At 40.5% G+C, this 112,873-nt stretch overlaps 1 protein-coding gene and 1 non-coding gene across 2 annotated transcripts; one reads left to right on the top strand and one right to left on the bottom strand.

Annotated features, from left to right (window-relative positions):
- Positions 1-23,667: 23,667 nt before the first annotated feature.
- Trnay-gua lies at positions 23,668-23,754 on the bottom strand. The gene is given in 2 exon segments: positions 23,668-23,703; positions 23,718-23,754. It is a non-coding gene; the product is annotated as a tRNA-Tyr (tRNA).
- Positions 23,755-48,060: 24,306 nt separating this feature from the next.
- Positions 48,061-105,206, top strand: LOC124148159 (neuronal acetylcholine receptor subunit alpha-6-like). Its single transcript, XM_046519131.2, has 4 exons — positions 48,061-48,346; positions 101,788-102,013; positions 102,585-102,685; positions 102,998-105,206. Exons 1-4 carry the CDS (start codon positions 48,297-48,299, stop codon positions 103,440-103,442), a joined length of 822 nt encoding a protein of 273 aa, XP_046375087.1. The 5' UTR covers positions 48,061-48,296; the 3' UTR covers positions 103,443-105,206.
- Positions 105,207-112,873: the final 7,667 nt, after the last annotated feature.

The following is a 112,873-nucleotide window of genomic DNA, read 5'->3' as shown; positions in this document are numbered from 1 at the left end:
GTCAGGTACTGGAAAATGGTCGGAGGAAAAAATATCCCACTACATTATGTTTTATGTATAAAGTACAAGCATCTCCCCAAGCAGTGTTGACTACATGTTGACCCGCGGGTTCACCTGTGACCTGTGTTTCAACCCACAGAGTGCAAGATCAGCAAATCTCTGTCCCATTCGACAGACATAATCGCAGTCCAAGTTCACTTATAATGCTACGGCTGTATCATGTTTGGAGTCACAACAACATTGTTGTTCGTATCGCTGGTCACTTGATATGCCGACGATTTATATATTCTATCACATAAATAACCTGAACTACGTTTCTTATCTTCACTGTGAACGCTAGTGTTAAGGTGTATTCTATTTCTAATGCCTCGTTGAGATTATATGGATTTTGAAAATTATAGTGCAGCTATTCGGGATAAATCTCATAAAAAACAAAATCCATTAGCTCGTATGCGACAATATCAAGTGTAATGATGTTGCTACTAAATTGATAAATTAATGTTTACCTATCGTCATCACTTCTATCATCTCTTTAAACAGCAAATATCTTGAGACCACAAATACGTTTCTCACAAGAATACATGTACATGTGTATGAAAGCTTGAAAAGATGTGATCATGTCAATATGTTAAAAAGACAACAATAAAAATAAAAAATAAAATAAAATGAAAATAATAATAATAATATCCATTGTTCTGTCAATTTCACTGTACCCTACGTCATCCTGTATGGTATATTTGGATACAGGGGTTATTTCGATTTTCAGTTATCCATTCATACAATTTTCAAAACTATTTTGCCTTTTACACTCAATGGAACTGTTTTTGGCAGATAATCGAGACAGATTATTCTTTGGCGTTGACGTTTTATATTAGGAGATAAAGATTATGTGTTTTTAGATTTACAGGTGTATTGAGTGTTTGATGCGGGAATATTTTATTTGGAACATATGTTGTAAAATACAATATTATCAGAAAATGTATAACTTGGAACGGGTATCACTTTATGCTGACAAACGAATGCCACTGTCCATGAATATCAATTCAAGACAATTATCGGACTTCAGTTATCATAACAAAACAAAGTCACACATTATTGGCTATCATTAACAATGCCATCCAGGGGTACTGTATCAGATACGGGTGTTTATATTTGATACTCCATCAGAGGCAGCAGGTGTTGAACATTGTATGAACATCCTGTCTTGTGACAAAGATACCAGTTTGAATATCCCATTGGTATTGATTGATAGTGGTTGCCTTGGTAATGTGCACAGCTGTGTAGACACATATCGTTACATCGGAATACAAACAACTTGGATAAAACAGCATGTCGTGAAGTCATTGAGAAAAGTTTATTTGGCATGGTGTTTAATAAAAGCGTCCAAGCCCTTTCCATAGACATGAGAAATCTCTTCTGAGAGTCGATTGTGCTTTTCCGACTATGAAACAAGATGTGGTGTCTTCTACCTATGTGCAATGTATTATAGTCCCTCATAAAGGTATAGGTATCCGTGACCGGATAGTTGATATCTATGACCGTGATATTGATCATTGAAAATTATTAAATAGGATGTAATGCACTTGATAACTCAATGCACAAACAACAAACCACTTGTCATGACTTGGTGCCGTTGTAATGTGTATTGTGGTAAAAAAGAAAGCCCCGCCTCAAAGTTACCTTCATTTTAAAGCTGTAAATTTCTTTGTTTAATTTGTTTAAACTCGTTTTTAGAAGTTATTGAGCCATGTTTGGGCCCATTTAACGTCAGTACACTTTAAATCTTGAAAGAAAAAGAGAAGCATTTTGAAATATAAAGAATAAAGTCTAAAATTTCACAACAATATAACCAACAACATTATCAATATTAATTTTGCTTTCGAGTGGACAAAAACTGAAGCCCCACCAAAACACATGTACGTTTCCCGTAAATAGGATTCACCCCTGATAAACATCCAATTTTCTTCAAGAATAATTTTGACGAATTAGATATCAAGGGGAAATTTAACAAAATCTGTCTGTTTGATACATAAAATAACGCGCCATTGCTGTGCAATGTGTTACAATATTTGAGTTTGGAATAAAGACCCATCATGCTCCTGCATTCACTTTGGCATCAATAGAAAACACGTGTTCTGTTCAAGTCATTTCTCAGACAGCAATGTATTGTTACATTTGAGTTCCTTCATCGTTGCTACTCCAATTCACAGTCTTTACTTAATGATGGTTCGCACATCATATAAAACTTGCATTGTATAAGACTACATTCTGAAATGAATAATGTTTAATCTTGAAGTAATCAAATACACCCGCGTAGGTTATGTTGGTAAAATAAGAAGACGTCAAGATTAATAAAGAATAACTAAATAATCCCACATATTATGATACCCACTCTCAATCTGTCAACATTGTAATTATAGTCCCGAGTTTCACTCGGGCAACACAATATATTCTGTAACTAAGAGATGAAAGCTTCAACAAAATCTCTTATGATCATACGTTGACAATTCATAGAAAGTCTTTCATCACACCAAGTTATAATTATATATTTCATAGCATATTATTTCTGCCTATGTAGCAATTTTCGCTCTATAAAGCAAACCACCTCCCACTGTGTTTAACAGGTCATTGTAAGCTGGTCACTAATCAGTGGCCACGATAAGCTGATGGACGCAGCGGGGGTTCGTGTAGCGGTCAGATGACCTTGGGAAAGGTCGTCTCGACCTGGTCAGCGTGTGTTGTGCAACATGCATATTACATGGAAGAGGTAGCACACGCGTTGCTGTAATGCTATTACAATAACAGGTTTAGTACATGAGAATACATTGTGGATATGGGGCCACACAACATTCACTGCGTACCAATAATGAACAATTCAGAGCAACAAATTGTTTGTATGACAACATGAAAGTGAGCTGTTATTCAAGAGATACAATGGAACATACTGAAACTACTGTATTCAGTATATATACCTTACGCGTCCAGTACATTACGGCGATATGGGTGACCGGGCATAGGAAAGTAGACATCCATGTTTGATGGTGGCTAAAAATGAAATGGTTATTCGATGGTGATGTGCGGGTGTCATAGTTGTATTTAAACCTCAAGTTTGCATTGATTCAGCGACTGTATGTTTTGGTCAAATACTTTCTTTTGCCCTACTGTTCTCATCATTATTTACCGGACAATGCTGAAGCTTACAGCTAACTGCAGTCACAGCAATATAAGATAGGTGCAGCATGAAGATTAACATATATTTCCCTAAATAAAATTATGTATAAGGATTAATAAAATAGTTCTATTAAAAGAACCCTCGAAATAAAACTAAAGCATTTACCCCCCCCCCAAAAAAAAACAACAACAACAACAAACAAACAAAAAAAACCACAAAAAAACAAGGGAGAAAAAAAGCTTTCCCTTCATTTATTAAAGGGCTGAGAAGGCGAGAAAGCACGTCACAAGGCTGTAAGGGATGAACATGGGGTGGGGGTGATTCTCTCATTAAAGATGTGTTTTAAAGTCTGTGAGGAAAAACATCGAAAAACATTAATTGTCCCCGAAAAATTACGTTTCAGACTGTTGAAAAAAGGAGTTGCAGCAAGGTATATTACATTCAAATGTCATGTTTTTTAGGTATGTTAATATAGATTATAGACAAATATTGTTTTGATATTTAATGTTGTACAATACTGCCACAGTTTCAAATACAAGTCTGCACGGACGCACACTTATTATTACAAGTCTGCACGGACGCACACTCATTAATACAAGTCTGCACGGACGTAAACTTATTAATACAAATCTGCACGGACGTACACTTATTAATACAATCCTGCACGGACGCACACTCATTAATACAAGTCTGCACGGACGTACACTTATTAATATAAGTCTGCACGGACGCACACTCATTAATATAAGTCTGCACGGACGCACACTCATTAATACAAGTCTGCACGGACGTACACTTATTAATACAAGTCTGCACGGACGTACACTTATTAATACAAGTCTGCACGGACGTACACTTATTAATATAAGTCTGCACGGACGTACACTTATTAATACAAGTCAGCACGGACGTACACTTATTAATACAAGTCTGCACGGACGTACACTTATTAATTCAAGTCTGCACGGACGCACACTTATTAATTTAAGTCTGCACGGACGCACACTCATTAATACAAGTCTGCACGGACGTACACTTATTGATACAAGTCTGCACGGACGTACACTTATTAATACAAGTCTGCACGGACGTACACTTATTAATACAAGTCTGCACGGACGTACACTTATTAATACAAGTCTGCACGGACGCACACTCATAAATACAAGTCTGAACGGACGCACACTTATTAATTCAAGTCTGCACGGACGCACACTCATTAATACAAGTCTGCACGGACGTACACTTATCAATATAAGTCTGCACGGACGCACACTCATTAATACAAGTCTGCACGGACGCACACTCATTAATACAAGTCTGCACGGACGAACACTTATTAATATAAGTCTGCACGGACGTACACTTATTAATATAAGTCTGCACGGACGCACACTCATTAATACAAGTCTGCACGGACGTACACTTATTAATATAAGTCTGCACGGACGTACACTTATTAATACAAGTCTGCACGGACGTACACTTATTATAACAAACCTGCACGGACGCACACTTATTAATATAAGTCTGCACGGACGCACACTCATTAATACAAGTCTGCACGGACGTACACTTATTAATACAAGTCTGCACGGACGTACACTTATTAATACAAGTCTGCACGGACGTACACTTATTAATATAAGTCTGCACGGACGTACACTTATTAATACAAGTCTGCACGGACGTACACTTATTAATACAAGTCTGCACGGATGTACACTTATTAATTCAAGTCTGCACGGACGCACACTTTTTAATATAAGTCTGCACGGACGCACACTCATTTATACAAGTCTGCACGGACGTACACTTATTAATACAAGTCTGCACGGACGTACACTTATTAATACAAGTCTGCACGGACGTACAGTTATTAATACAAGTCTGCATGGACGTACACTAATTAATATAAGTCTGCACGGACGTACACTTATTAATACAAGTCTGCACGGACGCACACTCATTAATACAAGTCTGCACGGACGTACACTTATTAATACAAGTCTGCACGGACGTACACTCATTAATACAAGTCTGCACGGACGTACACTTATTAATACAAGTCTGCACGGACGTACACTCATTAATACAAGTCTGCACGGACGTACACTTATTAATACAAGTCTGCACGGACGCACACTCATTAATACAAGTCTGCACGGACGCACACTCATTAATACAAGTCTGCACGGACGTACACTTATTAATACAAGTCTGAACGGACGTACACTTATTAATTCAAGTCTGCACGGACGCACACTCATTAATACAAGTCTGCACGGACGCACACTCATTAACAGTCTGCACGGTCCTTATATAAGTCCAGCCGTTGCTGTTTCTGTTCCACAAGGCCGTCTCGTCAAGATCGTTTGACAAAGCATTTTTGAACTCTGCCTTGTTTAGTTTGGTCTTCGACATAGAAAGGCAGAGTTCACAACCATGATACAGCGCCGTTGGGAAAACAACATCAACGATGTTACAAAGATGGCGTTAAGACAGTTAGTATTCAGGCTCGAGATACAAAGTGATTTCATACCTTTAAGTGCCTTTTCACAAGCAGTTTATTTAGTCTTTGACAAGATTCAATGGCAGTGAACAACCTCAAAACAGTCTCCTTCTATTAAAACGTTGTAAAGGTGGTATTAATAAGATAGTTGGTGACGTTTCAGAGTGTAATGGATCAGGCTATATTTGAATCTGTGCATGGACTTAGAATAAACATAAATAGCACGATAAAATATCTATTTAAAGGAGGACTGTGTTCGTCACATATCAAATCCAGTGAAAGAAACTGTAATTATAGCGAAGTGAGATATGGAGCCAGTGTCAGTGCCAGTGTTTGTTACATTTACATATCATATGTCTAAAGATCTGCCAACGAACCTTTCATAGAATAAACACCGAACAAATCGTGCCTCATGTTAAACACATGTAGAGTTAACATCAAATGGCTTACATTAATTATCCAGTAACACAAGTTAATGGATATACATGATGTACACCAGCTAAAGCATGTAGCAAGCATAAAGGAAATGTTCAGCATTTCACAACAAACCGTGCCCCATGTAACTTGCAAAGGGTAGATGTAAAATAGGATTCCAGCATCGTATGTTACATGCTATGCACTGTAATGTGCATGTAGAGTGAAGCTTAGATTTATCACGGACGTGAACACTAAGATGTTGGGCCACATGCTCGAGCATCGGAAGCCGAGACCGCACATGGATGTACTTAATAATCTCCATCATCAGCACAATAGCTGTATGATGTCGGACTGCGGGGATGGTGAAGATGGGATATGAAACGAATACCCCACATGTTGGTTAATACATGAGGTGAGGTGAGGTGAGGTGAAATTGGGTTTAACGTCGCGTCCAAGATTATTGCACTTATATAGCGATGTGCATGCACGTGTATGTGTGTGTGTGGCTGCTTGTACTAGTCCGGACTGATGCCGATTTATAGTGCTAGCTCACTGAGATACCATGCCGCAGTTTAACATGAATACCCCACTCAGACACAGTATACTGACTCCGAGCCGACCAGTCCTTGTTTTAGCCCCTTAATGCCGAGCGCCAGACAGGGCAACAACAAGTACAATCTTTTAACGTCTTTTTGTATGACGCGGCCCGGGATCGAACCCTGGACCTTCCGCTCTCCGGGCGGACGCTCTACCACTAGACCACGGAGGCGGTCGGTTAATACATGAAGACTCATACTCAAGAGATATAAGTTTGGTTTGATGCACAAACGAACATACTGGTATGTTGTGAGAACCGACGCTCATGAACGCATCATATGTGACGTCATAGACGTCATAGACCCATGAGATGCACCATCTATCTCATGCAGGATTCGTGTGTAAAGTTTGGAAATCACGATCAGCATGTGGTGATAAGAATAAAGACACTCTGTGGTAACACTTGACTGATTGTTAGTTTCGTCATAATTAGTACATATTAGAAACATCTCTTCTCAACGTAGATACTTCTCTATATGCTTCTATGGTTCGCGTTTCTTTTGACGGTGAGTATATATAGAAGTCTACATGAGAGTGTTTAATTCTATCCACTGAACATTTTAACAATTCACATTTGTAAACAATATGCTTTATTTCATGGGTAATGAAGTGGTTAAAGTATGGATTAGACAAGCATTAGACGAATTCATGTATTCCCCGATTAAGGTTTGTGTTTGAAACACTCATATTGCTGTTTACAGCTAGACTTGTGTGTCATCCTGACTGGGGTTGCCTACATTATATGCACATGTTCGTACTTCATGGTGCAGTAATAGATAGGTTCACGCAAAACGTCCATATTTTCTGGAAGCATTCTCGGAGTTTATCACTGATATTCGTGTAGGAATTAATAAGTTACCATTCTCTGTGATGAACTCGGAAACATTTATGTAACTCCCTTTTTTGTTCGTACTTGATACTGAATTCTTAGAATGACGCTTAGATGTTAGTGTTAATTAATACTCAGAACTTCCCTGGACGTAAAGGAAGTTTTCATGGTTTGCGTTTGATCTGTAAAACCTCATCTTGAATAAAGAATTCTAAAATATCGCTGGGAAATAACATGGACCAAGTCCAAACTCAGACAGGCAACACTCCTTTACCTCTCTATTCCCATTCGCCGCTGTATGTGGCTCATCGTAAAAGGAACGCTGCGGTGTCACGGTTGTTCACAGTGGTCTGGGGGTCTGAGGCAAACGCTTCTGTCAATAGTTCAGGAGCTCCACTGATCTTGTTTGTTTGTTGTCTAACGCCTCACTCAGCAATATTCCATGTATATGACGACGGTCTGTAAATAGTCGAGTCTTGACCAGACAATCCAGTGATTGACATCATGAGCATCGATCTTCGCAATTAGTATACGATGACATGCATCAGCCAAGTCAGCGAGCCTGACCACCCGATCCCGTTAGTCGCCCCAATCTTCACGGGTTTCATCCGATCTGTGTTAAATTGTGCAATGATTGTAAACATGTATCGTCAAAAATGGATAAACAAACATTGTAAAAGACAAAGTCTTCACATTGAGAACTGCTGATAAGGTAAGCGTATCCTGCCCCAGCGTTGGCACCCGTCACAACCACATGCGAAGGCAAGTCAATTGTTCACCTGAAAAAATCACAGGAACATATAGTACAAGTCAAAATAGGGAATTGCGTCGGACATAATTTTTGGAACTGATGCGTCAAATTTGGAAATGTCCTCCACATATCTACCATAAAACTTTTTGAAAGCCTGACCGAGGCCATGAATGTTGTAACCTTGATCAAACAACTTCTGAGCTGGAGTCGTATGGCGCTCTTTGAAATCTTGGTAGATTGTACTCGTATCTCAAAAGTTGTGAAATGTAAACACCAAAGGCTGGAGCAGCTGGAATATTGCTCGACATGAAGGGAAAGTTGACTATTGGAAAGTTGTGGAGAGTGTGTTGTCGTTCTGAATCTTTATGTATAGATCTGAATATGAAACAGATGAAGCGGTCTCACCGGCCTCCTTTATTTCTAGTTCGGGTGTGTAAATCAGTGGAAGGGAATTGGCTATTTGATTGTTTTTGAACGATATCAGATCATCGATATACCTGAAACTTAAGTTAAACGTCTTGGCCAAATTATCTTCAAGTAATATGTTCTGCTAAGTAATATGTTCAGCTGAGTTACATTCAAGATACGGCATTCTTCAAATTGATGCTAGATTTGAGGTAGATCTCATCATCAGTTGTACACTTTTTCATGGGGCCCGTGGAGATTCTGAGCCACGTTGTTCCCAGTACCTAATCATGTGAAGTTGGGAGCCGGTGGTCAGACTCTGTCACCTGACAGACTGTGTGCCATTGTACTCCGATGAAGTGGTCGCGGCTCGCGTTATCAGCAAAGGTTTACTTGTCCCAACACAACTTCTTCTTCACATGCAGTCACACTGACAGCTTAACAAGCCCCACTCCTTCTTTTTCTCAAACACCAGGCGATCCATTCATATAATTTTTACCACTATTTTACCTTTTACGACCAATGGAATCATGTTTCATCGGATAATCGAGACTGGTTAATCTATGGCTTCGTGAATTATATTTTCATCTAAATCTTGCACATCGGACTTTTTTCGTTCAACTTAACTCACTTTTTCACCCATTCCTTTTCATGAACTGTTGAAATAAGACATATTAGAAAATGCATGATAAAGTCACTGAAACATCACCTATCTCAGCCATCTTGTACACTTTGCCGTGTGGCGTGCGGGGTTGTGCGTGTGGGAATGTCTGAGATCTTTAGAAGCTGAGTTTTGGAATTTACAAACAAATTTCCGAGTAGTCACCGAGTCGTTTACACATGTAGCATAGAATGTACTCATCAGTTTGGCTGAGATACCATCTCTCAGACGCTGTTCCATGTAGCGATGGTGAGACCTGGAATCTCTTTATGGATGCAGCGATGCTTTGAAAATGAGATTCAAGGATTCCGATTGAACCAAAGAGTTGGCACTTTGGAGGTTTAGTGAGGAAACGTCTTCTTAATATGTATCAATACTGCAAAGTCCAACATGTAACGATCGCAAAATCTTTGTGTCACTCCTTACATGGTCACGACAATAATGATTTAACAAATGTTATATTTTGATAACACTTTGTTGGTGAAGTACAAATTATGTAGTATTCTTTTGGGTTGAGGCCGATCAGGAATTCGAACCCACACTCTCAGGGTGAGGCACCTAATCACCAGCACACAAAGTCAGGGTGAGTGTGGGTGCGAATTCCAGGATGGGGCTATAAATAAAAAATACTAGAATTTGTACTTTAATTAAGAAAGTGTTATCCCAAATATCACATCAGTACCACTTTCTAAATGTCAATGTGTATTCATAGCTTTTGGCCAAGGGAGCTGTGCCAATTTACACTTGTCAGAAGGTATACAAAGTTCGTGTTTGATATTTTTGTACAGGGTCTGTACGAGAGACTACCCAATGATAGGGCAGAACATGCTTACACCTAGTGTCACCGATTTTCAGTGATCCATTCATTTAATTTTTACATCTTTTTTGTCTTTTACCCAAAATTATTCACTGGCGGAGGCATTATATATTTACAGTGCGATGTACGATCTCTGACAAAAGGTACACCAGATGACACTTAGTAAGCGATTGTGTATATCTGGTATTTGTATTTAACAAATGAAGATACATTCTATCGACATCACAAAACTGATATCGGATGAATAATTTTCCCCTACTTTGTATTTGCACAGTAACAACAATGGCCGAAATGACCATTGCACAAAGGAACACGTCCAATGGGACGTGAAACTCAGGCATGTCCGGAGGACCGGTCATCCACCCAAACTGACCGATATCACACGGGCTGACCAGTTAACATAATATTGACCTTGGGAGATATGGTCTCGACACGCTCGACACGTGGTTGTTATTGGTAGCGGCAGGGGCGAAATTGAGGGGGTGGGGCTAGCGGGTTGAGTTGGGTAACAGGGTGGTAACATGGTTTGTTGTGCAAGCAAGGGGTGTGCTACAATGGATATGGGGTTACGTGTAATGGATCTCCATCCATCAGGATTGTAACACGTACAATGTATGAGGAATGGCGACCATACGCTCCCAGACTGCTGTCCAGGTCTGATTTAATCAGTCTGTTAGCTTACAACATTTAAAACATCTGACGCATTTTATAGTCCTTAACTTATTTATTTGCGTGTAAAATGTATCAGATTCAACTTTATTGAACGCATTTATCTTCGCACATCTGATGACAGCATCTTCTGTTATTTATATGATTCTGTTTCTAGCGTCTGGGTTCAGATGATGGCCATTACTAAGTTTTTCTTTCATCTTTCATTCACACATATCATTGATCTGTATCACAGATATTTATGTAAGACCATTTAGTTGATCCAGGTCACTGGTCTGAGTTAATAAACTATAGTTTGCAGACTTTTGTTTCATGTACCTTGTCGGCTCAGATTAAACAATTTCCTCTGCTTGTGGGGATTCATCTATTTTGTGAATATAAATTATAAACGTTCTTTTGGCAGTTAATAGTAAATAACATATCACTTTTCTGAAAGTGTCATGTGTCAGACTCTCGCTATATGTCACAACGAATTCGAATTCGAGTTTGATGGTTGATACATTTAACCACGGACCTATTATACAAGTCCGTGACTTAACACAATGTAGATGTCGAGTAGTCGAGTTCACACAGAATCTGGTTAAGCAATGGAAGCTTGTATGGCTCGGATAATGTTTGTGTTTGTTGTTTTTAACTTCGCAGTCAGCAATACTCCAGTTTTATGACGGGAGCCTGTAAATGATCGAGTCTGGACCAGACAATCCAGTGATATTGTGGGCAACGATCAACGCCATCGGGGTACGGTGACTGAGTGAGTGAGTGATTGGGTGAGTGATTGAGTGAGTGATTGAGTGAGTGATTGAGTGAGTGAGTGAGTGAGTGAGTGAGTGCGTGCGTGCGTGCGTGCGTGAGTGAGTGAGTGAGTGATCGAGTGAGTGAGTGAGTGAGTGAGTGAGTGAGTAAAGAATTATACTTTATGTGGGATGAATGATATGTACGGAGACCCAAATAAGACTTGGCCTAGAGACATTAAAATGATTTCAACACAATACCCTTTAACAGTTTTACACTGTTTTCAACTATTTTGGAGAATCTCAGTGTCGTAGACATCCTTCCCTGGGCTGTCCAAAAAGTTGACTGCAGCTGCTATGAGCTGAAACGGGTTCCAGACAGTGCTTTCTTGAACAGGTGAAAGTCTGGCGGATAGTGGTCATTAGTGGTGGTGGTGCTACAGGATTCCACTGTTGTGACTGTTGTTTGGACCAAGGTTCCACCCATAGTCACAAACCGTTGCAAGAACCTCTCTGGATCAGATTCAAACAGAGCTTGATTATCACGAGACATTATGTGCCTGGTGCATTTTGGATCAGACCTCAGAAGCTTTTGAAACTAGCCGACTGATACTTTCTTCATTACAAACATTTCTGTGGAAAAGTCGGTCGGTCGACACCATTTGGTGATTCTCTGGTTTCTGACTTGACAGACCATCTAGAGGTCATCTTCATGAAAGGCTTGAAGTGGTAAGTCCTTTCCCTGGAAGTACTTGCACGTGCCTGAAGTTTGTCCATTTGTCACAGACCCCTGCTTATTTTACTTACGTTTTTTCGCTCACTTTCCTCAATTCTTTTGCGGATTTACCTATATGACATCATGTACTATCCACGACAAAACATTTAACTTTTAGGCAAGTTCATAAGGAACAGATCACGGTCGTAGTTGAAGTATCGAGATAACGCGGGGTTATACGTTCAAGGTTCGAGTTAAAATGAAAAATATATATTCACGGTTCGAGATGAGGTTGGGTGAGGTGTAGTGGGGTTTAACGTGTGTGCTTGTAATTGTCCGGACTAATGCCGATTTTTTAGTGCTAGCCCACTGAGATACCATGCCACAACTTAACATGACTCCGACTGACTCCGAGCCGACCAGTCCAAAGCCCCTCAATACCAAGCACCAGGCAGTGTCTTCTGGTATGACGCGGCCGGACGCTCTACCACTAGTCCACGGAAGTTGTCCGGTTCGAGATGAAGTCAAGTTTCGAGCTACGTGAGAGATACAGACTCAAGTTTCGAACGAACTTAGATATACGTATATAAGCTTCGAACTAACACAGAGCTGAACATTCAAAGTTCAATCAATCTTCAAGCTAACACAAAGAGGTTCACGTTCGAGGTTCGAACAAACTCAGAGGGGCGGTCGGGTAGCCCAGTGGTTGACGCGTTCACTCGTCACGCCGAAAACCCGGGTTCGAATCCCGACATGGGTACAAAGTGTGAAGCCCATTTGTTGTGTCCCCCGTCGTTATACTGCTGGAATATTGCTAAAGGCGGCGTAAAACCATACTCACTCACTCACTCCAACAAACTCAGAGAAGAAGATTCAAAGTTCAAGCTAACACAGAGGTACAGATTCAAGCTTCGAACGAACACAAAGATGCAGATTTAAGTTTCGAGCTACATGATAGATACAGATTCAAAGATCATGCTAACCAGAGATATAGACTCAAGGTTCGAACTGACTCAGAGATGAAAAGTCAGGGTTCGAGCTAATCACGAGATACGATTCGTGAAAACATAGTCATGAGCAACCCAAATGTATGTATAAACACAAACAGTGTGTACATTCATTGATGTTATTTTAGATTAATACGACCATTGAACATAGAACAGATCACCCGTCGTATGTCACAATACACAATATTTAAAAAAAATATTCAGCGATCTATTTCTACCAGATGACAGGAGTGTACTCGCTCACCGATTGAATTCGATTGTCTGAACGGACTGATGTGAAGTACATTTGACGCTAATTGACTTCCACTTTAGTTGATGAATAATTTCGGGTCAGCGCTAGGTTATGGGACGGTCAGTCAGTCGCCATACATCAGAAAACTTGCAATTGCTCCATGTAGAACGTTTTACCGAGTCAGCAAGCGGTTGGGTGAATTGGGGTTTAACGTGGCGTTCAAGAGTATTGCACTTATATAGCGACATGTATGCGTGTGCGTGAGTGCGTGTGTTCGTGCGTGCGTGCGTGCGTGCGTGCGTGCGTGCGTGCGTGCGTGCGTTTTTGTTTTGTAATAGTCAGGACTAATGCCGGGTTTAAAGTGCTAGCCCCCTGAGATAGCCCACTGCCGCAGTTTAATCCCATGTACTCGGACACTGTATGCTGACCCCGAGCCGACCAGTCCTTTGTTTTATCCTGTTGATGCCGCGCGCCAGGCAGGGTAACAACAGGTATGATCTTTGAATGTTTTTGATTTGACGCCGCCTGAGATTGAACCACAGACCTTCCGCACTCCGGCCAACGCTCTATCCACTAGACCACGGAGGCGGTCAAGCTAGAACCTCACAACTGCTAGATGAACACTTGTATATTCCGTTGTATGGCAAGTAAAAAGAATGATTTTGAAAGATAAACAGAATCTCCATCATGTGCATTTGATCGCCTTTTATACTTGATATAAAATACACTCGGGCGATGTTCTCTATGTCCGATCAATTCACATCCCATAATTAAATAATAGCCTGCTGAAAAATGACCTTCCAGTTATATCAAGGCGTGTCAGATTAGTTTTGGAGGACGCCGGTAGTAGCTGTTCACTACGTGACAAATCAAATGATAATAATCAAGGCTTATCAGAAATTCAGATCCTGGTACATCCTACTTCCACCCGTGAAGATCCGGGGTAGAACAGGTATTCAGCAACCCATGCTTGCCGTAAAAGGCGACTCTGTTTGTCGTAAGAGGCGACTAACGGGATCGGTTGGTCAGGCTCGCTGACTTGGTTGATGTATGTCATGGTATCCCAATTGCGTGGATTGATGTTCATGGTGTCAATCACTGGAATGTCTGGTCCAGACTCTATTATTTAGAGACCGCCGTCATAAAGCTTGAATATTGCTGAGTGCGGCGTTAAACAACAAATAAACAAACAAAAAACAAACATCCTACTTCCATTAGATTATAAATATTCTTCTAATTTTCGATACAATAGCTAATCTTGAAATAGTACAAAATACTAATGAACGTTGTAATTAGATTCATATATTCTGCGACTGTCGTCTGGATTGTCGATTTGCTACTATATATATATTTTAAGCAATTTTATTCCAGATATAATACGTTTCATTCAAATATGCATCATTGTATAAGGCAGAGTGAACAGAGTGTACAAGGGTTTACAGTTTGTACTCCTAAATTAAACTCTGTATTGGTTGCTGCTCGTAGAACTTTAGATGGGTAAATTTTTAATGTATAATCTTTACACGACGTTACACATGGGCGAAATTAAGCGATCTTAGCGCTACGACTCTCGTAAGCTTGTGTTAAAGTATGGGAGTTACGATCATCTTAGCGCTAAGATCGCTTTGTGCAAGTAGGCCCAGGTCGAGTTATATGTGCTTAAGCTATGTTGGGACGGTAACTTCTTCATCTACAATTTCATGGTTGAAGGTGTTTATTTCTGTGTGGTGGAACGTACAACGTGTTTAGTTATTTTATGCATTTTCGCTACTAGTAACAGTCTGGTCAGTTTTACAGTTAAAACCTTAATCATTTGAATTAAAGACTTTGTCATTGATTAAGTGATGAAATAATATATATGTCCCAAAATATAAGCACAAATTTATTGCCTGAACTACTTTCAGTCAACATCAATGACGAAGATGATCACGGGGTCTTCTTGTGTTTTCTTGTCAGGTAACGCGTTTGTAACATCTCATGATAACATTGATATTTTCAAATTTTACGTAAACCATAGATTAAAGTACGAGGGTTCAGATAACTTGAACCTTACTCCTTTCCGGGAAAAGAGGAACTCCCTTGTTTATCATCAGCTGAGAGTTGTCAGTATCTCAGATGACCTTCGATGCAGCGTGTTAAGTAAAATGTCAGTAAAGTATTAAATATGCAGGAGACGATCCCAGAAATACAGTACGCCTGAGCTTTTATAAATGTAAAACACAATTTAGGAATAAATACAGATATATGTATTTTTGCGAAACAACATGTTTATCTCAACGTATTACTTCGTAAAATTTATTTTATCATAATTGACATTGTTCGGGCGAGTGATGTATCGATCTTATATTTTCAGATAAACACAGTACTTTATCACTTCGTACATGAAATTGTAAATGTTGTTGACCAATTCCCGATACATGTGCATGGGGGGTGGAGGGGGTGGTGTATAAATTAGTCATAGTTTCGATCTGGTTACTTAGTTCTCCCAGGGCCTGAGCTATTCACATTCCCGGCAATAAAACCCTTCACTCAAGCATAAATTTGCGTTCAATCCTTCAATCCTGCTTTCCCAGCCAGTGACCTTGGTCTAGTCAAATAGCGTTCCTCTAAACTGGTTCTCCTGTTTCAGTGCTAAGCCTGACGGTTATTCTAATTCCCTAGACGGAGCCTAGTCATGTAGTGTCCAGGGCAGCTGGCGTATCGGCCCGCCTCCAGCGGCTTGCAGGTCGCTGATCGACCCTGCCATACACGCTGGAGATCAAGGCCAAGCAGACATTCACCACTGCTTTAACTACAAAACCGTCAAGGCTGCGTTTGAGCGATCCGTTCAAGGGTTCATCCAGAGGTCTCAAGGTTGCGGCATGTTCTTGACAATAATAAACATCTTCAGAGCCTGTTTTTGAAGCGGTAGCTGGCAGTTGGGTTGTTGTTCAGACTGGTTTTCCTGGTTATAAGTTTAAATATTGGGTGCGGCCATAGTTAAGCATAGATTGTTATATATGATCAGTAGACGCATTTAGACATACAGTTAAACGTTAAATGTCATAGATATATTCTAATACGAATATCTGGCAAATCCGGTGCAAAACACCAACACACGTGTTTGTGCTTACTCAACAGAATCGAAACACCAACTGAATTAAGTTAACAATAAGTAGTTTTCCAGAAAGTAGCATATATGAGTATATATGATGAAGGAGTACGTATATACTCCGAAACGTTGTGTTCCTCATGATAAAGAAATTGACATCCATAAATTCTCTAATGAATTACCACATGTTTTATGTGTGTTGGTCAAGAATATTGTTTGAAATGCTGTTTAAAACCCGATGGAAATGCATATTTTATCATCTATGTAAGCTTTGTTACCAACGTTTAAATGCCTAATTACCATTGCACAGCCATGACGCAGGACCAGAACATGGGAACATCAACTTAAATTTCATTTTGTAACGAAGGATGTATATTAACTCCCGGGCGTTGATTTCCGTATTGTCACCGACACTGATGACGGATGTGCTGTTTCCTGTATCATAGTTATATAACACATGTTATGAAACACGTAAATGGCCATGTTAGTTTCATAAAAAATATTTTCCTACGATGGAGTAATCGATACAGGTATGAAGCAAGGCTGTTCTTTATCATACCGTCATGTTCCATCAAAGTATCATGTTTCGCCAGCAATATTTCAGTTGTCATAGTAACCAATGTTAATTGAAAACGGCTTGTCTTATGTTGGAAAGTCGATCAACGTTGATGGTGAAATACCTGCAGCCAGACTGTGGAAGAAATTCACAGTTGATTAAATTCTGACCCTTAGACCACCAAACCACCTTTTCGCTATGTATGCAGTATGGTTAGGGAGTGTATACTGTATTGACCAACCAATACATTTTTGCGCCAACGGCCTACATAATCCTATTTCATGTAGTATTGGACTAAATGAGATTCAATCTACCCATGTGACAATCAATCCTAGCTTTATCCAATACATACCATATTGACCATCCAATCTACACCTGCGCCAACGGCCTACATTTTATTATATATGTAGTATGGGAATACACGAGATTCAGTCTTCCCACGTGATCATCCATCCTAGCTTTATCCAATACATACCATATTAACTCCCCGATCCCCCGCTTCCCCAATGGTGCCCGTCTAGCTAGCCAGGAAATACATTCACTTTTTCGACTTGATTAACATCCCAGTTCCACTCAATATTTGAGATGTTTGGCCATCCAATCGACCTTTACGTCAGTGAGGTCACGAGGTATGATATTATTACTAAGTGACATACAGTCTTCCTGAATCCCCGCCTTATCCAATAAACGCCATTTTGTCCACGCAATCCACCTGTATGTAAACGCTGCACGATATTACAACTTCTCCACTGGAACCGGTACACACCAATACCCCTAAGGCTTACATATACTAGAGGGGCGGTCGGGTAGCCTAGTGGTTAAAGCGTTCGCTCGTCACGCCGAAGACCCGGGTTCGATTCCCGACATGGGTACAATGTGTGAAGCCCATTTCTGGTGTCCTCCGCCGTGATATTGCTGGAATATTGCTAAAAGCGGCGTAAAATCAAACTCACTCACTCACTCACATATACTAGAACGAGGTACGGTAGATGAAGTATAAATAACGATAATATTGGAACGGGAAAAGGATGCTAGAATCCACTATTCAAACCCATATATCAATAACAGTCCAACATATTAAATACTTCGAATGTTGTTTTCATTAGACAATAACAATAAAAACGTGGCCGCCTTATCCACACTTCATTCTGGTTGCACATGCCAAGTTTCGTTGTCAATAAAGCAGCATCTATATGGGGCTTATCGTGGTTGACGGATGTGAATGTAACGCCAGGTTTGACAGTATTATATCCACCGCGACCAATGTTTAACACTGGAGTGAGTGAGTTTGATTTTACGCCGCTTTTAGCAATATTCCAGCAATATCACGGCGGGGGACACTAGAAATGGGCTTCACACATTGTACCCATGTCGGGAATCGAACCTGGGTCTTCGGCGTGACGAGCGAACGCTTTAACCACTAGGCTACCCGACCGCCCCTTTAACACTGGAGGAAGTCTTCATGTGAAGCAAGTCGGTAAACTAGTAAACAAATATATGAATTGTTTTATTACACAATTCATTTCTCTATATTAGCAAGTTGTTGATGCGGCGTTTAGCAATATTCACACACTCACTTACTCAATCACTCTCTATTTTACCTTTTTATGAATCTGATTTCGTTTCGCTGTGGACAATAGGGAGCTGGGATTGCCTATTTTATCACAAAGACTGTTATTTATATACACTGTATAAACCATGCACACCTTCCCCGCCATAGTATCGAACTTACTGGCTAGTAACAAACCAACTCGATTAGCATCTGTAAACATATATAAGATAAGATATTTATTGGTAACATTCCATTGATAAACAGTCGTCATATTCTACAAACTCTAAATATATGCACAGTTAGTACAAACACACACAGGTACATTACATATGCAAATGAGGTACACCATAACTATTTCATTTCAAAACAAATGTAGCATAATGATATGGAAACACTATGAGAATTGAGCAAAACTGTTGAAATGTTGCAAATAAAAGGAATTAATTCAAAACTGTAGATATGATCACAGGTTTTGGAAATTGTTTCTGGATAACTGTCAATTATAAAGAATTGTTCCTGTTTGCAGAGAGTACACAATTCTTAATCATGATCGACGATTATTTGTAGCAGTGTCTCTTTCTTGATAATGTTTAATACAAGACATGCTCTTCTTCCAAGGCATTACATGTTTCACAGAGACGTTGTTCTTAAAGTTTTGTATATTTGTACTTGAACGAATTTCTTTAAGTGGCATTTAGAAGTTGGTGTGATGAAGTAAGACAAGTTCTATAGATGAACAACTTCTTTATTACAATTAGTGCGACGTTTCGGTGTAGATCCTAACACCTTTATCAAGCATCACTTTCTTGATAAAGGTGTTAGGATCTACACCGAAACGTCTTACTAATTATAATAAAGAAGTTGTTCATCCATAGCACTTGCTTGATAAAGGTGTTAGGATCTACACCGAAACGTCGCACTAATTGTAATAAAGAAGTTGTTCATCCATAGAACTTGTCTTACTACTTGAACGAAGTTTAGAGAAATGTGACAGAAAGATTGATATTTGCCTCCAATGCATGTTTAAGAAAGACATATGTTGAGTTATCTATATAGGACTTGTAGACTTGTAATCAATTATTTTTTTATTATTGGTATCATCTTGTGACACCTCCCCCCCCCCCCCCCCCCCCCCCCCACACACACACACACAAATATGACTATTTTATTATGAAACCGTGGCGATCTATTGGAAGAAACACCAATATATGTTATTATAATGAAACCGTTCTATGGGAAGAAACAGCAACCTATTCTTTGACAATGAAACCGTGGCGTTCTATGTTAAGAAACATCAACATATTCTTTGATACATGTGATGCAATCTTAACACGCTAACCATGGTGACGCTATCATAGTCTTGTTTACTTAAAACACGACAAGAAATGTTCCCGACTGTTTGTCTGCGTATCCAAAACGCAGCATCAATGCCCCAGTGCTGACACCGCGGCTTGTTGCCATGTTGTCACTGAAAGCTGATTGGTCAGTTTCTGAGGTATCTGGCGGTCAGAGGAGTTTGGTCCGGTCAAACCAACCAGCAGTTTTCCGGTCAATGAGCATCGCCATGCCAACGGGGGCTTCCTCTCAAAGGGCGGATTTACCTGTGAACCGGACCTGTTCTTTATGGGCTATGGGTAGCAGCACGTGGGGTCCCACATGCAGAGCAATGAACCCATATTAAAATACTCACAGTAGATGCATTTTTCATATTGTTCATTGCATTGTCTTTGTTATTAGCTATTAATCGAAGCTTCGTATTTCATAAACTAATATGACTCTTAAACAATCATATACAAGGTACAAGATAAAAAGTACAATTTATGTTATTGTGCAAACGTTCGATGCAGAAACCGTGACAAAATATACAAACAGATTCATAATAAGTCAAGACAACAATACAAAATACCAATAGAAAATACCAATAGAAAATAATATGTTGGAAGAAGAAGACGATTTATTGTACATAAACACCCACGAGGCAGGTTACAAGGCATGAACATGACTAGTTATGATGAACAGTTATTAACATTGATATGCACAGTGAAATACAAATATTGCTATTATGGTCTATTGGGGAGATGCAGATTTTCTTTGCATGAACATTTTGTAAATGGAATATGAGATAATTTTTGCAGAAGGGGCTGATGGATTTAGTAGTATTTTAGGGAAATTGGGTGCATAGCTAAGGCGGGTGATGATGTTAGTTCCAGTCTCAGGTCTTTGTAGACAGGGCATTTCAACAGAAAGTGTTCCTCATCTTCTATTTCCTTAATATTACAGAAGGTACATATTCTTTCTGCTGATGGAGTGTTTGAGTATCTTTCTCTCTCAATGTGAAGGCCGTGAGCACTGCGTCTCATCCTTGTAACTGCTTTGCGGTGTTCTAATGAGGCGGTTACTTTCAGATATCATGTAACCAAAGATTATGAGTGCCGTGTATCTGAATATTTACTGCAAGACACGGAAGTGTCTGCCATGACTGAGCAGTGATATCACAGAGACGTTCTTCCAAATGTGTTGGTGGTGTCGTTCTACAGTATTGAAGCTGGAGAATGAGATGCGCACTTTACAGTGGAAGAACGTATAGGAGGTTGGGTATTGACACTCACACACATGTGGAATAGCGGGATCCTCATGATGTCATATACTGGTTTTTTATTGATCAAGAAGAAGAATCAAGAATTTTTACTTGTACAGAACACCCTCGTAGGACAGGGTACAAACTATCTACATATGGACATAAATATAACTATAAACATTGATTAAAACTTTATTTATTTATTTCGAGAACTGGATAAAAAGTCACAGAATGACTGGACCTTGTGCCGTATGATTACTTGATGATATGTGTCTGTTTTATTATTATTTTTTTACAGACTGACCAATCCTGTGAATATGTACACAGCCGACCATTTGTCAAGACATCCTGGTTTGATAATATTTTATGAGCATGATCAGTTGAAGTGCCCAAGAGTGAAACCCACTTGTCACTATGTTTGAATATGTCGTTTCTGTGCAACATTTTGTGACATGAGGCATTAATCTCTACTCACAGAGGTGCTAGTGAGCTTCCGCTCATCCTCCCTCATACCCATACCGCTCCCCCCTCACACCCACTTACTCCTCCACCCACATCGACCCCACCCACCATCCCTTATCCCCATCGACCACACCCACCCTCCGTTCACCCCTATCGACCCCACCCACCATCCCTTACCCCCATCGACCAGACCCTCCTCTCACCCCATAGACCCCACCCAGCCCTCCCTAATCATCACCGATGTCACCCTCCCTCCGATTTTAAAGGCAAGGTAAAATCACGCAGTATACTTGAAGGCAATACTATTGTGTGCAGTCACAAAGGCAATATATAACTGTCTACATGTATAAAATAACGCATAATATATAACCTGTAGCGGTATCACGAGGGGTACATTATAAATTGTAGCAGGATCGCGAGGGCTACAGCGGGTTTTATGCTTTTCTCGTTACGTTACATACGGAGGCTAGTGGTATAAAACTTAACAAGGGACGCATGAAACCCCATCACTCGGGGTACATGGGGTTTTATGCGTCACTCGCGCGTGACGTATTAAAGAACATAATACCCCGAGCGATCCTGCTACAACAAATGTATCTTACCGACATGTTTAATTTTATTATAACATTGTAACAGAATGAAAACAAATTCAAAATTGAAAGAAAACAGCTGTTCAATTGAACTGAGGTTAACTTGTGCTATGTCACGTGACTTTCAGTGTCTCGGGAAAAAGCGTTCGGCTTTTTGCTTCGAAGCGGGGCATTATAAAGGGATTTATTCTTCCGCTGAGAAATCCACGTGTAACCTGTTTTCTTCGTGGCTAAGACATTTATTTCCCCCCAAGGTGGGATACACCTTGTTTTAGCAAGATCACGTGAATCAACCAGATAAATATTAATACACGACATACACAATAACATCATATTAAATTCGAATTCGCAGTATTTATTTTATACTAGACTGTAGCAAAGAATGACGTATGTTTACAGATGTAGTAATATATGCACTTTTGCATTACATGCATAGTGTTATTGAGATTCACATTTTATCATGAATATATTTTTGTTGAAAAAATTGTATCGCCACTAGGGCTATGATGAGTCCAAATGTACTACCTGGGTACCCGACCCCCTATTACCCGACCCTACCCGGGTACCCACTGCAAGTCTCAAGATTTGGGAACACAATGTCTGATTATAATAATTATTTTACCGCTGCCCTGGCTAAAACTATTTAGATACATGTATCAAACAATCAGAACATGCGTTCACTGAAGTTGACTGAAGCTTTATCTTTACTCAAACATATACAAGTCAAAAGGAATGTGTGCATCGTCAGAAAGAAATGTGAGCTTTAGCGACTTGTAGTGTAACCACTGAGCTATAGTGAGTTTTGTCATTAAACAATATATCCCATGACTAACCACGGGTCCGGGTAGTCTTGTGGGTACCCGGGTCCTACTCAGGACCCACCCGACCCGATTTACCCGTCCCAGCCCTAATCGCCACGTGTCGAAAATGATTACATAAATATTAATATTATTTTATTTTTTAAGGGCAGATATGTGCAATCATAGATTAAAAAACCTGTATTTAGAGGTGAGTTACATTTGCATGTGAGCCTGTGTTGTTTACCAGACATTCAGTAACATATATTTTATCTCGGAACGTTCACGTTCGCGGTGGGTTAGCTCTATCCGCGTACATGATGTGATAATTGTGATAATACTGAACTGGTGCACGTGCTAGTGAGTTCCACGTGTCTCGAACATTATTAGAATTTGAAGTACAAATAATCGATCGATTATAATTGATCGATTCGTCATGACGAACTGCGGACTGAAAATGAAATTGATAACAACTAATAAATTGTGCAGCGATTAAAAATCGTAAAAGTAAAAAAGTACAAAAAGTTCCCGCGAGGCGGATTTGAACCACCGACCTAAGGATATCTCAGATTGCCTCTACAGTCCTCCGCTCTACCAACTGAGCTATCACGGGGCTGGAGTGGAAGGTGCATTTAAATTATGTAGATGTTAAATCGTTTAGTTAACTCAAGAAGAAAAAAATATATCTGCATTTAGACAAAAAAGTATATATTTAAAACAGATACAAATAAATTAGGCAGTTACCTACATACTGACATATACATGGGTGTTTCTATCCCTTCAGGATCAGACCTAACATGAAAAACGTGTTTCATATTTGACGCAAGTGCATGGCGCTGTAGACACACGCGGTCTCATTGATTAATGCAACGGTATATTATACGTCAGCAACGTACGCGTCTGACGGTGCCTATTTTCTTCAACTTTTCACACATAATTGCACAGGACGCGTTCAGGTACTCACACACGTGAACATGGTACCGCAGGCCAGGAAGAGTGACATCCCTTATATTTTCTCCTATATTGATAGAAGAGGTAGTAAAATCTTAAGTTTAAATTCTTGCCTTCCTTGCAGTGTGATCGTTTGTTGTCCGGCATCACCACGGGCGCTGTGCCATGACGTAATAGAGCAGCTAACAAATATGTGTGAATGAATGTTGTTGACGTCAGCACTTTTGCATCTCTATATGCCCATCTCAAAAGATTACTCGAGTAATATGATTGTCTGATTGTGTGTGTGTGTGTGTGTGTGTGTGTGTGTGTGTGTGTGTGTGTGTGTGTGTGTGTGTGTGGATGTGGATGTGTGGATGTGTATGTGTGGATGTGGATGTAGTTGTGGATGTGTATATGTATGTATGTGTATGTGTGTGTGTGTGTGTGTGTGTGTGTGTGTATGTGTATGCGAATTTGTATGTGTATGTGTATGTGTGTATGTGTATGTGTATGTGTATGTGTGTATGAGATTGTGTATGTGTATGCGTATGTGGATGTGGATGTGGATGTGGATGTGGATGTGGATGTTGATGTGGATGTTGAGGTGGATGTGGATGTAGTTGTGGATGTAGTTGTGGATGTAAATGTGGATGTGGTTGTGGTTGTGTTTGGGGATGTGGATGTGGATGTGGATGTGGATGTGGATGTGGATGTGGATGTGGTTGTGGTTGTGGATGTGGTTGTGGATGTGGTTGTGGTTGTGGATGTAGTTGTGGATGTAAATGTGGATGTGGATGTAGTTGTGGATGTAGTTGTGGATGTAAATGTGGATGTGGTTGTGGTTGTGTTTGGGGATGTGGATGTAGTTGTGGATGTGGATGTGGATGTGGATGTGGATGTGGTTGTGGTTGTGGTTGTGGTTGTGGATGTGGTTGTGGTTGTGGATGTAGTTGTGGATGTAAATGTGGATGTGGATGTAGTTGTGGATGTAGTTGTGGATGTAAATGTGGATGTGGTTGTGGTTGTGTTTGGGGATGTGGATGTAGTTGTGGATGTGGATGTGGATGTGGATGTGGATGTGGATGTGGTTGTGGTTGTGGTTGTGGTTGTGGTTGTGGATGTGGATGTGGATGTGGATGTAGTTGTGGATGTGTGGATGTGTATGTGTATGTGTGTATGTGTGTATGTGTGTATGTGTGTATGTGTGTATGTGTATGTGTATGTGGATGTGGATGTGGATGTGGATGTGGATGTGTGGATGTGTGGATGTGTATGTGTATGTGTGTATGTGTGTATGTGTGTATGTGTGTATGTGTATGTGTATGTGTATGTGTATGTGTATGTGTATGTGTATGTGTATGTGTATGTGGATGTGTGGATGTGGATGTGTGGATGTGTATGTGTATGTGTATGTGTGTATGTGTGTATGTGTGTATGTGTGTATGTGTGTATGTGTATGTGTATGTGTATGTGTATGTGTATGTGTATGTGTATGTGGATGTGGATGTGTGGATGTGGATGTGTGGATGTGTATGTGGATGTGTGGATGTGGATGTGGATGTGTGGATGTGTGGATGTGTATGTGTATGTGGATGTGGATGTGTGGATGTGGATGTGTGGATGTGGATGTGTGGATGTGTGGATGTGGATGTGTGGATGTGGATGTGGATGTGTGGATGTGGATGTGGATGTGTGGATGTGTGGATGTGTATGTGTATGTGGATGTGGATGTGTGGATGTGGATGTGTGGATGTGTGGATGTGTGGATGTGGATGTGTGGATGTGGATGTGGATGTGTGGATGTGTGGATGTGGATGTGTGGATGTGGATGTGGATGTGTGGATGTGTGGATGTGTGGATGTGGATGTGGATGTGGATGTGTGGATGTGTATGTGTATGTGTATGTGTATGTGTATGTGTATGTGTATGTGGATGTGGATGTGTGGATGTGGATGTGTGGATGTGTATGTGGATGTGTGGATGTGTGGATGTGGATGTGTGGATGTGGATGTGGATGTGTGGATGTGTGGATGTGTATGTGTATGTGGATGTGGATGTGTGGATGTGGATGTGTGGATGTGTATGTGGATGTGTGGATGTGTGGATGTGGATGTGTGGATGTGGATGTGGATGTGTGGATGTGTGGATGTGTGGATGTGGATGTGGATGTGGATGTGTGGATGTGTATGTGGATGTGTGGATGTGTGGATGTGGATGTGTGGATGTGGATGTGGATGTGTGGATGTGTGGATGTGGATGTGGATGTGGATGTGGATGTGTGGATGTGTTGATGTGTATGTGGATGTGTGGACGGGATGTAGATGTGTGGATGTGAATGTGGATGTAGTTGTGGATGTATGGATTTGGTTTTGGTTGTGGTTGTGTTTGTGGATGTAGTTGTGGTTGTGGATGTGGATTAGGATGAGGTTGTGCCTGTGCTTGTGGATGTGGATGCTGATGTGGATGTGTTTGTGGATGTGGGAGTAGTTGTTGATGTGGATGTGGATGTGGTTGTGTTTGTGGATGTGGGAGTAGTTGTGGTTGTGGTTGTGGATGTGGATTAGGATGTGGATGTGGATGTGGATGTGGATGTGGATGTGGATGTGGTTGTTGATGTGAGTGTGGGTGTGGATGTGGATATAGTTGTGGATGTGGATGTAGTTGTGGATGTGGACATGGACATGGACATGGACGTGGTTGTGGTTGTGGTTGTGGTTGTGGTTGTGTATGTAGTTGTGGATGTGGATGTGGATGTGGATGTGTGGAAGTGTGGATGTGTGGATGTGAATGTGGATGTAGTTGTGGATGTGGATGTGGATGTGGATGTGGATGTGGATGTAGTTGCGGATGTGGTTGTGGATGTGGTTGTGGTTGTTGATGTGAGTGTGGGTGTGGATGTGGATATAGTTGTGGATGTGGACATGGACATGGACATTGACATGGACATGGACATGGACATGGACGTGGTTGTGGTTGTGGTTGTGGATGTGGATGTGGATGTGGATGTGGATGTGGATGTGGATGATGTGGATGTGTGGAAGTGTGGATGTGTGGAAGTGTGGAAGTGTGGATGTGTGGATGTGTGGAAGTGTGGATGTGTGGATGTGTGGAAGTGTGGATGTGTGGATGTAGTTGTGGATGTAGTTGTGGATGTGGATGATGTGGATGTGTGGAAGTGTGGATGTGTGGATGTGTGGATGTAGTTGTGGATGTAGTTGTGGATGTGGATGTGGATGTGGATGTAGTTGCGGATGTGGTTGTGGTTGTGGTTGTGGTTGTGGATGTGGTTGTGGTTGTTGATGTGAGTGTGGGTGTGGATGTGGATATAGTTGTGGATGTGGTTTTGGTTTTGTTTGTGGACATGGACGTGGTTGTGGTTGTGGTTGTGGTTGTGGTTGTGGTTGTGTATATGTATGTATGTGTGTGTGTGTGTGTGTGTGTGTGTGTGTGTGTGTGTGTGTGTGTGTGTGTGTGTGTGTGTGTGTGTGTGTGTGTGTGTGTGTGTGTGTGTGTGTGTGTGTGTGTGTGTGTGCGTGCGTATGTGTATGTGTGTATGTGTATGTGTATGTGTGTATGAGATTGTGTATGTGTATGCGTATGTGGATGTGGATGTGGATGTGGATGTGGATGTTGAGGTGGATGTGGATGTGGATGTGGATGTAGTTGTGGATGTAGTTGTGGATGTAAATGTGGATGTGGTTGTGGTTGTGGATGTGGATGTGGATGCGGATGTGGATGTGGTTGTGGTTGTGGTTGTGGATGTGGATGTGGATGTGGTTGTGGTTGTGGTTGTGGATGTGGATGTGGTTGTGGTTGTGTTTGGGGATGTGGATGTAGTTGTGGATGTGGATGTGGATGCGGATGTGGATGTGGTTGTGGTTGTGGTTGTGGTTGTGGATGTGGATGTGGTTGTTGTTGTGGATGTGGATGTGAATGTGGATGTAGTTGTGGATGTGTGGATGTGTGGATGTGGATGTGGATGTGTGGATGTGTGGATGTGTGGATGTGTGGATGTGTGGATGTGTATGTGTATGTGTATGTGGATGTGTAGATGTGTAGATGTGGATGTGTGGATGTGGATGGGGTTGTGGATGGGGATGTGTGGATGTGTGTATGTGTATGTGTATGTGTATGTGTATGTGTATGTGTATGTGTATGTGTATGTGTATGTGTGTATGTGTATGCGTATGTGTATGTGTGTATGTGTGGATGTGGATGTGTATGTGGATGTGTGGATGTGTGGATGTGTGGATGTGTGGATGTGTGGATGTGTATGTGGATGTGTATGTGGATGTGGATGTGTATGTGGATGTGTATGTGGATGTGTGGATGTGGATGTAGATGTGTGGATGTGGATGTAGATGTGGATGTGGATGTGTATGTGGATGTGTGGATGTGTGGATGTGTGGATGTGGATGTGGATGTGTGGATGTGTGGATGTGGATGTGGATGTGGATGTGGATGTGGATGTGTATGTGGATGTGGATGTGGATGTGTGGATGTGGATGTAGATGTGTGGATGTGGATGTGGATGTGTGGATGTGGATGTGTGGATGTGGATGTGTGGATGTGGATGTGGATGTGGATGTAGATGTGGATGTGGATGTAGATGTGGATGTGGTTGTGGTTGTGGATGTGGATGTGGATGCGGATGTGGATGTGGTTGTGGTTGTGGTTGTGGATGTGGATGTGGATGTGGTTGTGGTTGTGGTTGTGGATGTGGATGTGGTTGTGGTTGTGTTTGGGGATGTGGATGTAGTTGTGGATGTGGATGTGGATGCGGATGTGGATGTGGTTGTGGTTGTGGTTGTGGATGTGGATGTGGTTGTTGTTGTGGATGTGGATGTGAATGTGGATGTAGTTGTGGATGTGTGGATGTGTGGATGTGGATGTGGATGTGTGGATGTGTGGATGTGGATGTGGATATGTGGATGTGTGGATGTGTGGATGTGGATGTGGATGTGTGGATGTGTGGATGTGTGGATGTGTATGTGTATGTGTATGTGGATGTGTAGATGTGTAGATGTGGATGTGTGGATGTGGATGGGGTTGTGGATGGGGATGTGTGGATGTGTGTATGTGTATGTGTATGTGTATGTGTATGTGTATGTGTATGTGTGTATGTGTATGCGTATGTGTATGTGTGTATGTGTGGATGTGGATGTGTATGTGGATGTGTGGATGTGTGGATGTGTGGATGTGTGGATGTGTGGATGTGTAGATGTGTGGATGTGTGGATGTGTATGTGGATGTGTGGATGTGGATGTAGATGTGTGGATGTGGATGTAGATGTGGATGTGGATGTGTATGTGGATGTGTGGATGTGTGGATGTGTGGATGTGTGGATGTGGATGTGGATGTGGATGTGTATGTGGATGTGGATGTGGATGTGGATGTAGATGTGGATGTGTGGATGTGGATGTAGATGTGTGGATGTGGATGTGGATGTGGATGTAGATGTGTGGATGTGGATGTGGATGTGGATGTGGATGTGTGGATGTGGATGTGTATGTGTGGATGTAGATGTGTGGATGTGGATGTAGATGTGGATGTGTGGATGTGGATGTGTATGTGGATGTAGATGTGTGGATGTGGATGCGTGGATGTGGATGTGGATGTGGATGTGGATGTGGATGTAGATGTGGATGTGTGGATGTGGATGTGTATGTGGATGTAGATGTGGATGTGGATGTGGATGTGGATGTGTGGATGTGTGGATGTGGATGTGGATGTGGATGTGGATGTGTATGTGGATGTGGATGTGGATGTGGATGTAGATGTGTGGATGTGGATGTAGATGTGTGGATGTGGATGTGGATGTGGATGTGGATGTAGATGTGTGGATGTGGATGTAGATGTGTGGATGTGGATGTGGATGTGGATGTGGATGTGGATGTGGATGTGGATGTGTGGATGTGGATGTGGATGTGGATGTGTGGATGTGGATGTGGATGTGGATGTGGATGTGGATGTGTGGATGCGTGGATGTGGATGTGGATGTGGATGTGGATGTGGATGTGGATGTGGATGTGTGGATGTGGATGTAGATGTGGATGTGTGGATGTGGATGTGTATGTGGATGTAGATGTGGATGTGGATGTGTATGTGGATGTGGATGTGTGGATGTGGATGTGTATGTGGATGTGTGGATGTGTATGTGGATGTGTGGATGTGGATGTGGATGTGGATGTGTGGATGTGTGGATGTGGATGTGTATGTGGATGTAGATGTGGATGTGTGGATGTGGATGTGTATGTGGATGTAGATGTGGATGTGTGGATGTGGATGTGTATGTGGATGTGGATGTGGATGTGGATGTGGATGTGGATGTGTGGATGTGGATGTGGATGTGGATGTGTGGATGTGGATGTGGATGTGGATGTGTGGATGTGTGGATGTGGATGTGGATGTGGATGTGGATGTGGATGTGTGGATGTGGATGTGTATGTGGATGTAGATGTGGATGTGTGGATGTGGATGTGTATGTGGATGTGTGGATGTGGATGTGGATGTGGACGTGTGGATGTGTATGTGGATGTGTGGATGTGGATGTGGATGTGTGGATGTGTATGTGGATGTGTGGATGTGGATGTGGATGTGGATGTGTGGATGTGTGGATGTGGATGTGGATGTGGATGTGGATGTGGATGTGTGGATGTGGATGTGGATGTGGATGTGGATGTGGATGTGGATGTGTGGATGTGGATGTGGATGTGTATGTGGATGTAGATGTGTGGATGTGGATGTGGATGTGGATGTGGATGTGTGGATGTGGATGTGGATGTGGATGTGTGGATGTGGATGTGGATGTGTAGATGTGGACGTGTGGATGTGGATGTGTATGTGGATGTGTGGATGTGTATGTGGATGTGTGGATGTGTATGTGGATGTGTGGATGTGGATGTGGATGTGGATGTGTGGATGTGTGGATGTGGATGTGGATGTGGATGTGGATGTGGATGTGTGGATGTGGATGTGGATGTGGATGTGGATGTGGATGTGGATGTGTGGATGTGGATGTGGATGTGTATGTGGATGTAGATGTGTGGATGTGGATGTGGATGTGGATGTGGATGTGTGGATGTGGATGTGGATGTGGATGTAGATGTGTGGATGTGGATGTGGATGTGGATGTGGATGTGGATGTGGATGTGTATGTGGATGTGTGGATGTGGATGTGGATGTGGATGTGTGGATGTGGATGTGGATGTGTGGATGTGGATGTGGATGTGGATGTGGATGTGGATGTGGATGTGTGGATGTGGATGTGGATGTGTATGTGGATGTAGATGTGTGGATGTGGATGTGGATGTGGATGTGGATGTGTGGATGTGGATGTGGATGTGGATGTAGATGTGTGGATGTGGATGTGGATGTGGATGTGGATGTGGATGTGGATGTGGATGTGTATGTGGATGTGTGGATGTGTGGATGTGTGGATGTGTGGATGTGTGGATGTGGATGTGGATGTGGATGTGGATGTGGATGTGGATGTGTGGATGTGTATGTGGATGTGTGGATGTGGATGTAGATGTGTGGATGTGGATGTGTATGTGGATGTGTGGATGTGTGGATGTGTGGATGTGTGGATGTGGATGTGGATGTGGATGTGGATGTGTATGTGGATGTGTGGATGTGTGGATGTGTGGATGTGTGGATGTGGATGTGGATGTGGATGTGTATGTGGATGTGTGGATGTGGATGTAGATGTGTGGATGTGGATGTGGATGTGGATGTGGATGTGTGGATGTGTATGTGGATGTGGATGTGGATGTGGATGTGGATGTAGATGTGGATGTGTGGATGTGGATGTGGATGTGGATGTAGATGTGGATGTGGATGTGGATGTAGATGTGTGGATGTGGATGTGTGGATGTGGATGTAGATGTGTGGATGTGGATGTGGATGTGTGGATGTGTATGTGGATGTGTGGATGTGTATGTGGATGTGTATGTGGATGTGGATGTGGATGTGGATGTGGATGTGTGGATGTGTATGTGGATGTGTGGATGTGGATGTAGATGTGTGGATGTGGATGTGGATGTGTGGATGTGTATGTGGATGTGTGGATGTGTATGTGGATGTGTGGATGTGGATGTAGATGTGTGGATGTGTGGATGTGTATGTGGATGTGTGGATGTGTATGTGGATGTGTGGATGTGTATGTGGATGTGTGGATGTGGATGTAGATGTGTGGATGTGTGGATGTGTATGTGGATGTGTGGATGTGTATGTGGATGTGTGGATGTGTATGTGGATGTGTGGATGTGGATGTAGATGTGTGGATGTGTGGATGTGTATGTGGATGTGTGGATGTGTATGTGGATGTGTGGATGTGGATGTGGATGTGGATGTTGATGTGGATGTGGATGTGTGGATGTGTTGATGTGTATGTGGATGTGTGGATGTGGATGTAGATGTGTGGATGTGAATGTGGATGTAGTTGTGGATGTATGGATGTGGTTTTGGTTGTGTTTGTGTTTGTGTTTGTGGATGTAGTTATGGTTGTGGATGTGGATTAGGATGAGGTTGTGCCTGTGCTTGTGGATGTGGATGCTGATATGGATGTGTTTGTGGATGTGGGAGTAGTTGTTGATGTGGATGTGGATGTGGATGTGGATGTGGATGTGGTTGTGGTTATGGATGTGGGAGTAGTTGTGGTTGTGGTTGTGGTTGTGGATGTGGATTAGGATGTGGATGTGGATGTGGATGTGGATGTGGATGTCTGGATGTGGATGTGGATGTAGTTGCGGATGTGGTTTTGGATGTGGTTGTGGTTGTGGTTGTTGATGTGAGTGTGGGTGTGGATGTGGATATAGTTGTGGATGTGGATGTAGTTGTGGATGTGGACATGGACATGGACATGGACATGGACATGGACGTGGGTGTGGTTGTGGTTGTGGTTGTGGTTGTGGTTGTGGTTGTGGTTGTAGTTGTGGATGTGGAAGTGGATGTGGATGTGTGGACGTGTGGATGTGTGGATGTGTGGATGTGAATGTGGATGTAGTTGTGGATGTGGATGTGGTTGTGGATGTGGATGTGGATGTGGATGTGGATGTGGATGTGGATGTGGATGTGGTTGTTGATGTGAGTGTGGGTGTGGATGTCGATATAGTTGTGGATGTGGTTTTGGTTTTGGTTGTGGACATGGACATGGACGTGGTTGTGGTTGTGGATGTGGATGTGGATGTGGATGATGTGGATGTGTGGATGTGTGGATGTGTGGATGTGGTTGTGTGGATGTGAATGCTGATGTGGATGTGGATGTGGATGTGGATGTGGATGTGGTTGTTGATGTGGATGTGGATATGGATGTGGATGTGATTGTGGTTGTGGTTGTGGTTGTGGTTGTGGTTGTGGTTGTTGTTGTGTGTATGTGTGTATGTGTGTATGTGTGGATGTGGCTCTGTGGATGTGGATGTGGATGTGGATGTGGCTCTGTGGATGTGAATGTGGATGTAATTGTGGATGTGGTTGAGGTTATGGTTGCGGTTGTGGTCGCGGTTGTGGTTACGGTTGCGGTTGCGGTTGCGGTTGCGGTTGCGGATGCAGTTGTGGTTGTGGTTGTGAAAGAAAGAAAGTAGGTTATATCATGTCCTGCCCTTTGTGATGTATTTTTACTCACACAACCTGCTGATTTATCCTGCAACGAAAAGAATACACTCATACACCACCCGATAGTCCCCTATGTACATACTTAGGTTGTGTTATCATGTATTTTGAATTATTGGGCACATAACATTTTACGGATCAACTTTATGCTTTCATGCCTGTATTTTCTGTACATTATTTTAGAAGTAGTCTCTCATAACTCAAGAGTGGCTCATTACAATTCTAAAAACTATTTATTTTAGTATGATGTTTATATCAATTGTAATGAGGTGACACTATAGTGAGTGAGTGAGTTTAGCTTTACGCCGCTTTTAGCAATATTCCAACAATATCACGGCGGGGAACACCAGAAATGGGCTTCAAACATTGTACCCATGTTGGGAATCGAACCCGGGATTTCGGCGTGACGAGCGAACGCTTTAACCACTAGGCTACCCGACCGCCCCACGTGACACTTTAAGAAACTGTCTGTCTGTCTGTCTGTCTGGCTGCAATAATATTAGCCATCTCAGCTCTCCACTTCACTAAAATTAGAACGAGAGTTCTGCTACATAGAGATAGGGACTACCACATAGAGTTGGGCACTGCTACATGTACATGGAGGTGGTCACTACTACATAAAGTTTGACTTTGCTACATAGAGTTGGGCACTACTACATAGAGTTGGGCACTGCTACATAGAGTTTGACTTTGCTACATAGAGTTGGGCACTGCTACATAGAGTTTGACTTTGCTAAATAGAGTTGGGCACTACTTCATAGAGTTGGACACTGCTACATAGAGTTGGACACTGCTACATAGAGTTTGACACTACTACATGAGTTTGACTTTGCTACATAGAGTTGGGCACTTCTTCATAGAGTTGGACACTGCTACATAGAGTTGGACACTACTACATAGAGTTGGACACTGCTACATAGAGTTGGACACTACTACATAGAGTTGGACACTGCTACATAGAGTTGGACTTTGCTACATAGAGTTGGGCACTACTTCATAGAGTTTGACACTTCTACATAGAGTTTGACACTGCTACATAGAATTTGACACTGCTACATAGAGTTGGACACTACTACATAGAGTTGGACACTGCTACATAGAGTTGGACAGTGCTACATAGAGTTGGACACTACTACATAGAGTTGGACACTGCTACATAGAGTTGGGCACTACTACATAGAGTTTGACATGGCTACGTAGAGTTGGTCACTGCCACAAAGACTTGGACACTACCACATAGAGTTGGGCACTGTCAGATGTAAACCGGGCACGAGTACATGTTGTTTGACACTGCTACATACAGTTGGGCACTGCTACATAGAATTGGTCACTGCTACATAGAGTTTGTTACTGTCAGATAGAGTTGGGCACTACTACATGGTGTTTGACGTGGCTACATAGAGTTGGGCACTGCTACATAGAATTTGGGCACTGTCAGATAGAGTTGGGCACTACTACATGGTGTTTGACGTGGCTACATAGAGTTGGGCACTGCTACATAGATTTGGGCACTGTCAGATAGAGTTGGGCACTTCTACATGGTGTTTGACATGGCTTTATAGTGTTGGGCACTGCTACATAGAGTTGGGCACTGTCAGATAGAGTTGGGCACTACTACATAGAGTTGGGCACTGCTTCATAGAGTTTGACACTGCTACATAGAGTTGGGCACTGCTACATAGAGTTTGGCACTGCTACATAGAGTTGGGCACTGTCAGATAGAGTTGGGCACTACTACATAGAGTTGGGCACTGCTACATAGAGTTTGACATGGCTACATAGAGTTGGGCACTGTTCAACTACAATACCAATATCGTCGTGTTTTCTAAATTCAACAAACGTCTATAAGGAAACCTTCAATATTTTGCAAGGAAGGGGTGAACACTGGCGTATGTGACAAGTTAGCCGCTATGGCTTTCATGTTGCATTAATCGTAACACATGTGATAAGGAGTAGCCAAGCTCTCAATGAAACAAGCCGAGTTGTTGAAATGCTGATTACCCCGTATCAAGGTCTGCACGACCGTGTTAACCTACTTGACATCAAATGAGTTACAATCTTACACCATGGGCATGCACTATACTCCCCAGAGGGTGTGGTATCAACAAATTCCCAACAGGGCGTGTCACGTATAAGCTGGGTGTAAACGGGACTGGCCTCGTTTTGATGTAAGTAAGAACAAGAACATTTTCAGGTTACAGAACGATATATGTGATGATTAAACTGCTTCAATACAATTATGAGCGTGAAATCAATCAGTTTTAACGTTTCGTTGGTTGTGGCTAAACCAAGATGTGAAACAGAAAACCTGACCTTGATAACAAGCCCTACGTCATACAGGGATCCAAGGGAGATAACTGGGCACCCTTCCGTGTTAAGATGAACTACAGACTTATCTCTCTAGTCCGACTAGGTACAAGTGTATATTTCAAAGGAGATACACAGTTTATAGAGAAAAATAAATTATTTATACCAGTCTTATCAACTTGAATCTTACTCAGTAAACCATATGAAAATACCTCGACGCCGATATGCGTGACAGTGTCTACACTTGGTAGCGTCCTTGTGACCGAGGAGGTAAATTGGTTCAAAACTACTCAAGCTACTTATCTAAATTCGTGAATATCGCAATGTATAACATCAAAACGTGGGAGGGTTTATAATCAAAGGATGTATTTCCATGACAACCATGACGTGTTCGCCACCATTTCTAGTGGCACATGCCTGACCTTCGTATAATGGAAGAAAGCGTTGTTTTGGAGATTTTTCTTATTCCTGCAGCGAAACTTGGAAGACTTAGACTCTGCCAACCGTCGGTGGGGGCCACATGGTTCTGAAGCACTTTCACTCGGAAATGTAGGGCATATTTTTCACTGTAGTCACACGAGAACAATACATTGTCCGGATTCTGGACCAGAAGCAGTGCTTGTACAGGATTAAGCTGTATTGGTGTTCACCGATTACTGTATAACTGTTCTGTTGTATTTAAAATTTGATTTAGAAAAAATGAACTTTATTATAACATGTTTGTTTTGTTTGTTGTTTAAATCCGCACTGACTAAACTAACGGGATCGGGTGGTCCGGCTCGCTGACTTGGTTGACGTATGTCATCGTATCCCAATTACGTGGATCGATGCTCATGGTGTCAATCACTGGATTGTCTGGTCCAGACTCGATTATTTACAGACCGCCGTTATGTAGCTGGAATATTGTTGAGTGCGGCGTTGAACAACAAACCAAACCAAAACCAAACCGAGTAAAATGATCGGTACCAAGCAACCTTTACACGTAAGTTGCGACCAAAGGGATGGGCGACAGGCGCGGTGACCTGATTGATAGCACGTCATCTGCCCCAAAGGCGTGGATCAATGCTCATCATGCCAGTCACTTGATTGTCTGATCAAGACTAGAATATATAAAGAATATATATATATATATATATATATATATATATATATATATATATATATATATATATATATATATATATATATATATATATATATATATATATATATATATATATTATAACAAAACTCAGTAACATTGCAGCTTTAGTATGGAGGCATGTGTATTGTGGTGTCTAGACCAGTCAACCCATTTGCACTGTGAACACTCAGACCAGCGGACCCCGTTTTCGGGGTAGGAGGGATAACAATCAACCCGGGGACACATTGTAACCACCTCATCCCCAGTTTAGAAGGTTTGGCATTTGGCACCTGTGCTGTAAAGAACAATGAACAAAGCGAGAAATATAAAGAAATAATGTACATTGTTTATTGACTTAATTGGAGAGAGGCGATCAATTTCACTCTTACTTTTTAAATATAAACAAATAAATACTTGTGGCGTAAGTACCTGGTATGGTATGGTAAGTGGCACATTAATACAGGTCTTAAATGTCAGACCAAGAATCATGTTACATAAATGATGTCAATAGTCATGCGTATCGCAACAGAATGTTAGCACTTTACAGAGCAAAGTATCCAGTGTCTAGTACCGGGATAAAATTGTTTTTAATTGAATGGTGAATTGTCTCCTGTTTAGCATTGTTCCCTGGCACGAAGCGTGTCTATATCCCTTTTTCCTGCGTATCAATCACGTTTGTATAGAGTTGTGTTCCATTGTAGAGTTCAATTTCATTATAAATTTTATATCCAGTGCGTTCTATCGTTATGGTTTCCGTCGTGTTCCCGTGAAGGGTCATTCTGCCCTGAATATGTATAGAGAAGCGTTTCATAAATTACTCCTTAAATATATTGGCATAAGAGGGAAATCGCGTTATACTGATGGTTGTATTAGTGAGTGAGTTGGGTTTTACGCCGCTTTTACCAGTATTCCACTTATATCGCGGCGCGTCAGCTTAATGTGGGAGGAAAGCAGGTCTCAGACGTTTACCACTTCGGTGAAACCCACGAGCATGGGTATGGTGCTGACAAACCTAGAAACATAATCGGGGCGAACCGGGATTCGAACCCACAATCATAGGTTTCTGGCATGCCCAAGGAACGCAACTCTGCACAACGAATCGCGGCGCCTTAGACGACTGGGCCACCCGTGCCCCCGATGGTTGTATAAAAAATAGAAGAAAGGGACAACGAATCCGACACAACAACAAGAACAACACACACGACGATAACGGGCAACATCAACCTTTCTCTGCCGTTTTATGTAAATGTTTAACGTATGACAGTTATTTATTACTTCAAACTATTATATTTGTTACATTGACACTGAATATAAAACTTCAACTCGCGAAACAGTTTCCATTGGGCGTAAAACGCAAAATAGCGGTTAAAATTATATGAACGGATTACCGAGAATCATTGATGACACCAGGGCCCACTTGCACAAAGCGATCTTAGCGCTAAGATGATCGTAACTCCCATACTTTAGCATAGGCTTACAATAGTCTTAGCGCTAAGATCGCTTTGTGCAAGTGGGCCCAGGTGTTAGCAAAAAGGGTAAGTATATCCTCTCTACCGGTAGCACCCGCAGTTTACACAATTTGCATGAAAAAGTGTTTGTTTGTTGCCCGAGGGCTCACGGCAATACGAGTTTATGTCCTTTTCAGTATTTGCCGAATGTGCCTACGACTGGCATTGCGCTGAATCACTGTTTGCCAAATATGATCTATATGGTAATCATCATGAAACTAATTAAGTGTGGCAGGCTGCGAGTTTGCGCTTTTGTTCTGTTGTGTCAGAGTTGCATATACACACACATATAGTCCATGGCACTGAATCACTAGCCACGCCGCAGTTGGTAGTGGGATGTACTCAGCGATGAACACTTTGCGTTGGGACCTGGTTCTATTCCCTTCAGGGAAGCTCTGTGTTTGTCGTATTCTTGCACAGTCTATTCTTGGTGCGGCAATCAGGGTGATAGGGCCCTAATAATACAATGTTAGCTTTTCTAAACATTTCGTATAATAAACGACAGACAACTGGGAAAACAAGTACAGTAAACTACGGTTATACCGAACACGCTTATAACGAAATAACGGATATAACGAACTAACTTTTTAGTCCCGACTATTTGCTGTAGTTATACTGTATATATGCTTATAACGAATTATGGCTATAACGAACTAAAATTAGTAGTCCCTTTGAGTTCGTTATAACCGTAGTTTACTGTATACCTAAAATGCGAATGAAGCTTGTTCTTTTCGTATTTTTTGTTTCCAAGACTTCCATTATATATTGCACAGGGGATATTCAACTTGACTGATTACAGACAGAATTTAGTACCAAATCTCATGAGTAAGATATATTGATTTTGTGAGTGAGTGTTGTTTTACATCGCTTTAACAATAAACTCGCAATATCACGGCGGGGGACACCAGAAATGAGCTTCACACATTGTACCCATGTGATGAATCGAACCGGGTCTTCGAGCGAACGCTTTAACCACTAGGCTACCCGACCGTCCCAACTGACACTGAATGTCGCCAATGAACCATAGACACCCGGGGGCACGGGTGGCCCAGTCGTCTAAGGCGCCGCGATTCGCTGTGCAGAGTTGCGTCCCTTGGGCACGCCAGAAACCTATGATTGTGGGTTCGAATCCCGGTTCGCCCCGATTATGTTTCTAGGTTTGTCAGCACCATACCCGTGCTCGTGGGTTTCACCGAAGTGGTAAACGTCTAAGACCTGCATCACTTCGGGCTTTCCTCCCACATTAAGCTGACACGCCGTGATATAACTGGAATACTGTTAAAGGCGTTTAACCCAACTCACTCACTCATAGACACCCTTTCAGGTTCTGGGGAATGCATGTTAGGGGCGCATGGAGTTAGAATCGGCGGTCCGGCTGACTGTGTGGCTCGTAGTCCACGCTATCAACCACTTGTGTTTCTGATCCAGACTCAAACATTTCCAGTCAGACGTGATGCAGCAGGACTAATATTAAATGTAGCACACAACAACATTGAAACCTACATTTTGGGATGTATAGAACAATTCTGCCCGTTTATTGTCGATACAGGTCTGTGTTAAACCAGAAACATAATTATTATTTTCATAACATATTTATAATTAACCAAGTTCAAGTAGGATATGCTCTTCTATAGTTCCAATGTAAGTCACCAAAGTGAGGGAATATTATTTGCATCTCAGTTTTGACTTTATCATTGCAATGCTACTGGATGATAACATTATAAGCACTTTAGATCTCAACCATATGCAATCGGGCCAGGATCCGCCAAAGAGTGGTTGATAGCGTGAGCATGCTATCGGTTTGTACTATGTCATACTTAATCAGTCACGTCATAGCGTCATAGATTACTTCACAACGAGTCACATACAAAGTACAAGTCATTGTGAGTGTGTGAGCGTGTGAGTGTGTGAGTGAGTGAGTGAGTGTGTGAGTGAGTGAGTGTGTGAGTGAGTGAGTGTGTGTGTGAGTGGGTGAGCATGTGTGCGTGTGAGAGTGTGTGTGTGAGTGAGTGTGTGAGTGATTGTGTGAGTGTGTGAGAGAGTGAGTATGTGAGTGTGTGAGTGTGTGTGTGTGAGCTAGTGAGTGTGTGTGTGTGAGTGTGTGAGCGTGTGAGTATGTGAGTGTGTGAGTATGTGAGTGTGTGTGTGTGAATATGTGAGTGTGTGAGTGTGTGAGCGTGTGAGTATGTGAGTATGTGAGTGTGTGAGCGTGTGAGTGTGAGCGTGTGTGTGTGTGAGTGTGTGAGTATGTGAGTATGTGAGTATGTGAGTGTGTGAGTTGGGTTCAATGCCGCCTTGAACAGTATTTCAGTTACATCGCGGCGTGTCAGCTAAATGTGTGAGTGAAGCCTTAATTCATGTCTTTGGCGTTTACTGCTTTAGTGAAACCCGTACGCACGGCTATAGGGCCGGTCACACCTAGCCGATTTGGGGCGCCGGAGCTATACCGGAGCACAAATTTGGCGATTTTCGGGAATCGGTACTAGTACGGCAGCGCAACGGTATCATATCGCTAAGAACGGTAGAACATCCTTAGGGCATCGTCAGAACATCGGCGAAAAAATTAGCAACGGCAGGCGACGGTAGGAATTTTCTGAACATGCTGAAACATTTCCGCCGTTTCGCTGCCGGAGCGAGCAATGGGACTACAACGGCAGTACAACGTCAGTACTCCGGTATGGCTACGTTAATGTCGGTAGAGCACCGGTAGCGCCCCGGAATGGATCGGCGGCTCTCCGGTGGCCTCAATGTGGACCGTGCTGGTACCGATGTGATACTGTAGTACTACCGAATACCACCGAAGTAGTACCGATGCGCCGCCGATGTCATACCGGAGCTCCACCGTCACACCGCATTCGTCGCCACTCGCCCCTTTCCGTAACCTGCTTGTCACTGAGTAACACGAGTTGGTCAGGAATGCGTCACACCGTTGTCCTGCCGATGTACATCGGTAGCACATCGGTAGTGCATCGGCAGCGCGACGGTATCACTCCGCTATAGCTCCGGTCAACGGTGGTACATCGGTATAACATCGGCGGCGCATCGGTAACATTAAGGTGACAGAAAGTGGTATTCGGTAGCACATCGGCTTTTACATCGGTAGGACAACGGTAGAACAACGGTATCACAAAGGGAACACAACGGGAACGCCGGTACTACATCGGTATTGCTACGGTCAATTTTGATTTTTCAAGTGCTTTCTCGCCGGAGCTCCGGGTTTATTCCCGGCGAGGTACACCCGTAGTGTGGGACAGGCCCTTATGGGCTGAACACTTAGAAACACAATCAAGGTGAACGAAAAGCATAGTAACTTTACCATCTAATACCCTTATCGTAATTCCATACAGTTGGAATAGCGTACTGAGAAATATATCGCAGTCTAAAGAAACAACTCCCCTCAAGAGAAGATAAGTTTTAACGATTTATTTTTCAACGAAAGTCCATGCCATTTTTCAGTGGTTCTTTGCCGACGTTTCTGCAGATATTATCTTCACAGCCAATTGAAAAGTTACACGTAATTTAAGCTTCAACGAGGCCTATTAACTTGAACGTATGTTGGGATACGTTCAAGATGTGACCCTTGCGCGTGTCACGTGCATTTTAGTCTTCCGGGAGTCATCTTTTGTCGATGCAGGATTCCACAACATACCGCAAACAGAAGTAAACGAATTTTACTGTCTTCAAACATATAGAGAACAGGAGGAAAATTCATTTATGAATCAAAGAGTACGCTTTCTGCTAATGATTCAGAATAGGGCTCGTTATCGACATTTGTTTTATTCACACATCCTTCAAACTTGACAAAAAATGTATAGGGGGTTCGGTTTGTTACGGAGGTTTCTAAGTCGATTGGGTGAGTAATTAAGGTAGTCCTTATGTGCAATGCTGTAAAATCTCGTTAATATGGACATATATTCCGTAAACCTCGATTTCACGGCGATAGAAGTTAGGGGTGAGTCCTTTGTTTCAGTTATATATTACTCAAAAGAAGTTAAGGACCACTCATTTCTGTCATATCACCACAGTTAATCTGGTATGGCATCACTGATCATTACAGTTGTATGAAAGAATCAGGTGGCCCTTAACTTCTTTTGAGTAGTATATAACGGTGAGTCAGCTTCATGTGGGAGGAAAGAGGGGGGATGCAGGTCTCAGACGTTTACCACTTTGGTGAAACCCACGAGCACGGGTATGGTTCGAAACCAAGAAGTTCGCCCCGATTATGTTTCTAGATTTGTCAGCACCATACACGTGCTCGTGGGTTTCAACGATGTGTTAAACGTCTGATACCTGCATCACTTCGGGCTTTCCTCTCACATTAGGCTGACACGCCGTGATATAACTGGAATACTGTTAAAAGCGGCGTTGAACCCAACTCACTCACTCACTAATAACCCAAGAAACATAATCAGGGTGAACCGGGATTAAAACGATCGTGAGTTTCTGGCATGCCCGAGAGACGAGCTCTGCACAGACATGAGACGACTGGGTCATCACAGAGCGATTTCCCTGTGAACGGCATCAACCAAAATACCAAGAATGGATCTTTATGTCCATGGGAGATACCTATAATTTATACAATATCATGCACGGAAACGTGACATCTATAGAGGTACATGTAGTGGTATGACGCATAGCTTTGAGTTTCAACTGTCACTGCACTGATGTCGGTTTCACTGATCATCTTCATCTTGACCTTGTTGCAGGAAGGTCCCCAGCGTGACCTTTAAATAAGTGGATTCATTGACATATGTAAACAGGGACGTTCAACACAATGACCACTTTGCACAATTTGAAGCATTAACGATCGTTTACCACTTTAGTCATTGAAACCACTTCTATATAGGATGCCGAACGTCATTCATTACTCGTATAACAGGAAGCTTCAAACTAAAATAAACTAAACTCAAATGGTGCACAGAACAATACTTAATTTCAGCCTGAACTAGAGCTTAGGCAATCTAGACTTGCCTAATTATTCTAGAGTGGAGGTAAAGTCGTTTTTCACATTTATTCTCTTGGTCTTGCAGACAGACTCGTGCGGGGTATACTAGACGAGACGAAGCGTACGTCAATAGCGGTTGAAAATAAAAAGACCGTTTAAGCGATGCCTGGCCCATTCTTACACTATGACAGCATCAATATATGTCTACCACAAATCAGGCATTCCAGCTCACCGTAGATAGATTCGGGTAAAAATATGTGTCCAGATTCATTGTTTGTCGTAATCGGGTGCTAAGACTTTGTGACTGCGTGTCACCGTGCCCCAGTGGCGCACGTTGCTCATGCTTTCAGTCACTGGTTTCTCTTGTCTTGATAACAGGCCACCGTGGAATATTGTTACCAGCTTGAAGCTCTTTTATCTACGAAGACACATCTATATGTGCAGCATATACCCTTAGAGATGAGAACAAAGGTTTACCGTAAATGATATAATTATAAATATTATTCATAACGAAAAATGAAAATGCCCGATAAAAACTACGATTGCACAAGCACATGCATGTGTTCATGACATCTGACAGAATTCATGTTGAACATTTACGAATCTACATTGAATCTTGAAAGTGGCAGAGTGCGATAGCCAAAACGAGCTGTTTTATACGGGAGTAATGCCCGAAATACACTTCAGGAAAAAAACCTACAGAAGGCGTATGACGTTGCGTACACTTACGGCGAATCTCACCGCCGACAGCAGTTAGGTAGGTGTGAATTTCACATCTCTGACAAGCTAATGTATGTACATCATTTGTAGTTAGTGATACTTCCCCGATAGTGGGGGAAATGTCAGACCAATTGACACCAGCGAGAGGATATCTGACGCCAAGCTTTCTACATATGCCTATGTAGTTATGACAGTGTCCCTCCGCTTACAAAATAGAGATTAATCTACTATTACTCTGCATGACTCTTTCTCTGTACAGACATGGAGAATTAGTGGTTTCGTGACAGGAGTAAAATACAAAACATTTACAGAGTTGTGAACACTGTATGACGTATTCGCAGTCCTTGTTAAGCTGTGAGATATCAATGACATGTGGCTTGCGAATTATATATCTGGTTGTTGGATATTTTTGGTATAATAGTTTCTCTAGTAGCAGTGGTCGACTTTTTGCATTGCAATAATTTCGGCGTGAAATTACAGGGCAATGGTTGATCACGGAGACTTTAAATAGATTTTATAGTTGTGCATATAATCATGTTTACTTTGCACTGTACACATCAAGAAAGAAAACTCTCAAGCAATGAGACCTCCTCCATGGTCTAGTGGTAGAGCGTCCGACCGGAGAGCGGAAGGTCCGGGGTTCGATCCCCCGCCGCGTCATACCAAAAGACGTTAAAAGATGGTACTTGTTGGTACCCTGTCTGGCGCTCGACATTAAGGGGCTAAAACAAGGATTGGTCGGGTCGGAGTTAGTATACTGTGTCTGAGTGGAGTATTCATGTTAAACTGTGGCATGGTATCTCAGTGAGCTAGCACTATAAATCGGCATCAGCCCGGACTAGTACAAGCAGCCACACAAACACACACACGTACATGCACGTCGCTATATAAGTGCAATAGTCTTGGACTTAAACCCCATTTCACCTCACCTCACCATCTCAAGCAATGTAAAGTAGTTTGAATGACTGAGTTTTACGCCGCTTTAGACATGTCAATGTTCTATCCGTATTACGAACTTCGCATTAGGTTATAAACGGTTTCTACAACAAGATAGACACAATTTTATGGATAACAACTTCTTTAATACTGTAAAAATCGACGTTTTGGTATAGATCCTTATACCGTTGTCAAGCAAGACTGAATGAGGGACATAGTGCAGAATATATATAGCATATAGAATATATAGAGATCAAGGCTATTTCATCCCATCCGCCTACTATGAACTCATCAAACAATAATCACCTGTTATTGGCTTCATGCCCCATTGGCTTCTAGCTATGTGGTTTCTGTCCATCGTGTTGTGATAGCATCATCCTTGTTGTCACACCTACCTATGTTATCCCACTCATGTATGCCCTTGTTGTTACTGTTAATCCTCTACTGTTAATCCTCTACTGTTAATCCTCCACTTGCTATATATATTCTGCACTATGTCCCTCATTCTCCCTCACTATGTCTTGCTTGACAACGGTATAAGGATCTATACCGAAACGTCGCTTTTTACAGTATTAAAGAAGTTGTTATCCATAAAATTGTGTCTATCTTGTCATCCGCCAACTTCTAAGTAATGCCTATCAAACAAGTGGTTTCTACAACATTCAAAGCAATTATATATACCCATGTATGATGGTAGCTAAGAATGAAACAAACAAGAAATGGTTATTCGATGGTGATGTATTTGACACAAGTATTATAATAGTTTGTTTAGGCGTTTCGACGACTGTTTTCAGCCTAGTAACGTTTTGATAACGTTTATTATTGTTTGGTCAAATCCAATTTTCAAGTGTATAGGGAGCATCCATTTCATTTGTAGGGGTGAGGGGTTTGGGGTGGGGAGCTGGGTGTGTGTGATTGGTTTTGAGAACAATCTATGACGTCATAACAATGTCGGGCGGTGTAAATGAAACTTGCGAAACAAAGAATGTTCATACCCTGCTTTTATCGCCTTAAAGTTAAAGCACTAAGTCTTTTATATCAGCGTATGGTTTATTAAAGATCTTTATTTTATGTCCCACTATTTCAAACTCGCCACGTGCTTGTTTGTTTGTGGTTTAACGCCGCACTAAGCAATGTTCCAGCCAAACACTTCTAACAAGTATTACAAGAACACAGTAATCTCGCTGTGGAATATTACAACCTCGAGTGTTTCCAGCAAAGGATCAGTTCACTGAGTTCCTTGTTACTTGTCTGCTCCATTGTTCTTATGCTGTCAATTGTAAGGAAACTATTGAGCGATAGACTCGAAGACCTAAAGAAGAACGTGACCTGGATACGTAAAAATCTTATTCCATGTCTGTTCGGGACGTCAGCGTTAACGCCAGTGACCACATATGTGCAGGACTCGTGAGGATCCGGTTTAGAATTGGTCTTCAGCAACCCATGCTTGTCATAAGAGGGGACAGAACAGAACGGGAATACAAAAGCATGCGCGTCCTGCATGAGTATCTTGTACTGCGAAAAGAAATTCAATATAGAATATTACATGTTCTGATCCTGCTTGCCGTAAAAGGCGACTATGCTTGTCGCGACTAACGGGATCGGGTGGTCAGGCTCGCTGACTTGGTTGATGCATGTCATCGATCCCAATTGCATAGATCGCTGCTCATCATGCAAATCATGTCTGGTCAAAATTCGATTATTTTTAGACCGCCGTCAAATAGCTGGAATAATGCAAAGTGAGGCGTCAAAAATAAACAAAACATACGTGTAAAAAAATCCCGTGGATCAGAAATAGCACGATAATGTAAACCTCGTTTTCAGATTAAGCAGCGCTTGGCATGAGCGCTTAATGACTGCCATTAAGTAGCGCTTATGGTACCTGCGTCTTTTTCCAAAGAAATGGTATGCTTGCCTAAAGACTTCTTAGGAACAGAACGTCTCATAATGATATCACTTTAGAACACCAATTCATTATGACATGTCGGCCAGTTGGCTGGACTCGATGACATTATCATCGTATCCCAATTACATATGCTCTTGATGTCAGTCACTGGATTGTCGATATTTTCAGACCGCGGTCATATAACTGGAATATTGCTAAACAACAAACAAACAAACAACGACAGACAATCGTACAGTTTCAGCGGATGCTTTGAATCCACGTTTTCACAATCAAATACATATTACTCACATTGAATTTCTGCGTTTTTTTATACGTTATGTTAACTATTGATTGCTTTTTATTGTATTCTTTTCGCAAACACCTGGTGTCATATAATTTTGACCGCAATATTGCATTTTACGATTAATAGAATCAGACATTCTGTTTCTTTTGATAATCGGGACTGGTTATTCTACTACACTACAGATTCCAAAGGGGGTAAGAGGCAAATAGCGGTGAAAAGTATATGAATGGATCACTGAAAATCAGTGAGGACACCAAGTGTTCGCGAAAACTATACCGTGCCCGTTTCACCAAACAGCAAACGTCTAAGACAGGCATCAATTCGGGAATTCATCCAAAATGAAACTGACACACCGTGATATATCTGAACAAACGGCGTCAACCTTATCTCGCGCACTCGCTATTAACTCAAATATCAAACTCATCCATTTTGGCGCATTTTGCATAAAAAGATTCTGAATGTTCAATACGACCTTTGTATTTGAATTCTCCCCTAACTGAAAAAGTCAAGGTGTTACTTTTTGTGCACAGTAAAATAACGCAGTGAAAACCGATAAGTTTGGTACATTCTGCTCTCCAGCAAGCAAACAGCACACACATTCAAGGATGCGGATAGGAAAAAGTACCCGCAGACTACCAACGGCTGCCGTTTACTACAGAGAATGCCTGTAGAGTAACCGCGGGAATTGTTAGTGGGATACGAGATTGACGGACGCTCACTTCGCCAATTCGCACGAGCTGACAACGCGCAATCTATCGTCTGCCTGGGGGTCTATTTTTGTTGGCGGAGTGTGAAGCAGAGAGACGGTCGCCAGTTCGCTTGAGGGATACAGAAGGTTGGATGTGTAGTGATTCTTGTAGGTAGGATTGGGGACATAAAGCCATGACGACATTCATCGTAGTCTTTACCATTGGGATTTTCCTTGGTAACAGGTAAGTGAATTATATTGTCTTTGATGACATTTTGTTGTAAACTTGCTAATGAAACTTCTTTGAACGTTGCTTGTATTCCTGTTTGGAATAATACCTCATTCTGTCTGGGTTTTATACGCATCTAATAACACAATACATAACCCAATGATAACCTACCAAGGACGAATTATTAACAACATTTCGACAGGGGCTTTTTTAAACATGAGTTTTATTCCTTTTGAAAAGCTCTTTAGAGATTATTAACTTGCAGATAACGGAATGCACACATGTCAAAATATATGTTTACCATACACTGGGACAAAGTTTTTTAATTTCCCGAGCAAAAGCATAAAAATGAATATCCAGAGACACTGAAGACGCTGAAAGTCCAGTGCACAAACTCTTCTTCGCCACGGTGAATTAATCATTGGGACGTATCATCAAGAGAAGGGCATTCATCCTTGATATTTAAAGGTAGCGGTTTACCAATGAAACATCGTACCGAGTTCATTGTTACTCTAAGATCCTAACATTTGTAATGAAGTACAAGTATACAAACGATTAAAATCACTCCATGTTATTTTTAGGCCGTTGGGGATAGCTTCTTTAGGATGTAGAGGATAGTGGACTCACGGTGCCATTACCATTCAAACTGATCACGTCAAGTTACCGCTGCTCCCCACAGAATTATTGCTTCCAGGATACCCATGTGTGAAAGATAAGCCTTTGTGCAATGGCAGTAATATTGATGCAGCGGCGCGATACGCGTGATTGCAAACGGATGGCTTATAAGAACGTTATACAATGTACTAATGTATACCAGATTTAGACTAGCTGTTTGGTCACTGTTTGAGAAGAATTGTTTCACAAAATCCTGAATAAGTGTACCTGCTTGTATTGCCATTTACCCAATGTATATAATCTAGAAACATATGTTCCAACGTACATTTAAATTCTTTTCAACTGAAAGGTGTGTTAGAACCGTCTCGGCACAAAGTCCAGCATGACCTTGTCTGAGAGGACAAAACTCTAATTGATGTAATTGATGAAGATTGTTAAAATCTAATGATACAGTAAACCACGGTTAAAACGAACACGCTTAAAACGAACTGACGGATATAACGAACTTACTTTTTGGTCCCAACTATCTGCTGTAGTTATGCTGTATATATGCTTATAACGAACTACGGTTATAACGAACTAAAATTAGTAGTCCCTTTGAGTTCGTTATAACCGTAGTTTACTGTACACCGAAACCCTGTTAATCCGGTCGGTACCATTGGCAGAACGTCGTTCTGATTTACGAATATCTGGTATAACGAACCTAGGGTGAGGAGTCACTTTATGTTGACGTTCATATCAGTAATCTCCCGGGGTTTCAGGACTCACGGGGTTTCAGTGTATATATGGGTATGTGAAGTATAAGGATCCCCGGTTGTGCTTTCCGTTTGTGTCCATTAACTTGTGGTATGCTCATAAGAGTCATGCACTGAACATTGATACGTTAAGGATTCCTTTCGTGAAGTCTGGAGAATGTGCTGATTCAGATTTCGGAAATGATATTAAGGATTCTCAGCCAGGGCCTCGTTGCTGAACATGATCTCAGCGCTAAGGTGATCGTAACTACCATAATTTAGCATACTGATATGCTTACGATAGTCGTTGTCCAAAACTCGCTTTGTGCAACGGGGCCGTAGGATTTACTAATGCATTTATAGGTGAGGTGATGGGTTTGAACGTCGCGTCCAAGATTATTGCACTTATATAGCGACGTGCATGTACGTGTGTGTGGCTGCTTGTACTAGTCCGGACTGATGCCGATTTATAGAGCTAGCTCACTGAGATACCATGCCACAGTTTAACATTAATACCCCACCCAGACACAGTATACTGACCCCGAGCCGACCAGTCCTTGTTTTAGCCCCTTAATGCCGAGCGCCAGACAGGGTACCAACAAGTACCATCTTTTAACGTCTTTTGGTATGACGCGCGCCGGGGATCGAACCCCGGACCTTCCGCTCTCCGGGCGGACGCTCTACCACTAGACCATGGAGGCGGTCGTAATGCATTTATAATGTAGGTGTAATTCATGTATTATATACAGTAAACTACGGTTATAACGAACTCAAAGGGACTACTAGTTTTAGTTCGTTATAACCGTAGTCCGTTATAAGCATATATACAGCATAACTACAGCAAACAGTTGGGACCAAAAAGTAAGTTCGTTATATCCGTCAGTTCGTTATAAGCGTGTTCGTTTTAACCGTGGTTTACTGTATTCCGTTATTGTACTCCGGAATAACGATTGTTACATATACATACACCCACACTGAGAACAAAAGAACTGGAACTGAAGAATACGAGGTCGGTTTAACCTCAGTCAAGTGGCATTTTCTGGTCAATGTGCTCTTGACTAAAGGGAACGCGATGGCACCATACAACATCTGGCATTCGGTATTACGCTCGCCATAAAACAATGCTGTTTCTCAACTAACGGGCAGTCTGGTATCAGTGTGACATCCTATCTTCTCAGCTGCCGTGCATCAGGAACTTGCAGCTTTTGGCAGATGGAGCGGCAAGATGCTGCAATATGTACCTCAATGTCTGAGAGGCCGAACGTAGAAGACCCATGGACCCCGATGACTTGCAAATGTGCTAAAGTGCTTTCCCACCTGTCGGCACCCCCTGCAACACGCTCTCCCCTGCATCTGCCGGTTTAGTTAAACACTGTAACCCACGACAGAACGTTCCCTCTCGAGCTTATCCATAACTCAACCAGAACTACACTATAATTGGGGACCACTGAGTTACGCTGTAGCAGGGGATCAGTCAGAGTTACGCTATACCGGGTTATCAGAAAGAACTACATTAAACTTGTGGGGATCAGCAAGAACTATACTGTGTACTGGAGATTCCCTCAGAACTATAGCACACCAGGGAATCAGCCAGAACTACACTATACCAGGAGATCAGCCAGAACTACACCATACCAGGAGATCAGCCAGAACTACACCATACTAGGGGATCAGCCAGAACTACACAAGGGGATGAGCCAGAACTACACCATACCAGGAGATCAGCCAGAACTACACTTAACTAGGAGATCAGCCAGAACTACACCATTAGGAGATCAGCCAGAACTACACAATGGGATCAGCCAGAACTACACCATACAAGGGGATCAGCCAGAACTACACTATACCAGGAGATCAGCCAGAACTACACAAGGGGATCAGCCCGAACTACACTATACCAGGGGATCGGCGAGAACTACACCATACTAGGGGATCAGCCAGAACTACACTATACCAGGGGATCGGCGAGAACTACACCATACCAGGGGATCGGCGAGAACTACACTATACTAGGGGATCAGCCAGAACTACATTATACCAGGGAATCAGCCAGAACTAGACTTAACTAGGGGATCAGCCAGAACTAGACCATACTAGGGGATCAGCCAGAACTACATTATACCAGGGAATCAGCCAGAACTAGACTTAACTAGGGGATCAGCCAGAACTAGACCATACTAGGGGATCAGCCAGAACTAGACCATACTAGGGGATCAGCCAGAACTTCACAAGGGGATCATCCAGAACTACACCATACTAGGGGATCAGCCAGAACTACACTACACTAGGGGATCAGCCAGAATTCCACAGGGGATCAGCCAGAACTACACTTCACCAGGGGATCAGCCAGAATTCCACAGGGGATCAGCCAGAACTACGACATACTAGGGGATCAACCAGAACTAGACCATACTAGGGGATCAGCCAGAACTACACAATGGGATCAGCCAGAACTACACCATACTAGGGGATCAGCCAGAACTACCCAAGGGGATCAGCCAGAACTACACAAGGGGATCAGCCAGAACTACACCATACTAGGGGATCAGTCAGAACTGGACTATACAAGGGGATTAGCCAGAATTGGACTCTGCAAGGGGATCAGCCAGAACTACACCATACCAGGAGATCAGCCAGAACTAAACAAGGGGATCAGCCAGAACTACACTATACCAGGGCATCAGCGAGAACTACACTGTTCCAGGGGATCAGCCAGAACTACACAAGGAGATCAGCCAGAACTATCCTATACCAGGGAATCAGCCAGAACTGGACTATTCCAGGGGATCAGCTATATAAGGGGATCAGTCAGAACTACACAAGGGGGTCAGCCAGAACTACACCATACTAGGGGATCAGTCAGAACTGGACTATACAAGGGGATTAGCCAGAATTGGACTATGCAAGGGGATCAGCCAGAACTACACCATACCAGGAGATCAGCCAGAACTAAACAAGGGGATCAGCCAGAACTACACTATACCAGGGCATCAGCGAGAACTACACTTTACCAGGGGATCAGCCAGAACTACACAAGGGGATCAGCCAGAACTATCCTATACCAGGGGATCAGCCAGAACTGGACTATTCCAGGGGATCAGCTATATAAGGGGATCAGTCAGAACTACACAAGGGAATCAGCCAGAACTACACAAGGGAATCAGCCAGAACTACACAAGGGGATCAGCGAGAACTACACCAAACTAGGGGATCAGTCAGAACTAGACCATACTAGGGTATCAGCCAGAGCTATCCTATACCAGGGCATCAGCCAGAACTGGACTATACCAGGTTGCGTTGCGTACCTCGGTCGATTTTGAATACGTTAATCCGGACGGCCTCGTTTTCAGCCATACTCATCTGTTCGGTGTGACCAGGGCTGGAACAAGTGTCTTGAGTGAAGAGAAAGGGTATTTTATGTTGTCTCGCGCTCTATTATGGCTGAAATGTGGCTAAAATTATTATTCAGCACCAACATAGGAAACCTCAAAATTCGTATGTGGTTAATGACACATGTGGTCAAACCCCTCTGTTCTGTGCCTCTCCGTTATCCCTTATAAGGCCAATTCGTTGTTACGCCATTCTGTGTCAAGGTATAAAACATAGTTTTGCGAATTTGAGTTTTTTGTCTCATGAGGATCACAATTAGGCCACACAGCTGGAAATTACATATTCCATTACGCCTTGAACCCCAAGAACGCGAAACTGTGAACAAGACACGACGCCAGCGCGAATGAACATGTTCCAACAGGGGAAATAGGCTGCTTTTCTCGTCTCATCTACTGTGCGTGTGCAAAATTGAATACATGTGGGACACGTGCAAAGTTTCCAAGAATTCCGTTTGTTTTGACACTGAGTATTCTTGCTCGTGCCTTCACAATTACCACGATTATTGACGAGGATTCTTGCAACCCTTTCTTTGCGTCCTTCTCATTCCTATCCTGGGAAATATAAAAAATACCTTGGGGTTCAAAGAAGTTTTTTTTTACCTCATGCGCAGCATGTTGACAGGGGAGATTTATAGTCAATGCAGCTAGTGTTGCTAGAACTGTTCATTAACTGAGGTCGGAGCTAGTGGCAGGTATTTGAAAACAAATATTTCTTCAACAGCCAACATCAAGTAAGATTGTTTTTAATAGTCATACCTATACGCTTCTCTCTCATGTTACGATAATATTTTCAAAATACTATTGCTGAAGATCTTTCTAAATCATCAAGGCTAAAAGATGGTCTTTAAACAACAGCATGTTAAACGAAACGAGATGTGTTCTTGTATCGGACATTGCAGTGTAGATAAGTCTTGATTGTGTCTTTTCTGATCTTCAGAGAGTCAATCATAAAAAACGGGCAACTGTAGTGATGGTGACATGACGTTTTTTAGTATAGTTTTTCCGATAATTATGGTATGTGATGTTTCCTACTGTGAAATACATGTGGGACAAAGATCTCATTTAAATAACCCCCTTTTCAAAGGAAAGGGGGTCAACTAGAGTAAACTAGGTCAACTACAGTAAACTACGGTTATAACGAACTCAAAAGTTTCATTAAGTTTAGTTCGTTATAACCGACGTTTGTTATAAGCATATATACAGCAAATGGTCGGGACAAAAAAAACCAGTTCGTTATCTCCGTCTGTTCGTTATAAACGTGTTCGTTATAAATGTAGTTTTCTGTATACCTGTATATTTCTGAGATCACAAATGGACGAGGGATATCATGTATGAGATTAAATGTTACGTGTTGATGACGGGTGCCACCTGTGGCGCAGGATATATATACGCTCACCGTTTTCTGAACACGTGGTATCCTCACCACGTCTTCCCGAGGCGGAGCGGTCGGGTAGCCTAGTGGTTAAAGCGTGGGCTCATCACGCCGAGACCCGTGAAGATCCGGGGTAGAATCGATCTGCATCAACCCATGCTTGCCGTAACAGGCGACTATGCTTGCGTAGGAGGCGACTAACGGGATCGGGTGTTCAGGCTCGCTGACTTGGTTGATGCATGTCATCGATCCCAATTGCGTGGATCGATGCTCATGATGTTAATAATTGGATTGTCTGGTCCAGACTCGATTATTTACAGACCGCCGTCAGACAGCTGGAATATTGCTGAGTGCGGCGTTAAACAAGAAACCAACCAACCAACCAATCATCACGCCGAAGATCCGGGTTCAGATCCCGAAATGGGTACAATGTGTGTAGCCTATTTCTGGTGTCCACTGCCGTGATATTGCTTGAATATTGCTAAAAGCGCCGTTAAAGCAAACTCACTAGCTCACACTTACTCTTTCCGAGGCAAGAGTGTCCCCTCGCCTGTATCAAAATGGAGTGTTCACCCTTGCCCTTTCAAGCCGGAGAGGCATAAACACTAAACACTTAATCTCACATGTGATATTCCTCGTATGTTTGTGATGTTACAAACATTAATAGTTGATTTATTAGATAATGATTCATAAACACATGCTTGTGTGAGGTCGAAATCCAAAAGACACTCCGCCGTACTCTACACAATACATCAATCCTTTTGTGGGGTCACTATACTTACGACGACCGTGTCCGTGGTGTAGAATACAAAAGCGCGACACACACACACACACACACACACACACACACACACACACACACACACCACTATCCCACCCCTCCGTATTTATAATAGTAATTTTGTTTTGGATCCAGATCTCATTGGCTTTGTTAGTCTGATATACAAAGTAATAAACACTTATCCTAGTGTATGCATAGCACTAGTCTAATAACCTGGTACATACATAAGTCTACACCGACGTGGGTACAATGTGTGAAGCCCATTTCTGGTGTCCCCCGCCGTGATATTGCTGGAATATTGCCAAAAGCGGCGTAAAACCATACTCACTCACTCACATAAGTCTACGTAAGCCTATCCTTCCTACTACATCCATATAATTAAAAGAGGAAATAAACTGTTTTTGCTGAGTGTAATTTATTCGTTGTAATTATATTTCATAACCATTAAACTTGACAAAGCTGTTGTATGAATGACCCTTACCAATTGGTTAGGCGTATACCGATCATTAAATAGCGAACGCCCATGTTGGTATGCCTCGAACACAGCCAGCAGTTTCTTCACCAGCAGACAAGCAGCATTCAGGTGTCTGAGCAGTATCTGCAACTTAACCTCGAACTAATTACCTTTAAATCGCTTACCCTCCCGGTGAATTAACCAATAAAAAGTTGACCTTGATCATTGGCGCAGAATGCTTGAACGGCAGGAGTGGTATGCGCGCACCCTTTCACATTCAGACGATGTAGGTTAGGACATTCGTGGCTGCAACTGCACGTACAAACGTATACGTGCGCTTTGTGATTTTGTAACTGCGTGTTTGTAGTGCATATCTAGTTGATACATGCACATGTTGCACCTGGTTACTTTATTTCAGAGTTGCAGCACATTACTGGAATGCTTGAAGGAATGTGTGACCTCTTTAATACAGATTGGCATTGCCATGTTCAACTGATGATGATGCTTTTGTTTTCTTCTCGGATATTCTTTTGGAATATTATATTATTATATTTTCTCTACTTCAGACATTAGACTTGTTCATATGCTTATAAGTAGGGAAGAACATGAGCAAACAAACGGAATTTCGTCAGTGTCAAACTCGTGTGTATAGAAAGGTAACTGGTAGGGATCCCAATATTTCTCGAAACAAATCCATGTTTATAGATAGTCAACTATTAAGGATACACTATTTTCTCTATTTACTAAATCCTTGTTTATAGAAAGTCAACTTTTAAGGATATAATTTTTTCTCCAATTACTAAACCCGTGTTTCTAGAAAGTTAACCATTACTTCATGTAATACACTCTTGTTTTTAGAAAGTTTACCATTAAAGACCTAAGTTTGTCTCTATGTAACAACCAGGTGTTTATAGAAAATTAAATATTAACGACCAAAGTTCCTATCCATGTAATAAATAAGAGTTTTTAGAAAGTTATCCACTGATGACCAAAGTTGTTTCTCCGTGCAATAAACTTTTGCTTTTAGAAAGTTAACCATTAATGACCAAAGTTATTTCTCCGTGCAATAAACTCTTGTATTTAGAAAGTTAACCATTAACGATCTAAGCGTTGCTCCGTATGCAACAGATTGTAATTAAGCCATATGTGTTCTTAAATACCCTTCGGAAATAAATACTTTCGTACATGAATTAAAAAAAACCCCACACTTTACCTACCTTGGCAGATGTGTGTGTGGGATGTACACTGACGTCATAAATGAATAAATGAGTAACTTGGGCCTCCAGATTTAGGTTTCATTTCAGAAAAATGACTTTGACAACAGGTGTCATACATGATTGTCTATATCGCACGCCTACCCCCGTCGTAAACATACCAATAATTGCTCTCTGGACTCGTGTGATGAAAGGCAATGCGGCGACTACAGCCTCATTATAAGCAAGGTAGTTCCATGTTGATCAACACAAGATCACAAGAAGCTATGGGAAATTTAAGAGGCCCTATAAACGGTAACCAGGGCGTTACAAAGAGGCACCATCGTGAGACTGTTTTAATATAGATATCTTTCGGTAAGACACGGCGGCTTGCGTTGGTGTCGTTGACTATCACTGATTGAATCTGTTTTAGTAGGAAAATATGTTCAGGCATGTCGTTTTCTTCCTGTTAATGTTTATGGACTTTTAATAACACTTTGACATTCTTATCGTTATAAGGTTTGTACCTTCACTGATTTTCATATATAGGTTTATCATATGAGCAGCAGGTTTCAAATTATCCATGAGTTGCTCCTGTGTTTTAATGGTAAAGATAAGGAAGTATAAGTGTATTATCTCTAGGGGTAAAATGATTCCAAACCAAACACGTTACATACTTCGGACTCTTGCTGTGTGTGAACTTATCTCATAAAGTATTCAAAGAATGACAGTATTCAAGTACCGTAACTCGTTACCTGTGTAAATCGTTAGGGAGAAATGCCTATCCAAATATTTTGTGTTGATCGAGTTCACTCATTCATGATACAAGCTTCGCAACATCGTTCGTACTTGTTAAACGGTTAAATACCTCAGTAACCCTGTCTAGATCTCGAGCGATGAATGGCTAGAAGTCTACTCCTATGTGCCTTGTCTAGGATGCGCGTATCTAAGTCCTTTACAACAAGGAGCGATTATTCATAATTAAAGCAATTGCTACAGTGATTGGTTTGCACTCGAAGCATCTAAAGTCGTTTGAAATGGAAACAGTGCACACCGGATTCACTGGTTGGTAGCCAAGATGCACTGGTTTGGTAACCATGGAGTCATTCTCACATCTGTCAGGTTTCGAGGGCATTTATACATAACATAAACTTCTTTTATCTTCATTTTGCTTATGAAGAATAAAATATGCAGTTATTTCGGTGCCTTGATAAGTAGAAGGACCTCGTGCCATAAACGTCTTCAACAGGAACATGTACCATGTTATCGTCCCTCGGGGCTAGTACATACCGATACAAAACGCACGCAGTGGTTTATTATCAAAAGATAACGTTTGTTTATCGCAGCTTTAAAAATAGCGTCAACCAAAGCGCATGTGTATGATGCTTATCGTGATGTAGATGTATACGAAGTTTAAAAAAAAGGTTTTGATACAAATTCACTGAGTTCGCCCCGCTTTATATCACAGGAAGATACTGTGATATCTATGAAAGAATCCTTCGTTTTTCGGGGCGATTACAAGGGCAATTGTGTGAGTCATAACAAAACAGTGTTACTGTCAGTGTGAATGTGTTACTGTCAGTGTGAATGTGTTACTGTCAGTGAGAATGTGTTACTGTCAGTGTGAATGTGTTACTGTCAGTGTGAATGTGTTACTATCAGTGTGAATGTGTTACTGTCAGAGTGAATGTGTTACTGTCAGTGTGAATGTGTTACTGTCAGTGTGAATGTGTTACTGTCAGTGTGAATGTGTTACTGTCAGTGTGAATGTGTTACTATCAGTGTGAATGTGCTACTGTCAGTGTGAATGTGTTACTGCTAGTGTGAATGTGCTACTGTCAGTGTGAATGGGTTACTGTCAGTGTGAATGTGTTACTGTCAGTGTGAATGTGTTACTGTCAGTGTGAATGGGTTACTGTCAGTGTGACTGTGTTACTGTCAGAGTGAATGTGTTATTGTCAGCGTGAATGTGTTACTTTCAGAGTGAATGTGTTTATCGTGATAACAACCCCATGATTGGGTCGGTTGGGTGGTCTAGCGGTTAATATATTGTTTTTCATGTACATTTTAACTTAAGAATACATGCAAACAGTTGAGGCCATTACATTAAAACAATATCTCCAGGTATAATATTAGGTTTTGAAGTACGTCGTAATAGAGTTTTTCTTCACATACTTACAGGCATATACTTTTGCCTTGATGACGGGCATATAAATAGAAAATGGACTTCGTAGTCAATAGGACCATTGTTACATAGCTGACGAAGGTGTTGTGAATAAACAATATTCTCTCTTCTGCCCATATCACTCCGTTTAGGCAATTCACTTAATCTGATCAGGCACAACATAGTCTATAATCTCTATTTCTGAAAGCTGTACATAATATTCCATATCCAGTTATATCTTAACACGTGAACAATACCTTAATTTACAAGACTCCTGGAGTTCCATCTGGATACTCTGTTACAATCCAACAAACCCTGTCTCAACAGCTGTAAGAAACAGTGATTAGAGCGTTGGGTAACACGCTACCGCCCATGGCATTGGTTCGAAACCCCCATGAGTTCAATGTGTGAGGCCAATATTCTTGCATCCTTGATGATCCTGGAAGTTATGGTGTAAAACATACTCACTCAAGAGCTAATTACTGTTCAAAGAGACGCATGACCAACCTACTCGCTTGAACAATTTGAGTGATTTTGGAAATAAACACATCTCGATGTTTAAGGAAGCTATTTTTTATGACCTTCATCACATTCACGTGTTTTACAGCTATGATCATGTATTGAATGTTTAGATACGAGTCCACGGTAAATTGAAACATGACTCTGACTGTGATATGCGTTTGCAGACGCCCCTGCTGTTTGTATGTTGGTATTTCATTTCAACTGGTGTAAATCTGAGATTTCGGTGCTTCTAATCCTAATAAGTAAATCCATTGCGGCCTTTAACCAATCAACTATATTCTGAATTTGAGTTTGCCATTGACCGCATGCTTTATACATACACGTTTCATTGAACCTAGCTAGATGTGTCAAGTAGTCGAACTTTTATCGCCTGAAACGTGTGTGTATTTTTAATTACGTGTACTGTTTGGATCTCAGTGCAAGGCAAACAGACGCCCTCTTGTCTCGTTTGTCCACGTCTGAAGCATGGACAAATAGTGATAAATATAGAGATCATGCATGATGTGATGTTCACTGTCGACTGTAGAGTTGCTGCTGATTACGGTTACAGATGAATGGACGATTGTTTTCGTTATTTATCCAATAGGAACCTTGGAAACAAGAATCGCCCTAATTGCGGCCTGGGTTGTCTGTCCTGGGTTTCGCCATTGTCTACGATAAGCGTTCTTTGTATGTTTGTTCTTTAACGCCGCACTCAGCAATATTCCAGCTATATGACGGCGGTCTCTAACTAATCGAGTCTTGACCAGACAATACAGTGATTGACATCACGAGCATTGATCTACGCAATGCGGTACCAATGGGATACGATGGCATACATCATCCAAGTCAGCGAGCCTGACCATCCGATCCCGTTAGTCGCCTCTTACGACAACCATAGTGTCCTTTTACGGCAAGTATGGGTTGCTGAAGACCTATTCTAACCCGGATCTTCACAGGTCACGATATGCGTAAATTTGGACTTGAAGATGACGCCTTTAAATAACAACGCTAAACGGCGTTAAACGCAACTCAATAAACTCCTCTCAAATTAATCACAAACCCACCCAAAGCCTACTTTGTTTAATTTAAGGCCAAACATTTCGTAAAGGTATATGGTGAATTTCATTCTTTGAGCTCTAAAACCCAATAGGAAGTGTAAGTTAACTGAATTGTTTTTATATTCTTATTTCATTTCGAAAGTTTCACAATCAGAAACAAGTTGAGTTATATTAAACATAATTAGTCCTCCACTGCGTATACTTTTCCTGGTTCTGACTATGTTGTGTCAGAGAGACCCACTATGTGTTATGTAATGTATATCGTTTCCACTAGCGAGAACCTGAAACCTCAGTGCAACCAATCCTAATAAATTACACCTCTTGACTAATTCACTATTATGTCTGACATTTACTACCGCCATTGACCGCATACTTGATATATGCACATTGTCAAAGGTCATGTTTCATGTAGTGCATACACGCCAGTCATGTTCTGCCTATGGCCCGTGTAGCACAATTAGCAGACAATAACGCTGCTCTGTCGCAAAATGAGTAGAACTTTGATTCCTTATAAACGATCAGACCGATAAAGCGTTTACCCAAAACATGGCGTGGGATAGTTGATCATACTGCATTCAGATACTGATATGACAAAATGTGAACCAGTTTTGTCGTTATTAATTGTATATGATCGTGTACATGTGTTTGTTTGTGCGTTGTTCAACGCCGCGACCGCCTCCGTGGTCTAGTGGTAGAGCGTCTTCCCAGAGAGCGTAAGGTCGGGGGTTCGATCCCCGGCCACGTCATACCAAAAGACGTTAAAAGATGGAAACTTTGTTGTTACCCTGTCTAACGCTCGGCATTAAGGGGCTAATAAACAAGGACAAGTCGGCTCAGAGTCAGTACTGTGTCTAATTAGTGTATGCATGTTAAAGTGCGCAAACTATCTCAATGGGCTAGCAGTATAACATCGACATCATAACATAATACAAGCAGACACACGTCAAATCATCGTTACAACCAGAAAAAAATAAGGAACTGTATTACAAGATAAATCTCTATTGAGAGCACCATGTCAATACATGTCGCACAGCTAAGGGTATTGAATCTGTCAACTGTATAAGTACTAACTGTACCAACCAGGAGATCAAAGACGAATGTCATGTTCTTTTTATTTGTGATAAATATAAAACTTAGAGATCAAAGATCTAATTTAGATATTACACACAAAGACAATTAATTAATGAAAATTTGTTGAATTCCAACCATGAATCTTTAGCAATGCGTATTTAAAACATGTATTTAGACTAAGGTAATATGTATTATGCTATGTTCAAGATCACGTTGATTTTCATGTATTTGTTTAAACTGAACTGTACTATGGGCCGTATGACAGAATAATCTGTCTGTCTGAATGGATTCAATTGGGATTGATGCGTGTTGAGAAACAAAATCCCAAACTGACGTAGACGTGTAGCACTTTCTCGAAACGGTGATGGGAGTGACAGAGCAACCGCTGCGATTCTTTGATCCTTGCACGGCCAAGGGACGCAACCGTCTATAGCAAAGTGCGGCACCTTGGACCACTGGGCTCTCTTTGCTCGGCATGTACGCCAAAGTGCAACGTTTTCATAGGGTCATTTTAGATCTTTGCCACCTCTTTGTGTAGCCACGCTAAAACGCCACCGCCATCCCCCTGATTCTCATCCACATCCTCCGCACCCTGACAGAACATGAACCCTCAATTAATGACCTCATGTACGCGTATTTCGGAAGCAGTAAAAAGTAACATAAAGTTTGTGATTTTTTTAACATAGCTTTAATACTCAAATTGACAACTGATCCTTACATAAAGTCAAGATACAGAGTCCCTGCAACCGTATGTACCGTCCGTTGCTAATGATGCAGTGTTCGTGACCTCCATTCCTAGATATTTAATATATGTTGTGCCTTTCCTGGTATGGCTCTTTCATCGCCGCCCACACTTTGAGATTGCAGTCTTTCAGCTGGTCTTAAATCCGTGGTCATAAATAAACCATCAGTTACTACTGGCTCCCGCCTATATATTATTACCTGTTCTGGACCATTTCTATTGGCATCGGAGGGAAAGGTTTCACAGAGTGAGTAAGTTGATTAATTCATTTTGCTTGGACCTTTCACCCTGGACTCCATGATTTACGTTTAGAGAAGGTAATCAACTGTAACAAAGTCCATCCTTTTTGAGAGTTAAAATACCGTTAAATTGTATTCCTGTTTCCGGTTTACTGTCAATGGTTATAAAACGATTGCATAGTTACACAGATGGTTTTACATTATGGTTTTAAAGCAATGTGTTTTTCCAGTTTAAACATTTATTGTTTTCTGACTTCGATTTAGGTCAGGGTTTTATTTTATGGGAAACAATATGGGGGACAACATTAACTACAACAATATAAGGTAAAGTTTGTTTAGGCTATAATGTGTAGTCTATGTTGAATGTCGACGGAAATGCTGATAGTTGTTTTGGGTAGATGAAATGGCCATGAAGTTGGTTGGGGAATGTTTTCCTCGATGTGAAGGCGAGCGTGTGATGTGAATGTCTCGTGATAATCGCGTGATTTATTTTCATGGGCATATATATATATATATGTTATTCAGCTATGGCCTGGTGAGACTCGTTGAAAGCGCTAGCCAATTAAAACTTACTCTTACTCCACTTATTTAATTATATATATATATATATATATATATATATATATATATATATATATATATATATATATATGCCCATGAAAATAAATCACGCGATTATCACGAGACATTCACATCACACGCTATATATATATTGCAGTGTTTTATCATTAGTCTCTTTTCAATAATTCGCATCTGAAATGTGATTTGGTTTATAACACATTTAACACAGAGAAAAGAAATAACTCAGTCAAAATTAGATGATGGTAGACACGTGCTGCTTTTTTGGGTACATCTTCCCGAAGGGTTTCTAGCTGGTAGCCACAGAGAATGGTATAAGACGATGACAACTAATTTCCAGATCTTCCAACCTCCAGGTATCATCCCGGAGCTTAACGCTGCAGGTACAACTACATGTACGTGTGGGTTTGCTTTAACGACCATGTCTCCTTAGGGACACATACACTTGTAAAGCAATTACCCATTACCACAATAAGCAATGCGCACCATAATGATTTACGAGAAGTGTGTCTTCTATTGTTATTCTGCATATACCATTCATACATTGCTACCACTATCTTGGCACCTCCATTGCTCTGTGTTGTGATGCCAGTGTTCTGCTACAAACACTCTTGCTTCACTGCCAAGTGTTCTCCGCGCAACACTGGGGGTCCTGTCAGGATTACTATATTCACAGAACGGGAATACAAAAGCTTGCGCGTCCTGCATGGGGATCTTATACTGCGAAAATAAATTCAATATAGAATATTACTTGGTCTGATCTTGCTTTGCGGTAAAAGGCGACTATGCTTGTCGGAAGAGGCGACTAACGGGATCGGGTGGCCAGGCTCGCTGACTTGGTTGATGCATGTCATCGTATCCCAATTGCGTAGATCGATGCTCATGATGTCAATCACTGGATTGTCTGGTCCAGAATCGATTATTTACAGACCGCCGTCATATTGCTGAAATACTGCTGAGTGCGGCGTAACAAACAAACAAAACAAGACTCTTGTATCTACAGATTAGAACTGAATATTTATTGTATACAGTTCTGCACTTATACCTTGAAGTGCGTCGAAATATGGAATGCTACAATTTCTGATCTTCGGATGGGGGCTTGGAACTCCCAATTGTAATCGCAGAAGTTAATGCATATATACTCAAGCATGTATGCAACCATATGTCAATATTTCGGGCATAATCCATAATGAAATAATCGCATGTGCAAACAGATGGGACAATGGAGCAATACTTGTAGGAAATCATGAGCAGTTTCTTGGGCCGGTGTTTATGCATGAATACTTCAATGTATATTGCCCTGGGGAGGAGGGAGCCAAGTCCTCTGAGGCGCCGAAATTAGCTTTGCAGGACTAGGCGTGCCAGAAAATTTTGATCTGGGGGTTCGAATCCTCCATTGCCCTGATTATGTTTCTAGATTTCTCAGCACCGTACCCGTTCTCCGGGGTTTGACCTCAGTGCTAAACATATACTGGTATCCACCATTGTGAAGAAAGGGGAAGCGGGTGGTCCGCGACGAGTAGTACGATGGATACGATGGTCCTGTCGCGGCTAACAACGAGTTCTTGTGGCGAGTTCAATAGTTCATACGACTGGCCAAGATTATGTTCAGACCATCATGTTATTCCTGAAATTATGCTGACCCTCAAAGTAGAACAGCATTCACTCACTCTTTCCTGGTGACTACCTATAATACTCAATGTATGCCATTCTACATGTCTTTTCTACGGAAGCGTAGTAGGGCCACGGTGAATTTTGTGTGTGTCTAAGTATCTCCTACGTAAGACTTAGTATCTCCTACGTAGGACTTCCTTTCTCCTACGCAGGAGATACTAAGTCCTACGTAGGAGATAGTTATTCTACTCCATACTAAGTCCTACGTAGGAGATAGTTATTCTAGTCCATACTAAGTCCTACGTAGGAGATACTAAGTCCTACGTAGGAGATAGTAATTCTAGGCCATACTAAGTCCTACGTAGGAGATAGTAAGCCCTACGTAGGAGATAATTAGTCCTACGTAGGAGATATTAAGTCCTGCGTAGAAGATACTTAGACAAAAAAAATCACCGTGGCCCTGCTACGCTTCCATACTATTCTAACCACTAAACTGCTGAGCAAAAACATGTATGCACTCATGTTTGATGTAAAAATGAAACAAAGAAGAAATGGTTATTCGACCGTGATTTATTTGATATTCGACGACTGTTTACAGCCGAGTAACGTTTGTATAAACGTTTGTAAGTTGTGGTCAAATTCGATTTTTAAGTGAATACTTTCTTTTATAATGTATATTATTGTGACATTTTGTATGCTTCTGAATAATTTCTCAACAATGAGTTTTCTCATCCTTCAATATTGAACAACTGAGGAATGGTGTACTTGCTATTTTACATACGTACATCATTAGTTAAGGCCGAGTTTGTGCACAAATGGCTGTCATACAGACCATGAAACAAATATTTCCAATACAGCCCATGCAAGTCTAAAATATTTGGCAAGTCTAGATTACTGAAGTATTCGTATCTGAAAATGAAGAAATTCTCTTTGCTCTTTTTTATGATATTTTATAACTATAATTTAACAACTGTTTTATTCTGTACAATATGTTCATTTCAGAGACCAGGCTGTGTCTCATGTGAAAGTTTACTTATGGACATTTAAAGAGCTGACGGTGCTGAATGTTTACCATTTAAACTTAAAAACTGACGACGGTTTAACTTGTTTGGAAAGACATAATGTCTGCATATAACATGGGTAACTCGAGAACTAACATCATCGAGCTTTATGAAACAATGACGGCAATAAAGTATCCGCGCTGTGACGTAAATAGCTGTTCCTGTTAACAGACAGCAATGAAACCAGTTGAAGAGATGTACTGTAACACTCAAAATAATTTTGTAACTAATAGTCATAAAGATGCAAAACTGGAGATGCTCTGAAAAATAATACAATTAGTTGAAATTGTACGAGCTTGTAAATACGTGGAGAAAAGTTAAAATAAAATCAATAGTAGAGCGATAAGCAAACTAAATGGAATTTGGGTTTTGAGCGATACGTATTTACAAGGCGAGCATTCCTATTATACTATACGCTTTGGTAACTGTGTTTTGGAATCGGTGTTGATGGTTAGCCAAGTGGTACATGGAATATACAATTCACAGATTATAACAGAGATGTTTGGCACGATGCATCTATTTTTTATGCTAAGCACTTAGTGTTCACAAACAAAAAACGGTAAGTTATAACGGCTGGGTAAAACGTGCAGTTAGCCTTGCATGATAAAATACTAATTTCAGTTGGGTTCAGGTACTGTAGTACTCTTTTCTAGGTTTTTATAATGATATATATGTGTGTTTGCGAGATATACATGTTAGTGGGAGAACAGTTGCCAGGAAAAAAAAGTCGACCTATCAAGTGAACGCTGAAATACAGAAGGAACTCACACGTGGTAACATCTGAACAGTTTCTAAAAATGTGCGTGCGATTTTTTGTGTGAGGCGTTGTTACTCACATGGCAATGGTATGAGGGAACTATACGTAGACGAACCTTAACGTGTTACAGGGGAAGCTAGGCTAACATTCGAACTTTCGGGTTTACCGTTTCAACTGACACTTATGTGTCGCAACTCTTAATATTTTTTTATACTGCAGTTGCAATCATGTCCAGTTAAATATATTCTGTCATGAAAAGTAATTCAGACAAATTACGTAAAAGTACACGCGTACGTAAACAGGTTTATTTCTGTAATTACATATAGAAGGAATACGTTTGTAATATCTTTAGGGCGGTCGGGTAGCCTAGTGGTTAAAGCGTTCGCTCGTCACGCCGAAAACCCGGGTTCGATTCCCGACATGGGTACAATGTGTGAAGCCCATTTCTGGTGTCCCCCGCCGTGATATTGCTGGAATATTGCTAAAAGCGGCGTAAAACCATACTCACTCTAATATATTTATATAGTACAATACTTTAAGGAACATCTACTTATATAAAAGACAAAGAAATGTTCGGCATTACATGGCAATATATTTTCCTAATTCTACCAGTGTTTAGACCAGACCTCGTATAGGAGGTGCGTTCTTACAATGCCACCTGACCTCAAGAGTAAACATTTGTGCAGGTCTAGGTGGATGCCACCATGTGTATCCATAAAGTAGGGCGTTATCTAAACTACAACTTGCTAAACATCTGTAGTTTGAGTGCGTGTTTGACATACTTTATATGAGTCAGACAAGCACAAAGTTGTATACAACCTCCAGCATTACACTGCCTGATGGGGGTGTTTAAGTTGCCTGTGTATTGCGCCCAACGCCATGCTGAGAACATCTGAGCAGGTTCATTAAATGTCAATTTTAAACAAGCCAACAGAGGTTACTTGAATTTTAGTCGCACCGTATTTTGTTATACAAATATCAAATACATTATGTCAGTTATGATTTGAATTTGATGATGTTACTCTTGTCGGATTCTGTTGCAGCACAACTGGTTGAAGTATTCTATTAAATTGTATATTGAAGTCTAAACATAACGTCAAGTACTTGTATATATTTTTCCCAATGTCAGGAATGTTTTGGACTGAATCAAATTATTGTTTATATAAGATACCAGCTGGTGTTAATTTAGTGCTCATGATATTTTCGCGTTCATAACAGAATAATTATTGCGTTGATGTTCAATTCTTGATTTTAATCGAAAGACTCTGTGTTAAAGGCTGTAATGAAAATATAAAAAACCTAATAGTGTATTAAGAGTCTAAATATACCTGTAGTTGTGTAGTTAAAATTTGGAAAGAGGATATAAACCATAATGAACTTTAAACAACGAGCACGTCACATGATTCCTGTCATTTGTAATATCCTGATTTCCCCTGGGTTCACATTTGCACTACCATCACTGACATATAACATCCCTCATCCCAACGAAAATGTGACTGGGGAGAACCTGGATGGTGGTATTTACAAGAAGATCAGCAAAATGCCTGCCCTTGAACCTGAAGAAGACGCGGAATACAAGCTTCAGGGTTGTTTCATGTCCCGCCATATGCACCAGGTGAATGAGAGAACCGCGATCTATATAGACTCCTGAACCTGCACGTGTCACTAATGAATTCCTGTAAGGTAATTAGTACCTTTCCTTGATCGCCTTTCTCCAATGACGTTTACAGAAACTCTCAAGTAAAACGTGTTTCACCCCAGTACTTCCTTTGGAACGTAAAGCTGTTTAAACGTATAATTGACATCGAAGTCTTACATCAGCCTGAATTGACGTATGAAAAACTGCTGTGGTAACACGTGGTAACACGTGGTAACACGTGGTTACAGTTGTCGTAATAATGTTTTCTTCATGATGGATATTCTTCCAAAGGCACTATTAGGACACTAACCGAGCGTAATAAGTCTCCAATGAAGTTAAAAAAGATTGCTTAAAGTACCCTGTATTGCAGCTGTTTGAGTAAAACAGCGAAGTCTGCGTGTGGTTAAACGTAAAACGTAACCAATGTTGAGACTGCTGAATTCGGCAAAAGCAAACCGATGTATCATCACCCATAAGTCTCGTGTGTTAACATGATGCGCACAGGAGTAGAGGGTAACGAAATATGCACGGGAGCCGCTTTTCAGGCAACATAGCATATTGACGTCTATCTTACAACCTGTGTTGAAAGCTTTTTGTTGTTTTCTTTCATCTACTATTTAACCCAGAGACTCGGTATAGGCGATATGCATAGCTTGCGCCATGTTTTTAATCATTGCTTGTCTTCGAGAAGGTAACGAGTAAAGGCATGTCTTTCAAACAAATCATGGTTCCGTCTGACGTGTCAGGGAATGCGATTTTGAACTGTCCTAATTTGCAATTCAGATTTATTTCAGTTTATCATGCGTCAGTAAACGTTTGGTTCCAATGAATGCGACGACTGGTGTTGGCTTTAGATGTAGTGTTTCCGAGGAATATGGTAACATAGACAGTATCATCACTATGGATTAATTTGTGGCTTTTGGTCAAGTAGTATGTCGGTGAAACCCAGTGACACGGGTATGGTGTTGATAAACATAGAAACATATCGGGGCAACACGGGATTCGAACAAACAGGTTTTTAACACACCAAAGTGGGACGCAAACCCGCACAGAGAAGAGCGGGGCCTTAGACGATTGGACCACCCATGCAATCTGATGCTATGCTATCCCATGCTATCAATCGTATAAAAGGATTTCAAACTCGTACGGGTTGTTTTTTGTGCGCTTTGCTTTGCGTTCTACTGTGTATTACGAAACAGAATAAAACATTGTCCATTATAACTAGTTTAAATTCATTCTAAATTGCAAAATATCAGCGATGGATCGTTTCTTTTCTTCTTCTCCTTCGTAAACTTTAACGACCACCTAAAAACTAAACATGAAAAACAAACCGCACCCACAGACACCAATGACCTTTTGATAAATCGTTTAATGCTCTCTTCAGAAGGAATTAGATTGTGATGATTAGAATGTTTCAGCATTAACACACCCTTGCAGAAATACCTAGAATAGTATGGGGGTCGTAAAACTCCCTTTATGATGGACTTACTGTAACGCATGTTCCTCTGTGACACATTACACGATGCTTCAGAATTATTTCCATGTACCCATGCCACTACAGGATACGACATTGTCTGATGAAAAACCTCAGTTAGGAAATTTATTACGAGCTTTGGTGTCGTCTCATGGCTAAAGCCTCCGACCGCACACCACACTGAAGGCCTGAGTTCGATTCCCCACAGTAGTACAACAAGTGAAGCCTATTTCGGGTATCGTCCGCAATGGTGTGTAAAACCATGTTCACTCACTGAATATATAATACGAGTAAGTACGTACATCAATCTGAACATCGTTCACGTGGGAAATAGTCGTGAAAAGTCGAGAATGTGTTCACCATTTATTGTAAAATATGGTCACATTTGTCATTTGGACGGATTTCAAATCGTAGCATACTTTCTTCTCTTAGACAGTAGTATGTTCCGTCTCAGCACATCAATATAATCCATGTTATAAATAACAAAAATGTAACATTAGTTTTTACGTTTCCAAGAGATGCATCGCCTGTGTTAAAGTTTTTCAAAGTTAAAAATAGGATTTCGTAAGATGCATTTAGAACTCGTAGTTTTTCCAGTGACTGTTTGCACAAACAAACATCGTATTTCTCCCGAGTTGTTTATTTTGGCAACAGTTCATTAACCACATGATGTTGTTCGTGTTCACGTGTGTTTTTATACAACACGTCCCTTGAACCAGAGTACACCTACTTCATCAGGAGAAGACTAGCTGAGAATAAAACCACCAATGCTTTTTAAATGACGGTAGTTTCCATTATTCATCATTATATTTTATTTTGTAGTCATATTTGTCAAATATTATTTTGCTTAATCTTATTTTCTATGGCACATTTGAAACACTACTAAATGTATACGTAAATGGTCACATGCTAATCTGAGAGATACGCCATTGTGTCATTCAGCACAACATTAAACACGTACAGGAGCAAACCATTCGCGAATAGCTCCCATTGATATATAAGGTATTTGTACCTTTGTTAGATTAGGATCACAAAGCAATACTTTGCAGGAAGACCTAATCTTATCTGAACTATTGAATATGGGCATAGCTAATGATTATGTGTTCGCTGATCAGGTTCGATTTTCCACATGGGTATGGTGTGTAAAGAAGCCAGCTCTTGGAGTACCTCGTCCTGACATTGGTTTTGTTCGTTTTGTTTGTTTGTTTGTTGTTTAACGTCGCACTCAGCAATATTCCAGCTATATGACGGCGGTCTGTAAAATAATCGAGTCTGGACCAGACAATCCAGTGATTGACATCATGAGCATCGATCCACGCAATTGGGATCGATGACATGTATCAACCAAGTCAGTGAGCCTGACCACCCGATCCCATTAGTCGCGACAAGCATAGTCACCTTTTAGGGCAAGTATGGGTTGCTGAAGACCTATTCTACCCCGGAATCTACACGGGTCCCTGACATTGGTAAATTCAGCGTAACTCAACTATTTACTCAATCTGATACCTGATTCCAATAATTCCATATTGCCTACAAAGATGCACGGCATGTACAATTCGTGCACCTGTGGAAAAGATCGTTTGTATTATGACATACATTATTTCCTTTTTATGTGATAATTTTGTTTATTCTTTATTCCCTCGAGTCTGTTCCCCGACTTAGAGGATTCCAGTCATGTTATTACAGCGCACGTATAGTGTGTGTTTTACATGTGCGCCCCATTCCCCCGTGCCAGACCTACCAGAGAACACCTCGGCGGACCTACCTCATCTTTCATCGGTTATAAACATCTATGTGGATCCTTGTTCAAAGGAATTTTTATTTGACTTACAACACATTCCCGTTGCTGGTTGTAACGTGAAAAGGTGAATCCCATTAGATCATCTGAGGCATCGTAGAGTATGTACTATATATCAAGATATAAAACTGCTTGTAGTAGAGTAGTGGATGCAGCATCTGTGCGGAGAGCGGAATGTTCGATCCACGGACGCGTCTTACCAAAACACCTTAACCAATACTACTTATTGTTACCTTTCGGCATTTGGGGGATTAAACAAGGCGTGGTCGGCTCGTAGTCAGGATAGGTGGGGTCTAGTAATGCCTACAGGGACAAATCCCTACAGTGTTAAATAAACAAATTTATAAACCAGTGGTTTTCTCAGTAACTACATACAACTTTGAAATAAAGTGGTATAGTCCTTCTCGGTCGGGAGGACATATACCTACATTATTAATATTATACTAAACCGATAAAGGATGTTGTTTGAGAACTGGCGGTCTATTCACGAAGCTGCCTCACCTAAGACAAATCTTAGCGACTTACGACTAAATTACGACTGCCATATTGCAATGTTCTCTTGCAAATCCTAGCTAAGATAGTGAGCCTTTTTGTAACGGAGGTAAAATAAGCTAGGTGGTTACCCAATGACGTCATCGATTATGCAGGAAATTCCCTGACTGAAATTCATGTGTGCATTTATTTGTGTTTAAATATATACGATTAATTTTTGCCATCGGGCTGTTTTACCGCATGTTATTGTTAGGTACAGTTGATCGATCGGGGATATTATGGTAAAACTATTGCAACGCCGAATTTGCTTTCAGGGAGGGTTGAATAAAACACGTTTCAAATATTGCGGGACATACTGTATGAATGTATGTTTTACTGTTATATGTCCAGGACTTCCTTATGGTGTGTTGTAAGCTACCTCCTGTAAACTGACTATGTAGGATCTCCCATCTACCAAAACGGAAACATATATCTTCTAGGCCAAGGGATACGTGCATTATATCGGTATGGTCACATGTCAAAAACAGATTGCATCACATACTATGAGCAAACTTTAAGATATAGTGATAGTGAATTTATAGTAGGGTGTAGGTGCTGCAGCGCGTCGAACCCGTCTGTAGCTACGGTCTTGTTGGTAGATTTCACTGAAGCCAAATTCTGAACCTGCGTCCATAGAGCCTGATAATTGTGGAACGAACATCACATTGTCACGAACTTGGGAACAAAGTCTCTATGGTCATCTTCAGTGTACCCCTGTGTGCAGTAAGGCGCAACTTCACTCAGCAGAATACTCTAACTGTAGCAATTATTCACTGTAGGCATAAGTTACTGTTAGCATTGGAAGACCTTATAATGTGGGATGGGGTCTATCCATGTTAAACTACGGTATGGTATGTCATTGGGCTAGCACACTCACACAGACTCATAGAGAGAGACACACCAGACAGACAGACACTCACACACACACACACGCATACACACACACATACACACGCGCGCACACACACATACACATACACACACATTCACTAAAACATATGTTACAGTTTGATATTGTACATATAAAGGTGTTCGTCATTGTAGAACACGTATTCTTTAGGACATTATTTGAATGTTTATATATGTTTAAAGAAAATAAGTTTTGAGCAACTTCGAACTGGGCAGCCTTGTCTAATTCTTACACATTAAACATAAAAAAGCAAACATAATATTGATCCCTTTCTGTCAGGCATATTTTGCACTTTGTGTAAATATGGTTTAAGATGTTTCATGAACCTATAATCAAAAACAATGAAAAAACAATCACCATGAGATAGGGCAGCTGAGGCTTCTTGTCAATACCAAGCTTACCCAGTTCTCGCCGCTGCAGGGCGAGGCTATGTTGTGCAATTAATGTCACCGATTAGACCGATCACAGCCAGGAGATTTCTCCCAGGAAGGGACTACCACGCTTGGATTGGAGGAGGGATTTGTAACAGAAGCTTGGGACTGGGCCGACAACCATGTCGAGCTGATCACACAGAACAAGAACCACCGAGGACCACTTACTCTCCTTCCCTGTGCATCTCAAGGATTGGGCAATATGTATCACTGAAGAAGACACTACTGGCAGACCTAATTGAAAAGACTTGTTATGAGAGTTGTTTGCGGTGTAACTGTTAAAACGATGACGTAGAACAAGTATTTACTGCTCTCGCTTTGGTATGATGCATTGCCAAAAAACATTAACACATTTTAAGGGTGAGAGTGTTTGATTAAACGTCGCTTTGAACAGTATTCAACTTATATCACGGCGTGTCAGTTTAATGTGGGAGGAAAGCCTGAAGTGATGCAGGTATCAGACGTTTACCACTTTGGTGAATCTCGCAAGCACAGGTATGGTGCTGACAAACCTAGAAACATAATTGGGGCGAACCGGGATTCGAACCCCCGTTCATTGGTTTCTGGTGTTCCTAAGGTACGCAACTCTGCACAGCGAATTGCCCAACCTTAGACACCATGACATTATCTGGATATGACTGTTTTAGGAATGATCTTGCCAGTTACTATTTCAAACGCTGTGTGTTATGGTTCATTTGAGTGAAACTCTTGATCCCTAGTCTGTCCTTTAACCAGGACGTTTGATTTAACTGACAGAGGGCTGCCTAGAGTTGAAGTAATGTGATATCGCAATAGAATAAATAATTAGTTTTGTATAAAGATGTTGGGTGTTAACAGTAATTTGTTATGCGCGTTTCTTGTGTAAATAGAACGGGGTGGACAACGGAGCTAATTGCATGCTTTGTAAGACGACATGAAGTAGATAAATCTAAGGTAGCTGCTGTCTCATGGACATTTTCCCACGTTCATTATACCGATAATAAGGCATAAATCTAACTGACGTAGAAAGGTTTCCATAGCATCGGTTGAAGCCTGAAGCGTCACGAGCTTCACAGACCCTTCTTGCTCAGCTTCCTGCAGTATACATCTGCTCGTTCTCTGAAGACATTTATAGCATGGCATTGATATGATATCTGAATTGACAATGTTCGCAAAATTAATCAAATACATCCGGTAAACCCCATGATTTCGCACATCAACCTGTCACACCAAGACTCTAAATATGAACCCCTCTAACGTAATGTGGTTGGTGGGCCTTGGCAGTTCAGGAAGATTACTCAATTAATCTGATAAATAGTCTCTCTGACGACTGCTCTTTTTCAATACGAGCCCAGATTAGGTATAAACATAATGGTTTTTTGTTGCTTATTTGTGTCATAGAATCGTGTGGAAAACATTTATCAAAATAGATTCATGTGTAAAGTATTAAAGCCCTTTAGTCTCAAAGACTTAAAAAGATTTATTTCGCCGATAAGCAGATGGCAATGGTGCCATCTGCACAAGTGCGTTATTTCCATGCTACTTCTTCAATATTAACGCTATCTCACGTCTAGCTCCTAAAATAAACTGGCCCATTATTGTCTTGCTGTGATAGTTTATTTCCTTGTTATCTTAAATGTGCATGTTTATCTTGTAAAAGTGGTTCTATTGATAAACTGCTTAAGCTTACATTAAGGGAAAGAGTTGTATATAATTCCTGACTGACGAGGGACCAGAGCGCATATACCATGTCACTTAAATATATGCGTTCAAGGAGAATGAACTAATATGTTCCATGTTATTGTTTCTGGGTCATTAGGGTGGCTGAGTGGGGTTTATCGCCGCTTGGAAAAAAGCATTTCAAATTAATAATGGCGTATCAGTTTAATGTTGAAGAAGAGCCCGACGTGATGCAGGTTTTAGATGTTTACCACTTTGGCGAAACCACGAGCACGGGTATGGTGCTGACAATCTTTGAAACCTAATCATGGATAATCTAGGATTCAAACTCTCGATCATAGGTTTCTGGCACGCCTGAGGGACGAAACCCTACCCACATGATTGTGCGTGTCCCCTTCGGCCATTTGTAAAAAAATGTGAAACATTTCACTGCTTTAGAACGATACTTGCTGGCATTATATATGGTTATTAACGCTCATGCAAACGCCAGCGTACAAGCACATGCATAAGTTCCATGTAAATACAAGTGCAGGCCCACACGCACACACAAGCACTTCAGATTCACATTTGTGAGCACTGTTAATAATGAAATTGATGCGAAAAATATTAATGCGCATTCTTATGTTGGCATATCACTACATATGTCGGAAACAATGACATACACAACGAGATCCTAATGAACAATGCAATAGAGTCCTTGAATTTGTGCTCTCCACCAAGCTCCGCGTTAAGTGTGGTCAGTTTGTGTGACGACGTCTTTGTTCTTGGTTACCTTTTAAAATAATCTTTTAACTGCAATCGCATTAATGTCACAATTTGCAGTATTTAGAACTTATTTATATTGATAACACGTCCAAATTTACTTTATTTTAACCTTAACAGAATTGCGCACATTTCCACATCTGATATGTTAATTGGAAGTTCGACAGTGACATGTCTATTCTATATTTGGAACAATATGTTCATGTTTATTTACGCAAATTTGCTGAACACAGGATTTCTTTATTGCATTAACATCCATCAAAATACCACAAAGACGGGTTTCCGCAACTTTGTGCAACATCCAGGGATGCTCTAGGGTACATTTCAAGAGATTTATTGATAAATATATTTGGAACGTAACATAGCAAAAACAATAAGGATTGAAACATTTCAAAAGTACTCCAACTTTCTAAATAAGACACGTTGATCTTATGACTTCATCGTATGGCAAATGAATGAACATGATGATGCGAAGGAAACAACTTTTTGAATTCGGAAGTTTGACACCATCCCCAAGAACACTTTGATCGTATCTCCTTTAAACCATAATTTTTATAGGCATTGACGTCATGTGGAACTCAACACAGACGGTTTTAACGGAAATTTCTATTTACAAGAAATGAATTTTAAGTCTTGTTCTTTAAATCCAGGAATAGCAACAGGGAAGGTGCAAGTTCTCCGTAAATCTTTCTTCAAAACAGAGGTAACTCACCTGGGGAAGTGTATTACAAAACAAGCCTTATCTTGACAGCATAATCGCCTTCTTCCCGATACCGTTTCAGGCAGCACAAACCATGCAATAGTGCCTTTATCACGAGCCCTACTGTGGATAGAGTTAGAAGCGACGAACTTATACGTTCTGGATGACTACCTTCTGAGAAAGTATTTCGAGGATCCAAGAAGCATAACTGTTTGATATGTTTTTCATTTTCGGTGATTTTTATATAACTACCATTCTGTATTAAAATAATTGAACAAGACATAAATAAAGCATGTCATTTTTAGAAAATATTTTTCAAGAAATACACGCAAGTGGATAATCCATCATAAGACATTGGCATGGTAATGCCCAATAGTAGAATGACTGGAATATACATACAGTAAACTACGGTTATAACGAACACGCTTATAACGAACTGACGGATATAACGAACTTACTTTTTAGTCCCGACCATTTGCTGTGGTTATGCTGTATATATGCTTATAACGAACTACGGTTATAACGAACTAAAAATAGAAGTCCCTTTGAGTTCGTTATAACCGTAGTTTACTGTACAAAGCTAAAGATGATGTACTGTAAGATTTGACTGGTCTTCTTGAACCCTTGTCAGGGTAGACGGGTGTGTCATTATAACTTCACATAGCATTAACACGCAGTTCTTTACAGTCACATGAAACACGAAATTAAGATAGAATGTGTCATTTATGAAGAAATTATGCGTACGTTCAAGGAAGAATCAACTTAATTTATCAAGGGTAACTAACTTTAACACATTAAAATGTACGTGGGATATGCAGGCCTTGTTGATTGCAACTGTTTTAAGAATGCTACAACAAAACTCATTTCTAGGATGGATTTCCTTTCTGTAAAGTTTTTTGAAGTAGGTCCGTTCGAAACTTGCGATTTAAAGTTGTCTTTAATCATTGTCTTGAAGAATCAGGTACCTTCAGTAGTTTCCTTAAATGGTGCAGTTCCAATTTTTCAGTATTATCATGAACATAAAGTGATTTCAGTTAGTTCCTTCACAAATTAGGACTTTCATAAGAATTATTTACGTTTTTGTGAATGCATGGATTATCCGTTACAGTCTTCCATCTGCTTATAAAATACAAGGAGATATCAGGAGAAATAAAGTGTGTTTTAACAGTTTAGCTGATAGGACAAACTTTCCATGTACATCATTCATGACAAGCTAAGCGTCTCCAGCCATCACCCTAACGAATCTTGTCACTGCAAACTATGGTGAGTTATCTCCCCTTGCAAACATTTCCTGTCAGGGCGTCAGATAGCACACAGCGGGGCAGAGTATCACCGCCTCATCATCTATCTCTGGACCAGACATGTAGACAGTCTGCAGATAAGACGCTTCTACTACATGCGTCTCAAGGTCATACACTATTTCTCTGTTGGAAATTGTCTAATTGTCAGTGATATCTTCGTCTGTGGTCCTGCAAGCAATTGTTTCAGTACCGAGAAGAACGACACTTTAAGTGTAAATGTTTTAATTTTCAGAGAACGAAACCCGAAATACTTTCCTGTAGTAGTAATATCATCTTGAAATACCTTTGAAAGTACTGATATTCGAGGTAAAGTTTCGAAATGATTGCAATTGAATCGTATACATAAATATCGAAACAAAATAGTTATAAGGTGAGTGAGTGAGTTGGGTTAAACGCCGCTTTTAACAGTGTTCCAGTTATATCGTGGCGTGTCAGCTTAATGTGGGAGGAAAGCCCGAAGTGATGTAGGTCTCAGACGTTTACCACTTCGGTGAAACCCACGAGCACGGGTATGGTGCTGACAAACCTAGAAACATAATCGGGGCGAACCGGGATTCGAACCCACAATCATAGGTTTCTGGCGTGCCCAAGAGACGCAACTCTGCACAGCGAATCGCGGCGCCTTAGACGACTGGGTCACCCGTGCCCCCTAGTTATAAGGACAAACTAAACTGTATATGTGACCAAGCAGGTATTAAGGGACCTTATGGGTACAAGGATACAACTGTGCTGTGACGTCATAAAGAAAGACTTTTGACGTCAATTTACTTTCGTTTAAAACGCCATAGGTGCGGACTGTACACAATTAGCTTTTCTTTCTCTCGTTAGTTCGTAATGTAATAAATATCATCACTTCAATGCATTTCAACAAACATGTCTACTTCATTTATCAGATGTTATGTCTGACAACTGCAATCATGACATAAACAGTTATAAGACTGAAAATGGGACATGGCAAAAATATGAGTCCAAAGATTTGATGCCATATATTTCTGTAATATATATGAATTGAAGGCTATAGATGATATTTGTGTGGTCTTAGGATACCTTAGTTTTGAAATAAAAATGTCATTTTTACCCGTGAATATCCGAGTAAGAATAGGTCTCCAGTAACCAATGCTTGCCGTAAAAGGCGACTAACGGGTAGTCCTGCACGCTGACTTGGTTGATGCATGTCATCGTATCCCAAGTTCGTAGATCGATGCTCATGATGTCATCACAGGATTGTCTGGTCCAGACTCAATTATTTAAGACCACCGTCATATAGCTGGAATATTCCTGAGTGCGGCGTTAAACAACAAGCAAAGAAACAAAACAAAAGATTATCATTTTAGTATCTTTAGGTATCCTTGGAATAAGGCACGTGCACTTTATTTGTTCTATTTAACCTAGAATGTATCATAATAGACAAAGTAAATAATCAGTAGAGCCTTGATAAGCTATGGAAAAATTCATTGTTTACCCATCACAACCTTCACATGACCCACCTACTTTCAAAACGTGATGTGCAAAAGGTGATAGAGCATACGGACTACATCTACAAGATATGTCCGAGAATGTGATTTGAAGACGTGATCCACTTGTTTCTTTAAGAACTCCATAACAACCCACCTGGTGCCTGGTGAGGTTAAAGGCTAACCCTCCACTAAGATGTTAAGACCTTACTGAATATGGAGAGCTTCCCCAGCTTTATCAATCTGTTACACAGCCGTGTGTTCTGGCTGTAAAGGTTGTGTACTTTGTTTATTTGATGACTACCAAGGCTGCCGTCTACCCTTCTCTGTAAACAAGCCAGTTGTGTATAAGCACATCAAAACCCAAAAAGCATGCAAAGCTAAAATCGGTATTCACATGAGGCTGCTACCCTGAAGCCTTTATTGCTGGTGGTGGGGATTATATCCAGCTTGAGGGAATTCCTGTACTGGCATCAGGGTGTTATACTATACAGAAACATGTTTCTTCAGTACGTGGGGGTCATATTTCCACCTTGGGCGTAGGTTGATACTAAAACTAAATGTCTACCTTTAAAGAACCTAAGTAGAAGAGGTAATTTTGGAAACTCAACTTTAAAAAGAATGAGGAAAACCATAACGGGCCAGTTTGTTAATGGCATATGGCAATACTACTGTCTGGTGTAAAGTATTGCGGCAGTTAGTTCTTAAAGGCATATGGTTATGGTAATGTGTGATGTACTATACTACATCAGCTAGATGGTTAATGACATGTGGAAATGCTACTGTGTGTTGTACAGTATGACGGCAAATGTTAACGGCATACGGTAATGTGAGTGTGTGATGCTGAACAGTGCACTCTCCACATTGTTATGGCATATGGGCGGCAGGGTAGCCTAGTGGTTAAAGTGTTGGCTCGCCTGGAATATTGCTTATAGCCTACTTACTTGTAAAACATTACAGCGCTTTTTGATTAATGGCATGTGGAAATGCCAGTGTGTGGTGATACATTATCTGGCGTAGACAATGTGTTTTTAAAACTGACATAATTATGGTAAATTGTTATGCAACAATGTGTTGTGAGACACACCAGCTACTCCTTGTTAATGGCATGGAGTAATGTTGTGTTACCGTGTGTTTATAGGTCTTTAGTGTTATTGTTGGCATTCTTCAGTTCAGTGTTGTAGCTTACTGATATATTCGCGACATCACGTAAGGATGAGGCTGAAATATTATCTTAATCTAGACTCACACACTCACTCACTGACATGCTATGTCCATGCCATTTCTGTTGTGTTGTGACACTAGTCATTCATACGCTTTGGGATTCATTGAGATTATGTGACTAGCGCGTTATTAGATATCCGCATTTATGTATTATAATTCCATGGAGATGTACCAAATATAAATACACATTTCTTTATTGAAACCCCTAAAATATAAAAGTTACATTTTTGGCTTATTCACATGCACATCTACATTAACTAAATTAACCTGATTGTTATTTAACCTTATATAACTCAATACTCGTAACTTTCAAAAAAGTAAGACCGTTTTGACTAATTTCAGGAAACACCTTTACAACATTATACAATTTATTTTTCAGTTGAATCCTTTCATTCTTGATGTACTCCACAGTTGACGGTATAAATATTTCTTATCTCTTTTGAAGTAATTACTCGTCAGTTAAGATGATAGTTTATCGTCCTAGCCGCCCCTGCCTCACTCCTTAGTCTTGTTTCCCCGTACATCAAGGCCGGGTTAAGCCCCAAGAAGCGAACAAACATGAGAAAGACAGGTGTGCAACTAGTGGATGTTCGCAGATCATTAATCACCCATAACGACTCTGAGGACTGTTGCTAAGTAATTTTTGTCAAACTTTGATTGACAATGACTTTGCCAATAAGATACGTCTTATCTTTAAACGGTGGTCATGTTTCGTTCTATATAAAGCATCACTTTATTATTGGAAATAAAGTGCATGAATTGTATACGTTTGTTTACATCAACGCGTATATAAACTGCTGACTATTTTCCAAGTGTCAAATTGTTAATGTCCAGTGTCTTTTCAAAATGAACAATGTACCTATCACAATAACATTGTCAGCAACATGATGTCTACCTCAATCGTTGTCGGTTCGTCATAATTATGTCATCGTAAATCTTAAACTGTTTCGTCATGATTTGTACACAGCTTCATCACAATTAACATACTGTTCTCGAATTGCTCAAATATGTATATTGTTCGCCATAATTCGTTAACTATTTCGTAAACAATGTTTTATCAAGTTTCATACATTATTTCGAATCGGCATAATTCGTATGTTACGTCTTCGTGTACTGTTTCGTCATAGTTTGAAAACTATATTATAATGATACGATGTTATATAATACTGTTGATTATCCCAGCGAATGGCTGCAACATTGCTGATGCGGCATAAACTTTCACCACTCACTTACTCACTGCTTCATACTATTAAAACTTCATCTCCAAATTCTTATTTTGTCGTCTTTTCATCGGCATAGCTAATATACATTATGTTGTAGCTTTTCCAATAGCTCAGTACCGACATTATCCAGTAGGTTAATACAGTGCATTACACCTGGGATGCCAATAAATTGACAATAGTATCATAATATGCTCTGAGGGAATTTATGGATGTCAACTTCTGTTATATAGATATGCCTAAGCACATACTCCGAAACGTTGTGTTCCTCAATATAAAGAAGTTGACATTCATAAATTCTCTTCCTTATGTGTATCACTTCTAAAAACCTTCCAAAGACTTGATCATGAACAATATTGACACTATGGTCAAAGTTGAAGGTCATGTGACGTAATACGCGTGGGAATGTGACCCCCTGACACAAATAATTCATAACGATAATAAACATATGAAATCAACATAGTTAAGGCGTTTCCAAATGTGAAAACCTAAAACAATGTATGCAGGGAGACAAGTGGATGTCAACCACCGGCTTTCGAATCAACTTGCTTCTTCGTTGAATAAACAGTTATTACGTGTTGTGGTGTTTCACTACAGCTTCTACGATCGAAGTTTGAACGTAATAATCAGAAAAAGAAACCTTCATCCTTTGATAAATAAATATATTCTGGTAAAGCTACTGTGCATTTCGTTCGAATTCCGGTTCTTCGCCATGATTCTATTTGGAATTCTAAGTTTTGTTAGCAATATACCCGAACTCTTGTATGTCATTAAAGTGGTAAACGTCTTAGACCTGCACCACTTCGGACTTTCCTGACACATTAAGCTAACACGCCGTGATATTATTCAAAACGGCCTTAAAGAAACCCACTCATACAGACCTTTTCGCTTCATTGTAGTAGCAACTGGTATATGTTTCCGGCGTAAAACATAACAGCGGAACACATATATAATTGTAGCGAAACATGAATGGCATCCCCATCCAACGACTGCCGCGCAATGAGTTAAAAAGTGTAATATACAATAATGAATCCAAAATAAGACAAACTGAAAAAGATGACACCCTTAAAAATAAAATTCTCTTTTCTTTTCTCCTACATTATTTTTTCCATCGCAAACATGTTCTCATGACAAGATACTCGCCAGTATGTACCAGAGCATCAGTTTCATGTTCACTACGTGAATTATACACTTTACTTGTTGAACCCAAGAGAACAATTTACTTGAAGTGCATCTTCCCAAGAGCGGATGCCAAGTGGTGCAACTTACCACGTGGCTCATGGTCTCATCTGTTTTGTCTTCAAGGATCGTGGTGAACAACACCCAAATAAGAAATAGCCTAAGTGTTTGTTTTGTAACGTGCTTGCAGAATAGCAACCATTTGTTAAGTTTATCTTGACAGATAGCGTTACAAACTCGACGTGATCTTCTTATCCACAATGCGTGCCCAGACTGTTGTTACTGTTACCGAATGTAGACAAATATATGTCAACAGCTTCACAGACAGCCTACAGTTAGTTGAAATGTTCGGACTCCATGACGCTAGGCTAGTCAGCGTTTCTAAAGAAAACGCAGGGTCATATTCCATAACATAATTTTGAGCAGCTTCTTGCCAGGGTTGTATTGTGTGAAACTACAAACCTTGTTCTCGGTAGAATGTTGTCATATTGCAACATTGATTTGAATCAGATATATTACGTGTTATTTGAATACCTACATCCTAATAGTTCTTCATCACCCAAGGTACAGTGACACGGCGTTCTTATGCATCTCGTGAACATTCCTATATGAATTTCAACTTGAATATTTCACCAGCATCCTATATCATAGTTTCGAACACACCAACACTGAAAGAGGGAAGAGCTGTTTCAGTCGTGGTGTGTATTCGAACCGAGCGTGCCAATAGAAATGTCGTTTGGAAGTAGTCTGTGATAATCACCAAGAACCTATCATTAACAGGTTAAGCCTAAAATAATAACTACATAATTAACATTTGTAAGCAATTGTTATGTAACCATATTACAGCAAAATAATTACGTTTCACTGTTGTTTTTGTGACCCCCTCATAACATTGAACATTAGCAGCGTGAGAAATGTGATATTTACATTATTTTGAAACATTTCCCAGAAAATACACTCATTTTGTCACCGCTAAACGCTGTTAAGTAAGTATGACTGAAATAACATAGCAATTAGACTCATTTAACTCAGTCTGTTTGTTTGTGAATCGAGACCCTGGGACAAACATTTCACATTGATATGACCATGTTGCCACACATTGTTTTTTTTAAGGATTTTCTGTTCCAAAAGGATTGAAAGGTCAGGATATAACAGCACAATTATTATTTTTTTGGGGGGGGGGGGGGGGGGGGGGGCAATACAATGCAATATAAAATGCACCAGTTTGGCTTGTGTTTTTACTTTATATTTAAACATTAAACATCAGCGCCAAAGAATAACCGCTCTACCGAAAAAGCTCCATTGAGCGTAAAAGGCTAAATAACAGTGAAAATTAAATGATTGGACTAATTGACAATCAGTTATGACATCAGGTGTTTGCGAAAAGTGTAAAAGCACGAGTCAAACTGATTCATACTATGAAGGAATTCATATCAGCATTTGCGTTTGGTTGGTTCATCAGAATCCTAAACAAATATCGAGAACCTTAAACTTTCGAAATATTTGCGTGGACAAGCTACAGAAAACTGTTGGGGCGTGTGAGACAAATTCATGTAAATCAAGTTGTAGGTTTGCCTTCTGATTCTTTCTCAGGTTACTTGCATGTCCAAGGGACGCAACTGGCCAGAGCAAATTGCGACGCCTAAGACGAGTGGGCCATCAATGCTCCTTTAACAATGATAGAAACTTATATATATATTCTATGTTGACATGATACACCATTTTACAGCCAACACACCTGAAGTGAATCTTTAATGCCAAACTTTCACTTTTTTGTTGCTTGTGACAGTTCTCATAACAGAAATAAATGAGTTTTGTCTTCAGTTACGCTAAGCTGTTTTATCAGATGTAAGAAGGTAACACTATCGTCTATAACATAGCTACCTCAGTCACCCTGAAAGAGCAGAATGTTCCATCTATGTAAAAACAAGATTAAAAATACAAGATTCCCATCGCTAACTCACAGACTGTTGCAATCCTTACTTCATAAACTTAATAAAAATGTCCTGTTTCCCGGGCTTTTAACGAGTCCTCCTTAAAGGAAATGTGATATATACGACTTTTTGATCCGGGCTGTCCACCTGACCAAGCTAAAGATGCTTTCAACATGATATTAGTTTATGAACATATTTTGTTTTTCGTGCATGTCTTTCACTCATCTTGCACAGTTCCCTGTAAGCCTGGCATGATTTGTCAGCCAGAGATGACTGTCGGGGAGCTGAGGATGCTGTAGGTTAGCTCAAGTTGCTGCACATGTGGTTTTCCAGCAGTTCCTCCAAGAAGGGAGAACACATCTATTTATATTAACATTGCAAGTGTTTTGCTATTTTATCACCGGGACATGACTGTTATTACTTCGAGTGGATGCATTACATATAAACTATTTATTTACACCATTCTGGTTCCGTTGCTTCGTCCGTCTTACGCGCTTTAGTGATGTTACGACTAACATGTTACGCTCTTTAATGATGTCGCGATGATGATGTATGCGGTGCATACGATACACACAACAATTACGTTGTGATGCATACGATACATTCTACAATTACGTTGTGATGCATACGATACATACTACATTTATGTTGTGATGCATACGATACATAAACCAATTACGTTGTGATGCAACGAAACATACACCAATTACGTTGTGATGCATACGATAATAATACAATTACGTTGTGATGCATACGATAATAATACAATTACGTTGTGGTGCATACGATACATACACCAATTACGTTTTGATGCATACGATACATACACCAATTACGTTGTGATGCATACGATAATAATACAATTACGTTGTGATGCATACAATAATAATACAATTACGTTGTGGTGCATACGATACATACACCAATTACGTTTTGATGCATACGATACATACACCAATTACGTTGTCATGCATACGATAATAATACAATTACGTTGTGATGCATACGATAATAATACAATTACGTTGTGGTGCATACGATACATACACCAATTACGTTGTGATGCAACGATACATACACCAATTACGTTGTGATGCATACGATAATAATACAATTACGTTGTGGTGCATACGATACATACTACAATTACGTTGTGATTCATACGATAATAATACAATTACGTTGTGATGTATACGATACATACACCAATTACGTTGTGATGCATACGATAAATACATCAATTACGTTCTGGTGCATACGATAAATACTACACTTACGTTGTAATGCATACGGTGAAACACTATTTAAATGATGTCGCTATGCATAAGTCTTTCGTTACAATTAGGCTGAGATAGATACGTTTACACGTTACAAAGGTTGTGATGCATAAGTTTACACGTTACAAAGGTTGTGATGCATAAGTTTACACGTTGCAAAGGTTGTGTTGTATACGTTTACAAGTTACAAAAGATGTGATGCATAAGTTTACACGTTACAAAGGTTGTGATGCATAAGTTTACACGTTGCAAAGGTTGTGTTACATAAGTTTACACGTTGCAAAGGTTGTGATGCATGAGTTTACACGTTGCAAAGGTTGTGATGCATAAGTTTACACGTTGCAAAGGTTGTGATGCATAAGCTTACACGTTGCAAAGGTTGTGATGCATAAGTTTACACGTTGCGAAGGTTGTGTTGTAAAAGTTTACACGTTACAAAGGTTGTGATGCATAAGTTTACACGTTACAAAGGTTGTGATGCATAAGTTTACACGTTACAAAGGTTGTGATGCATAAGTTTACACGTTACAAAGGATGTGATGCATAAGTTTACACGTTGCAAAGGTTGTGTTGTAAAAGTTTCATGCTACACGAAGGTTACGATGCAAATGTTACACAGTATAATAACATTCGATGCGTAAATTGATGATGTGATATATGTACTAGCCACCAAAAAACTTTGCACATAGGAATTCAAAATATATATTGGAACTACATGTGTACACAAATACAGATGTAAACACATCAGTGAATTGAATTGAACACATATGCGTGTGCTACGTTTCGTGACGTCAGTGGTTTCGGCATGGGCACGTGCGATACGTTTGCGCATGTGCATCTCGATCTCTGCGTGGAGCACATGAATGTCTGGGGAAAGTCTCGACGTCAGGTGGATGCGCATTTCTATTGCCACCAAAACACCATTTCAGCACTGAGACGTTATCAGAACAATAAAGAAGTTGCCGATCGCTCATGTCCCGGACGCCACAATGTCATGACAGGACAGATGGATACAGGTGACCCATCTCCGGCACAGGTTCCAGACTGCAGTGACCACTGCTCAGGTAATTCCAGGACGTCGGTGTATCCACCCCAACATAGTCAGGCACCACTTACGTCACTAACGGGATATGACCACGTCGTCCCGCCATACAACCTATCCTGACGCAACGTCATCAACAAAACCGTCAAAGGTGGTGCCGAAATCACGTCCGTCAACCTTGGTTGTGGTGGAGGACTATTGTTTAACAGATGTGTCCAGATTATACATTTCCCATAGAGACGGACGCGACGTGTCTACAGACGTCTTGGGGAGCGTTATGCTCAAGCCTGTGTCATAGAGAAGAATCGCTTTCGGGATGGTTCCGTGATGATTTGGGTTGGGATAAGTGCACGTCAGAGAACCCATTTAGTTGGTCTTTAGGGCAATTTGACATTTGTGGGCTAATCCCCGTCATCACATGGCTTATGTTGCATTGACTTTTCTTCAACAGCACAATGTGCAAGTACTGCCTTGGCCTGCAAATTAACCGGATCTCTCCACAAAAGAGCTTGTGTGGGATGAAATGGACGACGTCTACGTAGCGTACCAAATCTGCCAGATTACGTTCGTGATTTGGCAGCAGAGTTGCAGAGAATATAGCAAGCCATTCCACAAGCCTTCCATGCCCAGTTGATAGACTCTATGCGTCGGCGATGCACTGCTGTTATCGCTGCTCACGGTGGAAACACCCGTTATTCAGTTTATGCAATGTTCCTTGACCCCTCCCCCGCATTTGGACTCGTAACGCCAATGTCATGGACATTAAACATACTGTTCTTTCGTCTTGTTCTGATCCCAGTATCCACCTATAAAAGTTTTCAATGTTATATTTTCAATTTTAGAACGAATTTTAACAATGCATGTACGATGCACAAATTACGCATACTGTTTGCGATGATTAAACTACAAACTGATATTGTTCCAACATACGTTTGGCTCATTCAGCAGGGTACCTCCTGTTCAATGTGTGTGTGTGTGTGTGTGTGTGTGTGTGTGTGTGTGTGTGTGTGTGTGTGTGTGTGTGTGAGTTGGGTTTAACGCCGCTTTTAACAGCATTCCAGTTATATCACGGCGTGTCAGCTTAATGTGTGAGGAAAGCCCGAAGTGATGCAGGTCTAGGACGTTTACCACTTCGGTGAAACCCACGAGCACGGGTATGGTGCTGACAAACCTAGAAACATAATTGGGGCGAACCGGGATTCGAACCCACAATCATAGGTTTCTGGCGTGTCCAGGGGACGCAACTCTGCACAGCGAATCGTGGCGCCTTAGACGACTGGGCCACCCGTGCCCCCTCCTGTTGAATGTAGTCTTACATTTATGAACGTTTTGGATTCGTTACCTGAAGTGGTCCTCCTCGAAAACATTTATCTCCGAACCCGAGAGGGTGTTAATGGAAATCCTAGAGGCGAGTTGGGGTGTTTACTGAAGTTAATGTTATCTTCCTAAGGTTTAAGACCTTTTCCTGTTGGTGCAAGCCTCTAGTGCCACATTCGTTTAGATTTATATTCTTCTAAGCTCTTGATCCACCTTCTTGTAATCTATTAAACATATTCTTATTCTGCTGTGTCATGTAAAGTAATAAGGCTGCTTCATCCTGTAATCAAAAACACATATTCTTGGTCCGTTGGGTCATGTAAAGATACTTGAAGGTAGCTAGATCTCCGAGAAGAGTGGCGATATTTGCTTATTAAAAAGACTAGCTGTTTGATTGGCATTCTGGAAGTTGGTGAATAAATAGGAAAACGTACAACTTTACGGATAACAACTTCTGGTTTATTGCATTTGGCGATGCTACGGTGCAGATTCGTACACCATTATCCACTCCAACTTGATAACGGTGTAAGAATCTGCATCGAAAATTGTCATGCTTGCCAACTGTTTTTTTTGGTCAAAAGCTCATTTTCTATGATCTGTCATATCATGTAATCTGAATTTGAAAATTTACAAGTTAAAATATGTTTCCATATGCTTTTTTGTATCCTTCAGGCGGACTTTTAGGTACTTTACGTCAAAGAAAACACGCTGTAATGGATGGAACATGAATTTCACAAACGCTGCGGCAATAAAACAGCTTTCTCAGCAGCTTTGTAATGAAGTACATCAGAACCCACAGAGAATAGGATGACTATGTTTGTTGAAAACTCTATGACATAAACTATGTTTGTTGTTTTGAAGGCTTTTAGCTCCAAACACATATCTGGTAGGGCGCGCATGTAGATATTCAAAGGTTATGGTAGACAGGAAGTACATCGTGGCAGATTAATTGAGTAATGGCCTGTACTTGTCAATGAACTAACGCGAGAATCACGTCGTCAGCGTGATATCCGGTTATGATGGCAAAGTTGTATCTCATCCTCACGATATGTGTAAATCATATGTTTTATTCTGTCATCGGGTATTGTAATCACGTATATGTGAAACGCTGATGGGAATGCATTGTCATGTCCTGGATTTGAACGTTTAAATACGTGTATTTACATATTTACTTCACAGACAGCACTAGATATAATTATATCTGATATAGCGGACATTTGTGTAATATGTGTAGTAATTTATTTTTGATGCCATCCATGTGAGTACAAATCTTTGGATATAGCACAAAAATTGCTGATCGTTCATCGGTGTTCATTTTTTTGTACAGTATTTAAATAGGTGTCGTGTCAAAAAATGAGTGTTTGTGAATTATATATTCCCTATTAAGAAATAGAAATGGATCTGGTTAAATTTTGTAACCAGTAAGTTACACCAATGACATACATAATCTATTTTAACATTGTATAGGGAATGATGTCTTTAAAGCCTATACATGCAAGGTCTATGTAGCCGTGACTATTGGGTGTTTGAGATTGCATGCTGTCTTTTTCTTACTGTACGCATTTAGACTATATGGGTATATTTAGATCCGGTGCACGACGTTTCCCCAACAAATAACACTAAAATTTCGAGACTTCCAATGTTTTGTGTGTTATTTCTAAATGCAGCTCAAGCTCGTATACTGCACTCACGGGACTAATGCACAGACATCGTTGCCCTTTTGAACCAGAAGCTTTATTATCACCTATGTAAAGGTCATTAATTCGTGTCTGGACAAACCTTCATCTGGTTGGATGAAAGTATTTTCGGGAACCTTTTAAGTCCTTGGTATTGGAGCGATATTTCGACGCCACATCTGGACTTCGAATATGTTATGTTGATGGAAGATTTACATACAAGCCATTACTAAAATAGAACAAATGAAGATGGATAGGGGTGACTGCACAGACAGATAGATGTACAGATGGTGAGTTACATTGAACCACCTTGCTGTCTGTTTATATGGAAACATAAACCCACTCACAAATAGGTTTATTGTATGTTTACATTTTTTTGGATATTTGTGGCACAGTGTTTATGTTACCAATGATACTGACACATGAACATACCTATGGAGATAGAGTGAGTGAGTGAGTTTGGTTTAACGCCGCTTTTAACAGTATTTCAGTTATATCGCGGCGTGTCAGCTTAATGTGGGAGGATAGCTCGAAGTGATGCAGGTCTCAGGCCACTTCGGTTAAACCCATGAGCACGGGTATGGTGCTGACAAACCTAGAAACATAATCGGGGCGGACCGGGATTCGAACCACCAATCATAGGTTTCTGGCGTGCCCAAGGGACGCAACTCTGCACAGCGAATCGTGGCGCCTTAGATGACTGGGCCACCCGTGCCCCCCTATTGAGATAGAAATGTGGATTGACCTATTGATGGAAAGACAAAATAAATCGACAGGTAGATAAGTATATAGCAGAACGGAACAATATTAAGAATATTCCCGTTTTTAATTATAGAAATTAATATTATTACCTTTCTATGATATAATGCACTTTCACCTATTGAAAGGTAAGCTCTTAAATCTCATATCCTAGCATAGCTATTTAAATTTTTCCTCTTGACAGGGTAAGCGCTTGAATCAGTTGGGTTGCCAAGACCCTTCCTGCTTTTGGTAATATCATCAGTAAGTATTATTGCTATGACTCATTGTGCTGTTTTTGACCATGTATTTTAGCACCAAACTTTAAACAGACGTTTATTTACAGTATCAAATGAACAAATGAGAGCTAGGTGTTAGGGACTTAGCTCTTCTGGCGGTATCCGAGTTAGTGGCGCGTACATTGTAAGCGCATCTTCAACTTTCTCACGAATTGAACAGACAGTTATACCCATTTGGATCAATAGGATAGTCATGGAAATGCTGAAAATACACATCCCACCACGTGTGGTTGGACAATCCCTGGTGTTTGCTTCCCAACTAGTCATGTTGAGTTATTATAGTTGTTGCTACTGCGACTGTTTTCTATCCAAAGCTGTTAAACCCATAGAAGCGAAAAGGACATTCTCGATGCCAAAGAAGGAAACAAGCTTTGTGCAGAAAACCATCTACTTAAAACTATTTTTGGAAAGCCTAAACTAAAGCTATCTTTAAAAAATGACCAACAACCTTGGAAGTATTAACCAATGCCAAAACTGAAAAGATAAACCCAAAGCCTCAGCAAATGTCATTTCGCATTGCAGTCAGCAATCTTCAAGATATATCCCAGCGGCGTGTTGAAAACCGAATCTCTGGGCAAGGCAAAGCAATAGTTGACAGCCTAGACGACTATCGATGCAGTTCGAAATGGATGTCAAACATAATGACCATCTAGCCATCAATAATTAGCTCTTATTAAAGCAAGGAGAACATTGGACCTACTCTAACGACATCCGGTTTGTTAACATACATCATATTCAGATACTGGTTGTGCAATGTTGTTTTAGACTATAAACGGAAATAAGATAATTACAAGATTAATATATTTGTCAAATAATCGAGTTATTGTTGGTTACCTTCGTTTGTATTGGTATGTAGCAGTTATGTTTACCTGCAATGGCGATGGGGCATTCTAGTGGTCAAAGCGTTCGCTCGTCACGCCGAAGACCCGGGTCGATTCCCCACATGGGTAAAATGTGTGAAGTCCTATTCTGGTGTCCCCCGACGTGTTATTGCTGGAATACTGCTAAAAGTGGCGTAAAACCACAAAACCCCTGCAAAGGATGGGTGGTGGGGTACTCAGTAGTTAAGGCCTTCGAACGTCACGCCGAAGGCCCGGATCCGATTCCCCAAATGTGCGAAGAAGACCATTTATGGTATCCGCGTCGTGATTCTGCTGGAATATTGCTAAAAATGGCATGCATTAAACCGTACGTACTCAGTCCGACAATCGAGCAGACACTTCAGGACAATAAAGGTCATAGGCGTCCAGTATTAAAAATGATGTAGATGCAAGGCAGATTCTAATCACGAAAGAGCGAATCATACACTGGTGGAAATGAATGTCACAGACTTTGATATTTCGCACTTACCAGATTACCACTTTAACAGATAAATAACTGCATTCGTAGTACATATCATGCATGCACGTCACAATACACGTCCATAGATGCTGCTGATATATGCCGAGAGCTATCGGGAATGACGTTAACTATTCCCAGGTTTCGACCTGAAACTAAATATCCCCATAACTGATAATTGCAACCTTTAAGAGACACAAATACTTCATCTTCAGCTATTTAGAGAAACTAAATGCCAAAAACCAGTACAAAATATGCCTAATTGTAATCTTTAAAACACATTACACAAGTCCTCAAATACACTGTTTATCATTTACACCGATAATCTACAAGATTACCCTTGAAACGTTTATTTTGATCTCGACTTGTTTCAAAAGCATGCAATAGTCTGCAAGCCGTGGTTAGATGCTGTGTATCTAATTGGTGCGGGGCATGGTAGCTGTTTCGGTGGCTGCACGTGTTGCTAGTTTAGCAGTAACTAGAAGGACATAGATGAGGATGATCGTAATGCGTGGCATCTGTCTGATAATGTAACCATCAAACGCCTACACTGACGAACTGAAACTTTATCATGGGAGTATAAAAGTTGCATCTCGACGTTTCTCTGTTGCATTGAAGTTAAAGGTTCTAGCTCGACCAGAGTAAGTGGAGTCTTCAGAGAAATTGCAGTGTAGGTGGATGGATAACTTCTGAACCAGTATCACCAGTTTTGTGCAGGAACATATAATATTATATGGATCAGTGATTTTCAGTGTTCCTTTCCTATCATTGTCATAACCACTTTGACTGTCGAGGAAGACATCTGAAAACGAGTAAAGTACATACACCTTAAAGGAAGACTTTAAATTAAATTCCCACTGGGGTTCATTAGCTCTGCGCTTGTGAACGTTTAGCAAACTGTTTAGAAGATCATCGATATCATTTCTGCCCATTTTCATATTGAAACATTTATGCCTGCAAAGAATGTTATGGGACTCTACCGCCACGGACGAATGTTCTTACTTATCTAATTGACAAGATTGGCAACACTGACGTAAATACATCCGCTTCACATCCAACTGAGTTATGGCCCTTCTTTTTCGACCTTGACGTTTGACATCTGGAATGCTGAGCCTGTAATTCAGGGAGGAATGGCGATGTGGATTATTTGCGTGGAAGGCATGCTTACCTTTCAGCGTGCGACACAATATGCGTGCGGACTATATTTAGCTGCACACGCATCTCGCGTAGTTTGCACAAAGGAGGTCGATGTATTCTATGTGAACTTAGTAAATCTGTCGATATTATACATATGAAAGTGTACAGGTAAAGGAGACTGGTGGATACCTACAAGGTGTATTATGACACGAGTTGATTAGAATATGTGCATCAGTACAAACGTGAGCTCCCTTGAGACAATATACATCATGTTTCTGTTCCCAATGTCAGTATCAATATACCAGAGCTTCCTTCCTTCCTTCATTCCTTCCTTCCTTCCTTCCTTCATTCATTCATTATAATCCAGTAGCTCAAGACCGGAACTTTTGGTTTTGCTAAACGAAGAAAAGACACTATGAAACGTGAGGCCAACACGTGAGGCCTTTAATATGCCACTTGCAACTTCCGTTCCAAAACGACTTACCCTTATGGGTATTTTTAACACACTGATTTCAACTCAACCTTATAAATGAGATTTAGAAACAAATTATCCCCCCTGAAGCGAACGCGACGGAGGTTCCCGTTACCTCGCGTCCCTCCCGGGCATAGCCTGACCCCTGCATCTCCGCCGCCATATGTAGTAATGCATCCGACACATATACACCACATACGTGTTCCGCTGCCGCCTATCAAACCTTCGGAAATCATGTGCATTATCATGTCACTTTGCCCGAACGTAGTTTCTGCTTGTCATAGTACCGTTATAAAGGAAGAACTTAATGTTGCTGCAAAATAGGCTTATAAACTGAAATAGGGTCTTAATAGGATGCTAATTTTCAACAACGTTCATTTAAGAATTACACGAGTTATGCCCATGAACATCTAAAAAAGTATACTTAGTCTTCTGAATTTGGGTAAGGTATTGACTGTGTTCACTAAATCCCAACCCATTCTATATATATATTTATGACTGTCCATATAGTTTGTTCAACGATGTGTGCATGTATCACCGTGTCGATCATTCGCGAACACCTGGTATCATCACTATTTCATAATGATTTATAAACACCTGCTCACGACAGAGATGTTTCATGGATATGGAAAGGGTTTTATCGATTTCTTTTGTTTCAGAATACCATGACAAAAGACGACGCATATGAGTGAGTGAGTGAGTGAGTTGAGTTTAACGCCGCTTTTAACAGTATTCCAGTTATATTACGGCGTGTCAGATAATGTGGGAGGAAAGCCCGAAGTGATGCAGGTCTCAGACGTTTACCACTTCGGTGAAACCCACGAGCAAGGGTATGGTGCTGACAAACCTAGAAACTTAATTGGGGAGAACCGGGATTCGAACCCACAATCATAGGTTTCTGGCATGCCCAAGGGACGCAACTCTGCACAGCGAATCGCGGCGCCTTAGACGACTGGGCCACCCGTGCCCCCACCACGCATATGAAGGTGTACAAGGGTAGATATGACATGACGTTGACCTCAAAGCGATAAGTTTGCTTCAAGAGAATACACACACACACACACACACACACACACACACACACACACACACACACACACACACACACACACACACACACACACACACACACACACACACACACACACAAAAACACACACACACACACACACACACACACACACACACACACTCACACACACACACACACACACACACACACACACACATATATATATATATATATATGACGTCTTATGTTAAAGATAATATGTTAATTGACATGAAGGTAAACAGACCTATTAACGGGAAAATATAGAAATCTTCAGTGAATATTTCATGACATTAGTGTGGTCTAGGTATTAGTATACTATTATTTCTTGGAATAGGTAAAGGACAAATGCACCATGTTCCTCGTTTGGAATCCAATGAATACTGGAATCATATGAATATGAGAAACGCTTCAGTTTAACGTTATTGTATTTGTAAATATAAAATCTTCAACATTCCCAAAGGGGATTTTGAATAAAAACTAAAAACTGTACATACTCACTAAATTTCGGTCTCCCGTGCTTCATCAGGCATACTCTTTTGGTTTAGCACTTCATCATTCGAGATGCATCTCGCATAATGTGCTAAACTGAAAGGGTGTGCCTGATGAAGGGCGGGAGGCCGAAAGCTTGAACTTTTGCAAATACAGTAAACTACTTTCATAGCGAACTGACGGTTACAACGAACTTATTTTTTTGTCCTGTCCATTTGCTGTATATATGCTTATAACGAACTACTGTTATAACGGACTAAAATGTATGGTCCCTTTGAGTTCGTTATAACCGTAGTTTCCTGTATTTTAATGAGTGAGTATGCCTTATACTTTCAGTGTTGAAACCTTATGTCAGTATCCTCCAATTATGTCCACTGCCTCAAATAATTCAACAAAAGTTATCTGAGTTATCTTTTGTACTTATCACCAATGCAATGCAATGTCTTCAGTGTCATCGTCTTGCCAACGGTATTGTCCATGCTATTTTTTTCACACGATACAGATCTGTGTTGAACCCACATGACCTGTCCAATTAACTAGCTCAAACGAACTAGCATTTGCATACCTAAGTGAAGTAGTTCCAAACCACGTGGTCTATTAGTCTCGGTATCATTATTAATTGTGCTTCAATTACAAAACAAGCTTAGTGGGGTACCAATGGAGCAGGTGCATGCAATTATCCCTACTTACTGTGTGTAGATCATAGGGTGTGCTCTAATCCGACTCACTTGCCATTTGAAGCAGAACGACTCGATTATGTAGGGAATATGTCCATCTAGGGTCGTTTACTATGCTTTTGGATAATTGTAATAAGTTTTTATGAGTATAGATTAATTATGAGTTCTTGTCATGCAGACAGACCTGAAATGATGATTTAGTTATTAATAACCATTACTATGTCCTAATGTATGCCATTTTGGGTTACATACATTCTCAGCGTTTGATTCTTAAAGTGTGTCAATAATTCAATGCATAATATACGTCTGTAGTGAGTGAGTGAAGTTTCAGCGGGGATACGGGTATATACCGTCATGCTCATGTGGGGAGACGACCACGGGTATTCTGCGTGACGAGCGAACGCTTATGCTTAAATCACGGGACTACCCGACAAACCCTACGTACGAGTAAGAAAAAGAAATGTGTAGTTTATTTCTATAAGCAAATAATAACTATCGGGATTATGAGTCATGGTAACGAATGCTTTTTCGAAAAGTTACAAGACTGTTGCAGTGGCTTGTGTTGTTCCAGTACACGACGCTCTCCTTAACCAACGTATATAGTTACTTCATACGCACTAATATTATGACGTGTGTTAGACAGACTGTACCAATTATACCAGCAGTCGTCTTGCCCGACCTTGCTGGAACAGCTTATGAGTGTTCATGACCCGTGACCTGCTGATCTGGTTACTGGTCGTTCATCAGTCCGACTACAGATGGCGCTGGCATTATCGGTATATATTTACGGAAATAACCGAACGTGAGATTTCAGGTCTTGATTGATGCTGATCAGTTGGTTACGTACAGCCTAAAATAGATCGGACGTCGGCACTTCCCTCGTGTATTATTTATCAGTTAACATTCAGCAGAGACCATCGTTTTCACAAACTTCCATGATGTGAAATTTGACCTTTTTAAAGAACACATTCTTTTCGACACTGTTTGATGATATTTCATAACATATTCCGCTAAAAACATAATTCCAAAGGGAAGTTTTGAAAGTAGAAAAGGTAAAAAAATGACTCGAATTTCACGCTATTCCGCAAACTCCCAACAGTTTACGATCATTCGCTAGATCGCTTGATCTAGACGTCTGTGGTGTTAGTGTATTGTGCACTCGGCTTGTAATGGCACCAGAAGACGTTGACACTAATCTATGATGTCAGAGGAACACCTAGTGACATATCAATACAATGGATTCTCGCTGTTTTGGCGAAAGCTATGAAACTGATTGTTTTATAAAACTACATGTACATATGATCACATATGAAGTTGTAGCATACCCTCACACATTGTCACTGCCCTTGTCTAACATCTTAATGACAGTTTATAATGTATAAATATCGCAAAGTGACCATTAACAATGATGATGATAACATAACCAAGAGTTCGGATTTAGACCAACATTTGAATAAATTGTCAAAAGGTTTCTGATTTACACTAAGCATTGTCAGCCCACAAATCGGATTCGAACATACTCCAAAATTGTCTAACGTTTTGTTAAATATATACAGGTAAAGACCTCTCAAATCACAGAACCAGTGCAATCACGAGTGTGAGCACTGCTCGCATAGTGCAGCCAACACCAACACAAGGAAAAGCTTAATTGAACTTGCACGATCTGTCATGATGTATTGCATCTTGCTCTATCTGATAATGATAACGATGTTGTTCATTGCCAACGTAAACACAACCAATAGAACTGTTTTTTTTTTATTGACGTGAACTGTAAATCTCCTGAAAAGTTGGTCATGTAGGATGGAAAACTTACAGACCTGTTAAACTTACGTGTAAGTGTTTGCTTTTGTTTGTTGATTAACGTCGCACTCATCAATACCTCCGCTATATGACGGCGGTTGGCAAATATTTGTGTCTGGATCAGACAGTTCAGTGATTGACATCATGGCCTTCGATCCACACAATCGGGATACGATGACAACTAGTCTGTCTTACAGACCCTGATACAAATATATATCAAATACAGCCCATGCAAGTCTATAATTTTTGGCAAGTCTAGATCACTGCAGTATCTGAAAATGAAGAGAGTCAATGGGCTCCTTTTTATTATATTTCTATTAAGATAACTAAACAACTGTTTTTTTATGTACGATATGTTCATTTCAGAGACTAGATTTTAGTCTAGATGACAACCATCCGATCCAATTGGTCGCCTCATACGACAAAGATAGGTTACTAGGGAGCTATATTCGCTTCCACATTGGGTGGTCAAAGTGGTTTGTGTGTGCACCCTATCCAAAGTTCAGATTACCTAGCCTTAGGGTGTAGAATATTATTTTTACGATGGAGCATGACGAAAAGGACAAATGGAGATTTTATTCAGATGGACTTCCACAATTTATATCGTTAGATGCTAATCTTCTGAACTATGATTTGGTCTTCACCAAATATCTAATGACGATATCATTTGAATACTGTTTTGAAAAATTTGAATAAAAATGTTAAAACTTATTTAAAACAAACATATTTGGAATCGTATATCAACTGCATATAATTGAATCAGAACATTATAAAGGCAAGCAAAAGTATACAAATCCAATTTTTTAACCAAATTATGAAATTGCGGAACATAACCTGACAGAAACATGCCATTATGGCTTGACTATGAGACAAATGGAAACAATGATCTGATATGTATACCACCGTACATTCATTGTCAGTTGATCATGCCCTGTTTATGGTTGTTTTGAGTATACGTCAGTAGAATATCCGGCTACCTACCACAGCAAAGGATTGTCTTAAACTCTTCAAGATATTTGCCAATCGTTTAATGTTAAATTTGTTTTTCTCATTTAAGCTTGCATGTTGGCTGAGTTTTTTTGAAACATACATTAGACTGCAGAAAATCGCTGACAGTGCAAAGCCAGACTTGTGGTTCTTTCATTAGATGTTATCAGATGCGTATCAGAATCGTCGTCCAACTGATCCGTTCAACATCACTGTGTGGTTTTCAGTGAAATGATGGAGTCTTGACAACTGCTTGATTCTATTTTGGGAAGGACCTTGTACGTGTTTCTGGTGGAGTGTGCATTAATGATACTCTATGACCGAGTTAAGTGCTTGTGTGAACCAGCCATTTATTCAATTAAGATGCACAAATGATACATTTAAGTTCTATTTACATGATGATATTTATGATAATTCGTATGCAACTATAACAATGCATCAGACGCTACAAGGACTTTCGCCGCATGACTCGTACATTCCTGTCACATCCGTGACTGGAAGCTCGTCTGAAACATTTTGTAAAATGTTTTCAAATTTTAGAACGGCAACTGGAAAACACCCAGGAGATTTTAGATATCATCCACATTCCACTTACAATTCAAATTCTAAATTGCATATACAGTGGAATCTGTCATATCCGGACTTAGGAATTAGTCAGATATCAACAGGAGACATAGAAATAGGAGAAAAAGATATGGTTAAAAAAATATTATTATTTATGATAATTTATCTTGGACCGGTAACATATGTACGGTATTGATAACAATCCGGATAAGTCAGATTCCGGTTAACTATATAGTTAACGTTATGAAAATAATCACCTCTAATCGCACTTGAAATAGGATATCTTTGATATCGCATTTGTTGTCGTTTTCTCGGTGCTTTCAAAGGTGACGTCCCCTGTGTCATTAGGATAATGGTAATACTTTTTGAAAAATAAATCAAAACACAGTGAACCACGTTGTTGAGGTGTTCCTGTTCCCATTTCTTATTCTTACAAGCGTGTAATGAGCTAGATAGAATTCCGGTGACAATTTCAAAATGTTTACCATTGCTCTTTTGGGAAGAGAAAATCCATTTGCGTGTCCAATTACTTATTGAGAAGGATGAAGTTTTATGTTTGTCGCGGGCAAATAGAGCGAGGGTTTTGTGTTCATGGGGCGAGGTCAGACGGTCCATGACGGGACACCTCGGCCATAATATAGATACAGGTACATAAACAGGGCCTGCTTACCAGATGCAGGGAATATATATCACCAATTATCTCAAGCAATGATGCATTCAAACATCAGCCATGCTGAGGGGACGTGTGTATGTGTACAAGGCGAGTGATTGACAGCGCACCTGCTGGATGGATCTGTCAAATACACGGCTTGGTTAGACGATAGTTTGCCCCGATATTTCTCGTTAAGGTAGTCTGTTCCTGCTCTATACATAGTCGATAAATACATGACCCATATCTTGTTTCTGACTGGCGAGGTAATAGACAGGGCAGGGTTCTTGCTCCAACTAATTTAGTTTTTCTAAGGTACATGTATTAGATACCAGGAAATGGGCATTTTTTGCTGCACCAAAAAGGTTTGGGATGACGAATATTTTTGTTTTTTTTTGTACCGAAGGCTGAGTTGTACACATAACTATTTCGTGATCCCTAAGTTTTAGTGTTCATTTGTTTGAACCGAGCACTCACTGCGGCAAACCCCTTGTTCATATGTTCATATTTCCGACCAAGAATAAGATGTCTATATATTCGTCTTCAAGTTACAAATATCTTAAACACTTGAACCCCCGCCTTCCTCTACTTATCATAGTGCTTTAAACCCTGGTAAAGTGGCATAACCCTCAGCATTAACATTTACAGGGAGTGACATACTCACCTGTTTCTGGCGTACAAAGTGCAGTGATTTGTGAGCGTAGGTTCTTGAATAGTCACTTTTTGTGTAGTTGTGACATGGCTACTATATTCCCCAATTCCTTGACGTTCGTAAGTATCATGTCTTCCATTTATCACCTGTAAACTTAGACATTGACTGAAATACTCCCTTGTCTTAATTTCAGCACTTATTGCTAAAATCACCCTCATAAATCAAGCCATGCTAGCAAGTATGGCTTAGATGTTCATCCTTTCCGTGGACACCGGGCGTCATCAAGTTTAAATGAAGTGATGGCTTCTTCTTTTACTCTGTTTACACCGTACGCGTGACCCTGTTAGGATTACATTGTTCAACCAGTCCCCGATAACCATAGCTGCCTGTAACCTATAAATAGGACCTATAAATCTTTTCCTAATTATGTAGTCGGGGTCGTTCAATGGACACATTTTGGCATAGATTTCTTCTGATTAAAAGGAAATAGATTTGTTGATTTTATTTCGTAAGACGCGACTGCAATGTATTGGGTGCTCGGGCTCTCTGACTTGGTTGACTGTTTGTGGGGCGTTGAACATAATATCTCACCACTAGTTTGGTCAAGACTCAAATATTTTTACGCCGACGTGATGAAACTGGAATATTGCTGACTGGGGCATCAAACTACATTCACTCACTCACCGTTCGTGTGACAGTGGTATGTGAAAGGATATCCCTAATCGATTATGTTTTGATGTTTCAGTATCTATGGGACTGTGGCACAGGAAAGAGACAAAAACGACCCTGATGCATTTCAAGAAGAGGCGGCTCAGATCTACTCTACCATCTTTCACAAGTACAATGAAAGAGTTCGTCCCCCAGATAACTTCCCCAACCCTGTCCTAGTGACAGTCGAGGCCACATTATACCACATTCGTGATCTGGACCTCAACCGAAGAGAGATGGAGTCACTGCTGGACATGAAAATCGTAAGTGACACGTCTGTAGGTCTGTATGTGATGATTCTGGCGAAGACCAGACAGCACCGGGTGGTCAAGGTCCGTGAATGGCTGACGGACTGTTCGTCACCGTGTCCCAATGTCCAATCATTGCGCATGTTTTCAGTAGCAGGTTTACCTCTCAAGACTCGATTATGAACATGCTACTGTCATATAGCTCGAATATTACAGACTGTTTTCACACACTCACATTATTACGCTAAACCACCTTAAAAGTTGCGAAGAAAGGGTACATCTGTATACTACTCAACTCAAATAACACAAGTAGTTTTTAAATGAGATTTTAAACAAGGCAGGTTTGGTTTGAATATACCAACTAATCAGAACCAGAATTAATGGATGAAATAAAGATGTATTGATGAACTAAATACAAAAACACATGTGAATAAGTTAATACACTGACACACTTTTCCAGAAATACAGATTTCAGATGGACAAATCCACCGTTTCCTCATTCATTGCAATTCAACATGACGTTACCGATGTGGTACCTTGGTGTTTATTATTTATTGGGGCTATACCAACTTTTCTTTTTCGTTAGTTGTGGAAAGACAAGCGACTAGCTTGGTACCCCTACCAGGTCCAGGAGATCACTGCTAATGTGAGCGCGGTATGGTCTCCTGATATCGTCTACACGAACGGGTGAGACACATTTCTATACTATTCTTGCCTCACATAACCATCGTGAATGCTTGTAACTCTAGAAAGTAATAAGCACTGTCTTGAGTGTAAAAAGCCATTTGTGATGTCATTTGATTGTGACGTCATGGTAACTAATGACGTCACATAGGTCTGCAAAGCATTGTGAGGCAATTTCATTGAGCGATATCTATAAAGTAGATATCGCCTGATCTAAAACAAGCGATATCTCCTGTGTGACCAAGTTTTGGACGATAAACTTATATACCTGAATGGGAAAGAGTTCCTGTAAAACGATTAAACAATATTTTTCAGAGCTGTCCCTCCAAGAGCAATGTTCGCCCCAAAAGTATCCATCAAACACAACGGCGAAATGACGTGGAACAGAAGAGAGGCATTGGTTACAATGTGTCGCACCCAACCCGGAAATGTTAACCAAACATGTGAAATTAGCCTCGGTTTCGTATCTGCCAGTGACACGGAAATGTTTGGAAATGATACAACAATTGACCTCACCGATGATTTTGAAAATCACAGATGGGAAGTCAGCGAACCTCTGCTTGAACGATACTCAAACACAGAAATTAGCTTCGTTCTTTACCTTTCTTCCAAATCCGCAAATGGAGGTTCAATGGTGAATGGGAACAATTGTAGTCATACTTTGAAATATAATTCAAACGGAGGTTCCGTTGTCAATGCTTGGAGCTCTTCAATGCTTCTGTTGGTTGCTGCGGTCATGTCCATTAAGCTGAGATTGTAATGAAAACCCATGTTAGTCTTTGTTGTTGCACAAATGTGAGGGTAATGTACGTTTGTGGCTTAAAATAACACTGCTCGTATTAATATAGTACTGAATTACAATTTAACTATGTGTGCAGATCATCAAAGTAATGACGTATACAGACATAAGAATGAAAGGCATTGCATTAAGTATTTACATTAACTAAAGGACCTAAGTTTATCGTTTACCACATTATTTGTTTATGAATTCATTTCTTGTTCTGTATACTCCTTAAACACTTTTCATAAGTAGCATACAGGTTAGTATAAGAATAGCGTCATTTTTAAATGACTAACCTGCCTTTGGTGTTCTATGCAAACTATTTAAAAAGACAGTCCATTATGCTAATGACGTGATCAGAACTAGGCATGTTAATGAGTGCTGTTGACGTCCATTACAACATAAACCTTGCATTTATCACTCATCTCCAATTAGTTTCTTAGACTTTGTAAAAATGTAAATTTGCTTCATTCGTTCTTAAGATCCGTTATGTCCATTCCAACTTTTTGATAAACTGTTTTGTCGTTCTTCGTTTCTGTTTAGCGTCTTATCTCTTGTCATTTACAAGCCACCGAATGTATATTACTTCTGTTGCAAAAACAATATTGAAAACTGCATCTCTGATTGCCGAACCTGGGACGTTCTGAAATTCCAGTGACATAAATACTTCTCCCTTGTTACCCTTTTCCTTCTTAATTATGTACGCAGCAGTTGCCCAATCGGTTCTGTTAATTGCAATCTTTTCTCGGCTAGCAAAATACACGTTTCGTCTATGGAATATCTGGGCTCATTTATCTTTCATTGCTTAAGCATTACGCATTAGTTAAACAAAACCTGGTTGTGTAAGTTCGTGACGTATCCAAAAGTTTCCATCTCTTTGATATATTTTTGTGCAGACACTGAACACTACAACCGTGTACCAGTTACTTCAAAGCCGGTGTTTTTAGTATATATGTTTTCATGAAGGTCACGTTATGGAATTGTGTTTTATAACTAATAAATGTGCCTTAAAATGTGGACGATATTGACGGTTATTTTGTCACAGTTTAAGACATTTTGTTGTTTGTGCCTTTTAACTTATACACCCAAGAATACTGTGCCTTAACGTGCTGTTTTCAAACACATCTTTGCCAACTCTATCAGATCTATCTATTTCAAAACGTTGCACTTGGTAGCAGAGAGTACCTTATATTGAAAGTCAATACTAAATGTTGTTACATGTTGATCGATGTACCATTCATACATAATTTGTTAATTCAATAACCAATTTCTTGATTACGTTTGTTATCATGGTGTTCCTACACTCGCAAGACAGATACACCCCGAAGGTCCTCCGAACGAGGTCAATAGGTAAATCCTACCATTACCGTTATATCTGTATAAACACATGCACACTACGTCTGCCCTGTCCAGGTTTTACTCCATAAAACATGCCATTCAGTTGTCAATAAAACACGAGTGTGCAGTTTAGGAATGTAAGTAGAACCATCCCATATATCAACGAATCTGCATTGTTTCGCGATATTATAATTGGTGAATAACTACCACAGTTATAGGTTTTATACCGTGAATGTAAATGTTTTTTGCACTTGTATGTAGTTTGTATTACTGCTTCATACTGTCCGCCCATCATGCGATGTACAATGTCAATGCAAGCTGTTGGTGGGTGGGGCTGTAGCTAGCATTAACTATCCGTCATGTAAATAGGGGTGCTAGTAACGACATTAAAAAAATTAATCCGTATAAATGTGTTGCCTTGTTTTTCATAACATGAATGAGTGAACATTGTTTTACATCGCATTTAGCAATTTTCCAGTGAGGTGCTGGCGGGGGGTGCAAGATATTCATGACAAGAAGTTCCATGTCAGCTGAATGCCGGTCGTTGTTTTTGGTTCGACTGTTTCTCTTTGTTTTGCTAAGAGAGGATTCCAAGCCGGAAACGATTCTCAGTACGTCATTCATGTCGTACGAGGCAACGTAATGGATCGGGTGGTAAGGCTCGGTGACTCTCTTGGTTGCGTCTCGTCGTACCCGTACCCGTAATATCAATATTTTTGTTCGGCCCAGCCCAATTATTTACAGGCTCTGAACAACACACAAACAAGACTGATAGCAGAGTGCTTGTGCCATGGTCTGCTTAGTTTTTGTACAGATTGGGATATACATGCATAAAACCGGATTATACACATGCATTGTACCGGATTATACCGTTATGTTTGAGATACACATGCAGTGTACCGGATTATACCGTTATGTTTGAGATACACATGCATTGTACCGGATTATACCGTTATGTTTGAGACATACATGCATTATAGCGGATTATACCGTTATGTTTGAGACATACATGCATTATAGCGGATTATACCGTTATGTTTGAGATACACATGCATTGTACCGGATTATACCGTTATGTTTGAGACATACATGCATTATAGCGGATTATACCGTTATGTTTGAGATACACATGCATTATACCGGATTATACCGTTATGTTTGAGACATACATGCATCATGCCGGATTATACCGTTAGGTTTGAGACATACATGCATTATAGCGGATTATACTATTGAACGTGATGTCATCTATCCCTATCCTATGACGTCACCTACCAACGGACGTGATAATGGCCCGTCGTCAAGCAATATGAGGGCATTATCAAGTTACAGTGGCCCGCTCATTTCTGATAACATGCGGGCGGTTTAATGATAATTCCATCCATTTTAGTTATAATTCACGATAGTGTGGCTCGATTAACTTCTTGAAGGCGCGAATTGCGACGATAAAGCTTTGCTAACTACGGATACAGTGTAATCCACTCCTCCTTTAACAGATTCGTCAGCAATGGGTTTGTCAGCACCATACCTGTCGGTTTCACCCAGGAGGCAATACGTTCATCAGTTTTGGCTGTCGTTAAATGAAATGCTGAAATCGAAGTTAAATCAACTTAACACTCTATTAATGGAGTGTTGATACATAGCACAAGTTGAATTTGTGAATGTCTGTCTATCAGACCGTGTAACATATTAAACTGCCACTTGGGTCATTGATGTAAGGGTAACGCTATTTTTCAGGGCATTATCATTTGCAGAAGCCCGAGGTCTTCTATTAACTTCCCGACGAAGGAGGGCAGTTGAAAAGACCTAGGGCTTCTGCAAATGATAATGCCCTGAAAAATAGCGTTACCGTTATTATAGCTAAAATGGATGGAATTTGTTATCAAATAAAAAGAAACAACAATATCGGTTTTGAAACATTTACTGCAATCAACACGAATGTCACTGACCTACTTTTACAAATATGGAAACGTCATAGAACAAACCAGATGACGTCACTATTCAACGTGACGTAACCTATCCCTATCCTATGACGTCACCTAACAACGGGCGTGATAATGGCCCGTCGTCAAGCAATATGAGGGCATTATCAAGTTACGGTGGCCCACTCATTTCTGATAACATGCGGGCGGTTTAATGATAATTCTATCCATTTTAGCTATAATAGCCATCAAGAAACGTTTTCCAAGCTCAATACGGACGTGTCTCGCTTCAACATCCGTTACACCATCCGTATTTACGTGTGGAAATAACTACGGACAAGTGTAGAAGTCAATATGGATGCGTCTCACGGACATGGATACGGTGGAGGAAAAATCCGGACATATGTGATCCCGTCGGGATGCAAGACATAAAAACAATACTATTTTTTTTCCAAACGCCACAGGACAAAAATGTTGAACGGTTGTCGGGTAACTATTTTACTGCCGCTTTGATGACTTGATTGCCGTACAAAATGGCAGTCCCTTCTCTTTATTATACTGAACACTTTCTTGTGAATACATCTAGCAGCGTACAACACTGAAAGCATGTAACTGAATTTAGATTCGAATTTTGATTGTTTGTCTTTGAGATACACGTTATCTATAGTTCAAACTGTTACTGTAGACAAATTCCATGATTCAGTGATGCTTTTCAAAGTTTGAGAACACTGATATTGAGGTTGAAACGAAGAGTATAACCCAGAAACCGGTACGTGCAGTAATAAACTGCAATATCAGAAGATGCCCACACAAGATCAATGAGTAATCAATAAATGATATACATACAGTTTTAGGTTGACAGTAAGAAAAGGCAATACATTGGGTCAGATGAGAAACAGGCTTAGTGTCAATGCACTCACACATGTTTAGAGAACTTCCATTGTCTTCAAAGAGGCCTGTCTCCATTCTTGAATGCAGAATAATGTTCTCGACGATTTAGTGTTTCCACATAGGTATCCAAACCGCACTTGGTAAGTACATCAGAAACAAGGCAGCTCGAAAAGGCCTCGAATCGCCCTCTTGGCGCTCTTATCGGTCCACCCAGCCTTTTAGAAACTGCCTGTCCAGAAACTTCCAGAACGATCAAGTTCATGTACACAACAAGGGCAGATAACCCTAGTATTAGCACATTACCATTCTGGAAAGCTCCATTCGCTGCTGTTGATTGTTGTTCAAATCCACTCATGACAGTACTTTATATTTGTACTGGTAGTTCCATCATTTGCTGTTTACACGGCCACTAAATGGACTTCCACAAGAATATAAACATAATGTACCTGCACTGACGCTGTGACGTCATGCTATGTCGCTTTGGCGTGACGCTATGACCTGTCCCTTCCAAAGTTATTATAAACAATCGATGTGAACACCATATCGTTCTCATGTCTACAAATAAGTACATTTCAATCATTAAATCTGGTTAATGGTTGTAAAGTGTCCTTTTCAAAACTAGTCGAGACGAATTTCGTGCTGAAGGCCTTTCATATTAAGTTACATTGCCCCGCAATTGGGATCAACTTATATTCGAGATAGGGTTGAAATACCAAGCCCAACAACGGTATTTAGCATGCATCGAGGCTCAGCTTTCGTCCACATTGTCATAATCAGTTAGTGGAAGAGGACCCTTACATCTTATCACTGTTCAGATATTGGCGTATAATACCACCATCGTTTTACATATCATGCTGGGCGTAAATTTCGAATTTACCAACATAACAAAGAACATGCCGGCAGTACAAAGAGGCACGATTACTGACAGTGAGGCGCGGTACACAGCAATAAAGTTATTTTCACAATATTTATATCTTGATGATACCTCGTGTTCCCGAAAAGGAATCCCAAGTATGTTTCAAACAACACTTTTTAATCAAACTACTATATTTGAGGACTGAAACCGATTCTTCAATTTTTAGTTTGGAACATACTGACTTAGAGTGTGCATCTTTTCAAGAAACGGCTTAATCGTTTCTAGATCCAACGCCAAGATAATTTTATGAAATTCTTGAAAATATATTGAATGACTGTCTGTTTTTTCACAGATGAGGACATGAACGAAGTCGCTACCTAGTTGATCACAGTTGAACCAAATGCTTGCCCCAAAAGACTCAGCTTTTATGTTAGCTATCGACAACGTTAAATTGTTCACATTCACTTCTTAACCATTGAGGGGCCCCAAATCGCTGTGCAGAGTTGCGTCCCTTGGGCACGCCAGAAACCTATGATTGTGGGTTCGAATCCCGGTTCGTCCCGATTATGTTTCTAGGTTTGTCAGCACCATACCCGTGCTCGTGGGTTTCACGGAAGTGGTAAACGTCTAAGACCTACATCACTTCGGGCTTTCCTCCCACATTAAGCTGACACGCCGTGATATAACTGGAATACTGTTAAAAGCGGCGTTAAACCCAACTCACTCACTCACTCTTAGACCTCGGAGTGTCAATAATGAATCCCATGTCCAATTCTTCACGGTGACCTTTTCTTAACATCGGATGTGGAATATTATCGTAGATTTCAGTCATGAAGATGTTCGTGTTCTTCTTGGACAGGCTGCATGTGCTTGTGATGGGCTCAGGGCCTGACACGTTAGTGTTCCTCGTACCACAGCTAATAATGGGACGTGTTTATCACTGGCTGGTTCACGGATCACGATTATAACTCTAACCATTGCATGATAAATCATGTTGTTGGAGACGACAGTTTGGATACAACGTTTATTTTCCTTTTGAAATTCGGAACAGTACATTTCCCTGACATCTGATAGGTAATAGAAATTTGGTACAAACAGACCTGAAAATAATGAATATATGTGATTGCAAATACACGAACCCTCACACTCGAGCAATGTTAAGATGTTTTTATGTAATTAATCTACATGGCTTCATAACATAAGGCAAAAAGCTGTATACATGGTAGTGAATTGTTGATACGAACAGGGTGGATTTAACTAGATATATAGAGGTATTATATTACTGTGCAGCAGTTAGCTTAACATACAATCAGGTTACCTGGTTTGCAGAAGTTGCTAACCCCAATGACCCCAATGAATACACAGTCAATCCTTAAATATTTGTTTAATTGGAATAAAAACACTATGCTGCTCTTATTGTAACACGCTGCAAATGCACTTTTTGCGTAGCTGTTGTCTTTGCTGGCATTTAACCATCCATATTCATACCTCATTGCCAGAAGGGAAATGCCATATTGTATCTACATTGGGATAGACCATATCAAATACTTACAAAGCTTACAATTATTGTTCATTCGAGTGAAAAACAATAGTCAGTACTGGGTAGTAATGGTCTCATCAATGGTCTTTCTCACTAGTGAAATAGTGATGTTTAATGTGATAATATGTGTGACGTGAGCGAGGTAGTAAGCTGAGGGAATAGCGGTTAGACGTTATTCTGGTTCATAGTGCTGCTGTGTGCGCACGTACATGTGAGTTCTCAAATATATAACCGAATACACAACCATGACTCAACACATCGCTGTGTCATCAATGGGCCATATTCCGATCTAACAGTTGCATGAAGCACCTTGAGTTCTTTGCAGAAAGAGCTTGATCGTTTTAACCTCAAACGTTGTGAAAAGGATGGATCTGCTGGAATATTGCTGGACATATAGTAAACTACGGTTATAACGAACACAAAGGGACCACTAGTTTTAGTTCGGAATATCCATAGTTCGTTATAAGCATATATAGTGCATATATACAACAAATGACCGGGACTATGTTTGTTATATCGGTCAGTTCGCAATAAGCGTGTTCGTTATAAAGGTAGTCTACTGTAAAGGGAAAGTAGTAATCTTCTTGCAATACAATCTTCTGCATAGGTCTTTTGTCACTATGAATCTATGCATAGATCTAACCATGAGAGAAACGAGGCGGTCTCCTTTGTCCCCTCTATTTCAAGTTCCGGTGGGTAATTCAGTGGAAGGGATTCGGGTATTTGAACTTTATTCAACGATAACAGATCATTGATATATCCGGTTCATCTGCATAAAGGAAAAGATCAGCAAGAGGAGTAGCACAGTTGGTGCCCATGGGAGGCTGATTCTTGCCTAAATGTCTTACCTTTAAATGTTACGTAGATGGTATCAATAGTGTCAATGGCATTTCACACATTGTTTTCTCAGTAAACTGCAGATGACATTTGTTTTCATATTTGACAAATGGAACTGAACCTCTGAAGATAGATATGTAACTATTTCTATGGTCACCGTGTTCAGTAACAAATGCCCCATGAAACAAGGAATGAAGTTTATCCTTTATTTTGTTATGTTGGATATTCTGATATACAAAGTTAAAAACTCAATTTCTTTTTACAGAATTGAACTTGGTACTTTTTGTTTAGGGTTTTAGAGAATCCACATGGTATTAATTCCACTTGTCTCAAACACTTTCTGATAATATAAAGAAAATCCTTCCTTGATTGTATTAAGGACTAAGTTCAATCTTTGAAAGTGGGATTTGGTGGTACATTTGCTGGACCCAGCAATATATCTCTCTTTGTACGGAATTAGATGGAGCTTTGCAATCCAGTACCAAAGATGAATGGACATGTCTTCAGGTTTTAAAGTCAAGTAAAAAATTGATAGTACTGATGCATGGTTTGGGCAGATTTCTTCCTCAGTTAAGTTATTGGCCTTATATGTGGCATTATTTGTTAGGTCAGTTATACCAAGATCTTTGATCAAACAGTTAATGTAGAGATGCTTACACAAAATGGTTATGTTATTGTCTCGTCGGTGGGAACAACTACAAACGTATCATGTAGGATAGACAGACTTTGGGTGACGGCTGGCTGGGACAGAATGGGTTTATTCCAATGATGTTTCCGCTTTTTCAGTTTGTGCATTCTACCAATGACAACATCCTGCTCTGAATTTAACCCACTCTGAAAGACATTCAACAAGCTCCTCCTTCTTTTTGCCCATATGTTTTGACAGCATCCATAATTATTTCAAAGGTGCTCCATATTTGAATAACTGTTATTGGGTTGTTATTGTCAAAAATAAAGAAGTCACACGTGATTATATTACCAACAGGTTGGAAGTACTATTAGAAAACACATCATGAGCTGCCAAGTCCACATTGTGCAACACGTTCCAATAATTGAACAATTCGGATAAAATGGTGTTCGTACAGGAAAATGATATTGTTGGTCATTCCTGAAATCTGAAATATTGTGGGACAATTGGGTACAAACCCATATCAGCAAAAGTTGCAAAAGTTTGATTCCTTTCCATGACACAGTATCAGCTGTTTTCCCTTTGTGAAACCCCAATGGCTCCCGAAGGAGAGGTAACAAATCTTCCACGTGAATGGTATGATTTGGGCTTCCTCCTTTCTTGACCATGGTTGCATTGACGTCTTTAGGATGCCGGATAAACACGCAATACATTGACGTTGGCGGTTCGTTGGTTGGATAGACTATCAACATCTTATATTTTGTCTTTACATCAATATGGCGTTGCTGTACACAGCAGTCGAATCCAATGATTTTCTCTGGACATTCTATGAGGTCGACTGCATGGAAGGCTATTAGATTGATGGTATATTTTCTCTAATATCCTAACTTTCACGCAAAGGATGGAGTGATTTTTAAAGTTGAAATATTGGTGGACACAATTGGAAACATTTCTGTTGATGCCCCATCTTTGCTAGCGGACATATGTCGATAACCTCTGTTGTGTCCCTCCAACATATATCAATCCACAAAGGGTACATTCAATGCCATATATGACCTTTTCAGATTAACATGAAAGGTCTTCAAAATCAGTTCTCAAAATAGAACGTGTTTTGCTTTTTTATGGCATATGAAGATATTCTTAATGAAGATGGGTTCGAAAGGAAAATGTCTGAATTTTATTGAACATATTTTAATGATAATTGTAAATGAATCTTTGTTCTTGAAATTAAAGTTGCTTTCATGTTGAACCAGGTCGATTTCATGATATCCTGAAGGACTGTTTACTACATGGTTATCTTGCGTTACAATATAGATGCTCTGTACTGACACATTTCGTGAGGGGTCAGGAAACACTTAGTTTTTTTTATGTCAACTGCGTGAGTGGCGAGTTCTACCG

Source organism: Haliotis rufescens, unplaced genomic scaffold (assembly GCF_023055435.1).
Source record: "Haliotis rufescens isolate VD_foot unplaced genomic scaffold, xgHalRufe1.0.p SCAF_1, whole genome shotgun sequence".
Taxonomy (NCBI): Eukaryota; Metazoa; Mollusca; class Gastropoda; order Lepetellida; family Haliotidae; genus Haliotis; species Haliotis rufescens.
The sequence above is the reverse complement of the archived record's forward strand: the minus strand, read 5'-3'. Positions and strand labels throughout refer to the sequence as shown.

Bases quoted from the DNA above. Each gene is read 5' to 3' on its own strand.
- LOC124148159 (XM_046519131.2), top strand. From the start codon at position 48,297: ATGACGACATTCATCGTAGTCTTTACCATTGGGATTTTCCTTGGTAAC. The intron at 102,014-102,584 runs GTAAGTGACACG...CTTTTTCGTTAG, and splicing joins CACTGCTGGACATGAAAATC to TTGTGGAAAGACAAGCGACT. The intron at 102,686-102,997 runs GTGAGACACATT...AATATTTTTCAG, and splicing joins GATATCGTCTACACGAACGG to AGCTGTCCCTCCAAGAGCAA.